The sequence below is a fragment of the Ylistrum balloti genome, unplaced genomic scaffold (assembly GCF_031769215.1).
Source record: "Ylistrum balloti isolate Yb309-2 unplaced genomic scaffold, AGI_CSIRO_Ybal_v1 Utg371080, whole genome shotgun sequence".
Classification (NCBI taxonomy): Eukaryota; Metazoa; Mollusca; class Bivalvia; order Pectinida; family Pectinidae; genus Ylistrum; species Ylistrum balloti.
In genome coordinates, this window is record NW_026782596.1 from 1 (window position 1) to 115,574 (window position 115,574).

The 115,574-nt window shown below is 33.4% G+C and overlaps 6 protein-coding genes across 6 annotated transcripts; 5 read left to right on the plus strand and 1 right to left on the minus strand.

Moving 5' to 3' along the window:
- Window positions 1-119: 119 nt before the first annotated feature.
- LOC132560559 (uncharacterized) lies at window positions 120-2,000 on the plus strand. The gene has a single exon (XM_060225224.1). It carries the CDS (start codon window positions 120-122, stop codon window positions 1,998-2,000), a length of 1,881 nt encoding a protein of 626 aa, XP_060081207.1.
- Window positions 2,001-3,496: 1,496 nt separating this feature from the next.
- On the plus strand, window positions 3,497-11,682 carry LOC132560563 (tyrosyl-DNA phosphodiesterase 1-like). The gene is made up of 15 exons (XM_060225227.1): window positions 3,497-3,547; window positions 3,813-4,623; window positions 4,894-5,100; window positions 5,528-5,571; window positions 5,724-5,779; window positions 6,176-6,272; window positions 6,588-6,622; window positions 6,872-6,964; window positions 7,405-7,572; window positions 8,746-9,007; window positions 9,330-9,445; window positions 9,730-9,837; window positions 10,052-10,154; window positions 10,590-10,689; window positions 10,966-11,682. Exons 1-15 carry the CDS (start codon window positions 3,497-3,499, stop codon window positions 11,043-11,045), a joined length of 2,331 nt encoding a protein of 776 aa, XP_060081210.1. The 3' UTR covers window positions 11,046-11,682.
- LOC132560564 (cilia- and flagella-associated protein 70-like) lies at window positions 11,594-40,495 on the minus strand. Its single transcript, XM_060225228.1, has 29 exons — window positions 40,424-40,495; window positions 40,021-40,207; window positions 39,522-39,620; window positions 39,291-39,373; window positions 38,681-38,857; window positions 38,278-38,405; window positions 37,726-37,875; window positions 37,335-37,419; window positions 36,455-36,466; window positions 34,777-34,812; window positions 32,003-32,072; window positions 31,591-31,652; window positions 31,109-31,246; window positions 23,062-23,225; window positions 22,474-22,534; window positions 22,118-22,179; window positions 21,906-21,971; window positions 20,359-20,497; window positions 19,852-20,037; window positions 19,285-19,534; window positions 18,840-18,995; window positions 17,782-17,952; window positions 16,042-16,074; window positions 14,038-14,228; window positions 13,730-13,882; window positions 13,092-13,253; window positions 12,763-12,852; window positions 12,281-12,430; window positions 11,594-12,116 (listed from the first exon to the last, which is right to left on the minus strand). The coding sequence occupies exons 1-29, from the start codon at window positions 40,493-40,495 to the stop codon at window positions 12,036-12,038; spliced, it is 3,414 nt and encodes a 1,137-aa protein (XP_060081211.1). The 3' UTR covers window positions 11,594-12,035.
- Window positions 40,496-40,945: 450 nt separating this feature from the next.
- Window positions 40,946-47,231, plus strand: LOC132560560 (D-aminoacyl-tRNA deacylase-like). The gene is made up of 6 exons (XM_060225225.1): window positions 40,946-41,049; window positions 41,820-41,910; window positions 42,228-42,330; window positions 43,514-43,646; window positions 43,977-44,062; window positions 45,122-47,231. The coding sequence occupies exons 1-6, from the start codon at window positions 41,004-41,006 to the stop codon at window positions 45,305-45,307; spliced, it is 645 nt and encodes a 214-aa protein (XP_060081208.1). The 5' UTR covers window positions 40,946-41,003; the 3' UTR covers window positions 45,308-47,231.
- Window positions 47,232-54,291: 7,060 nt separating this feature from the next.
- LOC132560562 (uncharacterized) lies at window positions 54,292-63,427 on the plus strand. Its single transcript, XM_060225226.1, has 6 exons — window positions 54,292-54,471; window positions 55,766-55,899; window positions 56,975-57,149; window positions 57,806-57,962; window positions 59,135-59,242; window positions 59,580-63,427. The coding sequence occupies exons 1-6, from the start codon at window positions 54,362-54,364 to the stop codon at window positions 60,291-60,293; spliced, it is 1,398 nt and encodes a 465-aa protein (XP_060081209.1). The 5' UTR covers window positions 54,292-54,361; the 3' UTR covers window positions 60,294-63,427.
- A 5,755-nt stretch (window positions 63,428-69,182) lies between these two features.
- LOC132560565 (TOG array regulator of axonemal microtubules protein 1-like) lies at window positions 69,183-104,817 on the plus strand. The gene is made up of 23 exons (XM_060225230.1): window positions 69,183-71,081; window positions 79,019-79,184; window positions 79,308-79,415; window positions 86,848-86,925; window positions 89,288-89,478; window positions 91,162-91,200; window positions 92,863-93,059; window positions 93,355-93,650; window positions 95,959-96,075; window positions 97,332-97,525; window positions 97,884-98,082; window positions 98,945-99,020; window positions 99,301-99,447; window positions 99,697-99,802; window positions 100,039-100,125; window positions 100,716-100,864; window positions 101,182-101,340; window positions 101,806-101,932; window positions 102,185-102,285; window positions 102,515-102,695; window positions 103,166-103,382; window positions 104,018-104,104; window positions 104,400-104,817. The coding sequence occupies exons 1-23, from the start codon at window positions 69,183-69,185 to the stop codon at window positions 104,654-104,656; spliced, it is 5,178 nt and encodes a 1,725-aa protein (XP_060081213.1). The 3' UTR covers window positions 104,657-104,817.
- The last annotated feature ends 10,757 nt before the right edge of the window (window positions 104,818-115,574 follow it).

The window sequence follows — 115,574 nt, forward strand, 5'->3', positions numbered from 1 at the left end:
TAATCATCGCTGTGGATCACAAGCCCTTAATCAAACTTTTTGGTGACAGATCACTAGAAGATATTCCTAATTCAAGACTTCGTAACCTAAAAGAGAAAACTCTACGTTACAAATTCACAATGTTACACGTGCCCGGCGCCAAACATCGAGCTGCTGATACCGTTTCTCGTCACCCAGTTGGGAAATCTGATAGCATGGTTTTAATCGATGATATTGCTTCTGTTCATATCTGCAACAAGAATGAGGCGCAACATACCATCCAAACACATAATCACAAAATCGCAGATGACACACTGGAAATCCCATTGAAAAGTAGCGAAGCTATCTTCTACTCGACAGCATTGTCATCAGTCACCTCACTTCAGTGTATAACCTGGGATAGAATAAGGACTGCCACAACAAGCGACGAGTACATGTTCCAGCTCGTACAGATGATTGAAAGTGGCATCCCAGAAACACGAAACGATCTTCCAGTTCCCCTGAGAGAATATCATCAGTTCCGTAACAACCTCTCCACTATCGATGGAGTCATCATATATAAGGACAGAATAGTGATACCACCTTCATTGAGAACAGACGTGCTGACAGCGCTACACTCAGCCCACCAAGGCATTTCATCCATGATGTCAAGAGCAGAAACATCTGTGTTTTGGCCCGGCATATGCAACGACATCACCAAGCTTAGAAACTCATGCAACCATTGCAACAGAAATGCCCCATCCCAACCCAGCGCCCCGCCAACTCCATCTGTCTACCCCTTATATCCATTTCAGTGTGTTTGTGCCGACTTTTTCCACTACAAAGGCGGCAATTACCTGGTGATTGTAGACAGATACTCAAATTGGCCAATTGTTGAAAGGGCACAAGATGGCGCATCTGGCCTTGTTGATTGCTTACGCCGCACATTCGTCACATTTGGAATACCAGATGAACTGTCTTCTGATGGCGGCCCGGAATTTACAGCTTCAACAACCAGAGATTTCCTAAAAACATGGGGTGTGCACCACAGGCTTTCTTCTGTAGCCTTTCCTCATAGCAATTGTAGAGCAGAAGTTGGCGTGAAGACTGTGAAGCGCATGATCACAAACAACACTGGTCCAAATGGTGAATTGGACACAGACTCCTTCCAGCGTGCAGTGCTGCAATACCGTAACACTCCAGACAGGGATACGAAATTATCGCCAGCAATGTGTGTTTTTGGGCGGGCCATTCGAGACTTCATCCCAATCTTACCAGGCCGCTATAAGCCACACGAGACATGGAGTGATACGCTTACCCTGAGAGAAGAGGCTTTACGTATCAGACACATGAAGACCGCCGAACGCTTAGCTGAACATACGAAGCGTCTGCTGCCACTAAAAGTTGGAGACCTCGTCAGGATTCAAAACCAAACTGGACCATATCCGAGAAAATGGGATAAAACCGGAACTGTTATAGAGGTTCACCAATATGACCAATACGTCGTACGTATCGACGGGTCGGGCAGAATCACGCTTCGCAATCGAAAGTTTCTACGCAAGTATACACCTGTGTATTCTCCCCCTGAAAAGCAATCCATAGAGCAGGACTTGAAACATTACTTCAAAAGGGACATTCCAAACTTTACACCACCGACGAGCGGAACTCCAGTGGTCCCGGCAAATCCTTTGAAGCCCAGTCTGGACATCAATCCACAAGGGATCAGTAAGCGTGCACCAGCTTCACAAGATCTGAGTAACAGTCCACCTCCTGTGCAGGATAGGACGTCTCATACAGTCCAATCTAAACCGCAAACACCCTTGGCATTGGACGGATCCCCACAAATGGTTAATTCGTCTCCCTCTCCAGCATCGCCCAGGCTACCGCCGTCACCACATCCTCCAACTACCTCACCTGCAACACCAGTCACACCCAGGAGGATCGTGACAAACAGACCAGAGCAACTATCCGTTGACCTTACCCCAAGACGTCCTAATCGACAACGACAAGAGCCAAAATGGCTTAGTGATTATGAGCATTAAATGGGGCAGAATAATCCCCGAACTGGAGGGTAGTCTGCCCAATGACAGTTCTACTTTTCTACTTTTTAATTAATGTACAAATAGTACCTTATCATTTTAATTTCATTTTCTTTGTATGTTACATTTACTGTTAATTGATACATAATTTGATCTCACAATGTAATAACAGTGTTAAGGCATATCACATTTTCAGTGACAATGAACAGTAATAGACTTATTCCATCCATATTTCCCACAAGGACAAAAACATTAAATCAGTCATTTAAAATACTTATAAATGACTCGGGGAGGGATAGAGGATTATGTATTTACTTGTTAGTCTATTACTTATGTCTTACCAACAGATAGTTGATTTTATTTACAATGTTACTTTTTGTATGTTTCAGACCTCCATCATTTTGGATAATAAAGTTATCTGAAAATAGTATCGGCCTACTTATCTATATATGGCCTATGTTATAACACGGTTTCTTCAGCGGCAACTGTTACATCAAGTTTCTATTAGATAAATCACTTTCAGTAAACATCTCTCAGTAAAAATTTGTCTTTTCTGTCATTTACACTTTACAACTCTTTACTTCTTTTGAATAAACAAAGCATAATGAGGATAAGAAACCATCTAAATTTAAGTATAAACTTCAATTTAGTTGTCTAGTCATATTTTGCGTATCATGTTCAGTAATAATACATTAACATATATAACCCATATACCATTTCTGTGTCTAATGTTATATACAGGTGTACGACTCCCGCTGGGAGATTGGTGATATTAGAGGAATATAATCTTACCCATGTGGATACCCCATTTACAGAAAAGGCTATGTTCAGGAAATCCTGTAGCACCTACTATTTGTCCTATGACATGTACTTCTGCCATCTGAAATCAAATCAAGAAACGATGTCTAATGCTCTGATAATTATTTACAGAACACACGTTGTTCAAAAATACAAACTTACTATAGTTTATTAATTAAATTTACTTTAATATGGGGGAAACATTGCAATCCAATCTACCTGTTAATAATGAAAGTAAATCTTCAATTTGTCAATACACAGAAACTATTAAATTTCAAACCTGACCGCCGAAACGGCACATGTCTCAACATGGCTAAGTTCGGCAGTCACCGAGACACATTTTGGTAATGGCTATCTATATATCTAATATTCCTTACAGTTCAGAAATTGGTGTAGTAATTATTTTCTCTTGTACCACCAGCTGCGATCAGTAATGGAAGCTATGCGATTTGTAGGTGAAAATGCATCGAACAAGTTCCTACTGGTAAAGAATGTCTTCCATCTTTGTTGACATTGACATTGACAAGCAGAACTAGCAATGTTTTCGAAATCAGTGAAATTTAGTATCATTAACCATTTGTCTTCGAGGGAAATCCAGGATTTATAACGAGAAAAAAATGATACTCAATAACCATAATGTCCTCCTACCTCGTTTAAATTACATTTTATTACGAAACTAAACCGGAAGCAGTTTTAACAATATGGCGGCAAATTTCAGTGACGAAGATTTTGCAAGACAGCTTCAAGCCCAAGTAAATGAATTTAGATGTCATTGTTTATTATAAAAATTGTTGACGTCTCACTCAAACGCAATCTGTCTCATAAATATACTGAAATTGATAGATATTCGTCGATTCATCGTTAAAGGAAGAAATTAGCTATATGCTGACAAAGCAGGTATACTGGTGTCGAGACCAGTTGTGTTATATACCAGCCATATTATATCTTCTGAAAAGAAGGAAGACACAATCAAATATGTATATATATATATAGTTTTACCATTTGATTTCATTACAGTTTGATGCAGAATCTGCTTTGACTCTACAGAATGATCTTAAGAACACTGCCAACAGGACAACATCTTCAAACTTTGTTTCTGACAGTGATTCTGATGTTACGTTGGACCCAGAACTAGAACAGGAACGTTTGAGCTGTAGCATTGAAGGGAAGAATACCTCAAAAACACCCCATTATGTGTCTAATTCTGATTCGGATGTGACCCTTTCTCCTAACAATGCTGATTGGGAGAGCGTATCTAAAAACATGTCATTTAATAGTAATAATACTTCCAAGAAATCATTAGAACATTCAGCATCATCAAGTGAAAAAATAAAGTACAACAAAAGGCAAAGGGTGGAACTGGAAGTGAAACGACGATGTAGTAAAACTCATGAAATATCTGACTCTGAAGAAGAAACTGAATATTTAAGAAAACCTGAAAAAAAGTCAAAAGACCTCAAGACACCATCTATTAGCTATTCTAAAGACGGTGAAAGTAGTAAAAATTCACATAAAGTATTCATCAGAGAATCTGATACCAACACTCATAAAGAAGATAGTTATCATAGAAACACTGTGAAAACTCAATCTAGTCAGCAACAGTCTTTAGTGCATAATAGTATCCAGCACAAGGACAATTCTTTACAAAAGAGGTCGAACTCAGCAGATGAAAAAAGAGATTCTTCTACACCATCAAGTCTAAAGAGAAAGCATACATTAATTATAGACAAAGAAACATCTACAAACAAAAAGGAAAGCCCTGTTTGTCAGTATGGCTCAAAATGCTATAGAAAAAACCCATCACACAGAGAGGAGTTTCAGCATCCAGGTATCATTATATTTTATAGATTTAGTTTAATGCGACATTTTAATGGTTTTCAGGGAAATAAGATGATATTTAGAGGTATGATTTGGAATCAAATGGCAAGCTATACTGATAGCAAAACTTGAATAATTTACTGAAAACTGCAAGAAAATATGGATATTGAAAGGTGATTGCCAACACAGCTTGAATGCCAAGTGACTATGATGGTGATCTTAGTCGATATGAAAATGAAAAGTCCTAGACTCTTGTGAACGATTGTTTTAAATCTTTCAGTGGATGATAATGATGAGCAGAGACCTTCAACAAGTTCCACTTCACGTCCTCCAGCCAAAAAGATGAAGACTGGAGGATCCCCAGTAGCAAGAGGCCCTATGACACCATCCAGAAATTTTAATGATGGACAACCACTTAGTTTCTTCCTTACAAAAGTTCATGGCATTGATAATAAGTACAACAGGTCTTGCACCATGGATGTGAAAGGTACAAAATGAAACAAAAGGATATGAGATATTCTACATATATTTGTGTATTTTTTGTGCTGTACAATTATGGCATCACTGATGTGAATTATCCAGGAATCATGTATTCTAATTTTCCTTCAGTAATTCAGCAAATGGCAAAAAAATGTAAAAATTTGTTTCAGCACCAGACTTATTATATATATTATCATTGTACAGCAGATTTTCTACATACAATCTTAGAAGACAATGTGAAAAAAAATATATGACCTTTGAGGAAGTAATTTCAGAAAGATTAATTTAACATGGTGCCTGTTAGAAAAGTGCATGCAGACAAATATCTTGCATGTTTATGACATTTGCAGGTTTTCCCCCAAAGTCAACTATTGAAAGCTAATGACCATATGTTCACTGAGTACCAATAAAAGCTCTTGAATATTTTTTCTCAGATATACTGTCTGCAGACATGGGAAATTTGGTAGCGTCATGTCAGGTAATAATGTCTTCTATTAGATATATTCATGTGTTATGGTATAAATTCTCATAAATCATGGTAGATGAAGACAGAGAAATTCCTCGCTTAGGTTTCTTAATGGAGGTTAAAACTAAGCATATATATATTGTGTTTTGTACTTTTGTTTTTAGTTCAACTACATGTTTGAGATTCCTTGGTTGATGAAACAGTATCCAGAACAGTTTAGGTATGTATATATTTGTACACTATAAATCCATTTTCAGAAATAAAGAAAATACAAATGAGGGAGAAATCATATTCTCTGAACAGTATAGCAATTGTATTTCTAAGTGCAATGTAAGTATAGGTGAAATTTGAAAATTAAACTCACCTGTTTAATTTGACATATGTGTATGTTTATAAACACCAAATGTTAAATATATATATAAATATGGGCATGTATACATATCTATAGTTTATGATCACTGAGAAGTCATATACTGGTATTTGAAAATGATTTCAATTTGTATTGAAAATGCATTTAGATAATTTCTGAAAATAAAATGTGTGTATTAATTTCAACATAATATTTACTGCAACTTCTGTCAATTATAATATGTGTAAAATATTGTGTTGTATACAGATCCAAACCTCTCCTGCTGGTCCATGGATTTAAGGGCCCAAACAAGGCCAGTTTAGAGGCTGAGGGATCTGCCTACTCTAATATACGCTTTTGTCAGGTACATCTATATATGTATAAATATACAGTATATATATAAATTATCAAATTGTCCCACAATAAGCAGGGGAAGGAGAGGGGGGGGGGAGGGGGGGGGGCATAATTTTAACTCAAATTTAGGAGTTAAGATTTGATTATTATAATTATTCACAAATTCACAAGTATAAAATTTTACATTTTGTAAAATTAAGAAATATTTTATTCTGGCTTGTTGAATAAAGATGTTGAAATTGTTTTGGATCTGGCAGTTTTAAGAAAAGTATCAATGAATTATTTATTGTCTCAATATTGATGTATATCTTGTTGACTCTTTAAGGCTCGTCTGGATATGCCGTATGGTACACATCACACGTATGTATTGCTCCCCATGCATGTTTAAATTTATGGAGGTTCTGTATAATCTCTATGTTTCTAGCCATTGATTTTGAAACCTTGACTGGTCCAATTCAACTTCAGTGTATAATTTGATATTATAGTACATATGTATAAAGCTTTTGTATTATAAACTCACTAAAAGGTGCAAACCTGTATAATAATTGCTACTAGATATGATACAATGTTTCCATTCAGTGATGGTTTATCTTTATTTTTGCTGTGTAGGAAGATGATGTTCCTGTTGTATGACAATGGAATGCGTGTAGTCATACATACATCCAATATGATAGAGCGAGACTGGTTCCAAAAAACACAGGGGTATGTCTTTCAACATTTTGATGGACAATTCTGTTTGCAAAAGTTATGTAAGGATGGTTAAATATATAGAGCATGTATTTGCATTGGTGTCCATGTATACAGATGTAATATAATCTACACTTTCTGAGGTTTGGATCCACTTGAAAATGTTTTCTTGATACTTAAGTTAAAACTGCAAAATTAAATTCAATGCAGATATTCTCAACTAGTTGGTATCTAGAATTTAAAAAATTATATCATTTATGAAATTCATCTTGATAATATTGTTGTTTTATATTATGTATTATAAAGATTATTTAAATGAATTGAAAGCTGGAGGTGTTACAGAATTTTGAATGAAACATATTTTAATTTTAAGATACAAATAATCACTAGCAAGAAAGAGTTGTACACAATAATGATAGACAATTTAAGGCAGTATATATTTCTACTTTATAAAGGATGTGGATCAGTCCACTGTTTCCCAAGCTCCCTAAACCAAGCAATACACAGGGGGAGTCTCCGACAGGGTTCAAACGAGATTTGCTGGAGTATGTTGGTGCATACCAGGCTTACCAGCTGAAGGACTGGAAGGATCATATCTCCTGTCATGACATGTCATCTGCTAGGTCAGTGTCAGATAACAAAAGAAAACTGAATATAGCTGTTGTGAAATTTCTCTAGTCTTGTTTCACTGACAAATCAATTTGTTTGAACAGACGCCTATTGTGAGACTGCACATATAACTATTGATAAAGATGTTAGCATTGCAATATTCGCTCCATGTGGTCTCTATTCATACCAACGTTGAACATTGTGGATAGCGAGCTGTAAATGACCATTGTAAGCACATGGTAACACCAAAATATTCACTTACATGTCACTTATTTAGCTTTGACTTAGTGTGATTTCTTTCATACCTTGCCATCAATACCATGCTTGTGCCAGCTGGCCCCAACTCTGTATATGCATTACAAGTGAGCGGTATATACTGACCACAGGATGTCGGCATGTGTATTGTCAAAAAGCAACAGTGTTTCACTTCACATCTCGGGCTACATTTAACATGGTTTCTTCGTCGTGATATCCAAGGTGATGTAGAACAAAAGCCATGTAGAACAAAAGACAACCTATACTTTCTTAACATTAAAATAAATTTTCAGTGAAGAAAGTGTTTCAAAAGAGAATTATATAATAATTGGCATATTTTATTTCAGAAAATGACTTTACTGATCGGTAGTTTCCTGCCTTGCTTTTTTTAAGCACATCGTCCTGACTTTAGACATTGTTGACCGATATTTCACAAGCATAATTTTGTTTAATTCAAACAACATCAACAATAGTTATTTTATTTTCTGTGGACTGACCAAAAGTTTACTATAACATGAAGTATTTCCATGGTCCCTTTCAAATTTAACCCAAACATTCTAGCTCACTTAATTCGATCACTCTGATGATTTGAATTTTATCTGGGTCCTGCCCACTTCAAGATAACAAATTTGGACTGTATTCTGCACTAGGTAGTCACTCATAAATTGTCAATGCATTATTTCAATATGGGGGCAATTCATTCTTTGGATAATCTGGTATAATACCTCATTTTGTGATAAATATGATTTACTGGAATCTGTTTTTTTTTTTTTTTTTTTTACTTGCAAGAATATTAATTCATATTGTGTAAAAAGTATGGGTTCAGAATCAGTATATGATTTACTTATGCTTTTTTAATTACCAAAATATGTCTTTATCATGATTTCTGTAATCTATCATTTGAAAATTCCAGAAGATTTTTTACCTTCCAGAGTATTTATTGTTGGTTCGTGTCCAGGCAGACATGCTGGTGACAGAAAGAGTCGCTTTGGTCACATGAGGTTACGCCGTCTGCTCCATGACCATGGTCCCGAGAAGGAGCTGGTGAAGACCTGGCCAGTCATTGGTCAGTACTCCAGTGTTGGGACGTTAGGACCGTCGAAGGAGACATGGCTTAGTACGGAATGGTTCCAATCTCTGGCCACGGTCCGGGGAACCAGTTCAGTACCGTTGATGACCATACCACTACAGCTGGTAAAGTGTTCTTTTGGGATATTTTCTTTAGAGATGTTTTTGCATAGTGTTACTGTACAAAGTTAAAATTTCCAAAGAGTTAGCGGAAAAAAAATATTGGTAAATGGTGGCATATAACATGGTTTATGATTTTAAGGTATTCTTCTGCAAATTTTGTTTGAAAGTTTGGTTTAAGAATAATCTTTTTTTACCCTTCAGCAGTCAAAACTTGAATGCATTCTATTAAAAAACCAACTGATTTTGACAATTTTATTTTCCAGAGACAAAGTTTATCTTTACAGAAACAAATTTTGATGTATGAAAAGTCCTGTTTTAACTTCAGATATTTCCAACCAAAGATAACGTTCGAACCAGTTTGGAGGGATATCCAGCTGGAGGCTCAATTCCCTACAGTATTCATGTGGCTCGCAAACAGCCATATCTTCATACATTCCTAAAGTAAGTTTGCATACTTCAAGGTGCTCCTTAAGGCAATGATTAGGCATCGATATCTAAGACATACATTTGGATTTAATCATAAAATATGTCTTTGCAAGTGCCCACATTCAGACTTGAACAGAAATATCTGTTTGCAGATCAAGTATTTGATGAGAGCCAAAATTTGTTAAGATGAAATATATTGCTATTTTCTTGGAACTTGTTGCATTATTTGAAGGGAACAATGTTGACATCTTAACTAAAATAATTGCTGTATGATTAATTTCTGTCTTTTGTGTACACAGCCGATGGAAGTCTGATGGTCGTGGCAGGAGTAGAGCCATGCCTCACATCAAGACATATGGACGATCATCACCATCGGGGAAGGAGTTGGCATGGTTCCTGGTAACGAGGTGTGTTACAACTATATAGTATTTTTTTAGTAAATAAAGATTACATTGCAGCAATTTTTCTAACCTGTAGCTAGATGTACGTTGCATTGGCCAGAAACTCTTCACGTTTCCTCTGGTAGGGAGTATCCCTTGTGAATTCCTCCTCACCTCTCATTTCATGATCCTGTAGACTAGGAGATGATAAAATTTCAAATATGTGGTTTATGTTACACAGTGCGAACTTGTCCAAGGCAGCTTGGGGAGCAATGGAAAAGAAAGGAAGTCAGCTGATGATACGGTCCTACGAGTTAGGGGTCCTCTTCATACCAAAATTCTTTGTAAGTTGAAGCCCTTCTTACACACCATGTCAGAGAGTGTCTAAAGGTAGTCCGAGATAAAATGTTTAGATTCAGTGTCTTGATGCCTGCAGAGTTGTAATCTATTCTGTGTAAGCTTTATTCATGGCTGTAGTGCCAGTTATTTTGAGTCGGTCAGTTCCCCACCAGAGATAAATGTGTACATTCCGATATCTAGATTTTGTTCTTCTTTAAAGCAGAATAGCTTTAGTTTCACAACATATTGTATAACAACATTTATCTTATACTCTAATAAATTTTTTGCATGAGAATTATTGGAAAATTGTAATTAACAAAAAAATATCAGAATAAGTGCAGCTGATTTACTGAATTAAAAAGCAATAGCAATAGAAAATTTGTTATATGAAAAAATTTTCTTCTAAAATTCATCACCGATCACCATTTTTGTTGCAATAGGAAAAGAAAGGGATATTCAAGACTTCAAGCGATGTTGACAGTATTGATGGAGTATTTCCATTACCTTACGATCTGCCTGTGACACCTTACAGTAAGGCAGGTCAGTAGATTAAATATAATTCACTATGATGGAAAGAAAATTTAGGAGCAAAGATTAAATTACTAAAATGATTTGCTTCTATTAATAAAATCTGTCATGTGATGATGCTGGATATATGGTATACAGAGTCAATAGTAAAAATCATTCTAATCTTTGTCACCTTAAAAGATAATCACTGTCATTTCTATGTCAGGACTTATTAAGATATAATTGATAACATAATTTCTTGAATGTTTTTATCAGTGTTGTTTTAAATTTTTTTTTTCCCCTTATCAGACAAACCATGGATCTGGGATATTGCTTACAAAGAGCTGCCAGATACCAATGGAAACATGTGGTGCCCTCCAGGTTCATGACCATTTAAGCCTCTGACATCCTGAATCAAGGATAAATTGCCTTAACAAATGGTAGTATGTAATGCTGTCCAGGTTAATGGTGGTCCATATCTTTAACATCTTGGATCTGGGATAAATTGTTTATGTCAACAAAAGTATGTCATTCACACCATGTTTAGGATGGTCCACGTCTCCCGACATCTGAAGTCTTAGGAATTAGACAAGAAATAAGCTGATAATCATATGATGTCCCTCCTATATTGATGAAGTTATATGTCTCTGACATTTGGAATCTGGGACACAGTAAGCTGCCTAAGCCAGTGTATTTGAATGATCCCTGTCTGAGTCAGGGTTTTGTGGATTGATTGGGTTTTTTGTGTGTATGTTTTTGTTTTAATGGTTTGTTCGATATTTTTCAAACATTGGAATTCATATAGGTGCTAGATTTAAAACTGCAAAAATAGTATGCATTATGAAATGATTCTAGAGAGTGAAAACTCATAAAATATTTGATAGAAGATTGGTTTTAATACACTAATGCTGTTACAGAATATAACAAAGCATCATCAAATCATTTACAAATTAATGTATGAAATACAAGTGTATACAGTAGCTACATGTTTTAATTTGTCTTCAATAGATGCAAATTTTTCATCAGTTATCCTATTAAATTATTCAATTTATGTCATGTTTGTAATTTGTTTTTGCTGAATTGTTCCATAGCAACATATAAAATTCTCACCCATCAAATGTGTAATTCTGCAAACACCAGGAAAAATATCTTCCCCTTTCCCAATTGTTCTGCATGATATTTGATTTGATATATATATCCTGCTTTGTTTTTTTAATATGATTTAAATCCTTTGATACTCAATAGTATTCCCATCACCTTTTGTAATCCTCTTCAGTTCTTCTTGTGATTTTGACCTTGCTTTTAGGGTAGCACAGTAGTTTAAAAATAGATTATAAAGGATTGTAGTTCATATAAATATTCATAAGAGTCTATTGATTTTAAAATTCTGGATTGCCAAATCCCACTGCTTGTTGTACCTCCTGTATCTCAGTCAGTAGTTCCTGATCTTGCAGATTTACCTGAAAGAAAGCAAAGATAATTACAGACTCTGAAAACTGAACAGGATATAGAAAAGAAGTTGAGTTTAAGAGAGAAAAAAAATAGGCAACTTGAAAAGATTCCAATAAAATCTGTTTGGTGAAAGCAAGGGAGTTGCCCCAATATGATGACAAATATTCCTTACCTTCAGAGCATATTTGTAAGCCTGTTCTGCCTCTAGTTGGCGTCCAGTCTTGAGACAAACCAATGAAAGGTAAGCCCACACCTCTGGGTCAGTGTTGTTTAGGATATTTGCCTCTGACAGAGCATCCTCCGCCTCTGAGAGTTCATCCAGCTGCAAAGACGAATGCCAAAAGATCATATGTAGTATCATCAAAAATAGTCATTGACTGAAGCCAAATACTTTTTTTAAAAAATCAATGAAGGATGTTTGTACTTTAAATAGCTCTAAAAGGGAACCAATATCCTGCCATGGTTCTGGATCGAGCTGTCTCATTTTGGATACAGTTTAACTCAAAATTGAAAAAAAAAATGTATCCAATTTAAGTTAGGACTGAAGATGGAAACAGTTTCTGCATTTTGAGAAAGGCAGGTCGGTAGGAATAAGTGTTTGGTGACAACTAGTCTATGTTACGTAATACTGGTACAAGACTGATGAAAACTTACCCTGTAGCAGGCTATACCGACACCTAACCAGGACACACAGGAAGGAGACCTCTTACATGCCAGCAGGAATGTATTTTTGGCATCTTCAAACTGAAACAGAAATTAATTTGTTCAACTAAAATAAGTAACACAACTGATTCATATATTCCCAATTATGCAGAAAACTGATGGATATTTCAAGACTTCTGCTCTGGTGTACTGAGCATAAGAAGGTTCTGTAGGCAGGGAAACTGACAGTTTTCCAGGAGGAAGTCTTTGAAGAGACAAGCTCCAGCTTCTGTCTGTGAAATATTCTTGCTTATCGTATTGAGAAAACTGAAGATATTTACCTTGCGATCCTGTAAGTATATGGATGCCAGACGTAGGTAGATCGAATGCATTTCTGAAGCATCTGACACAAAGGATATGGTGCGTTCATAACAGTCCCTTGCATTGGTTGTGTCTCCTGTCATATATTTTACATGACCTAACAATGCCCAGGCATCAGGGTTCTGCAATAGAAAAAAATTCAACAGTTAGTTATTCATAAGATAACTACAATTATTTTTGGTATTTTTATTGGTTGTTTTCAATGTAATAATAATATCTATAGAGGAACATCTCTATTTTCCATTTTCCTCTCTCTATTTCATTTTTTTTTTTTTTTTTCTTAACAAAATCTTATCCTAATATGATAATATGTATGTTTATGAACTAGTGTAGGAATAGATTCAGCTGAGCATAAAGATCAAATGCATTTCAGTGTAAGACATTTTATATCCTGCAATATGCCCAGGGAGCTTAACCACGTCTCTAACTCAATGTTGAGGAGTAGTCTACAGGCCAGTGAAATACATAACAGACATAAACATGGGTGGGTTTATCACCGAACATGGGCCTATTGTGAAATGATTTAGGTAAAATCGGAAGATTCCTGAAGTAAGTTCAGTTTTTACAGTATTTAGTTATCCTGATTTCTCCAACATACCTGATGGTCAAACTGAAGTGCTTCAGTGAGGCTCTCCTCTGCATCGCTGAACTCCTTCTTCTGTAGTTTGAGACGAGCATAACAGATATGGTAGCTAGAGGTTGGGCCACCTGTGGGTGTTAACAGCTCATGGGCTAAAGCCCTCTCTGTGAACTGTAAGCAATAAAAATGTATATTAAACAAACATTATTTAGGTATTCTATTTGAAAATCTTAACATTTTGTATCTATTTATCTTCACTTAAATTTTCTATCTGATATTTGTAGCATATTGGCTGATTAAATGTTGAATAATGGCATATGACTTACAGGTACTGCCTTGACCTCAAGCAACCAATCAATGGCCTGCATGTACACACTGGACTTAGGGATGGGAGTGGGCTCCCTTGGGGGTGGTTCCTCTTGGGTGTCATCAGCAGGCTGTGGTGTACCTCTTTGACTACCAAGCTTCAGTTGACTTCCAGGACGTGACATGCTACTGTCACTCTTTAGTTTGCTCCCTAATAAAAAGTAAAATGCACAACATGTTCAGTTAGGCTAGCTTATTTCTTTTTCTTTAATTCATCCATAAATATACTGTGATATGCATGAAAATATCTTTATTTTTTTTTTAGGGTTTCTTGTACTTTTCTCTCATCGAAAAAAAAAGACTCTAACACACTTATCAATTTTAGGGAAAATTTAATATGGGGAAAACGTACAATATATCTTATGTCATCAGCTAAATATCTAGGAAGTCCATATAAAGAAAACCCGCTGAAAATATAGATATTTCCAGAAATTGAAGTTTTAGTGTTCCGTTACCTATTAAGATATAATATGCACTTTGTGTCATTATTTTGAAAATAAATAGAATATATAATGTTATTTTCTATTTATATATTATATACATTGAAATAAAATGTTGTTAAAATTTTAAAAAGATACATACAATTGTATATAGATACATAACTCTTATCTAGTTATACACAGGCACCAAGAATGTACTATATGCCATTTACTTTGATTATCACACTTGTACTAAAAGATTTTGTTTCCAACATAATACTCCTGTATTTCATGGTATTTAAGTCTGAAACACCTTATGTATTCAAAGTGTTATTCTGAAAATGATACGGTTTGAAAAAAGGGAACATTCGCTTTCTTTGTGTTTGGTGAAAAAAGCACAAAATCAATTCCGCATACTCATTAAATTCTAACAATCACCAATTCTGTGTGGACTACTTGAACATGAATAACTTACTCCTACAAAAACACAGTTATTTCAACAACAAAAATCTCCTTCAAACACTTGGGGACTTGGTTAGTTGGAATTTCTCATTCAATTTTTTCTTCTCCTGTTACAAATTGTTTAGTTAAAATTCAACAAATTCACCTGGTGTCAGTAGTTACCAAATCCATAGCAGGTTAATTGAGTGATTATAGAAAGTGTCGATGGCAAAGAGTTTATGCAATGCATATGATAATGAAATGGCAATAACGATTCAATGAATGAAATGGCAATAACAATTCAATGAACAGCAATGTGGAGGTGATGTATGGTAATATATCTTTGAAAACACAGTACATGTAAAATATTAAATTACATTTCTCTACTCTCACAAGAGTTTACCACCTTAGCTAGCAGATTTTATAATTTTAAAGTAGTTTAATGGTATTTGATATCAGATAGATTTAAATCTCTTAAAGACAAGCAGAATAAGATTATGAATTACATGTTATATTTACAGATTTTTCATGCAACTAAAAGTCTTTCTCTAATAACTGTTACTTCAAAGGATAAAAATATATGTATAGCAAACTGTCTAACATGATTTAGATACACATTCAAAGTCCTTACAGAACCTTTATGGATAATATTCTTTATCATGTAAGTAAACTTTACGGCCTCTTGTCATACATATGTAGGTAATAAATTTATGGAATATGAAATAATATTTATTTAATAAGCATGATAATAATAAACATATAGTTTGTTTCATTATTTCAAAAGTTGAATGGATTAATTTTGATATATGACATGGGGTTTAAAAGTAAGATTTGAAATTTCACTGGGAATAGAAAATAGGAGAAAAATAATATATTGGTGGTATTGGAAAATGTAATCAACCAAACACTTATAAATCTGTACATGATACAGGGATATGTAAACAAACAATGCGATCTGGATACATGCAGAATTTGTTGTCCGACGTGTGCGTGATCATAGATAGAAAGATTGGGGATGGGGTATTGTGAGTCTCAGCCTCACACAAAACTCCAAACACTGTAACAGCAGTACATGCAGTTCTACCTCACACGTGTGTACTGTACCTGTGCCGGAATTGTCAGGGTGTAGGTGAGGTTCTACAGATAACATAAGTTAAACATAGTCACACATTTCTGAGCCTTTTCACTAATACCATATCATACACATGAAAACTCTGATTTGTAAACATTTTAAACAAGTATTACATTGCACCATTAATATGCCAAGAGTACATGTCATCAAAATCTGTGCTATACTTCTGTAGTGGAATGGTAACTTTAACTCCCCCTGAAATCAAACCAAAACTACACAGAAAAATGAAAACTCAGAGTTTTGTTTTTGTTGCGATAGCTTTTCTTTTCAGGAAAGTGGGTTTTTTTTTTTTTTTTCCTTATCATAATTTTATCAACAACAGAAAACTTCCAATTTCATGATTAATGCAAACTGTTAATGATGAGGGGAAAAAAAAATCAACATTAATGATATTTTATTATTATTTTCCCCCTATTAACTTATATTTTGTATGCCCTGACTTTACTTTTTCAACAACTATATGAAAATACTTTCATTGTACATATATTATATATATGACATCCCTGAACTTTTGCCAATGAGTCCAAAGACAATTTATGTGTATATATATATTGAAAAGAAGAAAAACTAATTCTTTTTGAATTTCATTTTTAATCAATTCTTTTATGAAGGAGCTCACTGTATAGTCATTTTTTTGTTTTTTTTTAATTCAATGAAACTGTTGTTGTTTCAAAGAACCAGTACTTTTCGTAACACAACTTCCAGTATTAATTAACGAAACACATTTTGTAGTCTAAGGTTGCCTCTTTATAATTATTATTTAGTCCTTCACTAGAGATAACTTCTTCTAAAAACCTGAAGGGTTCATAGCAAACATCAGAAGGGTAAATGAAATACTGCCTGTAAAAAAAATATTCACAAAAAAAGTGCAAAACATATTTTGATACACCTGCAGATTGATGTGCCCATATGAAGCATGCAGTTGACATTCAAAATAAGCAAAAGGTTGTTGTCACCATTCTGTTGTGAAAATGTCGCTTGCCCATAAATAAAAGAGTGCAGCTGGGTCTCTATACTTACTCTTGGGCTTAACTGGGGGTTAACCAAAAAAAGGGTTAAATTTATATATACTGTCTTTTATTGTTTCGCTTGAATTAATTTTAAATGCAATTATTGATTCTTTGATTTATCCAATCCATGGAGCTTTGATGCTCCTGATAATGGGGAAACAATCAAAATTGTGATTTAATTTCTGTCATTTATTCTGATATATAAAAAATAAATCATTATTTCTCTAACCATTCACTAAGAACATTAAAGTGTGATAAAAAATCAGTTAAATATGGATATTTAATTGTTTTCTTTTGTTTATATGTTTCACGGTTTTCAAAATTTAATCATAATCCAAAATAGAAATTCAATGAAATTTCAGCTTTTGTTTTAGATGTTTCCATCATCTAAGTCAGTGATGAGTTACAAATATGGGAACCATTTTAGATAAAACCCTTACACTACATGGAACATAAAAATGATTAACAAGATAATCAACAAGCTGTGTTTTCCTACAGTGTTTTGTCCTTCATTTACAAAATCTGTGAAATATAAAAAAAAAAAAAAAAAAAATCTCTTGTCGAGGTATGCATAGGTAAAACATTGGCTTTCATTTTCCAGCTGTATGAATCAAAAGATCTTAGATTTATCACTAACATTGCAGAGATGTGTGGATCTGAGTAAATAATTATCCAACAGAATCACCAATAACTGAACAGTACCTGATCTTCGTGTGGCAGACTGTCTCCTGTCAGACATCGAACGACCACCTCCAGACCTGGCAGAGGTTGGAGGCTTCTCACTCGAGGGTGGGGATGGCTGTTTGGTGTCTGATGCAACAGCTGTGGGAGGAGCCAGTCCTCCTTGGTCCCCAGGAGGTGGGGCCTCAAGTTCTGAAAAATGGGTCAGCAATGGATGCCAAAGAGTTTCTTCTTTAAAACACTAAATACATAGTAAAACTAATGCAGAGTTTGTCCTTCATAACTCCAAATACATAGTAAAACCGATTAATGCATGTCAAAAATTGGATTGAGAAAAAATTTTCGGGTAAGAAGTCCAGTAATCATGAATAAGCTTCTGCGGGATTACTTGAAGGAAAAACAAAAATTTACCATATTTTGATTGTACACAAAATGATATTAAGTTTTAAATGGGTGTGGATTCGATAATCAAAATAATGCAATAAATAGATGTAACTCAAGTTTAGAAGAATACAGGGTCAGATTATTATTGTTTTTAAACAAATGATTAGTACAGTCAAATGTAATATTTCTCATGGCATTTCTGAAAAAAAGTCAGACTCTAGACTTGCATATAAAAATATTATTTAAAACGTTTCAGTGATGAAATGAAAAAGTAAATGTGATTCACAAAAAAATGCAATTTAAGCCAGTGAATATAAAGTGTATTCAACATTTAACATGCAACTAGGTCTCGGGTGGATTTACAATATATATCTCAGTAAGGTATCACCAGATACTGTGAAACACTCTACCAAATGATTTTGGCCTTTAATCTTTTGAAAATGCCCATATTGCTAATAACCTGACAGACATTGATTTCACATGCATTACATTATAAGCCTGTCTAATATGACACCTTAGGAGACCTAACATATCAGTTAATTTGAACAGATCGTCAGAAACATTGTTTGTATACCATATAATACAAAATAGGGATGTTATAGATCCATGCCAGATAATACAAAACGTCACAATAACCAAGATTCAAACTGGAAAGATGTCTCTATAACATAAACTTAATCTTATATAAGCCATACCTTCCCCAGTAACGTCCATATCCTTCTTTTCTTTAGCCATCTCTTCCTCCCTCTGTTGTCGGACAGAGGACCAGGCAGCCGCCTGATTCAGCTTGTTTGCTTCAATGTATGCCATTTCTGCCCCAATCTCATTGTTCACCGTGTCATAAAACAAACCTTGAAAACAAAATTTTCCAGAATTCATTTTCAAATCAAATTCCTTTGGAAGTATTTTTTTAGAGTTGTCTTTGTAATTTAAGTGACTCAATGATGTTTTTCTTCATTATGTAGTAAGGACATGCAATGCTGAATATCAGTTTGATCGTATCCACAACTGATTTATCAAGATGGAAATAAATGGAGCAAAAAATAATCTGGGAACTTGTATCTTGAATCAGACAGTGAAAAATATCTTGATGAATCTGTAAAAAACTATTAATTCAAGTCTCCCCAAGTAATTCCCTACCTAGCATGGTCCAGGCGAGGATGCTACGAGGATCAACACATGTTGCTGCTTCAAAGAATGTCTCGGCGGCTTCGTGTTTCTCCAACAAAGTACACACAACGCCATACAGCAGCAGTCCCTGCAGGTGTTTCTGGTCAATGGCGATACACTCCTTAAAGCATTCCTCAGCTTTTGTGATGTCGTTGATGTACAGACAGAATGTGCCATACTCAAACCAATTGGTAGGATCATTCTTGTTGCGGGCAATTCTCTGAAGAAATATGGAAATAGTTTGATAGAAAAAATAATAATAATAATAAAACAACTACTGATTCTTGATAAACCAGGTATACTAGTCAAATTATATGCTACAAGATATTAATCTCTGATTCAACATTTTTTTTTTTTTTTTTTTACTTCATTGAGATCTCATTGAGTCACATAGTTATTTTGGATACTAAAATTTTGACATTGTTGCTATGGTTACTAAAATTTTTACCCTGTTGCTATAGACACTGAGTGAAAAATACGAAATCCGGATGTTGATACAAATACAAAAAATCTTAATCTGTTGCTATGATAACTCACTTCTTGGTAGTACTTAGTAGCCAGTTCAAAGTTCTCATTGACCTCTGCCTCACGGGCAAAGTGCTTGAGTTGAGCAGAGTCTGTAAGAGGAGTGGGCACAGGTGGTTGGTCCTCAAGGGCCAAGCTTCTGCCCAAAGCAACATGCATCTGGTCTATCAGGTAGACATACAGCTCGCTCAGGAAGGTCTAAAATAAAGGAACAGCAAAAAAACAGTTAGAAGATTCAACACATACAATGTATCTATCTTTTAATCTGAAATTTTGTTTTTGGATAAAGGTTTTATAATTGAGATTAATTCATATTATGATTATTAATTATTTCAGAATATATCAGAACATACTCAGATGTTTTTGTATTCAATTTATGACCTATAATATATCTGAAGTTGAGGATTTCTATTTTATTTCAAATTTCAGTGTTTCAAGGACTGAAAATAATTTACGCTGTAATTTTACTAAAAAAATTATTCAAAAGTTTGGTACTGAGGTTTCATTCTTGCACTTTACCTGGAGTTCCTGTCTGTTATCGAAGGTGGTGGTCTTTAGATACTTCTCTCTCACAATCTTCACCACAGCATGCTTCAGCTGCTCCTTAAAGGCAAAGTACTTCCCAGACGAGTTCAGCTCATAGATCAGTTTCTGTCTCCTGTTTCGATACAAAATGGTTGCCATGGAAATATGATTTATCATGTAACAAAGCATAACTCCCATTATCGAACATCACATCGAAGCAAAGCAAATGGTAGCTGCATGTGCAACCATAATATAATGGGAGAGTGGTTTGAAGAATTCTTTGGTAAAGGGGACTCAATTTTGTATAAACTGTGGGTCTCAGTCTTCTGGAGTCAGAGGGGGCAGAGCCCAATAAGGGAGATAGAGTAAATTCTTTAAAATCCTACTCCTCCCATAGGGATGATTGGATTTTGGCCAAATTTGGTCTGAAGCATTCTTTGGTGAAGAGGACTCAATTTTGTATAAACTGGGGTCTCTGGTTCCAGGGGTGGGAGAGGCAAGGCCAAAAAGGGGAAATAGAGCCAATTCTTTAAAATCAGACTTCTCCCAAAGGAATGATTGGATTCTGTCCCAATTTGGTATGAAGCATGAATTGTTTGGCTAACTCCCTGACAGAAGGGCAGGGCTTCATGGGGAAATGTAGTGTGTATTGTGTGGTTAGAAATTTAGATTTTTATTTCTTTTAGTTTAGATGAAGCGACTTCAGCCAAATAAAGCTAGGTGAGTGATACACCTATGGGCCTCTTGTTCTTTCAGGCCTGCCATCATGGAGTGTTCACAGGACAATATAAGTTGCAGACTATAGGTTTATACATGTTTTGGGACATTTAGGAACCTGCAGGATTCACTTAAGCTGATGGAAACTGCTGTATGTGAAAGGAAGCTGTTTGCGCAAGTGATTTGAGTTACTGTAGCGATGATGTTCTACAGTGGACTCACAGTATATTTAAGGTTTGTTTTAGGTTTAATATGATATCTACATATGATATCTACATATCTATATGATGTCTGTTACCAGGATCAGTAATTTGTTGGATGACAGTGGATCTCACTATGGAAAATAGGTAAATAAGCTGGTATAATTTCAATTTACCTGTTTATGATCAATTATTAATTGATAGTTGGTTTGTCTATTAAACTGCACTGATTAATGCTCCATGATTGATACTTGGATTACAATGATTAGAAATTCCAGGAATGGTTAATGGAATGCATGTTTTTGACCTGCTAATCAATTACTGATCACATGTCATGTAAGAGGAATGCCAGATACATTGCATCAGGGCGATATCCTCAAAACTGCATTTTTCTTGTAATATATATGACAGTCAGGTTTATCCACAAAATATTGTTTGTTTGTTATTTGATCTTTGATAACGTAAATTTTATTTAAAATTTTTTGACAAGAAACATACCTTGAAAATTGAAATATCTACTGGTTATTCTTAAATCCAGATAACTTTTTATAACAAAAATATGACCATTTGACAATTTGTAATTAGGGAAGATAATTAATGAAGAAAATCTATAGTGGCTCTTACCTGGTCTCCATGCTGTCGTTAGACTCTACAGGTTCATCTAACTTCAGTTCATCACCAAACTGATCCCTGTGTTAAGAAATGTTCAACATTAATATATCATCTTCCCAAGAAATTTAAAACTCATTTTGGAATCATGCAAAGAATCAGGCAAAAAATATGTTTTGTATACTTCCCATTTTAACCCCCAAATTTTTTTTTGTTTTCATTCTTACCTGAATTCATCCAAAATCAGGTTAGCTACACTGGCAACTTGGTTATGGAAGTCTTCCACTGACTGAAATTTCAAGTAGAAAATTTTGATACTTCATAGCCAATCTATTTACCGTAATGTATAAGTTTGAGTTTGTCATGTCCTTGAATACCTAGATACTTGGTATATCATTTCTAGTGGATCATAAACTGATTGGAAATCCTTCATTGTATTAGTGCACTTATTCTTTTGCAATCTTTTAAGAAAAATAAATACAGTTTAAAAGAAAACGAAAAAATGAAGAAAAAAACATCATCAAAACTACAGGAAGAGGACTCTGCTAAATATTATATCAACAAAAAGAATACAAGATCTTACCCTCTGTGCTCCATCAGTGCGCTTGGGAAACAGTGGTCTGGGTGGGATGTATTCTGCCACTCTGTAAGATGAATGTTTAATGTTTAGTTACAGACCCATCTGTATATTGATAAACACCCAGAAGTACAAATCCTTCCGCCTTTTTCTTTGTTTGTATACTTGTTTATTTATTTTTTTCCCTCTATATGTAACAATAAAGAGACATCTGAAGGTTTTTTTAGACATTTAAAAATGATGAATGTGTAGGATTGTTTGGTTTAAGAAATATTTTTTTCAATAAACTTATCAATATCATCATGCAATACCATGTTCGAAATGCAATAAGCCCTTTCCTTGAAACAAGCCCACTCACAAGTATTTTTGTTGCACAGAAATACTAATATAAATATTACTTCATTGTCCTGTAACAAGCCCACCAGTTAAAGAATGTTTTGGCCCTCTTGATTCAATAATGGATGAATGTTCTAGAAATGTCATTTATTTTTATCTTATCTTAGACAAATCAGTTTTTCAATGCTTGACATTAACATTATCAAATACAATATATCTTCTGCTGTTCATAAACAATACACAATATCATATACTGACCGTCTGGCGAGCTCCTCTGGGGGACGTTTCGGGATAAGGGGACTGGTCAGAGAGATTTCCAGTGTGATGTAGGACTTGGAATCTACATACTGCTGACCTTCTACATTGACAGGTGCTTGGCCGTCCACCTCAGATCCAGTGTCTGACTTGATTGTCTGAGAAGCCTAAAACATACAGAGATATTGTATAGCGCCACAAAAGAAACATTGCAACAGAGGTTGGAGATCTCCATGTCAGCTTCAGAAGCTTTACGGAAATTTCCCTGGCCCTATTTTCATATTCTAGTAGTTACAGATGATGCTTTATCACAATCAACAACAAGTTAGATAGATATTAAAAACAAACAAACATCACTGTAAGGAAATTAACAACATTAATACATGCAGTGAAATTGTGTTTCATTCTTGTGCAGAATTTTATTGTGCATCAATGATAAAGTTGATCTTGCTATCACTATATGTAAAGTTTTCATAAATTTTTTCTTTCAACAATGCGATGTTGATTATGTGAAATGTGATCTAAAAACATTGAAGATATTAATATTGTATAGAATTTTTCATCAAAAAATGTTTTGTAGGTGCTGATACATATGAACGTGATAATTTTGTTTACAAATATACATGTATATAAGATAATATGATTATGTTCTCTGGTATACCTGGGTACAGTATAAAGTATGTGATTACATATATTTTGTGATTATAACTCAACGAAAAACATAAATATGATATGTATATGTCAATATTCAAATCATATGGTTATACTGTTCATACCACTAGTGTCAAAAATATAAATAAGTACACATTTTATTATATATATTACACACACAATACTCGTCTAAAAACGATGATTCATTAAATACAAATTATTCCAGGTCTTAGTGTATATGTACCAGTAATGAGAATTTACAATAAATTGTGTTTTTTTTTCTATTTGGAAGAAATCTGTTATAATTTCTGGAAAAAAGAACAATTTTTTGAATGCTTAGGTATTATCTGGTAAATTTTGAGGAACAAACAATTTTGAACACCATGTTTTAAATTATCAGTGCCATTACTGATCATTGTCAGATTTATATTTTTATAAGTTCTTCTAAAATACCAGTATTATTGTGATTTATCAAAAACTTGGATTTAAACAAAGAAGTGGAATGAATTTATTTGAATAAACATCTTATATAGAAATATTTGTACAAAATGAATATTTTACAATTTCAAAATTTGTTATAACTCATAAAAATAGGAATGCTATGATATTTCATTTAAATCTCTTGTAGACAAGATTTCTTGTATTTGGAGTCTAATTATCACACATTTCACAGTCAACAGACCCACTCATCTACCACACCACACAGTCTACCACTCAAGTAGAACATAACATCTACACTGTACATCTGACCATGCAGTTCAGTTGATAACAAAAAATACAAGGCATTACTCTTTTTGGAGAAAAAACACTACTAATCAAATTACACTTTTACATCTTTCAGTTTCTCTTAATTATCACCTTTTTTCAACTTTAGTTATTTCAATCAATTTGTTAAATTATCATTTTTTTGTATCTATTTTTCATACATTCATCACAAATTTATATGTGATGGCATATGTATTAATAAAAAATAGTATTTTCAAATTTTAGTTACTTTGTTTGTAGAGTAAATATTGGAGCAAAATTGTTGTATGGTAATTTTACAAAGTAAAAGTATTATAATTGATCTGTATACTTGTTTGCCTATCATAAAAACCGAATGTAAACTATTTCATTAAAAGGCATTCTCTAGAATTGAATCAAATGTATTAAAAAGCATCTCAAAGCGTGTTACATACCGTAATTTACTCCATTTTAAATTGTTTAAAAATACTAATAAACACCCAATATGTTATGGCAATTATGACAGATCAAATTGAAGAAATCCTACAGAAATCACACAAATAAATATCTACATCATCTACCATTTCTATCACACAGAACACTTAACCAAAATAGAACAGAATTGTTTTCATCATTGCTGTTATCAACATTTGTGTTGTTTTCAAATCGCTTCAATTAATTTGTCAATACACATACAATTTTGTGAAAACATACAACTGAACTTTCATAACGGAATTATTTTTTTAAACCTACAAACAAAAACATCAAAATAGAATTTAATAATCAAGAAGAAGAAAAATCAAGTCAATACATGAGAGTCTGACATTATGAACAACTTTTTAAATTTTTTTTTTTCTAGAAATAGAATCTAATACTGATTTACAGCTATCTCTATATAACAGATATTCTACTACTCTCTTACCTGTATTTTAAGTATCATTAGGTACATCTACGACTATAAAGTGCAAACCTAAAGCGGGTGTTTGGTGCAGCCTGTTATACATCTAAAGTTTTGACATTCTCTATAATGAGTGTAGTCACGGCAGGTCGATCTGGGAACAGACCTCTTAAGCTATGAGAGGTGGCAAACCAACTAAACTTTACAGGAAATCAAACCATTTCACAAACGATTTCTAACTTCAGAAAAATCCTTAACATACGTTTTTCCATTTAAAAGCATTTGTTTGCATTTTAGTGCCGGAAAACTTCTTCAGTAATGAAAATGTTCCTACGTCTTAAAAGTAATTTCCTATGTGAAATCTGAAGCTTTTCTGAAGTTAGGGAATGTTAGTGAAGCATATTGGCCCCACTGGACAGCTATTTACCATATGAGATCCCATCTCTGACTTAGCACCTATACTGTGATCCTGCAGGCAAGATAAACCTGACATATCATTACAGGAAAACTCCCAAAGACTTCCACAAATTAATTTTTGACATATATTTTGTAACGTTAATTATCTGACATACAGTCAAAAAATAAATACTGAAAATGATATTCAAGTCTGATAGATTTAAAATCAGAAGATTTCTAAAATAAAACTTAATTTTTAACTGTAAATGCCAGTAGTACAACGCCATACACTTAATGAAATAAGAACCCCTTGCCCTCACAGATATGATGAATAATGGAGATATTACCCATTTGGTTGGTATATAATTTCCTTCTATTTACATTCAAACAGTATATGACAATCTTTACAGTGAAATTTTTTCTTCACAAATTTGACAAATGAAAAGTAAAAATTTTAAACAGATGAACTGTAGTAAGATACAGTTCTTCATGGAAGATTTGGACTTTACACAGATAGGCAAAGTAGACGCAATTTTTAAAATAAGTTGTTTTTGGGATGGAGAAGTGCTTGTACATAAGATATCTTTAGTATTGTGCAATTTAACAGATCTATAGACATCTAGCAAGGGACAATGAAAAAAAAAAGAGAAAAGGCAATTCTTCTATAATTTTGTGTTGTTTCCGTGCATGACAGACATTTTTTTTAGATAATTTTAGTGTAAAGATGATTGCTATCAATCATGCATCTTAATATATGTATTAGTCACCAGAATACTTCATTTGTACCAAATGTAGAATAATAATTTAGTTTGCTTGATAAAGTATACACTTGAATCTGTCAAATTGGACACCTGAGTATTCTGACATGCTGTCATATCAAATAAACTATAGCTCTGATTTCTATTGAAATCTGCAAAATAAGCCCACTCTATCTTGATATCCTGTCAAAATAGACCAATTTATTTGATTTTTGAAGGCACTTGGTTATACATATTCCATATAATTTTGCAATGATCTGATAAATAGTTTTAATCTGCTTTATGACTTGACAAAATGTTGATCTGTTTCAACTACTCAATTGTCCTTTTCCTAGAGCCTATTGAGAGATACACAAATATTCTGGTGACCTTACTCTGGTTGTCAGACCTAAACTGTTACTATAATACTCGGTTTACCTTCGGCGCTGGAGCCGTGAAATTGTGTGGGGAATCCTGTTGGAAAATGGTCACAATATACTTGTAAATCTAGATAATTTGATTATATATATAATTTTTCATAAACCATGCTCAATTACGTTTAATAATTCTATGATATCTGACCCCTCTACATCTCCCCATCCCTCAAAAATGAAGTTTTATACAAATTTTTCATCAAAATTAATCATGATTCCTTTTGATTTATTGACAAATAACACAAATTAATTTAACAATTCATGCTAATCAAAGATTTACTATAAAAAGTTGGGGAAAAAAGCATTTTAATAATTATACAACAGCAACTAAAATTTATGATGATTGAATTAACACTTTATGAAAACCTTTAGACTGAATTAATCTTCATAATGATATTTTCACCATAATCCAACTACATATAACTTAATAAAAAAAACTAGTAACATGCAATTATAGTTTTATAAAAAAAGTAAAATTTTGATTAAATATTATACTTCTACAGCAAACAGAGATTTCTATGCTTCATTTGGATAGCAAAACTTAAATAGACATAATCCGCCATGCATCTGTCACCATTTCTGATCTATTCCAGGCATGCTCCTGTCAATTTATGGCTTCAAAAATCCCATCACCATAATAATGTATTACACACCAATTTGAAATGAAAATTTGTTTTGTAGGACATATTTTGAGAGGTAACAAAAGCTGCTCACTGTCATATGGCCATAATGTGCCAATATTATCAACATAATGGTACTTTTCTTTTGACTTCATTGAATTTTAAAGTTTTCCAGAAGTAACAATCAACTCAGTTAACAATCCATCCAACACCAACGGTCTGTCAGTCTTCACAATGAAAGGATGACATTTTTCATTTTAAAAATTTGATTTTTATGATATTGATGAATTCAAACCAATTTTTTTCATTTTTTTTTTCCCCCCATTAAGATTGTACTTTCGGAGTTTATAAATATTTGAATTTTTTTTAAAAAAGCATCTTTTCACTGTGATATGTCTACATTTTCTTGCAAAATGTTAATTTTTGCTCTTCAAACATTTAACTGCCCTGGACAATGTTGCTAATAGCAAATAAAATACCTGGTAATTGTGATTAATAATTTTCAAACAAAACTAAAAGTGATACTATTACACCCTTTGTGCACCAACACCAAAATATATTTCAGATATCATATAAATATGTATATTTGAGAGCAAAGTAATGAGATCTCAATGCATGTTTTGTGAAAAAAGTGAATTATTTATGATATTGAAATGTGAAATGGAAAACTCATGAGTGAACAGCTCAAATACATGAAAAATTATCATCTTAATTCCTTTTGTATTTTTTTTTTTTTTTTTCGTTTTTGTTTTTTTTTTGTTGTTTTGTCTGACACTTTGCATATTAGTCTAAATAAACAAGTTACTGTAGTTAAGTAACTTTTTGTGAGCAATTTCTACCTTGGATAATTCAGGAAACAACATTAAAAATTTCCGAAAAAGATTTTTTTTTTCAAAACTGGGAATTATTCTTCATTTACATTTTTCACAGAGTAAAAAAGTAAAACCAAATCATATGAAAAGAAAAAAAACAATGGAAAAACAAAAGACATATTTGTCAATTTTCATTCTATATTTCTAAAATATATTCAATTCATCTGTACATTAAAATCTGCTCACAAAATTCAAAACTTTCTACAGTATGTCTAAGTTAACTTTATATATACATTTCAAAGCAGAGTAAAACAAAGCTTATGCCTGTAGGTATAAAGATATCGGTTGTATATATGTCCACTCCAATGAATCACTCAAATGCCTTACACCGTTAACAAAGCAGTCTATTGATAAGAAAAGTGAGCACCCTGTCAAACTAGTGTGGAGTTATAGGTTATAGACAGACCTCTGGGGGATTGAGTGTATGACCTCCGTGATGCTGTGATGCAATACTCATGGAGCGCTGGAAAACGATACATACCATCTAGTGCCAAAGTTATTATTTTGATTTGCATTAGTGGATCCAGTGCATGATCAATTTGAATGAGGATTTGAAGAAATTTTACTTAAGGTTGTATGCTGCCTAGCTTACAAAATTTCTTTTCTGAAAGAATTTCACTAGTTGAAACATGTAAAACAGCTTGAATGAATGAATGAATTAAGTGATAAAACTGCATGTTGCTCAAGGATGTTTGCACTTGTTTAGAAATTATTTTGATGATGCTAGTCCAATTATTTAAATATTTTCTCTGATGCAAAGCATATGATTCATATGAATGGCAGCATACATCCTCTATGACAATATTTTCAATGAAAGGGTCCAATTGATGTAAATGATGAATTATTTAAAATGCTGACTTTCTTTTAAATGTTCAAAACAATTAATTTATATTTATTTTTTTAAGATATGTGAACATTACTACAAATAAAAAAAACAAGAATTTAGGATTGTTAGTCGGAACATTCTTGAATCCTCTGAAAATCTTCCTGAATCTTTCAGTGCATTGTGAAAAGTTTCAATTTCAACACTGAAAAATCAATCAATCCCCTTAGACATGGGTTCAACAATAATGACCCTGACATAATGCCTTAATACCACACTTTTTCTGATAACTATCGGCAACATCTTAAAACAAATAAACCTGTTTTTTTCACATTGAGGGTAATATGTCCTCTGAGAAACGAGAAAGGTTTGCAAAAACACAAAACAAAAACCAAACAAAAAAAAGAAATGATCAATTTAACTTCAATTTCATTTCATTGATAATTTACCAATACTGATAATAAACTATCAATAAAAGAATTTTAAAAGATTTGCAAATAGAAATCACAATGCCATATTTTCAAAAAAAATGATGGGTCATTTCTATCCAATGTAAAAAATCTATCTCTGGTAAAAAAACATCTTCACATTTCACTGGACATGCATGCAAATTTAAGAAATTAAGACCAAACTGAAATCAACACGACACCAAAAACAATATCTACCAAAATCAAGTTTTTTAAACACAAAATAAGAAATAGTTATGGATGTCTAGGGCAGGATATTATCACTAAACAAAAAGAAACAAATTAGAACTGAGGACAAAAACCAAAGATCAAAGAAGTCAAAAAGTGAAACTGTATTGGCAAAGAAACCTGCCTAAATGCAGCTGATACACATAATGTACAAGATAGTATGATAGGAAATTTCATATTCAAAATCTGTTAACAGCAAAACAAAATAAACAGAGAACTAGAAAAAGAAATAGAAATTAGAATAAAAAAATATTGATGAAACCTAAATCACATAAAGGCTTGAAAATGTCCAATCCTGTTGCTTTTATAGATTGTCTATCATGCCATTCATTGAACACATGGAAACTCTCCATAGACTAACACTACTATTGTCACACGGGTGTCACATGACAGTCACATGACTGTCACATGGTCATCACGCCTAAATCACGCCTACCAGTACCAACCTCATGATGGGCTACACTACTGGAACGCTGAAATACCATGCACATAGTTCCGTCATATTTGTCACAAGAAATTATCAAAAAACAAGAAAGTCAGTTCTAGAATTATCAGCTTCACATCTTTGGTTTCAATGATTATTAAAAAAATCACCTTGCTATTAAGTTACTTTATTTGTACCGAAAAAAATATAGGAGAGGGTGGGCATTAGAAAAAGGTGAGACTACATATAGTTCATACAATATTTTATTTACTGTATAACATTTATTGTTCCTCGGGTTTTTTTCTAACAAGCTCTTAATGTTGCACTGAATAGCTTCATACTTGCTATGTACACTAACTCCATCAAGCAGCAGTGAAGTTCCTGTGCAGAGGATGTGTAGCAATAATTATCCTAAATGTAATTAAGGGAGAAAGCGTGCATTGGATAGCTCGAGCTATTGAACATTTCCAATTCTTTTGACAATAAAAATACAAATCATTGATATTCTTCCTAATTCAGAAAAATGAATAAATGAATAAATAATTGATATTTCAAAATTTAGATCTTGTCGAAAATCAATAAAAAACAGTTAAACCAAATAATGAAAAAACAATCAAATCTGAAAATTCCTTGGCATTTAATTTTTTGAAAATTATTGAAAAATGAAATACACAGAGAAGACCACATAACCACCTGTTAAAAGATAAATGAACTTGATTAGAATATGAAAATTATATTTAAACAAATTTATTCACAAGTAAAATCACAGGTACATACCCCCTTCTTAACTTCTTTTTCCTTTTTCTCATCCTTTTCTTTCCCTGTTTTCTTTGGGAAAGGCGAAGCACTGTTACGATTGAGGATGTTAAATGCTATCCTTCCAGCCTCTTCACCATAACCATTCTTTCTCTTGGTCTGAACATTTTAAGGTTTCAAAAAGATATTTTATTTATTTTTTTTTTAAATTTTAATATCTTAAATATGACTTTCACTTCAAATATTTCGAATGTTGGAAGAGAATTTATTTAATAATAATCTACACATTTTCTTGACTTCATCTACTTCTAAAGTTATGTTTTCAAAATAATAATCTTTTATCTAGATATATAATTCTGAATCATTAATCAATATACATGTATATATTATCTGAAAATGAAAAACCGGATATTTTTTGAGACTAAGAAACTCTAAATGGGATGATCAAGAAAAACTATTATTTAGTGTTAAACTTATAAAATTCTGATTGACCAATCATTTACCTTCTCATGTAAAGCATGGTCAGTATAGGCATGCACCCTATAAGCACCTCGAATTCTCTTCACTGCAATATTAAATAAATGAGTTTTTAAAGCAAGACTTATTGTACCATAACAATATTTTACAATGACTTGGAAAACATCTTCAAGAAAGTACATGTATGGTCAATAAGGCAATTCTAAAAAAAAGTGAAAAATAGTTAGAATTATCAAAGTGTGTTTTCAGTATTGAAAATGTTGGTCATTTACTGCCATCAGCTGATATTTGTGTACTCTGATCAAATTAATGACCCAAAGTCTGAAATGTGTTTTTGCATATAAATAAAGTAACATGAGGTTGACTTTGAATCAGAGATGATGTTTGACTCCTGGGCTTATTGTGAAGTAAATAGGATAGGGATTTCATGATACTTACCTCCAGGATACAGCAGAGGGGCTAGGTTGATGTAAGCCACACCATGGTAACTGATAGAACCTTCCTCTTCCTGTTTTTAAATAAGCAGATTTAATATGAGTTTGAAAATGATAGGACAATATCAATTACCAGTTAAGTTGAAATTTGATGAAATTTGATATCTAGTAGGTCTGAAGATACTCCAGTGTTTTATTCAAATTAGAGCTCTTTCTCTGCTATATGCCATCCAAATATTCACTGTACAGGTCTAAGGAGAATCCCTTCAATTTTAGTCTATATAATCAAATTGTAACTCAAAACTGATACCTGAAGTTATCGAAGTTTTGGTCATTGCTATTTAGTTACGAACTGATAAAAATCAATTCATGTTTCACAATCATGATAGGTACAATAGACTTATACATCCACAGTGCAAGCTCTTATTTGAATCAAACTGCTCAGATTTCCAGGAAATACAATGATCATATAAAATAATAATGAAAACTTTATAACAAAACAGGGTACACTGGATTTATAAGGGAGATACAGAAACATTTTACAAGAAGTTTTGGTTGGGAATAACATGTTATAGACAATGAGGATAGTACAAATGAAATTGATTTTTATGAATTAAGAGTATACTTAACTAAACTGAGAGCTTCAAAATATGAAACACTTTCATATATAAGAATATATATATATAGAAACAAGTGATCCCAGAGGAATCTTGGTGCCAGCCATTGTTTTATTAAATTGTTCTTTAAAAATTGGACCTTTTCATTTTTTTCTGTATTCTATTTTGCTCTCAATGATACAAAGTTTAAACAGTCCTTTACAGAAGTAGCAATAATAATTGTCAAATTCAAGATGGTCACCTCTCAGCCATTTTGTATTTCCTCATCAGTCCCAAAATCAAATGGGCACAACTAGGAACAAAGAACCTACATATTAAATTTGATAGAGATTCATTCAAGTACTTCTCATGAAATAGAGATATTAAAAGTTGTTTACAGGTGGACGATGGATGGACGATGTACGAACCACAGACAAAGAATAATTTGAATAGCCCATCATCTGATGATTATGGATTCAAATGAAATTCCACACTTTCAAGACAAGAATTGAAAAAAGTGATCAAATATTCAAAATCAAAACACAGACTAAAATAAACACAAATGAAAGAAAGAACTTCAAAACATCACTCTTCTCTTCATAATGTGCTACATTTCTGAATCTTGTGATCTAAAGCATACATGCTATAGTAAATTTGTTGAAAACAAAAAACCTATGGGTGAAAAGTAAAACACATCTAATAAATAAGGAGAGATCCCAGAGGGATCTTGGCGCCCACCATCGTTTGATCTTTATATGCTCTTTAATGTTGGATCTTTTCCATTTTTTTTCTTCTTTTCTCTGTTTTTGCTCTTAATGATAAGAAATTTGAATATTCCTTTGTAGAATTAGCAATGATAATCTTTACCTGCCAAATCCAAGATGGTCAACTGAAAGCCATTTGGTCTTTTCTGGTCAGTCCCAAAATCAAACTGGCACAAGTAGAGACCAAAGGGAACATACAAAGAAATTTGGGAGAGATCCTATTTTCTGATCAGTCCCAAATTCAAACAGGCACAACTAGGGACAATGAGTAACCTGTACATGAAATCTGATAAATATCCTTGCAGCATTTCTCGAGAAGCATTGATAACAAACTTTCAAAATCAAATGCTAAGATGGCTACCTGTTGGCTATTTCCTTTTTTAGATCAGTACCAAAATCAATCACACAACTAGGGATCAAGGGAAACATACACGTGAATTTGAGAAAAATCTATGCTGTAGTCTCAATACATAGCGACTATAAACTTTCTAGGTCAAAATCAAAGATAGCCATCTGTCGACGATTTTGCTTTGGATCATACCCAAAATCTGATGGGCAAAACTAGGGACAAAGGAGAACCTACATAGGAAATTTAAGAGAGATCCATCTAAGATTTCTCATGAAATAGCAATAACAAACTTCATTGAAAAAATTCAAGATGACATTATGAAATATTAGAAAGATCCAAAAAAGTACTTCTCACAGACAGACAAATGACAGATGATGGATGGATAGACGGAATGACAGACCACAGACATAGGGCGATTTGAACAGCCCACCATCTGATGATGGGGGCTAAAAATTAAGCATAAAAAATAAACAACATAAATAAAAAAAAAATAGAACAACAACATAACAATTAAAATCATGCCCATATTTAGCCAAAGTAATTCTGTAGATTGCCCTCACATTTGGGTCAAAACAATGAAAACCATTTCTAGTTTGAACCCTATTAATGTATTTATAAAAATTTGAATTATGATGAAATTTAAGAAAGTGAATGTTAAGATATCCCTAAGGACAATTCTATATCACTGCAAATAATAGCTTTTGAAAAGGTTCTAGATCTATTAGTCTTACTTTATTTCGTATCTGTTGTAAGTTGATACTTTTAGGATGTTAAAAAGATATTGATATAGAATTGATACTAATTTGTAAACATGAAATAACACATTGATAAGAATAAAACTATAACTGCATTAAACGAAACTAAACAGAGATTATTTCCTACATCAATGAAATTTCTTCCCCATATTCAATGCTTGTAATGTCTCTACTTTACCCATAAGTCCAAGAACCTTCCAAAATGAGGTACAATGAATTACATCATCACATTTCTGACACACGTATAGCACATCTATCTAGTGTGCACACCAGCTACATCTGTACTCAAGCCGTGTTTGAGATTGCCTACCAACCTTTGACTTCCCTGTAGCACCAGGATTTCCCTGGCGCTGTTGTGCAGCCAGTAAACGAAATAAAGGACACACAAGTACAAATCATGATCACATTAAAGGGGAAATATAAGAATGGAACATAACACTGTGATATCTAATATATCAGTGGAATCTCGTTCACCTTGACTTAGACAATCCGAAACAGTGGTTGTATAAATCAGTATTACAAAAAGGTACATTTTCAAAACACAAATCATTTAAAAAAGCGGTGAATATGTTTTCTCCTGAGAAACTAACTAGATTCCAATGAAGATTTAAAAAAGACAATAATCAGATACAATTTTGATTTAAATAATATTTTCCAATAATGTTCATAAACAAATAAATTTACTCTAATTGTTTGGTATGTTTACTTGTTTCTGATGCTTAGATTATTTACAAGCACATTAAACTAAACATGTTTCTACATGAATATCAAAATAATGATATATATATATCATATATGATTTAATATATACAAGCTTTATTGTCATGCATGCTCACTGATTAGTTTCTATTGTAAATGTATATTATGAACTATTTAACATATTGCTTTAATTTCTCAGGAAAGCTAAAGAGTAAAATGTGTAAAACAAAACAAAAAATATGTCAAATAAGATATCAAGTGATTTTTCATGCAGTTCATTATAGTAAAGCTTTTTCTTACTGATACATAAAATTAACAGGAAATCTTGTCTAATCAATGCATCACTGTTATCAAGATCAAGCAAACCTCAGATCCGCAATTGGTTTACATGACAACCTTGAATATTCTGTCTCATTATAATCGATTAATTTTCCTCAACACATAAGTGGCCTTCCTCACAAGTATGTCAGAGACATGTCCTATTTTACTGGCTGTTATGAAGCCGCTATGATCAAGTTTTTATTATTGTTACTGGATTTTCTCACTGTAAGACACTTGTATAATTAGTACAAGTACATTCAGATGTAAATTTCTTGTCATTGTTTTAAGTAGCACAGTGTTCTCTGTCTAAATCGACCATCATGGTAGCCACATTAGTAGCATCATCATTTTATAGAGTGTTCCATTATGTAAACAGTCAAACCTTAAGATTGTTCAAAATAAATTCATGCGTTTGTACAGGCAAAAATCTGGACTAGGCAATGATTTAGACTAGTAGACAGGGTCTAGTTTAGGTAGAATGCAATGTACTAAATTTCATTAGATAGTATAAATCCGACATTACTTTTATTTTATTAGGATGTGCATTCAAAATCTCTACATAAGTGATGAAAATATTTTGAAAAATCAGAAATTGTTTTCTATTTTCTGGTCTAATGTGATGATTGTTTTAAACATTTAATCACATTTTTAAAATGAGTTGTGCAGAGATTTTATCTAGTAAGTGATTTCATGAGTTAAAACTTATTAAGTTTGTTGTCATTTATACATTTCTTTAAGAATCAACAATCCTAGATTTACACTATATTCATCTTTTCATCAGCAAAGCTAATATGAGGCAGTGCAGTCAGGAATATCTACAGTGCAACAATGGGTAGAACATTCACAGTCAATGGGTTTTAAATTCTGCATTACACTTTAGTGCGCGATTAATATACTGATCTTGGTTAGGGTATGGAGGCAGGACCAGATCTAACAAAGTCAATCCTGCATCTACAGTCTATATATACTTACACTAGCTGCATGCTGTGAAATTGATGTAGAACTTAAAATCTGTATGACATTATTTTTTTCACAAAGCTTTACATTGAAATGAGAATCACATTTATGTTGATGACTTCCCCAAAAATCAGACAATGATTGTTTCTCTGCTTGTTTTTTCCTATAATAATTAAACTTTAAAAGAAAATGTTTAATCTTTTAAAATAGGGAATCTAACAAAAAAAAAACTATTGTGTTAAAAAGAACATTGAAGAAAGAAAAAAAGGGAAAAAAAATGGTGTGCTTGATACAGTATGGTCCTTCATTCAGAAAACAATTTACAACATCTAATTGTACTAATTATCAAATAGTATATATATACAAGACTGTAATTTGCAGACTCTTGTGAATTAACAACTTTCAAACTTACATGCAGAATAGTTGTATGTTAATTAGTAATGCTCTCAGAGGTATCCCATACATTAGAAGCATTAATTCTGACAGAAATTAGAGTTACAAGTCCAGGTTTTTTAGAGGACTTTTGGGGAATGCTAGTGGGTTCTGTTCTTAACTGAAACTATTCTAAATTTCTAAAATTTACACCAACAACGTTACTTCCCAAATCATTAATTTTTCCCCTCCTGAGACAGAAAGGCCCCATCCAAAACAAGTGAAGAAATGCCCTACATGTTTGTCGAATAATTGTGTGGGAAGCCTAATTCTGCTCTGTAAGTTTAACATCTAACAAACTAATTTTAATCAGAGGGTGAACTTGTATCTGAAATGGAATTTGTGGCATGAATGTTTGAAATCACTCTTTGTAAGCAAATCATTAACAAAGAACAGTTTGTTCAAAAGCATGAAAATTCCAAAAACCCTGATTTTTCTCACATAATTGTCTTTGCATGCCTACCTTCTTGCCCTTGTTTGCAGCTGGAGGTGGTAGTCTCATTATCTCAACAGGCCAATAGCGACATTTGGCAATCTTGTCTTGGAAACTGTAAGAGACAATAAGATTATAATTCAGGGCCCAACATGTAGTGTAGACCTGGAGCCCCAGATCCATCAAATAGAATAATGAATATTTAATATTGCTGAATGCCATATCTGATTTCATCATTATAATATCTCAGAATCAAAAAAAAAAATTCTTTGCATGTTACTGTCATTTTTATGAAATTATCTCCCTTTAATTCAAATACACAACAAACTGTCATTTTTATGAAATTATCTCCCTTTAATTCAAATACACAACAAAAACATAGATAAGAAATTCTAATAACCATTCAGTAATTGTATCCTACCTTCTTACAGCTGAATTTTCCATGTAGCATCTCCTTTCTGTATTCCATGGAACTCGAAGTTTCTCAGACTCGGAAATCATCCTGTGATCTCTGTCCTCTTTGGCACGAAGTTCTCCATCCTCATCTTCTATACTGTCATTGGAGATATAGCTGTAACAAACAAACAAGTAGAGAAAATAATATGAAATTGATACTAATTTAAAAACAAAAAAAACAAATAATTAGAAAAAAAATAATAAGACAGTTTTAAAAAATCACACAAAAGTAAGATTAAGGCTACCATAAATTATGTTTTGCTTAAAAAGTGTTGATACTTTGTACCATGATATGAATCAGGAAAATAGAATGAAAGTAAATAATGTGGCATATCAACTATAGACATTTAAATGTAACATCTACTGATCACTGTATACCTGTTTCATTGTTATTCACAACTATTACAGGTAGCTTGATGTATTTTTTGAAGACCTGTCAAATTGTATATCTGAGTTCCCAAATATGAGTAAAATGAAAGACTTATACTTCTTAGGTACTTCATTAAGCTCTGCTTACCAGTCAGGAATATAAACAGCATTGCCTGTGGCAGATCCTGGCATGGCCCACTTCTTCTGTTTGTTTGGAACTTCCTTGTCAGCACCTGGCTTCAGTGCTCCACCAGCAAAAATAATTGGTGCCTCTTTCTACAGAAAAAAAATTGTGATGTCATGTTTTGAATCAGCAATATCATATTCTAAATTGGTTATAGATAAATACCACCAAACGACAAAATCTTTCAATGAAGATTTTTCAAAAGTAAGTTATAAATGGTTTTAAAACAAGATGTAGAAGATCTCACGATAGTTGTCACACCATAAATAATTTATTAAACAAGTCCAATGGTTAGTCTATTGGACAAAATTTTAGATGTGGTCAGTGACAATAATTTTGTAAAGATATATATTTCTCGCCAACTGACCTCAGCAGTGACTGGGATGGGCAGTGCAGCAGCATAGCAGTACTGGGAACCAGCTAATGTCCAGGACTCTGGAGGGGACAGCAGTGATTCCATAGTAATTGTCATCAAGTTTCCTGCACTGGCCTGGGGTGAGTCCATCAGTGGCTCATTGACGGAAACCACAACATCCAGCTCGGGCTGAAATATAAAAACAGTTTTAAACATATTGCATATATATATATATATATAAAATATTTGACTACAAACGATACAGTTTACTTCCTGTAATATTACACAACAACTATGAACAAAATATCTGTACAATTAATCTAGCTCATGTATTCATGATTATCAAACCAATAGTAGATTGCCTGAAATCTTGTGTAGAAAATGTGAAAATCCAACACAAATCAACAAATCCCTACCCACTGTACTTCTATTCTAAACAAATTGTGTTTTACTTGACATGGTGGTAGTCAGTCACTCTTCGACATTGACACTTGAGGTGGGTGGATATCATGAGATTCAAAATCTATGATGGAGATTGATATATTTCTTTAGGAATTACTGTTTTAATTTGATTTGACTATCCAAGATATAGTTCTAAATAAAGTATTTGTACAACACTGACCTTGGCATGCTCAGGTGGGATTCCTTCCAGAGGTGAACCAGGCAAGGGGTTGACCACTAATGTATACTTGTGTTTTGTCTCACCTTTTTAAAACAAGTTATAATAAATCATGAAATAAGGTAAGTTTTTCAAGCATTGAAATATATATTTCCAATGATTTTTCAAAATAAGTTAAATAAAAAAGTATCTCAAAATGATCATTTTATCCTCTTTTCTTTCCCCCTCACGAACCTTTGACAAGTGGAAGTAAGTCAACAGTGCATTGTCCCAACAATGCTGTCTTTTCTTCCTTCTGTTTCTTCTCTTTAGGCAAACCTTCAATGACTGTCACTGTAATAAACACAATGTTATTCTAGTTTAAATTCTTAGTGTAGAATTGTGAAATATCCTTTTTAAAACTTAACACCAATGTCTTCTGAAAAGGTTCCGATTAGATCTTATCTTCTTGTAGATAATACACTGATTAATTGTGTAACTGTCATATTCTGATATTATATTTCAATGAAAATATTTTTATACATATCAAGTTTTGGGTTTTTTTTTTTTTTTTTAATCTAACAGCAAACATCTGTTAATTGATGGACAGATCCTCTTTTAGATACAAACATATTTGACAGTAAATATACTTTCTTCTATAAACATTGTCCATCTTGGATTTATTATCATAGGACAGATATTTTAAAAATGAATTTCACTTTTTTATGTAAAGTTATTTTTCTTGAAAACCTACAGACAACTGGTTTGTGAGCTATTTCATCCAAGGCCAAAGGGTCATCATAGGTACAATTGATGGTGGTGCTGAAGTTGAGTTCAGCTGGTGCTTCAGGAGAACACTCCACTTTTGGAGAATCTCCAAGGGTTTTCTCTCCAAATTCCACCTTTACCATCACTTGGACACTGTCAGCCTTTGTCCCTTTCTGTAAATAAAATATCTCATGACCTTCATTGTTTATAAGAATTGAAACCATGTGAGAGATTTATTGGAAGAGCTGATGCTCAATGGACGAGACATGCAGATTTCAAAAGAATTGATAGATATCATTGTCAAACATTAATCGTCACATGTTCATCTGATAAAAAGTGAAATGTTTACTAAATAAAGTTACGCAATAAACTGAAAATGTTCTACTCACCAAGTTCCTTGCCCTCAGGACTGTGATAGTAATTGGCTCTGGAGGCCTGGTTTGTATACTGTCTTGGTCCATTTTGTTAGTTTTTCACTCTTCTAATAGGAAAACCCTGTAAGGAATGCAAGGATTTTTTTCATTAGTGACACATGTTATGTGTAACATATCAATCACTTTTCATTGCCATAAGCATGGAATCATCACTCTATTAAATGACAGCAAAGTAAAATTGAAAGGACGTTCACATTTGGGAATCAGCTATTTTTTCCAATGCGTTTGTTAGCAAATACAACATATGTTACAAACTCACAATAAACACATGTAGTCAGCAAGATATACCGATGCAGTACCTTTCTTAAATACGCGAATTTTCAGACCAATTGTTGAATAACTAACGGAAGCATTCATGAAAATATCACTATTTGCAGTAGATAGACAGTACCTGTGCTTCCCGCTGTTCCCTTGGTGACAGTAACGACTAGCGAGACTTCCGTTTCCGGTATATGGCGTTACACGCGAGTACCGACACACATGTATTGCATTAGCTTTCACCTATAATTCGATTAAGTATTTGTTTTGCTCTCCAATGATGAAAGTACTAATTCAAAGAGTTACTCAAGCCAAAGTTGCTGGTATGGTATTCTTTATGCCTCGTATACATCATCACCATAACACAGATGTGGAATTTGACAGCTGTCATCACTCTACTTTCACTTCATCTGTTTAGATATTAATCCTCGTCTGTCAATACTCATTAAATAACGGGCATCCATTAACTTATAGTTGAATTGTAGATCTTTGTTCCTTAAATAATTATTTACTGAATCTTCTCATATTAATATGAAAGTGTTCGTTTGATCCGCAAATCTCCAGAAATTATATTGCCCCCGTGGAATTCAAGACATGATATATTTATTAATTCCTTTTACCTGTACATTGACCTTCACACAATTTGGTGTCATATTTGTCATACTAACAGAAAGTGCTGTATATCAAATTTAGGGCCTGCAACCCCTTGATTACAGAATTATGGTCCTTTGTTGAAATATGTGTCCAGTGAAATCGTTTTCGGGGAGCATCCATCAGTTTCACTGATACTCTTGTTATAGGAATGATGGAAAGTGTGATTATTGAAGACTCATCCATTATTCCTTTCATGTGATGTTATCCATAAATCAAATTTAATTTTAGCATGATATAAGAGTGGCTTCTGTAAACATTCATTATGTATATATTACTTTTAAAGTAGACTAGCAAAATTTGCACTCTTGATATTAGGAGTCAAACCCACAAATACCAGTACTTTGCCTATGGAATGCTGGCATTTACCTTATTGTTGACTTGGGAACAACCGGGTAGTATTGATTTTTTACCTTCACATATAAACATATTCTAATTTCAGTTGAGGGAGAAACTGTAAGTTCTATTGGAAAGGGACTATGTGTGCTGGTTGGAATTACCCAAAAAGATACACCAAAACAGATGGAATACATGTAACTATTACAATGTGAATTACTAAAACAAAAATAAAAGATAACTACCAGGTACATGTAATTGAAGAAAACTAGTAATTTTATGATCGATCTGAAAAAATGTTTTTTATATTGTTTTTTCTGTTGTTTGGTAAGTGTGCCTTTAGCTATTTTGTTTTTTGTATTTTGATAAGTAATTTACAGGAGTTTCTTGGAAAAATATTTAGTAAAGTGCACATAATCACTTTGTTTGAAGCATGAAACACATTTGTATAAAATCTATCCTGTTGAAAGTGAAAAAAAAAATCAGGATATGAACAACAATTTTCATTTTATAGGGTACGGAAAATTCTCAACCTGAGGTTATTTGACGATGATCAAGGGAAGAGATGGTCAAAAAATGTTATGGAGAAAAACTATGAAGTTTTGTGTGTGAGTCAGGTAGGTATAGTAGTTTTTTATTTGATATTGTAATTGATTTTCCAATATCTACATACTTCAGGGATAGAGGCCAATATATTAACGCCCTGATGGAGCCTCGGCCAAGAGATATCCTACTTACTGATGATGCTTGGTGTGTGTTCTAATTGAAACTTGCTCAGATGGTGGGCTATACAAATCGTCCTACATCCATGATCCTTCGCCTGTCCATCCGTAAACAATTTTTGTTATATCTATTTCTTGAGAAGTATTGGATGGATCTTTCTCAAATTTCATGTGTAGATTTTCCCTTGGTATCTAGTTGTACCCATTTAATTTTGGGATTGATCTGAAAATCAAAATGGCTGAGAGTCATCTTGGATTTTTATCAAGGAAGTTTGTTATTGCTATTTCTTGAGAAGTAAAAGATGGAACTTTCCTTGGACCTTCGTTGTGCTGGTTTTATTTTGGGTCTGATCAGAGAAACAGGCGGCCATTTTACACTTTTCCTATTAAAGTTTATTATCGCTATTAATTCATTCTTGAGAAGTGTTCAATGGATCTCTCTCAAATTTCATATGTAGGTTCCCCTCGGTCCAAAGTTATGCCAGTTAAATTTAAGGTCTGACAAAAAAAGGAAATGGCAAACAGGCTGCCATCTTGAATTTTGCCTAGTAAAGTTGTTATTTATTTTTATTGAGAAGCATCCTATGAATTTCTCTCAAATTTCCATTATGGGTTACCCTTTGACCTTGTTGTGCCGCTTTGATTTTTGGACTGATTAGAAAATCAAAATGGCGGGCAGGCAGCCATCTTGGATTTTTACTTTAAAAGTTTGTTATTGCTATTTCTTGATAACTACTGCATGAATGTTTCTCACATTTCATTTGTAGATTCCTCCTGGTCCTTAGTTGTACCCATTTGGTTTTAGGACTATTAAGAAAAAAACAAAATGGTGACCATCTTGGATTGGCAGTTAAAGATTATTATTGCTATTTCTGCAAAGGATATCTTATTTCTTATTATTAATAGCAAAAACAGAAAAGAGAAAGGATAAGATCCAACTTATAAAGAACAAATAAAGATCAAACAATAATGGGTGCCAAGATCCCTCTGGGACCTCTTGTTTGTTAAATTATTCAATGTAGTACCATATAATTTACGGAATGTGAGAATATATTTTGTTTTTTGTGTTTTGTTGCAGTTCACGCTTTGTATGGTTTTGAAGGGTAACAAGCCAGACTTCCATGCTGCTATGCCACCTGAAAAATCGCAAGAGTTCTACGCAGAATTTATCAGACAGATGGGAGAAGCATATGATCCATCAAAAATCAAAGGTTGATGTCATTTGGGTATAAAAAGTTTGAGCAAAAAAGCAGAAAAGAGTGAAATGATTTCCTCACAATTGTAAAATCATATGATTTGAGAGAACAGGTTAATTATCAAATTAACTTTGGCTGTTAACTCCCCTTCATTTCACTACAATCAGTAAGCTTGACTGCCAAGAAGGTAGGGGAGAAGATGCTGATGGAATAGGTGGATGGAAATTTTCCTTTAGATTGCTAGTTCAAATCCGATCATTTGTAGGACATTTTCTTGGGTCAAAAGAAATAGATTTTTGCTCTCTTTGATAATCATGTTTTCCTGATAACATTGTTTTGTTGTAGATGGAGTATTTGGAGCTTACATGCAAGTTCATATACAGAATGATGGACCAGTAACGATACCTCTAGAAACACCTGAATCTCTCCAGGTAAACCTTGGAGTAAACTAAACTTAGTTATCTCACTTCATACAGGTATATAAATAGAATGATTGACCTGTAGCTATAAAAAAACATCCTTAGAAAGCTGAAACTTCCAACCTCCTCCACGTAAACAAAGGAATGCCAGTTATACCGATCTCACTTTGTCAAAGTTTAAATACAAAATGGTAGACTGGTAACGATATCTTAGAAACTCTCAACTCCCTCAATAGGTAGTGATGGGAGTTGGTTCCAGTATCATAATCAATGCTTTAAAGGAATTTTACTGATGTGTGACTTTTATATAGGGTACATGCAATGTAACACTTGTTTTGACAATATATCACAAAAATCAATATTGCAAACATCATGAAAACTTTATTTTTCATCATTATATGAGACAAATATTTCCTAGCTAAATATACAGTGTACCACTTTCTCACCATGCATTCATGAAGGGATATTTGTTAAACAACTGTGTTCCATACCAAATCAATGACTGTGACTTTGAATTCTGCTTGACATGGTAATAAAATACAATGATATACTCACATTCAGAAGAAAGCATTCTATTAACATCTGCAAATATGGCAGCAGGCATGGAAAGTGTGCAATTTTCAAAAGTCATGTAAAACTCTCTGATGTGGGAGTCCACACTGTTCAGTTATACACTAGCACCTTGTTCAAGTGGTAATTGTTTGTTGTATACAGTAATGGAGTCACCATCACTACAATTCTTAATCACATACACTGAACTACATTTTCTTTACTATAGCTATCCAAATCAGTCATGTTTCTCTGTAAAATTTTCTATAGTTCATGTGTTGGCAAAATTTCATCTAAATTTGAGATATCAGAAATACATGATTGTAAATCAGAAATATTGTATTGATTCCTTGGGCTTATTGCAGTTTAAAGACAGTTGTAAATACATGTACATAGTTTTGTTTTTATACCATGCTATTTTAATTTTGTTACAACTGGGGGCATAGTGTTTCATAAACACATCTTGTTTCCTTATATTTCAAATCCTGGAAATACAAGTCGGTCATATTTTTCTCTGAACAGGAGGATGGAAAGAAGCAGAAAAAGTGGAGTAATCCCAAAAACCCAGCATCCAATGCTGCGAAAACCCCCAAACAGTCTGAACAGGATTCTGGTGGCCCACCTGAGCCAGAGGTTCTGTGTGAAGGAGCTGGTGCCATGTCTAGTGAATCTCAGGGTGGAACAGGATTGTCACAAGACCAGAGTTGACCATAGGAAAAATATGGAATATCCTCAGTGGAGCCTTGTTGGTTTGAATAATACATGTACCTTTTGGTGGTAGATTGCTACTATATAGCATGCCAATAAATGTATGGAGTGAAAAAGTCTCCAATTATTACCCAGGATGTTTTTGTGTTGACAGAGGTATGTTTTTTCACTATTGTATCTGTCAGCAATTCTGTGAGAATTTTGTGTCTGAAAATAACAGGACTTCGACAATTTTACCCTGTTTGAATGTTGATGAAGAAATGTCATAACCATGCAAACTTATAAGGTTCTCCATGCACATGTACATTTTTAATTTTATTTTTCAGTCACTCTTAAGGACCAAAGGTCTTGTTGAGTGATTCATAGTAAAGCCATTATTTACAAACAAAAATCATTTGTTTTGGGTGTTCTGTCTTGTAATAGAGGGCAGATGATTTAATGTGAAATCTTTATGGCTTCAGAATTCTCTTTATCTGGATCTTCCATTCTGATTCTAAAGACTTTGACAAAACAAGGTTTATCTGGGATGTTCTCTCACAAAAGTAACCTCAAACAGTTGAAGAGTTGATATATATATACTTCGGTTTTGTCAAAAATCTTTCTTTACTATTACCATTTATATGAAACCAGAGATATTTTATGATATTTAAAAATATTACATTTGGAAAAAATTGACAATGATGTTGCTGATAATAAACTTATCAACTGGTCTATTCTTCTTTTATGTACTTCATATTTCAGAAATCACTCAAATTACATTATAATTTATTATCTTACATTGAGGTCATGTCGTCCTTCCATGTATCTGTCAAGGTTTTTGATCTTTAAGGTTTGCCACTCTTGTTTGTAATTACATTTACATTTATAAACCTCACAAAAGTAATTTTGACATCAAAATCAGGACACAAGCAGTAGCAAAGCTCAAACATTCAAAATGGGATCAAAACAATAGAATCTTATATGCTTCAACATTATAGGGTTGTGTAATTTTCTAGATTCCTTTCTAAAGCTTTAATCTGGTAAAGTCTAGTTATAGGTCAAGGTCACAGCTGTAGAACCTTAACATGATAAGTTTTAGGAATGTTTGGTTTTGTTTAAAGATTCCTGCATGAGGAAAATTAAACAAATATTTTGTGAATTTCTAATGCAAGCAGACCAGTTGAGGTAAAACAATTCCAATTGAAGTTCCAGCTGAAGAAAATTGACTTGATGATGAGAAAATAGACTTGTTCAAACACTTTCAAAGAAGTTTTTTATCCATATTACATAATACTCAAACCAAAACTTCAACAATACACCTGTATTGTTTCTTTTGTACAAGCACCAGAGTATTTTCACATCATTTTTTTTTCTTCCTGAAATTTTTGTTATTGTACAAAAATCATCAAAATATATTACCTTTAATTAAGACATTTTTTTCAAATCACCTGTTCTTGTTATTGCTAATTCTGGAGAAAACAATGGATCATTCTCAAATTTTATATACTGTATAGGTTTTCGCAGGTAGGTTCTCCATAGATGTGCCCTTTGATTTTAGGACCAACCACCAAAAAAAAAAGTAGCCAAAAGACAGTCATGATTAATTTTAACAATGCTATTTGTTGAGAATGGCTGAGAAGTGGCTATCTTGGAAAAAAGTTTTATGGCAAATTTTCCAGAAATTCTGGATGAGGCTATCGCAGATTTCACATGCATGTCCCCATTAGTCTCCTGTTGTGTACTCTTGATTTTAACTGCATATGATCATAAAAACAAATTATGGACAGACAAACATCTTTTGATTGTTAATTGCTATTAAGTTTTCAAACTGGTATAATTTAAGCAAATAAGGGAGTGTTGCTTTCATATATGGTGATAAAGCTACTGTCTTATTAAAATATCAACTGAAACTTTCATTGGATGATTAATAAATAATACTAAAACCTTCATGTGTTCACACTAAATTTGTATATTTCATTCTATCTTCGCATTGTTAATACATGTATACATGTTCATGTCACAAATACATCAATGTTTTATAAAGACATGTACCTATCACAACAACATTTTATAATCAGACAACATAAAATTGTCATCACATCTGAACTTCTTTCAAAGTTTTCAAATTTAGAATGTCTAAGCTAAGTCAACAGTGAATGATGTTCTGATTCAGTGATATTTCTAGGATGCTGATGCTATTTTGACCAGATATGGTAAATGAGACTTTTTTACAGGTAGATAAAAAATAAACAATCAATACACAGAATACATATCTTGGTGGGAGGTGGGCATTTCACATACAAATACATAACATCTCCTACAAAATAAAAGCATTAAAACCATAATGCAAAACAGATGAAATCAATTGATAATGTACAATTGATAAAATAAATAGTTCATGATGTCTATGTCAATATATGAATACGTTTGAAACGAAGGGATTCCAAATGATGACAGCAAGATATCAACAATACATTAACAGCCACTGGTATACATGGTGCTGTTTTATCATTTTTTCATTATTTTCAGACATCAGATAATAATTCTTGAAACCAAAAATGATTATTTGAGATCAGAAAAAAGGAATTCTTTAGAGAGAGAGCGAAAGAGACAGAGAGAATAGGAGAGAGAGAGAGAAAGAGACAGAGAGAAAGGGAGAGAGAGAGAGAGAGAGAGAGAGAGAGAGAGAGAGAGAGAGAGATTTCAATCAGAAAATAGATAAGCAAGCTTTTATCACTAAATGAGTTCTCCTTTGGAATAGTTTCAGAGTGAATATTTTTCACATGTTGTCAGATTAAAAATGGCAACCAAACTAATTGATGATAAAAAATAAATGTACTCAATCAGATCCTGCAGAAAATGAGTTTTTGATATCAGTTTTGTTTTTCTGATATAAAAACTCATTTCTTTTACATCAGAAAGTGAATCGATCTTGTTATATCGAAAAATTATTTTTCTTGTTGTCAAGAATTTGATTTTTAATATAAAATATATAAAGATAATTGAATTATATGTGTTATTGTAGATGTCTACATTGTTAATAAATTGGGTCCCAAATACAACTTACATATACATATAACTAGTATGTAGTAGGCAAATAGTTTCAACAGGAAAGTAATTACACCTGATGATGGCCTCATGTTTCTTGAGGGGCTCTGATTTTCTCTATTTTCAAGGACAAAATAAAATTAATAAATATCAGAACCATCAAAAAACCAGACTTTTAAAAGTACATTCTTTCTTTGAAGAAATTGCAAGATGGGTAGTTTTAATTATGTTAAAACAAAATAGATTTCTAACTTTGATTTGGTTTTCTTTCCATGAAAAAAAAAATTGCTACTGCAGTTAAATAGTTTGGTAATGATATCCGGATGACAAGAGATGGTCCACAGGTACCAGCCTTGTCTGGCAATACTCATAAATTATTACTACAGTAGTATTACTGTATTGACAGATGAGGCTGGTACCTGTAGTTGGTCTACATTAACTAAATGAAAATCTCCTGGTGTAAATTTTCAACCATAGTACCATTTACATTGAACAATTTACATGCGTTCCATGCTTAAGAAATTTTTGTGATTTATTATGTCAAAACTAATACAAATATTGAAATGATAATATTGTGTCAAAATATATTTTGATGATAGAAGGTTTTAGAGAGAAGGGTTGTGCCAAATCTCTAGACATTAAAATCCTGGAAAAAAGGAAACATGTCTTCGAAATAGTGATGAATCAAACTGCTGTTCATGAAATCATGAAAATAAAACAGTGATTAATAGTTTTGATTCCATGCCTACAATTTTCAAAATGGGTTAGAAAAGTAACAAAGGAATATAACTCTTCTACACAAGAGTATCAGTGAAACTGATGAATGTTCCCCTGCTTAATTGGACACAACATTTTAACAAAGAGCAGTAATGGCTAAAACATACACCAAGTTTCATTATGCTGACTTAAAGGCGAGCCAAGTTATGCTCTGGACAAGATATGTTTAAGAATTGGCATTAACACTCTTATCATGGGCCCTGAATTTCATTACAGCACATTGTTAAAGTATGATCAAGATATAAAGTGAATATCATGTTCCTTGCTTTACTATGGTGAAAAGTATGCTCTGAACAAGAATTTTTTAACAAAGGGCAATAACTCTGTAATTTGATACACTGCACATTGCCTTAGTATTGTCCAAATATCCCTCAAGTTTCATTCTCCTGATACAAATGAAAGCAATTTAAAATTATGCTCTAGTTAAAACTAACTTTGTAATTAATTGGTTGCAAGCCCTTAATTTTGTACATGGTGCATCGTCTTAGTATGATGAATGTATACACAACGTTTCATTATCCTAGCTTAAATGCATAAAAAGTTTTGTTCCAAACACAAAATTTCAATGAGGGGCAGCAACTCGGAAATTGAGGTGTCGAAGGCCCTGTATTTGATACACAGCAAATCCCAATAGTATGATCATTGAATACATCAAATTTCATGATCCTTGTTTCACTGTAGGCAAAGTGATGATCTCGACATGGATGGATGGATGGACAGAAAGACATTGCAAAGACTATATGCTCTCCCTGATCATTTTCGGGAAGCATAAACATGATGGACACAGCTGCATGTAATGATTACAAAACCCACCAAGTTTTTATTTAGGAAAACACAACTTCATACATTGTTAATAAAGTTTGAAAGAAATCACATGTAAACTAATAGAGCAGATTAACATTATGAAAATATCAAGGGGAAGTAACTCTTCTAAATACAGTTGAATCCAACTGCTAGTCAGGAAATCACAACTTCATAGTCAAAGTGATAAATATAAGCCTACCAAGTAAAAATAAATCTGCTGAAATGTTCTGCAGATAAAATTAACATCATGAAAATAACCAGGGGAAGTAACTCTTCTAATACAGTTGAATCCAACTGCTAGTCAGGAAATCACAAATTTATAGTCAAAGTGATAAATATAAGCCTACCAAGTTAAAAGAAATCTGCTGAAATGATCTGCAGACAAAATTAACATTATGAAAATAAAAAGAGGAAGTCAAAATCTTCTACAGACAGCCAATCAAACTATTGTTTGAAAAAAAATCACAACCTCATGTCATGATGGATTTGCCTACAAAACTAGGAAAGAGAGAGGTAAAAATCTGGGAGAAGATCTGTGGACAAATAACAGACAGATAGACAGATAATGCAATACCACAACAAGTACTGTCCTGGCATATGATAATGAATGCTTATTAATTAATCTATATTTGTCCTAAATGAAACCTTTACTAAAAAAAGCAATAGGTTGGAAGAAGTTTGTTTTAAGAAGAGGTCTGCCAAAATATCATTTCCAAATCTCAAATAAATTTTCTGTACAAGTTAAATAAATGTTATAAATAGCCATTTTGCTTTAAAAACCTGCTGTATTCATTAAAGTAAAAAGAAATATTAGTTTAGAACAAACATACAACACAAAAACCATCCTCAATACTTAAGGGGTTACAATCACTTTCTCAAACCCTGGAACATGGCAAAATTGAAGCTTCCATGTGTGACACCTTGAGAACAAGATGAAATGACTATAGTTTGTTGCTTTGATGAACGTCAAATGAATCTCAAGGTTAATAATGGTATATTGTAATGGCTTTGAAGTTGAGGGTTACTCCTCTGTAATCTTTGAAAGGCATAGATCAGCCTGTGATTGGTCAGTTTTCTTCTCCTGAAACCAAATTACTTTGCTTGCGCCTTCAATTGTGCCACGACATGTTCCAAGGGTGCAAAAGAGACCACAACCACTGGAGTAGTGAGGATGCACAATAACGCATGGGATTACATTGTTATTTTTTCAAAATGCAAAGCTAGAGCTCTATAAATCCTACATCCTTTTACTACAACAATTTGTCAGCAAAGAGTCCAATTAATGTTTTTTCCCTTATCTTTTAAGCAAATTTACATTTTATGAAATCAGTTTGGCAATAATTTCAATGCTTTTGGTGCAATTGGTCGGAACTTGGAAAGTAGATCACTATCTAAATGTTCACTGGAACATTTTGGTAATTCAGATTTCCTTTTGGATTTCATTCTTTTCTTTGTTTTGACATAATTAGATATTGATTCTTCTGATATCAAATTCCTTGAATGATTTTTAGGAGGACGACCCCTTCTTCTGACAGGTAAGGATAGTTGTGTGGAATCAGTTTTAGCTATTGCATCATTATTCGGAGACTGTAAAGCTGCATTCTTTAGTATACCAGGAACCTGTCTCATTCTTATATTTCTGACAGTATTCTTTGCAATGGGAATTTCAAGCGGATTTATGTCATCATCAGCATCCTCACAACCTAGATCAATTACATAGGGCTTTTCATCGTCTGTTGTATTAGCTATCAAATTGGCAGATTCTTGCTGGTTGCCAGTTGAATCATTTCTAGCAATGTCTGTAGAATCTTGACACCAAGAAACTGATGATGATTCTAGCATATCTAGTGTTTTTTTAACAGAAGCAGACATGTCTTCAATGCACGAACCAGTATCCAATGATTTTCCTTCACAATCTGTGATCTTGGGAAAGGTTGATGAAGAAGGCTCATCACATTTCTGGTTTGTGGTGCCAGTCAGTTTTGTAGACATTTTTGTCTCTCCTTTTGGTTGAATGAGTTTTACTTGGATACCACTAGAGTTTGACTGAGAAGGAACAATAACATTTTTCAAACAGCTGAATCTGGTGGGTGCTGATGTAGTTGCAAATGGTAAGGAATTCTGCAAAGTATTTGCAGAGGATACTGATCCAGCTAGAGGTGGTCCAACAAAACGGAATTCTGGAATCATTTGCTGATTACCAGGACTATTGGAATTCACTAAAACAAAATGTCCTAATTGCTTATTAAAAATATTGATTCCACTGACATTGTTCTGTAAAGCCACATTGTTTTTTGAAGTAGAACTGGTTACTCCAACTGAGATAGTCTGCGACAATGAGGTTGTAGTAGAGTTTGGTAAAACCTTGCTTCCAAAGTTACCTATGATTGGCCCTGTTGTCAAGGTGTTAGAAACTGGAACTTGCCCAATTACTGGGGGTCCAAGCACTATTGGCTTTGCAAGAGCTGATCCAGCAGTTCCAATTACACTTGAAGATGGATTTGCTCCAAGAGTTTGCAAATTAGGAAAAGGCCCAAGAGGCAGAGTATTTGAATTGTATGAACTGTGAGCTACCTCCAAGTTCTTAGTAACAGTATTTTTACCTAGGTCCATAGATGTTACTGCAGCAGGTGCTCTAACTGAATAACACACAGATGTTGTTTTTGGTGTCATTGTTGTAACAACATTGGATGATCCTGATGGAAAATACAAAGATGGAACACTTTTGATATTTAATGTATTTGTTGCATTGGGATTTCCAGCTATGTTCACAGTAGCTCCGCGTAATTGTAAGGAATTTAAGTTAGAATTATTCACAAATAGTTTGACAGGCTCTGGACCAAGAGGATGTCTTATTGCACTTTTCAATGGGGTTGATGTAGTAAATCCAGCTGTGCCATAAGGATGATCCTTGACAGAACCAATTGGATCAAAAGGTTCATTCCCTGCTTCTGAGGTGTCACTAGATGACATGTTGTATACTGTTGGAGAAGCTGATGGTTTCTTATATGGCATGTTTTGTGTTTGTTTGGGAAGCAAGATTTGCAGTCTCCGTGGGGAAGATGTTGGTTTTTTAGTCTTTTTCGAATATCTTCTCCCTTTCAAACTTTTACATGGGTTGTCAGCCAGACTTAGCACATTCAAAACCACAGGACCTACATGAGCTGTTTCAGAATTTACTTCAGAAAGTTTTTCAGAACCATTCTCACTTGTCGCTTCAAACAGTGATGCGGTATGCAGAATTTGGTTTGCAGGTTGCGGGACATCATCTGAGGGCTCCACCTTTGAAACTCCTGTACTGTCAATTCCAATTTGATCTGAATCAACAACAGATGAAGTAGACATTCCACCGGTGAAGCTGAATGATTCAGATGAACATTGTGAAGCACCAGGGGAAATTGGTTCACTTTTTACTCTGCTGATATCAAAATCCTTGTTTTCACATTCTGAAAATCTTTGTTCTGGTTCATCAATTGTACTTAACTTTTCCATTTTGTCTTTTTGATATTGTATGTTGTAATTACTTTCCATATCATTGTAATCACTTTCAACCTTAAGCGTAAACGATTCTGATGTTGATGCAAAACTTCTATTGAAATTTAAATGTTCTGTAAGGTTTTTGTTGTTTGTTTCATCATTATCTTTCCCATGAAAGTTTTTCTTTAATTCCCCGTGACATTTTTCAGCAGGTAGGTATTTTAACCAATTCTTCATTCCAATTTTTCCAAGAGCTCTTTTCAGTTCATCACTAGGTTCCACGTGAATTCCATATATGAAGTCTACAACAGTTGCCAGCACACTTCCACTAATTCCATAGATATCCAATTGTTTTGATGATAACGTGTACTTCTTCCCCATTTCTCTCAGACAGGAAGGATCTTCAAATGCTGCGACCCACACGGCACTGTGCACTAACACACACGTCCCATCTTCAGCCACAAGTTCCAGATCACACATAACTCTATTTACTCGCATTTCATTAAGTTTCTGGACGATATATGAATCAATATTGTGAGACATTTTCTGATTTAGAACTGGTCACCATGATATTTACCTCTATCCTTTGTTATTCGGTACATAACACGCTAACTTTAATAAGTGACCAATGAGAATTGGCGTGATTATATATTCAACCAATCAAAAAATACAATACGTACTACCATAGGTAAAAGGTCAATATTATCGACCAATCACTTAAAGGCTTTATAAATTTCTGAGCAATGACGGAATTCTGTTGAAATATGTACTTTAAGTACTTTAATCTTTGACGATTAACATCCGAAAATACGTTTGGTGTCGAAAGGTTTTTAACTCATATAGATACATCCATAGACTCATTATTATTTGCGTTACTTGGGCGTTTGAATCGGCCAATAAAAGGCATCATTTACACGCGATTTTCATAATGGAACTCTTCATCGGAAGGAGGCTAAGAATAATACCAACATGGCAGACGACTTGTCGATGATGCTCTTCTGGTTTGCAGATTATTCAAGTTTCTACTCAGTTCTAACAGTAATCGTGTGTTTTATTGTTATGGTTGTGTTCATTTTAAGGTAAGGTCAGTGAGAGGTAGTGGATTTTTTTCTGTTTTTGGGGGCATTTTTTTTTAAAGACCAACACGTCTGGATTTTGCTTGGTGTAAACTTTGACATCTCGTGACATCACTACAGTTTTTAAGAAAAAATATTTAAGACTTTTTGCGATTTTACTGTTTATATGAAGACCGCACTGGCAATATAAACCGTCTAGGGATATCATGATACGAAGGGATGAGCAGGGTCGTTTCAACTGTTAAAAATGAGAGTTTGAACGTTTGATATGTCCATAATCGGACTTTTACCAAGAGTCAAGACCCTTGAGGTTTGATTATTCAATAAACATGAAAATGATTACGGTAGATTTAGATCTCGAAACCCCCTAGCACACTGTTCCACCTGCAGCCAACTACCCCTCATCCCTTTCCCCATCTCTCCCCCTCTTTGACTTAACCCCTTCCCCCTTGAAAGCGTGTTCTACGACATCATATATGATATATGGGATTTATCTACTGGTACAAAAATTGAAATGTTAAATCGATCTGATAAGACAGGTCTAATGTGCAACTAGAAAAAAGACTGTTCAGGCCACAACCTGGATGAGTTAAATTTATATACCTGATAGTTGCTCATAACTCAGGCTCATGTGTCACCAATTTGTCAAATTCTATACAGTCTAATCAACTTAAATCTTCGATGAATTTCAAAACATGAATGCCTGATCATTTGTCTACATGTTCTTGAATTGGTAAAAAAAAAAAATCATTGGTTTGGGTTCAGAAATACTCACTACTAGGTTCATGAGAGGAAATTACAAGTAGTTTGATTTTTCTCCTTGAAATTGATAGTACACTTTACTGTACATGTCAACAGAATAAAAGTTCTTATAACACAACCAGTAGAAGATTTGAATGTGTCGTTTCAAAGACTTCACAGTTACCTCCATCCGACAAAACACCATTTTGAAGAGATGAGGTGTGCCAGAGACTCTCTCACATCAATGATTAAGTGTTAAACAAAGCCTAGCATTCCATCTTGCACACCTTTTATTTTTCTATAATCTGTTTACTATCACCTCAAACTATTTTCAACCTTAGCGTACATGTTATAAATTCAACTGAAAATTAATTCCTTACCATCTCTTACACAACCTACATCAGTGCTAGTATGCTTCACACTGGTTATTTGTCTGATGTAGGTGACATGTATTTATCAAAACATCACACTCAAATCTTCTAATGGTCATGTTATAAAAGATTTTATTCTATCATATATATTATAAAATTTCATTTTTTTTTTTTTTTTTTTTCAGATTGAACAATGAAAATATATTTATGAATCTCAATTCAACATCTGTGCAACAAGTCAATCTTGCTGTTGAAAGATGTGTTACAGACATGGTCAACCCATTCTCTGTGAAAATGACGCCAAGTAGTAGTCTCAAAGGTGAGATTTGCTGAAGCTGGAGAGGATTTTTACAAACATCAAATACTAAAGTTTGAGTTTTTAAATTAATTTTAGTTAGCAAGTATTTTTTATATAACGTATCATGTTAAAGTGTTAAGAATTTTCATCTCAGAACGCTATAAGTGGTTGGACAAGTTTTTAACCCTTTTGGCGCCGTAGGCGACTAAAATCGACATGCAGACAGGCCGCCATAGGCAACTTTAGTCGACAGTTTTTGCCTTTGTTTTCGGAAAATATTTGGCGCTGAGCTGTACATTGTGAGAAATATTTGGTGCTGAGCTATACATTGTGAGAAATATTTGGCGCCGAAAGAGTTAAAGGATGTCCTTATGTATGAAGTATATTTTGTTAACTGATAATCATTTGATTATGCATACTCATGACAACATGTTATGCAAGGATGATTTTTTGCCTGGAAAAAATAAGTTTAACTTTGAGAGCTGCTTTGAGTAGGGGTGAAGGGGGGGGGGTTGGGAGATGAAATTCTAAGATCTGTGTAACAGTGTTGTTACAGTAATTGTTTTTGCCATAGTGTGTTTTTCGTATATGAAACAGTAAAGTTTCAAATGTATATGAATTGATGAAAAGTTAAAAGCCCCAATATATGCAACTTTCTTAAAAAAATCAAAGAGAAAATATAATAATCTATTTATATTGATCCAGTTAAAATTAACTTATAAATGCTCAAGACAATATCATGTGTTGGTATTGATATTAAAATGTTGATATTCACTTTCTGTAAACATGCCTTCTTTGCCAAACCAAAGTTGGTAAATCTTTTGAACATTTCCATGAGAGGTCAGTATTTACTATAAAATCACATATACACCCTTTTCAGACTTCACAGTGAGCCCTGGAATGACTATACATCTGCCTTTTACCCGTGATATTATGTCACAAAAGTGTTGTTTTAAATGTTACATGTGCATAATTACTGAGTGGAAGTTTTCTCAGATGATGCATATATTGGTGTTTAAACTTTCAGTAGGATGTTATTGACATCATATGACCTGTATTGATCAAGTTTACTTTTTTTTCGACTCTATGTGACCAGATGGACTTCACATACAGCTTTCGCTACTGAAGAAATGTATTTTACAAGTGTATTGGGGGATAGATCTAGTGGAGTTCCATAAGGCCATGCAGGCACCATGGCAAAACATCTTACAACGTCTACATGGCAAGTCCTGGCTGGAAGGCTATACTTTGTTCCGTAATGAAAACAAAGAGTAAGGCATTTTCCTTCATAACCCTGCTTGGATTGTTTGATCAAATACATATGTACCTGTCCCACTATATGTTTCTATTTTCCTCCATGTAATTCAAGATGTCAACCAATTGTCAAAAATCTGCTCATTTTTTCTTTCTCAATTCTAAAATGTTATGCATATGTTGAAGAACAGCTGTTAAAGAATTATTGCATTGTAAGGGTACATATTCCAGTAATGATCTTACTTTAATATCTATGTTGCAAATTTTGTGCTGACTTTCAGTAGCTAAGTCGGTAGATTAATAACGTCAGACAAGATCTGAGGTGTGTGGTTTGATGATTTCACCTGGGTTCAGTTTGTGCTGAGAGAAATGACCATCATGTACTATTATGGTTTGGACAATTGAACATGCCGTGGGACTTCCAGTATCAGCCCTCAGTTATTTAGTGAGATGGTCATTAATAGAGTGTCATACCTCATAATGACACAGGCTGTTCGTAGGGTGATAAACTAAGTATGCAAACCAATATGACATTATTGGGCTTTGTCATTGTATTGGTTATCAACATAGATACTAGCTTGCCCTCTGTCAGAACACTGCAATAACAATTTATTTCAAAATGTAGAAAACCATGAAATTGATACATTGGTTTCTGGTATGTCCTGTATTTCAGATTGAATCCCTGTGACTTGCGACACGAACACATTAAATGCCCTGGGGAGATGACAGCTGCTGAACTAGGGGAATCTCCAAGAAAAAAATACCCAGTCGTAGTGATCACCTACCTACCAGAATCTACAGAGGAGGAAAATGCTACAAATCCCAAAATTGTAAGTGAAAGCATAAAGAAACTTTTAATAGTTTTCCCTGAACAAGTTTCTTTTAGCTCACCTGGTCAAACAAACAGGTGAAATAGAGCCTTTTTTTTCTTTTTTTAAATCCTTCTTCTACAGAAATACTGGAATGTCCACCCAATTTGGCCTGAGCTTGGGTCTCTGTACCTTAGGGTGGGAAGGACAGGACCCTAATTGATGGAAATAAAGGAGTTTTTTCTTCTGAAGAAGAAATAGCAGAATTCTGTCCTAATTTGGTCTGAATCATACTTGGGTGAAGGGGAATCAATTTTGTTTAAATGGGTTCTCAGCCTTCTGGGGCAGGAGGAGCAGGGCCGAATAGTGAAGAGTAAAGTCTCTAAAATCTTTCTTTTGTGGGAATGCCTTGATTCTGTCTTGATTTGGCTTGAAGCAAACTTAGTTGATTTGAATATAATTTTGTATTAATCAACCAGGAGTCTGACATCAGAGATGTAGGGCCCAAAAGCAGAAATTAAGTTCTTAAAATCCTTCTCCAGTATAAGGATATTGTATGAGTTTGGTTTGAAGCAATTTTTTGAATGGTGAATCTGACTTCTGTTTGACCACATAGCCAAGACAGAATAGGGAAATTATTTCAGAAATAATTGTCATATATGAAATTCTTTGTTAAATGACTGAATAGCTGAATTACCCAGGTGAGCAATGCAGGCCCCTTAGGTTTTTTTTTCCTTCACTTTTGTGACATATTTCAATTGATCAAAATTCATCTTTGGAAGTTAATAAATGTGAGCACTACAAGACTTAATTTCAAGAAACAGGACTTGCAGGGTAAAATGTGACAGTCCCATACATTGTGCATACATGTATAGGTAGTTCAAGATTTTCTGTGATATCCAGTGTAAAAAGCAGCAAATGTAACTGACTGTATTAATGGTTGCAGGAATCAACATAAGTCATGATGGAGTCCTAGAAAATATTTATAATCAGCACACAATATTTTATTTATCAGATTTGAAAAGGAACATCTTTTCTTTGCATTCATTCTGTAAAGCAATATTGTGAAAACATAATTTATATGTAAAAAAGAACTAATTTCTCAGTTCGTTGATTCAGTCTGCTATTTTGAGATGTCAGGTTAACAGTATTGCTATACATATCAGCTGTTTCACATTTTTGTGTTTTGTCAGGTTGCTGTATTCAGTGTAATTCATTTAAAGGATAACATTTGCAAGCAGGATTCACACATCCTGAACCAATATCTAAAAACTTCTAATCAGGGAGTCTTTACATTACAGGTAAAACATTTGCCTTTGTAACCTTGCTTTATATACAGACAATTTTGATGCATATTCAGAATATTTTTAATTATATATTCCCTTCTTATATTGTGTTCTAGTTTCCCAAATAATCTGATATAAAATGTGACAGACATATTGTTGAACTTATAGAAATTATTGTGGTTTTGATGATAAGAGATTTTGTTGCCTCTTGGATCAATGTTGCAGTACTACATATATGAATTTGAAAGTCCAATTCAATGAGGTAGAGTTTTTATGTTATAAGAAAAATTTAATTTGTTGGTAGACATTTGTATTATGGTAAATCTTCAGAACAAAACTTTTGGTTTTGTAGCCACTGTTTATATCCACCTCACCTGACTCGGGGACCAATCACACAGCATCCCAACCTGTCAGTCAAACCAATGTCACATCAGAAACATCGACATCAGAAGATCTACATTGTTCTGCACATCCAGGTGAAACACAAGATACAGAGTCTGTTCAGGAAAGTGAAGGTTCACCTAGTTTTTCTGAAGCTTTTGTTCATTTTGATGGTGCTTCCAGGGGTGAAAATGTTCTAGACTCAGGTTCATGTTCCAAGTGCGGAAAGTTAAGAAACATTTATAAAGATTTGTGTATAGAATGTTACAGAGAGGCTAGTAATAGCACAGAATATGGAAATGATTTGCACCAAAGACACAATACCCATGGAGAAACAGGGAGATCAATGTGCCAAGACATACTGTTGTCAAAAGAAAGTAATCCAGGGCAACAACTAAGTGGTGATCAGGTTGAAGAATGTATTGTGTGTCAGGCGGACCTTGTAGCCTTTGCATTGCTGCCATGTCGTCATACTTGTGTATGTCAGTCATGTTTTACTCAAATAGATCGATGCCCAATGTGTAGAGGCTACATTGAGTCATATTTCCGTATTCGACATGACACTTGTGTTGAAGATATTGTATCAGAGGAGGACACCACTACTGATTCCGAGGTGTCTACTGCCCATGAAAATATGTGGGAAAGACTTAACAGAGGACTCAACACATTCCTTGGGTTCTCATGATCTTTGTTCAAAAATCGTAATTTGTTTCTTCAGTATCAAGAAATATCAAGTTGAAAGGTCAGTGATTTTTTTAGCCGCATTGAGTCATTCCAGCTTTATTAATATTTGTCTAGTCATATGTAAAGGTCAGTTTGTATTTTCTTCCTTTTTAAAAACTTATTTTCCATCATGAAACTTGTTATGGTAGGTAGTCAAAAACCTGTCAGAAACTGGATCAAAAACCAGTTATAACCTGTTACAACCATTTCTTTACTTCTGTAGATAATGTATAATATTTTATGTGATACCTTATAATGTTCCTACAATCAATAGGCATACACTCCTTTTATTTATTTAGATATATTCATCATAACATGAAATTCCAATTCAAGCAAAATCTACTGAATAAGACCTGAACATTCTTGCACTATGTTTATCTAGCCAGTATATTTGGTTCCATTGGATGGAAAAACACAAGTTTCATGGAAAGTTGCTGTAGGTATTGTATTAAGCAATTTGTTACCAACTTGAAGTAAATCCTAAAGAGTTTGTTCGCTGGGTTTGTGACCCCATGAACATTCACTCATTTTGAAGCAACTCTCCTTGTAGTGGCCGAACAAAAACATTCAGAAGGCTGGCCCCAAGCCATCCAGAGCTATTACGGTAAAATGTCCAAGGGTACATTTAACCACCACAGCATAGATTGGCCTGTTTTACTGGTACCTTATAAACAACCTTGGCATGCGAAGAAAGGCTTTGAAATGTCAAATTCAATTCAGTTTATTTCCATAAGTTATACAACTCATTGTATAAATAACATTTCAAAAGGACAAAGACACTCACACTCTCACCATCATGCACACTATGCCATCATTCATTATGTTTAATTGTGACAATAAATCTTTCCTACGTTTATTTGCTGATGTTAGATACTTTCCTAAATTATTAAGTTCTTGTATATTTTCGACTTTGGGTAGCTGAACACTAACATACTTTGCTTATTGAAATAATGTGGCTTAATAAATTTGGTATGAATATCTGCATAACACTTACATTCAATAATAAAACGATATTTTCTTCTATATCATTCTCATTACATAAAATACACTTTGTTCTCCCCTTGTACATCTCTGTATCACCCACGTTCAATTGCTAAATCATGTACAGATAAGCAGATCCTAGAAATAAGTTTCTAAAAATCAACATTAACTGGCTTATGTAGGTATGACTGGAGTTGAATGCCTTCAACCAGATGTTGGTATAAAGATCCTTTAGATGAAGGATTAGCTTTCATAAGACATTCTTGTTGAAAATTTTCAAATAAATGTCGTTTATAAACAATACAATGAAAGCAGAACTATTATTGGTATCTTAAATTATGTATCCAAGGCCGACATTTAAAAGGTTTTATATTAAGGATCCAAGGGTCATTGTTTTCTTCCATATCATCATAACACCATTTGAGTACATAATTATTTGAAAATATTTCCTTTAATCAATATTCGACAATTCTAACTTTTCTGAGAATTTCTAAAGGAAATCTTCCTAAATCAATGTATGAAAAAGCAGTATTTGTTGATTTTCTTAGTCCTAGTTAAGTAGTAATGACTTAAGAAATGTGATATAGAGTTTTTCAATATCTGGAGCTTTATGATAACCCCAGAATACGTACACAGCTGTATAACAAATAATGTAGTGGCATATGTGTAACATTCAGGAACATAAAAGATAGCGTGGTATATTGAATGCAATTTTAATTTTGTGTTGTATTGTCATTATTAAGAGTTGGTGATAATGTTAGGAAAATATACATGCACAGTGTGTACAGATCACATAAACTGCTAAAAAAGAGGACCATAAATAACATAGTATCTGTGATCAGATGAGACACCATATAAAAACCACGGTCAATATATCAAGATTTTATTGTATGCCATACACAGGCCTTGTAAGAACGTTCTAATTTTAAACCATTTATAACATGATAACATAGTCATATAAAAGATCACAGCATTTAAGTTTACATTTATGTCATCATCCTGTTGGAAATGTTTAGTGATCAAAGTTCAAACACGATCATGAAACTTGATACTCAGTATATCTATTAATATATGGACCCATCATCATGCCGCTGTTTTAGAAGAGGCGAAATTTCATAAGAACATACAGATAAAGATATTCCTATAGAATAAGAAATGAAGACCTTCAATAATGCTTTCTTGTTACATTGTGATAACTTCAGTAATGCTTACCTTCATAATTTGTAGAATTGTATTTTGTTATTATGAACTGTATTCATTATTTCCTGTGAGACATGCTTTCCTATGCTATAGGTTGTATCTTAAAGTTATTAGTACCGGGTATATGTATGAAAGTGTGGCAAGATGTTTACTGCCTGATTATCTTAACAATTTTACAAGAAAATTTTCCTCCTTTTTTGAGTTTTATAGAATATTTATAAACAGCCAATGTCTACAGAGTAAGAACCTCGTCCAACAAACTTGTACTTTCTTCATGAAGTATTTTTGATGATGTGTCACTTCTCTTATATGAGTCTTTTTTTTTTTTTTTTTTTAATTTTCAAACTAATGGACCCAATAAGAAGATGTATTCAAGTGACTTTTTAATCATGGATTCAAAGTCATTTTAAAGACTTGGCCCTATACATGTTATGGAAGATTAGAACAAAATTATTGTATATTTTATCTTGTTGCTGCCTTGTTTTTTAATTTATTTGATTTAAACTTCCTGTGATAATACTAGTACAAAAAGTACATATGGTTATGTTTTAATGATATTGTTTGTTAGGTGCTTAAGTCATTGAGTTAAATGTATGTGAATTTATTAATGAATTTGAAGTGGATGAAATGGATCATATACTAGGTAATGAAATATGTATGGAAAAATCAAAATAGTTTTCATTGTATTTATCTACTCAAGTTAACACGTCATTTGTGCAAGAAGAATTGAGATTCAATATTGTATAAAGTTTTAGGTACTTCAGTTTTAACAAAATTTCAGAAATAGATTTCAGCAGTATTTTGTTTTTACTTATTTTTTCATGACAGTTACAGGTACATTGTACAACAGAATTAATATATGTTGTTAAAAATATCATTGGTTTTTTTTTATTTCAGATATAGGTGGGGGGAAAACATTCAGAACTAAATATATTTATTTTTAGAGAAGATTGGATTTTAATCTAAATATGATTTAAAAGTCTCTTTTTAGTCATTGTTGTGAATTGATAAATTTGATGTTATCCTGTACATGCAAACTTAATCCAAATAAAATATATCTAAAACACTTCATCATTGTTCTTATCTTCAGCATGCAGCTTATAATTACATGGCTGCTCCAGAATGGAAAACAAAGAGTTCTTAGCCTCAGGACAGTCAACCTCAAACTTTTGAGAGTGGTTCATTTGGTTCATTTCATTTTATTTGTCACCCAGCCACATTTCAATTGATAACGTGGTATATAATAGCACATTTTAAACACATGACAAGATGGACAGATAAACTAGTCAATATCAAGTTATTTTATGGACGGTAAATGCATCATTATAAGAATTTAATGGAAATCAGATAACTATGATATTGTAGTACTAATACAATTATATATCTATAGCAAATACATCAATTTTCTAAGAAACAGCATACATTCTTAAATAGTTTCACTTGTATATACATACAAGTCCACTTTATTTTTTAAGAATTGGGATTATTGCAGTAATACAGTGGAATAGATTTTGCACACATATTTTTAATTTCATTAAGTTTGCATATGAATAAATAGTGACACTTTCCAAGATATTATTGTTGCACATATGACATATTATTTTGTTTTTTAGCAATACAGCCACATTTTCATGTTTCAATTGGAATTTGCAGATTTGTGGTACAGAATCGAGTGAGACATACTCTATTCATTGCACGGAAGTTTACAAATGTATGAAGTAATCTTCAAAAGTTATTTTTTTTATAAATATATTAAATAGGTTTGTCCTTAATAAGATCTCAATGTCTGAAAGTCATTTCTGTATAAACTGGTCTTGAATACAATGCTTTATCATGAATAAAAATAATTGCTTAACCAGATTCATCAAAAATATGTTTCACAAAAGTTATCCATCCAAGCCTGTGAACTCCTTCCAAGTGTAAATTTAAGATTAGTTTGTATGATATACTTCATAACTTGTTTTCATTTTGAATAAGTCCAAAAGGACAGTGTTCTCAACATAATTTTAATTTCTAGAGACACAAAAAAAAAACTGTTAACCACTAATGCACTTAGTGTTAACTTACAAAAGTGACATAGGTATGTTGTGCTCAAATGATTTGAAACAACTGAGAGAATTATTTTATTTGTTAATGTTTTTAATTTATTTCGTTTAGATTTGGATTAATCTGCCTGATTACTCGGTAAGATTCCAATATTTTGGTATGAATAATGTTACCTTCACAACAGAGTAATTACAAACTGGTTTATCTCATAACTTTCCATTACATAAGTGTCATAGGATCTAAGTTGAGTTTTTATTTCATGTGAGGTTTTATAAACAAAAACTATCAAAACTTACCCCAACCTTCTGCAAAATCCTCTATAAAGCTGTCAGGAGACCACTCTGACTCCTCCAAATACAAAACAATGCAAAAGTCAGTTCAGTTGGTGAAAGTGACCTAATGCCACAATAATCATCAGATATCTATAGTCGTGGTAATTATTTATATACTACAAACCTCAAGACTGAAACTGGTTATAAAACACTGATAAAACATAAACAAGCGGGGAAAATCTCCATGTCATCTGAATGATCTTTGATTTGAAAACAATTCAAAATACATGTATCAGTATTGTGAAAGTTCTTGAGAACTTTAAGCAAATAGAATGCATGCTTTACTGATAATACAGTTTAAAGAAGATCATAATAATCCAAATTTCTCACTAAAGAAAAACTTCCTCATTTTTTCAGAGAATTCATGAATATTTCCTCTTCAAAACCATGGACAGAATTGATATGACACAATCTACTTCAGTTACACCATGCCTTTGGAAATTAATTTCATTCAGAAACACAATAAAGTTCAATTCAGGCCAGTTATGTGTTCAAATTGACTTGCAATCAAAGTGTAGCCCATATGCTTAGCCCGCCCATAAAACAAGCATGTGCTGATGAAATAAAATGGGCATGTATATAATTCTGTGCTCACTTTTTGCAAACCAGCCGTCTGCGATGAACACATCATTGGTTATTTCAACTTTACAAGCTTTAGGAATCTGAAACTTAAACATCAGTAGAAGAAACTGCAAGTTAGTTTGAGATGGTTTAATAAGGAAAAAAATGGTCAACAGGCAGCCATCTTGGATTTCGCCTAGTTACGCTTTTATCTCTATTTCTTAAGAAGTACAGAATGGATCTCTCCCAAGTTTCATTTTGTTTCCCTTGGTCTGTTGTTTTTGATTTTGGGACTGATCAGAAAATCAAAATGGCTTCCAGGTAATGTCTTGGATTTTGGCAGTAAAAACATACTATCGCTATTTCTCCAAAGGAATGTTCATCTTTCTTATCATTAAGAGCAAAAACAGAGACGATAAGAGAAAAGAAGGGAAAATATCAAACTTTCAAAGAACAAATAAAGATCAAACGATGTTGGGCGCCAAGATTTCTCTCGGATCTCTTGTTTACTGCAAGTTTTCATGTAGAAATTGCCAGCAATGATGCGTCCAGCCTGAATCAGTTCTTTAAGTTGTTTATTCCCGTGATATTAACTGCTTTGTCTTGACTTCAGATTGTGTCCAGCTGTTGTCGAAATTGGTGCTTTGTTTCAACAGTCTGGCTTCCAAGATTTCGCGCTATGTAAACCCGTTACCGAGTGTTCAAATGGCTCCTGTTACGTGTACATATCTAAAAGAAGTCAGAACATGCATGCAAAGTATAGGAAACATCTATAACTATTATCCTGTACTGCCTCGTAATAAACAGAGCAGACGCTCTCAGTTGACATAGATCGAAAGTGGTCGTTTATCTCAATTTCAGCTTCATCGAAATGAACACTGGTCAGTACTGGTCATTGACCTATGTTCTCGCCAATGCCTTGGGAAATGTTTGTTAAGTTACACATAATTTGTCGTTTTTTACAGAAATTTTCGAAACGACGAAGTATTTCCTCAGTTGAAAATACAGACGAAACAAATACGTCCAACGACTACATACATGTATTTGAACTGTGCTTATATTTTATTATCAACAATATGTTAATTGCCAATCACCGTCGAAAAACTTATCAATATGGTATATGTGTCATAAATGCACTATTATTTACTCGAGAAAAAAATTGATGTAGTCATTTGAATATTGGTGAAAACCGCAGTTACTTTCATCGATAGCGCAACAATTTTATTTGTTAGAGGGTAAATGTTTCTGTCTTAAAAACAGCAGCTAAAACGGCCTCCTAATTTCGATTACACGACGTTTCCAACAAATTATTTTCTGACACGTTTCAATGATATACGTATTATATTTCTTGTTTTGTTGTGTGGTCATAATATCCATTTAAAATGCTGCTCCAACAAAATTTTATCAAAATATTAAAATATTCTCATCAGTATTATCACAAAAACTACAGATATAGTTATAAAGAGGAGAATCAAATTTCTTTCCCTGCTATCGTAAGGTATTTTGTAAAAGGTGAAAATATCTACAAAAATGTTTAGGAAAAGGTGTAAATTAAAAACATTTATTGCTTCAATGAATGAGAAATCGCTACTACTTGCTTTGATTAGAGACTGCTAGAACTGTAACTGGTATTCCAAAGAATATATTCCGAAACAGGGTGCGGATCGACATAACAACTGACAAAGAAACCCGATCAGATTACAGGACGTATCATTGAAAGAATCTAAATAGTTATTACGCATATGATATTGTGATATATTCATTAAACATTTAAAACTCTTCCTTAGTGTTAATTATGTTTTTTCAATTGTTTGCTAGTTATTTTTAACCTAATGATCTCAAACTTTTTCGATTTTTGGATAATTTCATGAAATGTTAATAAAGATATTTCAAGCAATACAATATAGGCTATGGTGTGTGGTGTTTAGATGTTAGATTACCAAAATTAATCAATTGTATAAGTAAGTGATCTGATATTGACCGATACCTCTCTGATTAGCATACAGAATCAGTAAATGTATACTTCACGGGATACACGCGTGCTGTCGACGTAATTAACTGACCAGTGGCCGGATTATTACACCCAGTTACATAACCCATTGAAAGTTCACCGATGAGTGCCATACACCATATCAATAAAGTACATGGAGAAAAAGTCTCAGTACGCTGTGTAATACATGCAGCGACATGAAAACTTACTCAATTTTACGCACATACCTCGAAACCTTTAGCAAGTCTCGTTATGTTGTTAAGTACGAGTAAAATGTCTTTAAATGGTTGTTAAGTCTTGTATTTAACTTTGACACGAGACACGAGAAAAAAAAGAGATATTGGTATTTTCGGAGACATGACTACTGTTCTAGATCCAGGGATGCGTATCTATATTTACTTGTGGTGATATAATTATCAATCACTATAATTCTTAAATAAGGAATCCAGCTACTAACAAAAAGCTTTTATTTCTTATTTTACTTAAATTGGGAATATCTAAAAATAAAGCTAGACATGGGATGAATAACGATTTATAGTCGGTCCACGTATGATACAAAACAGAAAATAAGTAAATGTAAATAAATAGGAGTGTCAAAAATATTGCAGTATGTATAGAGCTACAAAGCATTGAAATGTTGAACATACTGGCTTCATTAAAGACAAAACCGTTGAAAAATAACCGATTAATATCAATATAAAAGCTTAGAAGAATTGCATAGAGATATGACATCTGCCTTTAACTGCCTTCGTGGAATGAAATTTGAACGTTCACCTGATGGGTTGATTTGAAGTTGTTTCTAAAATCGCAATGAATAATTTACGAAATAATTTAAGAAATTCGCATTGAAATAACGTGAAAGGAACTAATTATGCCCTTTGAACCGTTTAATTTCCGTATCTCCAAAGCAGAAATATCATTTTGGTTCAGATATCTGAAAATGTTGAAAGAAGTCAGGTTGATTTATTACCACTTTGTGTAAATTTGGCCAAACTTCTGAAGTAGTTAAGTTCATACATTTCTTCACGTCAGAAGTGGATGTATATCATTGATATTTTATCAGGTTTCTAAATAATTTAGCATGCACTGTCACAATAAGATGGTTCTTGTGATTTATGGTGTATAATTTTAGAAGAATGTCTCACTGTTTTAGCCAACATATAACTTCTTTATTTTGCAATGAAATCGTAACATATATAAAAAGATAGTATACGCGCATTAGGAACGATAACTATTAGTAATGGTATATTTCCAGTTGTGTTTTGTACAGATGGTTGCGTTTCGTTTTATTCATAGCTGTTAATTATCGAAGTTCTTATTTCAGCAAACAGTACGCCCCTTAATGTGAGCAAAGACTGAATGCGTATCCTTATTTGACAATAAACGAGAGATGGAATACATTTTATGTGACAAATATGCACCTGTGAGTAACAATAATCAGATTAATTGAGTTCGTTCCATATTGAATAAAGTTACGGATCCTTATTCGACATACGGGTTTCTCAATGAGTGGTCATGTGACCACCATAGTTTGTGTTGTTGTGGAGAAGTTCGCCATCTTTGACAGCTCTACAATGGCCGAACAGTAACGTGATATTTGTGGATGCATGTGAGCCTTAAGTCATGCTGTGGACGATGAAATGTATGCCATGCAGACGGAGGATTACACCAACTTGAGGTTTGACTTGGGAAAGATCCGGGTCACATTTTTTATTCGATTTTATTCCTGTCCTTAGGTTAGATGGCTGGTAAAGTAGCCAAGGTTCATGTAGCCAAGTTTCCAGTCCATGAATTTAATGCATCGTACCTAGATACAAATACGCCGGGGCTGTGGAATATGGAACAAAATGAGGTTCTCGATCAGCTAAGTGATGAGAGCTTCAATAGACGTGTTGAGATTTTGGAACAATTATTAATTACCGTCAGGAGAAATGGAGGACGTTTACCATACACAGATCCTCTTGCCATATTCAATGGTCTTTCCTTGGCCCTCGCGGACTCAAATTGGGACGTTAGGCTCAAGTGTATACAACTTATTAATGAAGTCATTCCCCAATTCGGAGATGACTTGGACATTTGCATGTCACGCATTTTGGGAAAACTCATACCGAACATTGGGGAGAGTAAGATAACTGTCAGACGAGCTGTGATTCAAACCCTGCATGTGTACATGAAACATACCAACAAAGTACAAGGCCTTTTACGAGCAATTGTTCAACATGGGTTAGAAAACACAGACCCAAGGGTAATTAAAGAGACGGTGGTGGCATTACCTATGCTATTTACACCAGATTTCAAACGTGAAAACTTCTATGAGATAACCCAATCTCTGGCAAAAAAGTTGCTTGATAATTCATCTGTTGGAGATAACCTCAGGGATTGTGCATTAATGACCATGGACAAGATCAAGAATCTAGTTGGGGAGAAAGAGTTTGCGATTTACATCCAAAAATTGTCAACACCTTTGAAACGATACTATTGCCAGTTAACAGGAATGGATCTTGAATCTGATCCAATTCTGTCCCAAGCCCCTACCCCTAGAAATTCTAAACAACATGCGTTTTCAAAACCTTCAAAACCAGACAATGGAAATCATCTTAATACAGGGCGACAACAAATTGTTGAAACTTATGAATTTGGCATTATTCCTAGTCATGTTATGAAATTGATCAATGACCAAGAGAATTTCAAGCTAAGAGCACAAGGTGTTGAAGAACTGAAGTCTATAGTGAGAGAATTGCAAAGTAGTGATGTTACTGGAAATCTTCATCCACACATGATGCCTTTTATTAGCTTTTTAAACAATCTCATGGATGATTCAAATTTTAAGATAACAACTGTCACATTAGAAATACTGAATTCTTTGGTGGAAAAATTAGGGACAAACGTTAAACAGTTTCTGCGACCCCTTTCAAACATCCTGGCAAAACGTATGGGTGATAATAAGATAGTTGTACGTCAAGCTGTGATGAGGGTTGCAACCAAGATGATGCAAAGTTATCAAGCAAAACCTGTACTGGCAGTGCTATGTGAAAACTTGCAACACAGGAACTCAAGAATTCGTCAAGAAACATTAAATATCGTCATAGCAGCACTTTTAACTTTTCCTAGTTATGATTTTGACTTGCCCAAAATTTGTCAAGTTGTGGCCCCTGTTCTAACAGATAGTAAGCGACAAGTTCGTCAAGCTGCACTTGAATGTTTAGCTGTGATTGCACAAGCCATGGGACTAGGGAAACTACAACCTCTTGTGCATGCTGTAGATGGTGTGGAACTAAGTTCTGAGGGGGAGGGGGTTATGACTGCTGTTCAGGCAAGACTTGCAAGGCGTCAGCTTCCTAAATTGAATTCTGATGGCCTTGTTGAGTATGCTACTCCTATTCCTTCCTCTGCCTCCTCTCGAACACCTGTTCAATCTCTTGGTGCTGATCTTGACTGGATAATGGCAGTCGGTAGTACTGGTTCTGCTCGCCAAATATCAAGATCCGATACAATGGAGGTGGAATCTGTGACATCTTCATCTGCACGTTCAACTCCAGCAGTCATAGAAGCAGCAACACCAGCAACCAGTCGGCGATTCATGAGTGCTGGCAGAGGAAGAAATAAATTGCCATGGGAAGAAGATGAAGGACATCGACAGGTAATATAAAAGTTCAATGTTAAATTCTGAGTCTACTGTATTTTCCAGGTTAGAAGTTGAACCAGTATATGGGTTGCAGAGCCAGATTTTATTGATTATTTTCGATTTGATCCACATAGAAGCTGCACCAAGAAATCAGCCGCACCTTTTCTTATGATATGGTAACCATTATGTTGACGAAAATTTGTTGATATAATGGACAATGGAAGGCAATTTCTCAAGATCATCAGTGAAACATTTAATGATGTTTGCATATGAATTATTGGCAAATAATTCTTTATTTTGTTGATATATTTAAAAAAATTATTCTTGTTTTTGAAAATATGTGAAATAGCAAATACGCAAAGATGAAGAGTCTGACATCATATATGGTTTACTATTGAAGTAATCTTTACAGCAATTTTCAAATTATCCTGTATACCATTATAAGTGACAGTCCTACACAATCTATTTCAGTCACAATCATTGTTAGCAGGTACTCATAAAAAATGCAATATCATCTTGTACTGGTATATTACAATTTTTGTTCATTCTGCTGGGTTTTTTTTTTTTTGTTTTTTTTTGTTTTGTTCACATATAAGTTGCCTAGTTGTACATCAGACCTACAAAAAATGTTACATTCTATTATCTGGAAAATACAATAGTCACAAAACGATTCAGGTATAAAAAAAAAGGTAGCTGCTTGCAACACAAGCAATGAAATTAAGTATATTGGTCAAAATAAGACTGCAGACCCATGGATGGGTCAAAGGCACATCTTTCAAGGCACATAGGAATTGTTGAAATCCTGATTGCCTGGAAATGGGTTGTCATGATCAGCACTTCCGAATAAAAAATTCAATGTACATAGCAATAAAACCACAAAATGTCGGATATATTTCAATCTGAACTTATAAAACTAGCCCGATGGTCCTGTTAACTGTAAACCTAACTGAATCAAAGCAAATTAAGTCAGCTGGCCTGGGCCAACAGGCCAGCAACTTAATCTGCCCCTGATATAAACTTTCATTGATAGGTTTCAACTTTATTGTTGAGCCAAAAATAAAACAGTTAAGTATAGTTAAAACATATATGCCATATATTTGCCTACAGGGACTGGCATTTCATATGTATTTTCTCACTGAGGCAAGAGTGATCATTCAAGAACAATATGTTATATTGAAACCAATATATATGTAAGCTGAATATATTGAGAATTTAATTGCAGTCATTAAGATTAAACTTGGATTCGTCTGAACATATCTTCAAAAAGTGATGCCACAATTTGAAAAGCAAGTAAACACTGAATAATGATTGAATGACTTTGTCATTACATACTATTGCTATAAAAAAACATTGCACACATATATTTGGCAGTTATAAAACTTTTGATGGTTGTATGAAATTATTTCTAATAATTTAACCAAAGTTGAAATTGTTGGATTTCAAAAACCAATTGAAAAGAAAATGTTTCATGCATGAAGCACACACTGCATGCAAGAATCAGGGCAGTTGGTGCACTACATATTGAAATAATAACTTTTATGGTATTATTGGTAGTGTATTGTCTTTCTTTGTTGTGGAAGAATATTTTCAAAAAAAGGAGGAAAGAAAAGACTAAAAGAGGAATTTATCTGTTTTTTAGGGCAGATTCCATATCATCTAACTGGATTGATTTCATAATGTGGCTTAATTTCAAAACAGATAGTTTACTCCATAAATTTCCTTTCTAACTGATTTTTTCAAAGTGGATGTTTGATTTGAGAAGACTTTAAATCTGGTTCTGGTATTAGGCTTCAACCTATAGTTTGCACTTTAATGTTGTGCATATACAGCAGTTTTCCAGATTATTCTGAGATAGTTATTTCAACATTGGTTTGTGTCTTCAGCTCAACAGAGTTATAGATGTAGTTTAAATAAAAAAAAAAAACATCAAAATTTTATGTAGTTGGACCCTTTGTACTTCTTTTAGATTTAGAGAAGTGAATTTATACCAATCAAATTTGAATCCCTCTCTTATTTCCAAGTTTATCTCAGATTTTCTTTCCTGTCTCACAATATGCAGTAAAAATGTAGTGGATTTTGGGACTCCGATGTTTAAGTTTCGGCATAGACTACTGATTGCTTCTTGTGGGACTCGCCCAAATTTTGAGAATGCATTATATCTCTTAGTAATGGAACTCCTCAAAATTTTGGAAATAGGGTTCTGGATGTGCATGGGAAAAAAATATACAAAAATTGCTGAAATAAGAATACTTGTTGAACTTAAGGTTTGATAGAGATGAAGATCTCATTCTGCCGTCATTACTAGCCTAAGCTTGTTATTTATGTCTGTTTAAAGTCCTTTTTATCCCTCCTGTGGTACATGTCAATACAGGTGGGGGACATTCATGTTGTACTGACATTTTTGTTTTCTTTAGTGTTTCACTTCTATTTCTTTTTTGTGTGCCCCCTTCTCTGAAAGCTGATACATACACACAAAAAGGTAAAACAATGAAAAGACATCTACGTTTTGTATGGTTTTGTATATTGAATATATAGTGTATTGCAGCCCACTGCAACATTGAAAAATGTTCACTTACAGTTGTAGCTGAAATTTTGGCCCATGTAAGCAGATGTTACATACTGTTTCATGAAAAATGAAAATTTTACTTGATGTCATCTTGTCCACAACATTAAAACTTGAATTAGAACATTTATAGCCCCATAGAACTTTAAGGAACACACCCGACTGTCACTTAGGGAACAAATCCAAGGAGGACACCGACATCACTTATACATGCCAAATAAACATCCTCCCCTCTTGTTACCAACACATCCAAGTTCAAGGATACTGCTTGCCATATACTAGTACATAATGTACATATGTATTTTGTCTTAGAATTGGAAAACACATACTGTTTATTGATTGTGGTAAATTGGATGACTCGAGTAAACTTCAAGCCAAAACTTTTATGTGTAGATATTGAATATCATTTCTGATGGGAAAAGATCGTATTTCTCTTATTATTTGTTTTGTTAGATTATTATTTAAATGAGACTGCAGAGAGAGGAAATGCACTCAATAGTTGAGAATTCTCCAACCTCTTAAGTAAAATTAAAAAATTTAACAAGAACGGTGATGGACTCTTAAATCTACAATATCCATTATCATTAATAATGTTATTCTCTCTAAATCTGTTCACAATAATATCTTTAAAACCAATATTTTTGAAAATATTTTGAGGTTTACTATTACAAATGGGATATAGATATATGAATTATATGTAAAGTCTATGAATTGTTACTGTGGATATCAGACTGATTTGAAAAAAAAGTTTTATGAAATTAATTATTTTTAGCTGGCAAAGTGACTTGTGTCTTAAAACTTTTAAATAGATGAAAACTAATTTTTATGGTAAACTTTCTATTTGTACACAAGCGTTTTTGTAGATTTACCCCATTTCATATAAGTGTTTGTTTATGAACGTTCTTGAGGCAATCATGACCATTTAATATGACATGCATTATTACATGCTAGATGTTTGAAATTTATAGTCAGCTTAGATGACAAAACTTTATAGACCAACATCACATAACTTACACCAGTGCTCTTTCACATATTCATTTTGATTATTTGATTTGATTTGTTTTAATGTGATAGGTTGAATAATAATGATTTGATAAGTTGTTGTTTGTCCAAAATCAGAGAGTGAGTACGTGTAATATTGTATGGTGAAGGAATGGTAGCTATGTAAATGTCATAAATTCACTGACATAAAATACTTGTGTACACCTATCACAACACATTGTAGATATACATGTAAGCATTACATAGTCCTCATCAAAGGCGTTTATATGACAGTTGACTTGCAAATAAGGTGACAGATTTTGTGACGCAGTGTTGGCAATTGTCTGAATTACGTCCAGTTGAATAACATTGTGCCTTGGTAATAACTAATAAGTATTACCTGTTGGTTTGTATGTTTGAAATGGGTATGGTAGTTCTGAATTACCCTGTGGAACGGGGTCAGAGCTTTTCAATGTTTTAAATCTGTCAATTATATGAAATAACTGGCCCTAGACTGGCTCTATAGCCCAGTAGAGTTGTGGGCTTTAATGAATATATATATAAATAAAATGTGTACTTTTGTTTTAGTCTCCTCAAGTTAAACAATACACTGCACTGCTCGCCACAATGTGTCTAAGCAGACAAGTTAACATCTTGATAGAAAAGGCATTGTATGGTTGACCTTCTATCTCACGCTAGTTGTAACTATATGTGGTATTTATACATTTTCTCTACCTACATGGCACAACAGCTGTGATAGATTAACGGATGCGGCTTACTGATAAAGACACCTGATTTCCAGTCTAGATCATGATCACAATTATGTGTTAACAAAGTACGAAAGTCTCAATTTTTTAAATTGTTATCACAACAAATGCCAATGCTTTCTAACTTCAAAGTTTGCTTGATAGGGCAACTATCTTTATGAGATCATTCAATAACTATTTGATTATAATACACAGTGTTATAATTAGTTGTGAAATGATGTTAATTGCCAGACATACATCGTATCATGAACATTTTACATATTTATTGGGAAAGAGATCACAAGGCAGAACAATGTAGAAGTGTTATGAAAATTCCCAATTACCTGGGTGTATAGTGCCTCTTTGATAGTGTATGGATAAGGATAACTATAGAGGCCAGTCTCTTATATGTAGGAAGAAATCCAAATATTTATCCAACCTTTAGCTGTTCATTTTGTCTTAAGAAGGATTAACAAGCATATGACAATGGCTTGATCAACATAAACTCAGGTGAGGTTATGTACATGTATGATATAAAAATGAAATGTATGCAATGTTGTCCTCGCACTTAAATCTATTTGGGTTAGTGGAAGTCACTTTGAATATGGCCCAAATGGTTCATAAATAAATTATTTACACTCCTCTAGTGAGAACTTGGCCTGGTTTCTATGGTGTAATTTATTTATCTGTTTACATTTTAATATCTACTGGGAAATATTCACATATAATTATGTACGGATATGATTTTTAGAACTTGGTAGGGAAGCCTGCTGGGAAATGTGCATACAGTGATACCTTGAGATACATGTATGCGCAGGTTGTGTTTACTCTCAATAAATAGACCTCAATCATGCTAAGGCTTTCATGGTAGGTCTCCTACATTATATGCATCTAAAAGGTGACAGGGATTTGAGAAGCTTAGTAGGAAAATCAAATATGGTTGAATAAACTGTTCATACAGAATTTGCTATAGAGAGTTATGTTGGCTTTCTCTGTGTTATACACCATTCTATTCAACTGCGAAATGCGATAGGGTGTGTGTCTCGATCTTTTTGAATCAGAGACGGCTGACGTATATATGTATTCATTAAGATTTGATGAGGGGTCTGTCAGTGTGTACATACAGAAAGAAAACTCGCGGAGCATGACAGTTGTAGACAACTAGCAAAGGAGAAAGGACTTTTGAGATAGACTAGCAAAATATAGGCAATATTGGATTCGGACTGAAGTTTCAAGTAATAGTGTGATCAAGATGACTGTATACATTTGATTTAAATGTAATAGCAGTGCAGACATTTGTTTACACACAAACGGGATAACAAACATGGGCTTCCTCGACACCTGGTCCTCGCTAGGTGTGGAGACTTTGTCTGTTGTCATCACAGTTCGCCCTGTAAGTACCAAAATATTTGTGTGCTCATCTAAATACTCAAAGGCCTGACGTCAGCCAGCATTTTTAGGCTTTCAGTGTATTGGCAATATCAAGTACTGATATGCTCTTTGTGTTTTATTGAGATGCACTGTATTAAATTGATATTCTGAATGTTCAAGAGTCAAACACACAAAACATGATTTCAATTGTTCGTAGAATTGTTCATAACCAGGTTGACACTCAGGCAGAATATTGACAAACAAATTGAAATTTTATTCATATGTACTTTAAAAAGCCACAGATAGGTACAACTTTTTTTTATGTTTGTTTTATCTTTCTAGAATTATTGATGTTATACAAATTTTCACCGGTGTCATGTATTGTAACAATGTTCAATTGAGTATTTCTAAAGCGTACAAAAATTGTTTTTAGATTAGATTGTCTAGTGATTTCGACCAAAGTTTGTATCATATGCATATCAGAACTTATTTTCTGACTTTATGTTACAAATATGATAGAGACAAACTAATTCTTACTTCATTCTTATCTCCTAATAGTGAATAAAGATTACTTTTGGTCATGATTCATTCATAATCATAATTGCCCCCAAGAAATGTTGAATTTCAACCCAATTCACATGCAAAATGGGCTTAGTTCAGTGAGTATGACCAGTGTGGGTTTTTATATGTAATAATTTTGAATTCTTAATTTTAATCACTTTTGATATATTAATTGCCTTAAAAAGAAGTGATGTCATTTCCAGAAAAGTTCATATCCAAATACTTAATTGGAAATTTGGCATATGTTAATACATATTGATTTATGCATAAACTGGTATATGGAAAGTCTAGCTGTGATAGCTAGTTATTTATAGGTATTCATTATAGTGTAAGGATCATAAGGATCATATGTTAGTTACCAAGTTCAATAATGAGGACTTGCTTTAATGATCAATCACAACAGTCTGACATGATGACTTAACAACGAAAGGTCACAACCCAGTATTTGGATGACCACAGTAACACTGGGTTTTAATTTTTCAAAAGTAGTCCAAAGTTTGTACTGAATAATGAAGTTCAGATGTGAAAATCCTTTTGACAGATGTTTGCCCAATTATAGAACCCACAGTCTACCTATGATATATGCCTGAGTCCTTAAAAGGGTTTCTTGTATGAGTGGAAGGGATATTTTGGTATACATGTATGAAGCATAAAAGGTTGCCAGCTTTGAATATGGGATACTAAATATTGACTTAACAGATTAGAGATGAGACAACCCAATTGTAATGTGGACTAGAACAATTTAATCCATTCATTGTCCGTGTCTACTGCTTTCAGGAACAAAGTATATGAGAAAGCACCTTTAAAGTAAAACACTTGTAGTACAAATGTTAAAGGAGGTGGATATTTAATCACATCAAGTATGTTGAGTATATGGTCATTGTAAGTTATAGAATATGATGATCATTCAAACAAAAAATGATATATTTTCTAATAGTTTTGGTTGCTTGAGTAAAAGAAGCAAAACAAAAGAAAAACCTTGTATTTAGGACCTAGACAATCACAGCCTCCTGCAGGTAAAAGATGATTAAATGGATCTAGCAAACAAAGGGAGACTATTCATTCTGATATTCAGGTTGAGAGAATGTAAAGAATTGAATATCACATCAATTATTAAGCTTGATCTAATTGCCCTATACTATAAATTCAATGGTTTTTGGTTTTGATTTTTAAACATTATTTTCAAGGGGTTCTTCATTTACATTACATTTTCTAGAACTGAATGATATTGCAGAACATTTTACATTAGTCAGTGATGATCAAATCTTTACTTACGAGACCAAAAGATTTATGATTTCTTAAAAAAAAAAAGAAGCAAAATGGGAAAAAAAATCCTCCATTTCGCTCCAAGCATTTAGCAGAACCTGAAACTTGGAGCCACTGAAAAATGAGATCTTTTCAAAGTAGTTTTCAAGCCTCTAGCTTGTATGTATAGGATGGCCTTCTTGTTTACCTATGTTTTGTCCTTGACTTCCACGCAAATTTAAAAATTAACCATTTACTACCATTGTAAGTGCTTCACTTGTGGTTTTCCTCCTCATTACATTATATCAATGTATTGCAATAACATTTAAGATAAAAAAAAAAAATAGAAATGGTTTATGAAAAAATTTATGGGAGTGTTGGATATCAATAGTACTAATTCCTGACACACTGTACTTTTACTATGGAGTGGCTGTTCTGTATTAACCAGTATACACTATCACATTCAATGTTTTTCTTTATTTCAGAATGATGGTCCACCCAAACCACGAAACACATCTTGGTCTGTGGACGATACTGGAGTTGATGGCAATGATAACCATGGTAATGTACCAACACCAAAACGAGTACCAAAACGACGAATTACAGTGGTGGGGCTCAATACAGCAGATGAGACAGCCCAACAGGAATCTAGTAAGCATGAATATGATTTTCAGTGATTAAGCAGTATTCTGCAACATCAGTGTAATGAAATGGACTAGAATTAGAATTTGTATGACTTTATCTGTTTAATTGAGTGCTTGTTTTTGCTTACAGATTCCTATGCTCAGATGCACTTGAACAAACTGAAGAAGAACCAAGGAAATCAGGGCAAATTTAATGCCAGTCCAAATACAGCATTTGACCAATCAGATTTTGAGAGAGGTTAGTATTACATACATCCATTGATAATCATTAGTAATGACCATCCCTTAATAAGATATATGTATACGACACAAATTACCCTGTTCATTGGTTGCTGTTTATTATGCCTCTAGGTAAAATTTACGGCGGTTGTTAAGACTGGCTTGTTATTGTGATTCTATCTCCTGGTAATGACCGAGCTGATACCCTGGTTCCATCCAAACCTACACTAATTAATTATGCATCACATCTACCAACAACAGTAAAGGTGTTTACATACAGGTATATTATGTAGATGCACTGGTCTGTACCTTTTCTTGTTATAGTTGGTGATTGTAGCATGGAAAGCTACAGGCACTGTATCAAAAATAGACTGATGTTAGTCCTCTGAAATTCTATATGTGATGATTAGCAAGGTTTCTTGTATCTGTGGATATGCAATGACAGATCCTATATTGATGTCAGAGAGATGATTTACTTTTCATTCCTAACATAACAATAAGTAGATCAATAGGTATCTTTGTTCACCTGAAAAACAGATTTGGTACTAATCGATGAGCTTCCCATACAGGTATTTCTGGGGTCATGGTTCATTTTATATATCTTGGTTTATACACCTGTGCAAGGTGCTTTTCAATCTGGAATCCGTTTAAAGATCACAGTTCATATATATGCACCTGCACAGGTATTTCTGTCTAGGTTTGTTTTTGAAACAATTTTTGTTTCATGTTGCTGTGTATAGATAGTTTAGCTATAAAAGACCTAATATATTTTTTTTTAAATACAAAAACAAATTTTGATATTTCTCTTCCTCTTTTTTTGATCAAAGATGGATATTGATTAAAAAAATGCATGTGCCATATTTCAATAGATAAATTCAAAATCAATAAAGTCAGTACCAAAACATCTGTGTCTGAAAAGAGTTTTTATGGCTGAGGAGTTGATGTTTATGTTATTGTTCATGTATCATTCTCATCAATGTTAATCTGTTGGTAGAGATGCTATGTAAACATGTATCAGCTCTATATAGTGAAAGTGAACACAGGAGATACTGTTGATCTATATACATTAATGATAAGTCATCACTCACACGGCTTGCTAGATATTATCTTTATTAGATGGTGTCTTTTGTCATGAACTACTGGGAATATATTTTGTGATGGGAATATGGTTATGTTAACAACAACAGGTGTGTGGGCTGTAGCAATTAATGACATTGTGTGTAGCCTGATAAACCTTTCATTTCAGATGCTGACTTTTATACCATTCCACTATTGCTTATGAATTCTAGAGATAATTAATATATTCAACAGATTACTGCTGATGATTGATTTATATAAACACAAACTTAGAATCAACAGAACATTTAGGAAAATATTTTGTTCACTTCTAAGATTTGACCATGTTACAAATATCACAATTATGAATTTTAGAAGAGCTATGTTAGAAAACATTCTTTTGCTTCTATTTAATCAAGCATTAGGCTTGATGGTTTTAGCCATGTTAGGATGAATTGATGAAGTAGATGATTGTACATTGATTATCATTTTGATGGTAAACATGTGTCTGACTAGGTAGTTTTTGAGTTTCATATCTAACACCACCAAGAAACTTTTTTCATCTATGAAAAAGCCTGTAGATTACAGGGCATATTTGAGGGCTTTTAGGGACAGGTATGCAAAATCCAAAAATTTGCAATTGACACCTGAAGATTTCTTCTCCAATTTACCAAAGTGAGACAAAAAAGGTCAAGGTTAAAATAGGATCAACACTACTGTTTAATTGATGAGGTATTTCCCAATATCAGTTAAATCTGATGGGAGGGCTGATCTGAGGTGGTCTTTAATTTGGCAGTTCCAATTATTCAAAATGGAAATTCTGAATACACATTTTGAAAACAGGTTTATCTTATATGAAAATAGGTTATTTGTTCATGTGTGATTTATCCAAGTGTTCATAAATCATTGTCTTCAGTTTCATGGTAAGGTTGTTCCCACATTAGAAAATGCATTACATAATGTGTTTGAAATGATCAGATATCAAAGATAAGTTTGATATGGTAATACACTGTATTTAAGTAAGTACTATGCAGCATCTCAACAACAATAAATAGGAAATTGTGATAATTCATTCGCAAAATTAATGACATTGTGTTTGTATTTTCTGTTTAAACCTCTGTTCAACTATAATCAGCCTCCTATGATTTTTTTTTAGTTTGATCATTTAGTTGGTCAATTTATTTTTGACAATATTCAACTGATAGAAAAATTAGCATAAATTTTGTATTTTATAAAGCAATTTTCATTTTGATTGTGCTAGATCTGCATAAAGCTCTCTTAAACCCTGTTATCACTGTATACGATTTGTGTATAATAGGCACAGTGCTAACGATAAGTCCCTTATACTAAACCCAGAATATATATACATCAGGATTGGAATTAATTTGGATTAGAGATATAACACATGAGATAATAACTGTGAATGCATGGTTTTAAAGTTGTAAGATCTGCTTGGTGAGGCCTGTAAAATGTCTGGTTATTTAGAGCTAAGTCGACAACAATAGATCCGCATTGGGTTATTGGATAAGTGCCTAACATTGAGTACGTAGTAAGACCTGTAGGGTGGTATAGGGTCATTCTAAGCGAACAAAATTCTATTATTGGAATGGAAAAGATCTACTGATCAATGTAATTCATGGTCTTATTTCCAGTTTCAAATGTTAAATGTTTTTGTGGATTATAATTTAATTTGACATAGCATATTAGATTCATGTTGATCATTGATTGGATTTTTGTGACATGGCTATATATTAGTATAATATCTTAATATGTTTTGGTGATTTCTACATAGCAGCATTATGTATGTCAACAACAAAGTGATGGCATTGATCTAGAATGAAAATGGTCATGGAATTATATTTTTCATATGTTTGAAATTTCCGATAAGTTGGTGAGAAATGTATCCTAATTGACACTACTATCTTATGAATAGAAACTGTGTTGACCTGCCTTACATCTGGAAGCACCATTGATTTCATAAGTCACTGATGACTGATCATACTGTAATGGAAGTACATGGTTGTAGAATTCATTAGTGCCAGTAGGTCGATGATGCATAGCAATGAAAGTTATTGATAAACAAAGGCAACAGTTCAACCTTCTTTTGTAGCTATGATCCTCATATAGACATGCAAGTTGTATTGAGTTAGCATACCAACAAATAGCTAATTCGGAAGTGGGAGAGGGGGCAATGAAAATCTAGTAAAACGATTCATTTATTATAAGGGTCTTGAATTCTTTTTAAAGAATTATAGAAACATTTCACTAATATTGTTAACAATACATTTGATGATTTGCACATAATATTTATGTGATTTTTAGCAGGAAAATTTCAATTGAATGTTGATCCAATGCCTGAATCTTATCATCCAGAAAGGTTGTTTCTATAATATATAACCAGGAACTATGAGATAGTTAGAACCATAAATTACCAACCATTTCATCCTGAGATAAGATATCATTATTTTGCTGAAGATTCTCTCCCATGGTAGAGGATGATTTACATAGAGAAGGAAGTGTAATTATTACCTTGGATAAGATATCGTTGTAGTTGCTCTTGCTGAAGATTTTCTCCCATGGTATAGGTTGATGTATAGAGAAGGAAGTGTAATTATTACCTTGGATAAGATATCGTTGTAGTTGCTCTTGCTGGAGATTCTCTCCCATGGTATAGGTTGATGTATAGAGCAGGAAGTGTATAATTATTACCAGGTATACACATGTACAAGGATACAGTTTAGTAGGTAATATTCTAATTGATATTGAGCTTCAAGAAAACTTGCTTGGTTGAAAATGTAATTTTGTCTGAAATATTAAAGAAACTGTTAATTGTGGGAATTTTTGAGTAACTGCATTAAGTGATTAAATCAATTACAATGTATTTTGGAGGAAAGTTTTGTTCTTGTATTCAGGAAAACTTCAAAGCTTATCAAATGCTGAAGTGAGAAATTTGTCATGTAATAACTTGTCGGGTCAGAAAGACTTTTTCCTTTCATTTGTGTTCTTTTGATAGATTTGATATCAAATGTAAGTTTATGGTACGATATATATGCTAGAGTGTTTCGAGTATTGTTGGTTCTTGAAAGAAAAATTAATTTCAATGTGCAAAGAAGTCCAACATCTTTGGTGTAGTTTGTAATACCTTTACTAATGGCTTCAGCTCTTGTGTCGGATATAGATTGAAAAGGTGCTTTATACATAATATGCATGAAGCTGGTTGAGATTTTGTCATCTATTCAAAAGTAGATGTGTAAAATTTGAAAATTGATTGATGTGTGAAGCCAAACATCATGCATTTGGAAAAAGTGATATAACAAGATCTTCAGCGATGTCCAAGCAATTCATTTATGGTCATAACATTTTATTATCTTTTAAAATTCAATTAAAGAAAGAAAAAATCTTCACAAATACAAGGTGTATGTGTAACATGCTGTAAAGGTAAGATTACATTTTATTGGTATATAAAAATTTGTGTTGACAGGTACTTCAATACACTTAGTTCAGTGTAGAAAGGGCAGATTGTTTATGGTTACAACCTTTAGGTGTAATAATAAAGGAGCACATCATTACAGGAGACTTAGCTGTAATTATTATTTGGTTCCTATATTATAGAGGCTTGGAGTAGATTGTCCTTTCTAGATGATTTGTGATTATATGACATCAAGCAAGCTGTTGAATCGGACTTTGCAAACATTTTAAGTGTGTTTTTAAATGTAAAGTGGACTTGACTAAAAGAATTTTAAATTGTTAAATATGTCTAGCATTGTGTAATGAGGCCTTGGTTTAAAATGTGACAATGTAAAAGAAAAGTTGGAAATTTAACACCATTTTATTGTGTATCCACATCACTTAATGGATAAAGTCTTATATATATAAATGACATGGCTATTAACATGTACCCACTATATTTTACCTGGTTGTATTTTACAAGTTTATGTTACCTCATTACCTCCTTATATTAGACACGCATTTATTAACGACCTCTCTCTGTTACTATGTGTGGATTATATTTTACTGGGAGTTAAATGAAGTGAGATGTATATGAAGCTTAGGAATAGCAGTATGACTAGATATGTTGGTTCTTTCCATTATGACTCTGGTAACACAGGGTTTGTGTATTTATCATGATGAATTTGAAGTGTTGATAAGGCTGAGTGTATAAACAGGTTACAAACAATGCGACAACATACAGATGACTGTGACAACAACACGCTTAAAGTCTACCACACAGCTATTTCCTTTTATTGAATCTGACATGTTCAGGTTCAAGATTTGTCTCAAATTTGACACATGCTGGTGTTGGAGAGTAAACTTGACCCTGTTTGATATTCACTGTGGGAGGGTAATGGAAATGTCAGCCAACACCTTGATCCCATTGATCTGTTAATAACATAAAATGGAATAGGGGGTTCACCAATAAATAAAACACTTGACGCTTTCCTACCACTGATTTACCTGGAATTTTATCTAATGTGTTAAAAGTAAATTTTAAATCTTTCAAAATAATAAAAAGTAAGTGAATTTATCATTTAAATGTTGGAATCAGTAAAGAGGCTTTCATCTAATAAAAAAATTTATAATGTATAGCCAGTTTCTCTTCTATTACCACAGCAGTAAATCACATTCTTCTAAGTTATAATTAATGCACGGCATGCATGGCGGAACACAGGTAGATCACTACAATATATCTCCATAACAAGATTGGATGTAGTCATGTGACCTCGAAAGGGATCCCAAGGGAAGCATCAGATCAATGCTGGGTTACAGAGAGGTCACATGTTCAGCAGCACCTGTTAAGTACTGGTCATTAGTTTGGATGTAAATAGGAGATGTGGCTGCTGTTTGAGTATATAATAGGTTAATCCTACAGTGTACCTGAGTGTTGCTGTGTGGTTCACCGCATTAAATCATCATTGTGTCATTAGATTTTAAACAACAGAAAGTTACTATCATTTGGTGTTTGTGTCAACACATGATGATTATTATGAGGTGGAGTATGTGTGACAGGATTTTGTCTGATCATCTGACTGTAAGATGACTGTTATAGCGGTAACAGTTATGGGACTGACTTGTTCTGTAACTTCCAACACCACAGGTACAGTCTGTTATGCTGGAATTATGTATTTTTCAGAAATTGTCTTAATGTTTATGAGACTGATATATGATTTAGTAGGTGAAGTTTAAAATTGTTTTCATCTCTGATAACATAAATGTATGTTCATTATAAGTCAGCTATGTTTATTTTGGTTAATTTGCTACTATATCATAAAAGAAACATAATGAACTATCACTTCTGTTGCAGGTAGTAAAGAAAATTTTAATGTTTTGTTTTTTCTTTTTGAAAAAAAATACTACTGTGGTATAATGCTATTGAAGTAGAAGTGACATATTTCCTTTTCGTTATATATCTCATTGCCGAAGGGAACAGATGGAGATAACCATACATTCAATAGAAATCATTACTGATACAACTGTATCTTGTTTTTATGATTAATTGCCTCAGCATCTGTATATCAGATGACAGTTGATATTATTTGGATTTAGGTAATGGATTACCGAACTGGCCATTAAGATGATATGGGAACAAAATTTCTAATAGTGTATTCAGTTACAATATGGTTGTCCTAAATGTTCCTCAGAGTAAAGACCTGTATCTATATTTATCTATTATTAAAGTGTTTCTGCAAGGGATCATCTCAAGGGATGACCTGACCAGAAGGATTAGTTGTGTACTGTCATGCATAGTTAATGAGATTTACTTCTGACCATTGGTCAGCTTATTCAACATAATATGGTCCTTGGATGATGGGATAAGTGGTCATTTGTCTCCTGATTTGTAATTTATGACTTATCCCATTCATTGTCAGGTTTCATGCATACAGGTCCAGGGCTCTCACACTCCATGTTGGGACTGGTGCACAGGGCCCTTAGAATTGGGGAAAATAGCGGCGCCGCGTTTTCCTTAGAATTGGGAAAACTTGGGGTCTAAATTGTGAAAAAAAGATACTATTTTGCTCTGGGAATGGAGCCGAAATCTTGCAGATCGAGAGCCCTGAGGTCTGTTATTCTTATACAACCAAATTTTTTGTCATCTGAAACTAGACCAAGTCACAAATTTTGAATAGATATTATTCTACAGATTGCTTTTAAAAATCCTAGGAACTTTCTGATTGATAACAGACACTTTGAAATGTATTGGATTTTAAGTTACTTGTACTGGTTATAAATCTGTGATTTAATTGTATCTAGATAATTTGTGGATTGAAGCAGCTGTTGTGTGAGAAAGCACTTTGGGGATGTAGGGAACATTTTAAACCTTAGGAGTGTTCGATGTTTTACTTTATCATGTAATTTGTAGTTCTTGAGTACACTTGTACTTAAATTACACTTTCCAGAACAACCACCACCAGTACCTGAGAAAGTCAAAACTAGTACCGTAAAGAGAGCTCCCAGCCCAAGTATCCCCAAAACTTGTAAGTGGGGAGTGTCGATAGGCTTAAGCTGCCTTTTGGCTGCTGCTGCTATTAAAAACTGTAATACTTTAATTAGAAAATTTTGTTTTCATTAACAAGTGCTGTGATGACACAATTTAATCCTAACCAATAAAACGCTCTCAATAGACTTAAGCTTTTCAAGTAATATTATTTATCTAAATTGATTGTTTTCCATCAATGTCAAAAGCTGTTATAGGTTATAAGTTAATTTCGGTCAAATGGCTAAGCAATTTTTTTTTCAACAAAGAGCCTTTAGGTCATGTCACTGTAGCTGTGGATAGAATTTTAGAAAGCATTGACTCTATTTTCTGATATAGAAAAAATATTGATTGTTATCTTAATACTTACCTTTTCAGAAGGTATAGACCAGCTAAGAGGAATTGATCATATTAATGGGTAGTAGAGATAAATCACTTTCCTTCAGTTGTCATAATATAATGGTTTGTAAAGGGAATGGGGTCTATGACATTAGAAAAGCTTTTGTTAACTCTTTATTCGTGAATACATTGGTTCATTGGGGTAGAGTTGCACAAACTTCTGTTCATTAGTTCTGTTGAAAAAGAATTTTTGAGAACTGACATATTGTCTGAAGTGAAAAGTTGGTCTAGGACAATCTATGAATTAGAAAACCAAAGGTAATTTATTCCTCACTACAGCTTAGTATAATAGATAATATTGACTTTGTTATAGCTTTTTTAGAAGTTGCATTGTGATGATGCATCAAGAGGGTCTTGTCTTTGAAATTGAGTGTATACAGTTATAGCATCAAATTATTTTTACACTTCCACAGGTGTTCTTTATCAAAAGTTTAATGTTCATTTATACATTTTCAAAGTTGTAATTACAGCTTCTTAATAAAATTAATGTCCCTCCATATAAAATGTTCCTTTAGTTATTAATTTTCAAAAGTAAACGTACAACTTGAATACTTTTGCTGCAATTACACAAATTTCATTCACTTTTTTTCATAGTTAGTATTTAAGATGAGTAAATATCTCTAGGGACTACGGGAAAGTTTTTGTTCTCTACACTTAAAGTGAGCTTTGCTCAGCTTATATTAAATCCTGTTTTTCCACCAGACGTAGCTGCTTCACCCTTCTGCCCCATTGAAGTCGACTACTGGAGAGGTAGTAAAAAAAACACCTTATGTTGTATTTTATAAAACTTGATTACTGTTCTTTCCATTTTAGCAATGTTGGATGTTCTAGACATTTCTCTAAGAAAATGTTATGCTGCATGCAGTTCAGATATTGCTGGAATTTTCAGCAAGGCAATTTATTTATGTTTGCTTTTGCAATTTTTCAATTTCTCCAATTGTCTGTGTGTGCTTGGTATTCTGTAAAGATGTCAATTCTATGTTTATTTGTTACTAGTGCTCCAAACTTACCTTTTGATGGCTTTGTGTCCTTGGGAGTGGAGGGGCAAGGCAGTGAGAGAAATCAGTGCTATAAATGATATGAAGAAGTGTAGTTAATTTATTTTTCCTTTTATTTTGTTTGTTTTGAAGGAGGGTTTGGTGCACGAGTAGCAAATAATTTCACATCATGTGTATCAGCTGATAGTACAATTCCTCGTCTGTATACCAGGTCTACAATTATCTGTTGTTTCCTGGGCTAGATATAGAGAAACATATTTGAAATATTAGTACTCACTACATACAATATCAAGTGTAATTACCAATTTTTTGTCCTTTTTATGTTGTAATGTTGCATGTAACATTTAGCAATGAATTTTCATGATAATCTGAAAGTCATAGCATTGTTTGGTCTTGCCATCTTAATCTTTGTTGTATATAGTCTTGATACTAATAGGCATCTGCATGTTTTTCAACTTGACTTTAAGATCACATCCTTGGGCTCTGTACAACTTAGACTTGGATGCCATTCAGATTTAGTTTCTTGAGAGGTTTTGATTTATATTTTTATAATGTTAGATTACAGAATATATTTATCATGACCTGTTTAACTTGACAGATGGAAGTTTTAAGATTTTGTGCCATTTCTTAAGGTTCTCTACCTAGTGTTGATAATACAGGGATACCAAGGAACACTTCAGAATGGGAAGCTCTTCTTTAAGTACGAGATAATGATCTTTGATTTTGAGAGAATTTTTTAATCACAGTGTTTACATAATGTCTTGGATTGATGGATATGATGATTTTTGTGAGTTTTTAGTTCACAGAGAAATAAAGATTTAGTAAACTAAACTGATTTCAGTTTATTAGCCAGTGTCCTTGCCAGTGTCATTATGCTGGGGCAGAGAAATGAGAAGTAAGAAGTTTTAAGATGTAAATTTCTGTCAGTATCATCTGTTTCAATGTGCTAATTTTTCTCTTTTCCAGCGAATGATGAATCTCCCATCCCTCTCAAACCAACTTTGGCCCGTTCTGCCACCAAGCGCAGTACAAAAAAGGTGCCGCCAATTTCCACTGCTCAGTCGGACAAGTTTTCTTCCATGCCGAAGGAAGATGATAGTGATAGTGCATATGCAGCTTCCTTGGAGAGTAATATGGAAAAAGAATCGCACCAAGAGGTGAGCAGCTTTTCATTATTATAAGGTCAGAGGTCAACGCACTCGTTTTTATGGTCAGTTGTTTGGTGATAGTCTACTTAGATGTACAAATGTAGTGGCATGAATGTATTACTGTTCACTTTCTGTACATCACATGTTATTTAATATTGTCCAGGCATTGTGCATAGCATTGAGCACAACTGAACACATAACATTAAAAAAAATATCATTAGTTTAAGCTAATGAAAATTTGTCATTCTTTAAAAAATAAACTGTTCAAAAGGCACACACATGAATAGCACCTTTCAACACAATTCATTTTATCCAAATATGGAATCACATTTTCTGCTTCAAATATTCATCTTATATAATAATCAGTAGTTGGTATATATGCACCGTAGTTTGTAGGACTTTAATTTTTGATAAGTGGCCATTAGGTAATTACTAGTTGGCTTGATCAAACTATTTTGGTTAGTGTATTAAATTATTTTGATTAGTTCATGGTGTTGTTTGGCCATCATTGGGTGTGTACTCTCTTTATCATGATTATAGATGATATACTAAAATCCTAAAGCTATGAGTAGTGTAATAGGTATATTGTTCACCTAATTATCATGTGTTTGTATATAGTAGTGAAAGACTGCTACATAAGTGGTAATATCCATCAGAAAAAATTTACATACTCTCTGTTTGAAAAAAATTTAAAAGGATTCATTTTAAGTGTACTGTTTGAAAATGGGTCCCATGACTGTAAAATAGAAAGCCGTAATATCAATATGTCCTTTTTGACATTGATATATCATTTTCGAATCAATTAGGCTAGGGTACATTTTGGTAATGAATGTGTTCTTCCTTCTATGAAATGGTGGGGGCTTGTGTCTGGTGATGTTCTCTGTTGAGAATACAGAAGTATATGTAACTCATTTGCCTAATTGAGGCATAAGATTACAGGTGTGTTGTGTAAAAAAAGCTGGTCATGTCTGGACACATGCTTTGCCTTAACGTGCAGCTAACTGTCTTGCGTCTATATCTTCCATTACTGAAAAGCTAGCCTTTTGAAAACTAAGAAAATACAGCCCTTTAATTTTAACCATTGTGTAAGCAAGGCTGTTGTTGAAGATCATTTATTGAGTGCCAGTTTGTGAATTCAACAGTCTGAGTTGTTCTTGGGATTCATTCATAGTATTGGATATCTTCATTCATTAATTACAATGACAGGAAAATTAAAATGAATATTCTTTACAACATCATTGCCCCCAAAGATTTGAGAAAGTATTCAGAAAGCAATTATCAAACTAGCCCATGGAAATGTTTATCATCCATTACAATCTTTTCATCGTCAGGGAAGTGTTTTCGTTATTCTTTGGTATTCCTACTCGTATATTTTATCAAAATATCTTTCTCAATCTTTTCATGAACAGATTTTGACATTGAAATGATTTGGATGGGGTAAAATTAATGAGGGGTATAAAAACATGATGATGACATGCAATGGTGTATCATATTTTATGGAAAGGATCTCGGCATTAACGGGGAAAGCACTAAAAAATCTGAGATGCCTATCCCTTTCAGACTTGATTCCTTTGTAGGAATAAGTCTGTCGGGAGTTATTACCTTTTTAGAAATATAACTGTGAAACTATACTTTTCTTTCCTTTTGGGAAATCTTTGACTCAGTAGTGAGCCCATGCCTTTTTGTTGACAGATGATGAAGTACCTCAACAGTATCCGCAATGGTTCCAAGGTTTGTGGGATTGCACTCACGCATGTTATTCAGTTTTCATTTTTTGGGTTTATTTTTCACCTCCAGAAATATCCTGTGTTTATATTCTAATTCATATTAACAAACTTTCATTAACAGTACCTTGTGCAATCTGTTGATCAGCTCTCAATGAAAAAAATATATCAAATATTTAATTTGTAAGTCAATCGCATCGTTGTGATCTGAAAACATTAACTCTATGTGAAATTCAGTATTTACAAATTTTGTGATAATACTAATTTGTTTAATGTTTCGTGCTCAGTGCCCTTAGTATGAAATAAAATTTGTTAAGTATTATATGACTCCGTATTTAAAAAATACTTGTGTGTTAATGAAGAAGTATCAGAACCGGTACTATAAAATGCTCTGATATTTTAACAGAATTTTCCCTAAAAAGATGATGATCCCCAAAACACCAAGTGCTTGATATCCTTCCCACTTACTACGGAAGTGATCATTTAAGCAATTATCGAAGTATAATTATATATTGGCAATAAGATTGAGTGAGGAGTTCATGTCAGAATCTTTTACATAGGAATATTCACAATCTTTTGTCAGATCCATCAAAAATGTTGGAAGAGTTTCATTGTAAAGCCAATTTAAAAATAGGGAATTTAGTTCTTGTGCTGCATAATTGTAATTAAATGTTTACAATGATATATTATCTCTATGTTGATAGGAAGCACTTTGGTAGCCGCAGTGACTTTCTTCTAAAAATATTTTGTTGCAAATTCTCATGTATGTTGCTTCTCAGAGTGTTTTCAATTTATAAACCGTAGTCTGAATCCTCTTGGTGTTTTGTATATAGTGTGAAGGCATTGAAATGTTCTGATGAAGCTTTTTCAATACTTTAAGTGTTCATTTTTCATCTACTCTAAAAATTCCACTAATTACTACCCATGAGTGAAACTGGAATACATAATTTGATGATTTTTCTAACATTGCTTTTTATTTTTTATTTTTTTTTTTTTTCTTAAATTTTATTTGATTTTGAACTGTTTCTTCAATTAGTTAAATGTACCAATGATTTTTTTTTTTTTGGCATTTGATAAAATTGATTACTTTCTCACTGTATACACTTAAAGCAGAGCCAGTATTTGAAATTTATTGGTCTCAAAATGGTTTACAACATTTTTTCTTTCCTTTACCTGGCTTCCTCCTGAGAATGAATTGTGAATAAACATAAACTTTCCTGTGTTTCTTGCATGTGTGATCAATAAATAATGCAATTCAGCCAGATTAAGAGATTTGTTTGAGTAAGAAATGTGCATGATGGAGTGATCACGAGGATAGACACTGAATATGTATTATCTATTATGTGCATGAAGGATAGAAACCCATACATAAACATAGCATGTTTCCATATGCAGTGAACTTATTATTCCAATGTTTTGAAGATGTTCATGAATTTCAAAAAAGTTACAAAAATCCTTTGATGGTATCTTCATCAATGTTACTTTTGGCCATGCAGGCAGTATTGATGCAAAATATTTTCATCTTTTTTCAGGAGTAGTTTTCACATTAAAAAAAAAATATCACAGGTGCCAGCAATGCAGAGCTCTGTTTGGAGACTGTCGCACATGAGGGACTTTACACAACGTATATGTTTATATAACCTTTCAAGATGATGGTATGTTTTTACAGATGATGAAGTCATTACAAGGAATTCGGAGCAGTGCCCACAAGAAGAAGGAAAAGGTTGTGCTAGAGAAAAACACAAGTCAGCAGAGCTTGACTTCAAGATCTCCTTCACCAGACTTCCATGAGAGTGGAATATGGAGCACATCGTCACGAGATAATGACTCTGATGCTAGCTCTCTTTCAAACCGTAGCAGGAAGAGGTATACATTAATCACTGTCAGGCTTTTTAATTTGAGATGTCAAGGAACATCGGAAATTTATCATGAAATGATCTTCTTTCATGGATAATGATTGATTGTGAAATAAGTGTCCATATTGATTTTATAAATATTTCTTAAAATTTTCAGATAAATCTTAGTTAATCTGAGAATCTTAAACTCTTGTATTACCTAAAAATTAGAATGTGTTTTGTTTAAAGCCATGAACTCAAACACTTCACAAACGTTTCTGATATGGAAAAGAAAAAAACTTGATTTGCGATTTCTCATCTTTCAGTAAAAAGGTAGAATCTCCATTTGAGTCAAGGCCAAAGTTAGCAAGGTCAGAGGTTGACCTAAGGAAGACTAGCAGTAATCGTGAGGATTACGGATCGGATATGACAGACTCGAGTAGTAGTAGCAGTACTCTACACATAGACTACAACCCTGTCAGTGGGGTTACCTTCAGGGAAAATCGTAATTCAGATGTCCAAGTGGTTGGACGTGGTTACAATGATGATGCCATCCCAACAGCAGAGGCAAAGGCCAATGCTGCGGCAGCTGCCAATAAGACTCGGCGACGTACTCAAAAAGGTAACAGACCTCTTGGTAGAGAGAGGCTGGGGTTATCTGATGGCAACTTGTACTCCACTTAGGCTGTCTTTACTCTAATAACTTTCAAACCTCTTCACTTTGTTTTGAATCCTGTTACAAAAAGAGTGTTCTTGATAAAGTAAAGCACAGGGAGGCCAAAAGAATGTGTTATTTTAGATATGAAGAACTGGTAAGATCATAGTGAGTTTTCTTTACAAGAAAATTGACTCCTTTCTGTTAACTTGAAAGATCCTAAGTTTTGATCGTTTCAATATAAGGTCTTAGTTAATGTTTTGATCATTAAATCCCAAGAAGACAGTCATTTTTAAAACGAAGAAAACTTCAATTTGATAATGAAGGTTTTTGAGTGCTTTCCTGAAGTTTTGTACTCTTAACAAACAATCCTATGCATCACTGTAACAGACTTCTTGTCAGACAACTTCTACCATCTGCATGCATGTTTCTAACTTTACAGGCTATTGGAATAGGATGTTCTGTAAACCAAACTAAGTTCACAACACATTTTCCTCCATCCTTTGTTGACATGTCAGAGTGACACATGTGATTGTGGATATGGAGTGATATTTCACTGCATGGGCTCCTTTGTATTCTACTTGCATGTATATAATTCATGTATTAAACATTAATTTTGCCTTGGAGGGAAGTCATTCCATTGGTGTATCGTAAAAACCCATGTAATGTGTGCTTTTTTTTTTTTTTTTAAGTAAATGTTCGATGTTGAGGGTGCGCAAATTACGTAACTGTAGGATTTTCAAGGTTTTTTTTTTATGGAAAAATCAAAGATTTTGTAGGGCTGCCACCTTTGTTTGTCGGGATTATCTGGTACTTAAAACTGACACAAAAAGGATTTTACTTCTTTATGAACAAAAAAAAAAGATAATTACTGTATATATTAATGCAAACTATTCGAGTGAGTATCATGCAAAGTGTTTGACAACGTGACAGTAACTAGACAGACAGAAAACTAACAATTTGGGACAATGAAAATATGTCAATTATAATTTGATCATCTTTTAAAACACTTACATGTTCGACTGTTAAGGTTTCATTTGATTTTCCTTTTTATCGGATGAGCACATGTCTGTTTTCATTTGTGTTAGCGGAAGTTAGTGTTGACATATTAGTATACGGAGTGTAGATTGAGGCTTATCATGGGACTATGGATTGAATTCATTATTTATTGATATTTATCTTATTGATGCTTATGAAACATATATCGTCAAATGATAAAAAAGAGGGAATAGTCCTTGTGCCATTATCTTACGAAAATGTGTAATGAAACACTGTTCTTCTTTAGATATACACATTCCCTGTGAAGCCATTCTGTGATCCATATACAGATTGCTTACATATACAGAGTTGGGGGCCTCAATTTATGTCAGCTGGCTCGCAGAGATCCTATGTATCCGTTTTTGTCATGAGTAGGTAGATAATGACTTGTACCTGTGATTTCAATACTTAACGCTGTTGATTAGGACTAACGTGATGACAAGTGTGTACTTAGATAAATAAGGGATAATTGGATAGGTTAGTGAATGGCAGCATGATGCGTCTGGTGTCAAAGAAACAAACAAGATGCAAAAATATTAGGCTGTAATTAAACAGAAGGTTGTTAAAAGTCAGTAAATGAGATGAAAACAAATTTTGAAGAGAATATATTTTATATCGTTGGTCTGATGTGTAAGCAGAACATTCTGAGATCGATTTCCTGGCTCTGGGAGATCAATTTTGACAGAATTTTGGGGTGTGCACATCATTCAAGTAGAAGCTTTGTTTACCATTTTCAGCCCCAAAAAGTACTTGCGCACATTATGTAGGGGCGCACATTTTGCTGGTTTTTACGATATGTAAACATTTTTATGGGAAGTGCCAGACTTTAATCCAGAATTTGATTAAATCAGAGGCTGTTTTAATTGTAGGCAGTCATAATGTACTTATTTGATTTTTTTGTTCTCTGGTTGAAATTTTTCAACATTTAGCTAGAAAAGCTTGAACCAAAAATGAGCTTTATCCTGAAATTTAGTGTTCTCTACTGAAAAATAGCAAGAGATAGAACCACTTGGGAATAACAACCTTCATGGTGTACATAATCCTCAAAGATAGAAAGATCAGCTTTAATGATTAACAAGGTAACTGTTACCCACATATTATGTCTCCCAGATATCTTTGAGGTTTCATATCTGGTATCAAAATCAAATGGAATGAATTCCTGATAAGGTTGGTCAATATCACATGTCACTGACCTTCACATCACATATCCCAGCATTCCATGATATCTTTTTTTCAGGACCGTTATTGTCTCCTCTAGGCGTGGCTTCGTCCAGCAGTCTCGGCTCAGTGGAGCTGGATGATGACCAAGCCCCTGCCAAGGACGGAAACATTGGTGTCCGAGTGGTGGGCAGGGGTATGTGTCAATAGCATTTACAGTGCTAGGGTAGGGAAGGATATGTGTCTGAAATTGTTTAAAATGCTAGATTAGAGGAAGCTGTCCTTAATATTTACAATGCTAAAGGTGGGGAGGGTTTGCATCTATAGCATATACAATATTAGAAAAGAAAAGAATGTTTAAAAAGTGTACAATGCTAGATAGTGGAGGGTACATATTTATTGTGTTTGTGTTACGGTGAAATGTTTTAAAGTTGAAAACATGCAGTAAGCCTTAGTGTTTTAGAACTTAGGGAGATGAGATGAGGTCCCCTATCTCACTCCAAAGAGTGGCATTATTTTTCAATGATTTTAGCAGGGTAGGATAGGGGCATATTTATACTGCTGGTGTAGAAATTTGGCATGGGAGAGGGTACAAATCTGTCAAAAAAGGGCCTATGAATTTGAGGAAAGTTATTAGAATAATCTATTAGTTTCTAGAAGAGATCCTTACATAAGGTGGAGACATTGTCATAATTTACAGGATATGTAAAGCTTTGGAAGCCAGGTATCTTAACCTACTAGTTAAAGTTCAGACACACCATTAAAATAGTCTATAACCAGTCTTGGTGTAATGTATGAAACAAAACACCAGGCAATTTTTAGTGATATACACCAAGGATATAGGAAGGATTGAGGGCAGGAAAAGTTCAGGAGTCATTCCTGCATTCTCTGTGTCGGCTGTTGTAGTGAACTTGCATTTCAAGTTTTCCTTTTTTGCAGCATATATACAGATACTCTATATAGGCAAAGGATTCTCTTGTGTAACTTCTTAACCTCATTCTTATCTTCTGTCATTACTTTGATGTTTTAACAAAGCTCTCATTTCTGCATTAACTCCCACAATACCTTTCATTGTCATAACTTTGTTAATATTGTCCCAGTAACTTGAGGAAACATCCTGGAGCAGTATCCCTCCATTCTTGAGCCTAAATGAAAGGATTTCATTTCTGTGTAAAAACTTGATAAATATGCAATGGTGAAACAAAACTACGACATGATGTGTTGGTGTTGCCACAGAATCCTCACAATAACTGAGTCATATGATTCACTGGTCACTGATCATGCTTATAATGTTGGCATGTTTACACAGTTTAGTAGATAGATTATCACAAAAAATTGAAATTTCACAGTTTCAGAATATTTACCTATAATTGTTTGAAGTGTTGCAAGTTTGAGTATTTGAAATCATTAGACTTTAAGAATTTGTTTCAAGGTAAATTTTTGTATATACAGGAATGTTCGACTCCAGTAATGGGACTGACCATGCAGTGACAGTTGGTAACTCTCAGTCCCAGGACCGGTATGACAAAAAATCCGTGAAGTCTGACCGCCGCGACATGCCCAATGCTGTTGTTGGTGTCAGCATGAACAGACAGGGATCTAGCGATGACCCTTATCTGGATGACCCCAATGACCTTATTGCTGAGGTCAGCAATATTTTCAATTACTTTCTTAATTCAAATAGCGGTTAACTGAGTGATTTATTAGTATGCAATTTTGTTTTAAATAGTATTGTTTAATCTCTATAGATTTTCATAGTTAAAGTTGTTGATATATGACTACACATTAAAACAATGAATACAATTCATTTGCACAACTGTTGTATGGATATCCTTAATGCCACATAGCTGGACATGCTCAAGATCTTGTAACATGATATCTAATTAATTCATCTGTAATTTATCAATATCCTATGCTTAGCTTTTTCGAAAATTGATTTAAAATTTCAATTATACACAATTGTATAATGTTCCTTAATATACTGGAACTTCATTGTCTTTTCAGGATCCCAACAAATCCATGAGTAAAGCTATGAGAGACAGAATAATGCAAGCTCAAAGACAGAAGGAGGAAGAACTAGAGAGGGAACGAAGAGACAGAGAAAAGAAGAAACAAGAGCATGAAGAGAAGATGAGGAAAGAGAGAGAGAGACAACAAGAAAAACTTCGGCGTTTGAATACCAGTGAAAGTTTAGGTATAGAATGTAAGTGTTTTAACATACACTGAGCAGCACACAGCCTTTCTCCTTCACAGTTGTTGTCCACCATCTAACTGTAACCAAGCAAATGATGAGCTTCCTTATCCACAGTGTAATTACTACGTGTCTGTTCACAAAGATGGTCTTCATTCTAAACTGCCTCCTAGTTTGATATTCCTTGTGAAAGGAGATAGGACAGAAGGTCATAATGCTGGTCATAGTGGATTGTTTTATCATCCTTGTAACTGACCTTTCTATGATACAAGCTCATAAATTAGACAAGAGATTAAGCAAACCATTTTAAAATATTTATCGTGATTAGAGATTTGAATAGCACAGTTCAGATTTGTTCCTTATAATAAGGTAGCTCTTAAAGCCATGAAAAGGGTAATGGTAGCTCATTTCGTAGTAATAATGTGATTTTTAGTTTGCCTAGAAAAGTCCTGAAATGTTTGTTGAGTAACTGTTTTAGCCTCATGATATTTTGATGTGTTGGTCTCCATGCAACAAAAAATGTGTTGTTGATATTTTTCACTATGAATATAATTGCTATGTAACCCAAATACCAAAAACGTGCCACATTTTAAGAAATAACAGAACCATCATGATGTGATGACTGATATTTTCATTTTAATGTGAAATTGACTGCTTTATTGTCTCATTTTCAAAATATTTTAACAGTGGTGAATAAAATATTGTGAGTTTATTTTGACTGAATAGCCATTATGATTTAGTACATCAGCAGGAAACAGTTGAAATCAAACTTCATTCTTATAATCTGAAATACTATATTTTGATCTCTTTCACTTTCTTCCTTATTATCTCTCGAAACTTGGTCATTATGTATTATCCTATGTCTCTGTTTCAGCATTATCAATATCTGGTTCCAATACGCCAAAAACGAAAACATCGCCCGCTTTCTCACCACGAAAAAGAACAAAACCGTAAGAATTTTACCCATGCACAGTATCATTTCTTATTTGTACTCCAATGATGACTGGTCTTCATGTAATGAATTCTTATTAATGATAGTATTTTGAAAAAATTCTGAGTTTTATGTATTTGCAAGCAAGATTATATGTTACATATGGATATAATATAAAAAGAAATTCAGAATTACTCAAAAAAGTTAAAATACAGAACATTTTGAGTTTCGAATGATTTTAATTTCAGTATAATGTGACATTTGTCTCATGTATTATGAATTAGTTGATATTTTTCCAGTCAAGTCAATGGAACATCTAGTCATCCTGTATCAGCATCATCGTCCCGTTCTCCTTTGGAGTCGGACAATCCTGATGACTGGAAACCCTACAGAGATCCTGATCAGGCAATGAGGGATGCCAACAAGAACCTTGCTCAAGAGGACTGGTTGGTTCCATAGCATTCTGTTTTGATTTTACTTGAATAGTTGGATGCAGTCAGTTTCAAATGATTGAAAAAAAATGTTGTAAAGTGTCAAATTTTCATTTTAAAAGCACCCTGAAACTGGGTAATTCAAAAGCGATTTTGACACTTGGTAAAGTTTATTAATTGATGGAAGGGAGACAACTACAATGAAAAATCAAACCACTACTACTGCCTGTGATGTTATTTTAGTCTTGATATTTTGGTTTACAGGGAAATAAAGTGTAGTGGTATCAACATGGTACGGAGACTGGCAAAGTATCACCCTGAAGTCCTCAGTTCGCAACTACACAGTGTCGTCATTGCCATGTTAAATGAAGTGAGTGGCGTTATTAATGTTGATCAATTTCATTTTTTCCAAAGCAAAAGCAAGCATCATGAAAAAAATTAACTGGTTGAAGTCTTTTCTGGTTGTCAACATTAGGAAGGGAAATTACAACGGTCAAAATTCATAATTTCTTTTAAGAATTTTCTCGAAATGGTAAAGAACTTTTATTATCACATGTTGAAAGTAATAGAAATAGATCACTAATGTACATGTTTTGTCAATTTTAGGTGAAAAACTTGCGGTCACAAGTATCACGATGTGCCATTGTATGTATAGGGGACTTGTATGCAAATCTTCGGAAAAATATGGATTCAGTAAGTACCTTTCCTCAATTTTCATGCAGAAGAGTTGTGAAGTCTTCAGAAAATGCAATTAGATTTAAGCCTGTTTACTTAAGTAGAGATTAAATTATTTAGGGAATAAGAAATTTCCTTTATATTCAACATGGAATGTGTACTGACAAAGAAAATGTTATTTGCCTATGTTCTTTTAAAATACCTGTTCATATATGACAACAAAACCAAGAGACTGTGATAGATGTGTAGGTAGAGCATTGGCCTGCACAGATCAGGGGATAATCTGAGATGTGTTGTTTGATGCATGATGCCAGTGGCTGTCTGCTTTCTCTGGAAGCTGAGCATGGGACCTTTCTCTGGTGTTGCTGGGGATGACATGCAACAGGCCTCCTGTATGTTGGAGACCCACCTAAGAATGACCCTGACTGTTCATGTGTTGATTTACAAACAAGCAAACAGATAAAACATTTGATCTCTTCTTACCTGTGTTATGACTCCAGTATATATCATGAAAACCATTGTACTAATTGTTATGTTAAAGTTAAAAAATGCAGAAATTGTTTTTTCTTAAACAGTTGAGTTAGAAATCATGTGTTTCTCTTATACAGGAAGTTGATATTACTGCCAAAGTTCTTCTCGCCAAAAATGGAGAGAGCAATGGATTCATTCGAGAAGATGTGGAGAAATCATTAGCCCTTATGATAGATTCTATTACACCTCAGCGGTCACTTTTGGCTCTGATAGCAGGAGGTGCCACGTAAGTTTTTTTGTTATGTGAAAGAAGTAATTTGTGGATAGGAAATTTGAAGTTTTGACTTGTAAAGCCGATTTTGTTATTGAAACGTTTACTCTCTTTCTCCGAAGTCTAAAGTGTTGCATACATGCATCAATATTCATTTTAAGAAGAGAGATTTCAAAGGGCTTTGTAATATTTAGAAAGTATCCCTTTAAACTGCGGGTTTCAAGTGGAATGAATATTTCCCTAGTTTGAGATTATTTACTTAGCTGACTTTATAAACAGTGTAAAGATTTGAAGTGTTCTGTTATATACATGTGTATTGATATTTTCAACAGACATAAAAACCCTCAAGTTCGAAAAACAACCTCATACTTTGTCGTGGATCTTGTGGACAAAATGGGTCCTGGACGTGTTCTGAGTGGAGTGAAAGATATCACGGACAGAGTACTACCCACTGCAGCTAGTTTCTGTTTGGATGGATCCCAAGAGACACGGTATGCTTAGCAACCTTCCATGTACTTTCCTCATCTAAGAAAAAAAAAGAAAAGAAATTTAAAATTTGAGGAAAAGTCTATAGAGAGCATAATTTTTAGATCATTGATTTTGGATGGTTGGGTGGTTCACTAGTAGAACAGTTGCATTTTACCCAGACATAATTCCCTGAATGAACATGAAAAGGGGTCATCTGCACGACTGCATTCGTTTTTCAAGGGTAGTCTGTTTTCCCACAAAAAGACCTCTGGTGTGCTTCATTCTGACACAAGAGTGATTAATATAAGTTTGAAGATTGTTATACAATAGTTGTAAAGTTAATAAAGTTAATTTTTAATGATGTGAAATTGTCACATTTAGTGAGAGAAAACTTTGATTACTGCAAGTGATTTTGTCTATGTTTATACTAAAATAATGTGGTTTATATTCTTTGTGTCATTGAAGATTTTGTCCTGATCTCTTTACAGATATAATGGCAGGAAAATTTTTTCTATTCTTATGGTGCACCAAGACTTTGACAAAATGCTTTCTAAGCATTTACCTCCTCAGACTCTGCGCAATGTAATTGAAATCGTGGACACTTTGAGAACAAAGGTAGCATATTTTTTGGTGCTGTATTTAAGCATTTAACACCATTTACTTCCCCAAAGAAAACTTTTTTGGTTTCAAAAGTATATTTGTGACAATTAATGAATACAACATTGCAACATTGAAAACATGTACAAATGCATACATTGACTAGTTCATTTGGAAAAAGTTGAGGGAATTGTTGAGACATCTTCTGAAGCACAGAAAAGTTTTATTTTTGCTATAGAGTTCAATCATATTGCTATTTAATGTTTCTAGGGCTTAGGAGACCTTCCTGGTGAGTCATCATCTGCTCGAGGGGGAAGGTCACATGCAAGTAGTCGCAACAGTTCCATGATCCGTGGAGGATCTGCCAACAGGTAAAGTCTGTCAGTAGATAGAATGCAATTCGTTTGATATGTTAAGTAAACATTAATGGTTATCTTTGACATTCGATAATGGATACCTTTTGCTGAAAAATCATTGCAATGAAAGTCAGTGTGATGGATGTTAAGCAATTGCTAATGATTTCTAAATAAGTATTGCAATATAATGCCTTTCCCAAAAATTTGTTGTCTCACAGATTTAAACATTTTCTCTTGGTTATAGTGAAAATCAGCATGCTTCCCCTAAAAAATGGGTGAGAACGGATGAAGCTACCCAAGAGGAGGTGAAGCAGATGACCTCCCTTATATTTGCTAATGACTGGCGTGATCGTTACAAGGGTATCACACGCCTCCTTGAGATGTGTGAAACGCATGCTGAAGTTGTGTCGGCCAACATGGTAAAGGTGAGCTACAGAAGATTCTTGTCTTTAAATTCTTTCAGAAGAAAAGCATAAGGGAAATTCTGTAGAATGCTAAATATTCTGTTTTTTTTTGTTTTTTGTTTTGTTTTTTTTTTTCAAAATGTTGTTCAGGCATGTATAAATTGGTTCCCTTACTTAAAGATGATTTATTCTGCAGAAATATTATCTTTTTAAATATTTAACAAGTTATTCTATTCATTTTTTAATTTAGTATTTAAGGTAAATGCTTGTCATTTTGTCAGTCAGAATTCATCATGTTTGCACTTTGCATCAGTTTTCATGCAGGGTAATTAACCCTGCCAATCAGGTCAACAGAAAACAGAAAAGATTTGAGTCAGAAACAATTTTAATGATTAAAGCATCAAACTACCCATTACTTAACTGACATTAACCGTATGACCTGAAGACATTATTGATATTTTAAATTGAATAGTTTATTACTTCTTTTTCAGATCTTTGACAAATTTTTGCCTCGTCTTCAAGATCCCAACAGCAAAGTGAACCTATATGCTCTCCAAGTATTTCTTCAGATCATCCCAGTTTTATCAGACTCTTTAGCAGTGGTGTTGAACATTGCTGTGGGCAATGTGGCACCAAATCTCTCTTCTCGCAACAAGGAAATATATGGAACAGCAATGGATGTTATAGATGCTCTTGTGGATAATATAGGTAATTATCTACTGATGTTTCAAAATGCCTTTTCTTTTAAGGATTGATGAATGATTTCCTACAATAAAACAAATTTGTATCTGTGGAAAATAGGAAGCTTCTGAGGCAAATTTCTTTGCTGTCAGATGTGACTACTAATGAAAGAAATGAAAATTGTGTGATGTCTTTTATTTAACATACGGCTAAAACATAGAAAATAATAGGGTATACTCAATTATAAACGGCATTGACTTATTTATATTTGAGTTATATAAACTTGTTTAAATATTACTTATATTGGCTCAATTTACAAATTTTCTAATTTCCTAATAATAATTCTTTCCTGAAGGATAATTAACAAATTTTTGTGAGATGATGATATTTCAAATTTATATTAAATACATTTAAATTCTATTTACTGTGAAGTTGTTACCTTTTCAAAAGGTTTCATGTCTCATTTATTCGTGATTTAAAAATGTCATATCATTTATTCTCTTAAACAAAGAATTGATAGCAAAATCAATCATCTCTTACATTACAATGAAAAGCACATCCATTTTGCTTTAAGCTTTTGGTGAAACTTCAAATTTTGACCATCATATAGTATGTAGTAATATTAGCATTATGCACTCATCACTGAGACTTTTTCTTTGTAGATGGTGGACTTCTGATTCAACCGCTTGCCAATCAAGCACAATCTGCCAGTGCCAGAAGCAAACCAGACTTGGTGGAAAAGGTGGCTGGTAAGTGGTGGTGAAAGAATGTACCAGTTTCAGGCTTCAGAATGGTGTAACTAATTCTTCAAGGCTTATATCCAATGACCTTGGTAGATATAGAAAAGGACTCTGTATTCTTAATAGCTAGTTGCTGTCCAGATTTCAATTTAGGGTAGATAGGTGGATTTGTGTAAATGATTATAAAACACACATCTTCCATTACATATTTTTGCATCAGAAATTTGTACTTTTTTATTACAACTTTTTGCAGTGGAAACATTTAATGTAAATATTTAAGGATGACTGTTCTTGTCTTTTCCAGAACTTGTGACCAAAGTTTATCAACGCAAACACAAGCAGGTCATACTGCATGTGCTTCCACTGGTGTGGCACTTACTAGGTGCTACACACAGTAGTGGAGCCATTCAGGGAGGAAGTTCAAGTATCAGGTCTGCAACTGGTTCCCTGGTCAATGCTCTGTACTCACACATGGGCAACAGTCTTCTAGAAAAGGCCACCTCTGATCCCAATGTCACCCCTCGTCATCTTCAGCTCCTTCAGGACCTGATAGATAGATGATTCAACTTAAAAACTGTCCCAAAGACTACTCGAAATTGACGAAAGACTTCAAATGTTATTGGTTATCATATTTCTCACTCTTGACAGACAATATGTTGTGATGGATGTGATCAGAAGAAAATTTTCATTCTTCCCAGACAATTTTATTTGCCTGGTATGTCAACATGACAAGTAAAGTGTTGTTAGATTGGTTAAGAACAATTTTTAACTAATCATTAGACTCGATAATTGAGTCTGTATTAAATACTTTGGTTACATCAAAACCATCCTGTTTTGTTTATTCTCGGATATCTGTGATAAAATGTGATATGATATATATTCTTCAATTTTCATTTTATTTTAATTTTGTTTTAATTCATTATGAAGATATAAAATAGTCATTTTGTGTGATTTATCATGAAGAATGAATGGTTTGCTGCCTGTTCAGTGTGTTTATAAATATATCAATAGTATAGGTTAGAAGTGTATGAAATGCCTTGACATAAGTGTTTAATATGTAGCTTTTTAGGCGTAATCTAAATTTATTTTGAATAACACCCATGGGATATACAAACTTTACATTTATGGAATAAGTAAGAGAAATCATTTATCATGATCGATCATTTTTAAAATCAGATATAAAGACTAAACACTGTTTTGTGAATATTTCATAGGAATAAAACAAAAATATATCTTTATGTTTGTATTTATGGCACTCACTCTCAGTTCACTAATGATTTGTCAACTAAAATCCCATACTGGTAAATTTGTAGCTGATTTTCTCAGAGAAGATTGAATAAGAGAGCAGGTGTTTTCTAAGATAAAATCAGTAGTTTGAATTGCTATTTGCATTTTAGGGATAAATGGTTATTTTACAAGTCATTAAGTGCTAATTAGAACAAATGTGATAGAATAAATGAGACATTTATTGCAAGGACTCAATGTGTACTTTATTTCATGAGATATTGCTGATGTAGAATTTCTTTAATGATGAAAATCATTATTTACTGATACATTGCATGACTAAATTGTCTACGTAGCCTATGCTCTGCAGTAGAATGTTGGTCTTTTTTTCAGTGAAGAAAATTTTTGGGATTTCTTAGATGTCCTTTGAAATAAAATTTTCCAAAATTTTAACATTCCAGACCAACACGGTTCTGCTGTATTAAAAGGCAATTAGCTCTGCTTAATAACATTCCTTTTCAAATACATGTTATGTTTAAAATTAAATAGTGTTATATAGAATGATGTCTATTTTAGATAGCTGTCGCGGATGTGTAAAATTGTGGAAAACATAGATGTATAAATATTCAATGTGATTCATCAAAGATTAATGTGTGTAAAGGTATGGGGAGATAGTGCTATAACTCAACTGCGTTCATAGCTGACACGAGGACATTATTAAAAACATTCAAGTAGCTAGATGAGATCTGCTTTATAACTTTTTTTCATGGTCATGTGAAACTCTTCATTTGACTTTCATATTTCAGATTGAATTTTTATAGCCATTTCAGGAAAGACAGATTTTGTGGATATATTGTTATGATGTACGGAAAGAAATTGTATGTTATGCTCATTAATATTGTGTGCAATGTATTGGCATTGTCAAATTCAGAATACATCTGGCTTTGTACCGTTAAACTCCTGTTATGGTACAGTAATGTATTATTAACATATAAAATTGATCAACATTTTCTAAATCATGAAGCACATAGAAGGAATCTGTTTTGAGCTCTAAACAATGAATCCACAACATCATTGAATGTACTAAATTGCAAATTGGCTGATGTTTTTCATTCTGAGGTTCATCTGTATATACCATTAACCTTTCAAGCTCTATAAGCTGTTATTATTTGTGTTGATGTACAGAAAATATAAACACTTCCCATAGCATTTGATTTAAACCATGTTAATTTAACATTCATTAGATTATAGAATTGCATTTGTTGCAACAATTTCCTTTCTGTTTTGAAAATGCCAGTGTATGTTCCTTCATTATAAGATCCATTATATAAAGCGCATGGAATACGAAAGTGCATAATTTTATGGAGCATTTGAGCTGTTTCCCTCTAGGAACATTAAACTAATGGACATTTGTGCCACACTCAGTTTTTATTATTCAGTACCATTGTACATGTTTCACATTTGTGAGAGCAGTTAGAATGGTTTTATAGTTATTCTTGTAGCTTGCCTTTATAGTTGGAGGTAAAATAATTTATTATTATATTGCGCCATTGTAATCCTCCATTTCAATCCGTCCATTGTTAAAGAGGTGATCTTTGTTGTTTACTATTATAGTTATGTACAGGTTTTTGATAAATAAATCTACAGTAAATAGTCATTTGGTATGTACATACAGAATATATGTGGTGTAGATGTTGTATATAGTTGGTATTTATAAAAGGACATTGTCCACACAACCCCCCAGTATTACACTGCAGACCTCTGGTAGTTCTACAGTCTTATCTCCCCTGCTTCATATCTATTGTCTTTTTGTGATGAGTATCGGTATTTCAATGGTGATTTGGAGAACCTTGCTACTATGGAATATTTGTAAACTTCTTAAATTCTGTGATTAAATTACATTTCTGTCATGATCATTTCAGCAGATTCTGACTTAGAGTTTCTGACTGTGATTTAGAAATAGTCCAGCAGTATTTAGGAATCCAACACCTTGTTACAGGTCTTTTTTTTTCATATCGATGAAAACTTATAAGTAGCATCAAGTTTTAGTTTAGCTGTATTATAACTATTAAGTTAAATATTAATATTATATTCAGGTAGCAGGTTCCCCAACATTATTTTCCCAACCAACAGCAGTATTATAATTCCCAATAATCCAATGTCCTACTTGTCATGGAAGTCAGTATTTTTGAATCCTAGAAAAACAATACAACAGCATTTTGAAAATTAAGGAAATCATTTTCCATTGCATCTTAAAACGTTTTGGTGAAAATTCTTGTGCCTGATTTTAGATTTAGATGTGGGCTATATGATATACAACTAGGTGCAAAGTTTAAAATTTTCATTTTTGATCCATTTCGCTTGGCAAATGGAGGAAGTCGATACTTTCATGATACAAACCTTTACATGATATTCATGAAGAAATTGTTTACATCTGGTTCTTAATGAATAGTCCATATTTATCACAAAATATAAATCTTGAGAATGCTAGTCACACAATGTCTCATTTTTTAAAAAAAAAAATTTTGAAAACAAGGGGAGCAATTTTGTAAAGTGATAATAATGTAATATTTGTAATACAAGCATGGTGTGTAGACCAAAGTTTTTCATAGATAACTAACGACTATAGCAGTGTTAATCAGATGGAAAGCATTGTAGCTATCATTATTTTTACAAGTAAGAATTTAGGTATTTTTGTGATCATTTAATTTTCCACACTGAATAATGCACTATCAAGATTGTATTTTCCTTTCCTGACCATTAGGTAGATACCAGATCGAGCCAGTCTATCCCATGAAACAGCATTTCATTAATACATAAATATTTAGCCCATTCATCTGTGCACATATTGACATCAGAAGGGTTCTTGTGTATAATTTTACCCAACTGCATATTCATCTTCATTAATTTGAAAAAATAAATTTATTAAAGACTGCATAGGTTTCACAAACGAAATGATTCTGTACAGTATACAACAGTATATAACAAATTGTTTGTTACTAGATGTTATTATGAGACTGTGATAAATTAAACCACTGTACAATATGAAGTATATGATGGAGTAATTATATATTATGAAAAATGTGTCTGAATATTATCAAAATCTTGATCATCAATATTGGTAGCCTCTTATATGGAGGCTGCTTCCTTTTCTGTATCAAGGACTTTGTTATCAAATGGAATTGAGCTATGTACAGTGACATTGGAGTTTTTGGGTGAAGCTGCCTTTGTTCTTTGCCTTTAGCACAGTTTAGATTTGTTCCATAATCAAAAATGTGAAAAAAGAATTGATTTAGGTGGAAAAAAAAGTGACATTATAGGATAACATATAACAGGAGAAATAGTTACATCGAAATGTTAAGGTATTCTCTCTAAACTAAATTATCACTGGCTGTGTTGATAAAGTTTTTTTGTTAAAGGTCACGAGACCTTATGACTTCTTCAATAACACAGGTAATAAAATATACAAATTTTTATAGGCAGAATTTGGATTCAACATGTTCGGAAATATTTTCTCGCTACAAATTTCTAAGAAAAAAATACTTTGCTTGTGTACTTGTGTGGAATGCTGTAGGTTGTTGAACTAAGGTATTTATTGCAAGATGCACAAAAAATAAGAACATCCATCTGATATTCAATGAATTTTTTAGTGAAAAAAGTATAACAACATGTATATATTATACAAGATAACTGTTGTAAAATTTCCTTAATGGAAACAATATTTATTCTTACAGGACAGTGAATCACTTTGAAAAAGTGATTATGAACACAAAATGAAAGGAAAAAGTGTTTAACTATTGCTGAAATAAAGATAAAATATGTGATTTGTTGGAATCAATGTTACTAGATTGATCTGTGATATCTACAAGACACTGGTGTAACTCAATGTAATACTAGTATGTAATCAGTTTCACAGCTGATGTCATGATGTAGTTTATAGCCTTGTAAGAGAGTATTAAGGGCCTGTAACCTCCTGTATTGGCATGCTGTACATTGGAGCTTTAGGTCGTAGCTATGTGCTAAAATTTGATGAAGCCACTGTAATCAGTCACAGAAACACATGTAAAGATCCAGAGAATTTGGTTATTGCACTATCAATTTGAAGTTACTTTTTGGGTCCATTGACAAGTTAGTTTCAGAGTTATATTTATAGGGTGCTTAAAGTACCTTGTTCATCTGTCAATGTACCATAACATTTTAAGGATATGTGTTTCATTTTATTTAAGAATTACATCTATTTTGGTTGCATTATCGATTACAAATTATTCATAATTTACACATCATAGACTTGACTGTTAAAAATGCTGTTAATGAAAAAAATAACAAAATAATTATTTTGATATTATGATTCAAAGGCTGTTGTCAAGTAGGTAATATTTTTCCATTACAGAAAGAAATTTGTGTATTTGGGGATTTACCTGCGGTAGGAGATAAAATGCAGGTTTCTAGTTAACAGTTTTCAACACCATAGCTAGTATCTGTGACAAGTCTTGGTAGTGTATAGTACATGTGCTTGCTCAAACTGGTATATTTCCTCCAATTGTCACTGAGCTGTATTGGCTATGAAAGAGAATAAAATGATGTCATGAATACTACTTTGCTTTCTTTTTTATCACCACAGAAGAGGTTTCAAAGTTAAGAGTATATCTTAACTAAATAAGTTTTCCTCTGTGATCAAAGGGTCATGTATCTGCACCCTCTCCTCATGAATGAAACTGACACAAGTGTATTGTATATATAGGAATGTTCTGTTTTCCCCAGTTAATATTAGTTCAGTTTATAAACATTTTTATTAATTTTCAGTTGCATATAATTTGAAACCTTTATATCTGTCTTGATTGCTCCTTTGATTTATATATCTATGTTGTACATGTAGTTATGTCATAAATCTTGTGGCATCCTGCTACATGCACTCGTACACTCGTGCGCCCATCTTGTTGAATTTACACAATACAGTCATTTGTGATTGCTATTTCATGCTAATCTTTCTTACGTTTCACTCGTATACAAATTACCTTCTTTGTACGTGTACGAAGTTCTGTTACATTTTAAAAGGCTCTTTATTTATTCATGTTTTGCTTTCCCAAAAACGCGCTTTCTTTTGTGGGCGTGCCTGTTTACGTTTGAATGGCCAATGAAATGTTAGCAAGTTTAAATTTGCATTGCACGTAAACAAGTTTGAACTGCTCCGTATTCCATTGTCGCTCACGGTTATGTATGTGTACCCATTCACTCACTGGGCTACTCCATGTCACCGAGTGTGTAGGTACAAGAAGTTGCGCAATTCTTAGACTAACTTATTACGGAAGAAATCTTCGAAGGTCAGTTCAGTATCCATATCATAAGCCCCTTATTTTAGACTCGGCTTCCAATATTATAATTGTCTGAAAGTTGTGTTTTAGTAAGGTATCATCTGCCCGATACCTATCCATCGATAATTCCAGATGGAATAGTCCGTGTTGTTGGTTGGGTCAGTCAGGTGAGGTGTTTTTATAAGATCAGCCGACTCTTGGCTTCTCTAAAACAACACACATAGCTTGTTAGCTATACATACTACGTAAAGCAGTACAGATTTGGCCAGTGCTTAGTTGGTTGATTTTGAAAATTTTAATGATCGAACGTAACGTTTTGGTAATTGTTTCTTTTGCTATTTTTTTTTTTTACATTAAACCGACCTATTACCTGTATTTACCTGAATAGTTCTATAAATCGGTTGTCAGGTTCTATCGGTCATTAGCCAATGTCCACGAAAAATTTGCATATGTAAACACTGCCTGATAGCTCTTGGTACATGGGTGCGCGTACACATGCACATCCGTTGGTCGATGTCATATCTTTATTCGCGCGTATATTGGTATCACTACACGTGCATCATAATTGATATTACTTTTGAATTGATATCCATATATCTCTTTGGTGAACTTAATTATTTTCCTGTATTTTTTTTTTCATTTCATTGGTAATTGATTTATGGTATGATGCCACTTGCCTGACACCATAGCTATCACTATATACAGATGGAATAATCTGTGTTATTGGCTGAGTCTGTCAGATAAGATGTTTTTATACGATCAGCTAATTCTTGGCTAGATAAACAAGTCGTGTTGTTCTCCAGCACATTTGTACTGTAGCTCGCCAACACCCAATAGAGCTCATAGATGTCCAGTTGCTCGATGGCTTGATTACCCTTATTCCAGCTATTTTCGCTTATGAAATTATCAGAATAAGTTAAAATGTGCCGCTTCCTAAACTAAACTTTTTGATATGGAGTCCGTTAATCTTGTCTATCTCCATTAAGTTCGACTCAAAATCCTATTAGAAGAATATTTTTACAATGAACTACCATCATCTATTCGCTTCGTCTGTCGGTAACCAATAATCGGTGGCCGCGAGTAATTTGCATATTATGTAAATACTATTACTATTTTGGGTATTTACATATTCAGTACGCATGCATGACGAGTCCATATCATTGGGTATACTGGAACTACATTTGTTCATGTTACATTGTAATTATTTACTTTTGTATATATAAATACTTTGAAAATCGTCCTGAACCTTCGTACTGATAATTGTATATAAAACATTTATTTAGACTTATCTATTAATAATTATGCATGCATTGGAAAAGCTGACTATTTTTGGTATGATAACATCTGTCTAACACCCTATCTCTACCTCCGGATGGATTAGTCTGTGCTAGTGGTTGGGTCGGCCAGACACGGTGTTTTACAAAATTAGCTTACTTCTGGTGTAAAGAACGTGTATCGTATACATATATACCTTGTTTTAAATATTTAGTTTTAGTGCATAACTGAATTACTCGGTATTTGATTGAACGCTTATTAAACACAATTATAACGAGTCATTTTCGAAGTCGCATTCAAATATTATATCTATAAAGAAGATATTATCATCTCTTATCATATAAAGAGTTGCCCGTCCGATCTGCTTACGCTGGTAGCATGTGAAGTAATAAGCTTGATCAATCAAATACAATTTATATATATATATATATATAAGTGTTTCAAATGATGTAATTTAACTTAAAATATTATTCTGCTGACCTCTGTCATCACCTCTTGATTTAAACTCTATATGAACAGCTATCCTTTCTCCTATCCTTTCTCCTCAGCTATCCTATGTGTCTGTTCTTTTATCTTTGTCTCTAATTCTTCAATGATTTTTCCATCAAACCTGTTCTGTATTATGATAAGGAAATCTAAACGTCATTTAGTGGTAAACTATGTATTTGTATGTCCTATCCGAGCACGTAAACAAGTCCAGCACCAACCGATAGGTGTGACATAAATGCCTGATTGTCTTGGTCTCTACCGTGCTCGGATTGGTCTATTTTACCATTCTCTCACATCCTGTGCCAAAGGGTATCTCAACTTAAATGATTCACTTGCTCTAGACATATTATTCTTAACTACATTTGTTACAATTTATGTTAATGCCCACGAAATATATAATCGTTTTATGTTGGTAAAAAGTCGCGTCCCAATCGAACTGCAGAGTGTTGGTATTTTCTCTCTGGTGATGTTATGTATCTTAGTCTTTACTGAATTATCTTTACTACTTTCTGGTGACATTGAAACTAATCCAGGACCTGGGTCTTATCCCGACTTGTCTTCTGAATCGTCGTGTACATATGAAAGTAGTAATGAACTCGATCATAAGAAGTTTTCTTTTGTTCATCTTAACGTCCAAAGTTTAAAACACAAGGTCGATATCCTTTTTAGTGAATTATACAATAACGACATCATATCGTTTACCGAAACTTGGCTGAGCCCAAGTGACGATATGAACAAACTTGGCTTTCCTGGTTTCTCTGAGCCTTTTTCCTACTTTAGGCCTGGGCGATTAGGTGGCGGCGTTTCAGTCTACGTGAATGACAATATTTTAACTTCTCGTCGAGCTGACCTGGAAGTTCGCGCAGTCGAATGCGTTTGGCTACAAGTTGTTGTTGGTAATTGAAAAATCCTTTATGGTACATTTTATAGGCCCCCGAACTCCCCGGTATCTACATGGGATCATATATGCCATTCTATCGATCTAGCATTTAATACTGATATAAATGATATTATAATCACTGGTGATTTTAACGCTAATTTACTCGTTCAGAGCCATACTAATGTACTTTTACGGACATTACTCACAAATTTTAACTTATCCCAGCTAGTAAATGAACCAACTTTTTAAACTGAAACAACGTCGTCCCTAATAGATATAGTCTGCACGAGCAACTCGTCATTGACTGGAAATTGTTACGTTGGTGAAAGCTTTCTTGACCAGCCGTTAAGGTATCATTGTCCAGTTTATGCGTCATTTAATCTTGAGAAACCAAAAACGGTAAGCTTTAAAAGGAGTATTTGGTTGTTTGACTTAGGGAACTACATTTCTTATAGACAAAAACTCGACAATATTAACTGGGACGACATTATCGATATTAACGATTTCAATAAATGTGTAGAAAACTTTAACAATGTTGTTATTAACGCCGCTTAACAGTGTATTCCCAGTAAAATGATAACCGTTAGATCTAAAAACCCTCTGTGGATGTCTAATGAAATTCGGAAGCTGATTCGTAAACGTAAAAAGTCGCACCGTATAGCTAATCGTACAGCGCTTGACACGGATTGGTCAAACTTTAAACGAATTCGAAATAAATGTGTAAATGCAGTAAGATGGGCAAAAATCTATTATTTCGAGAAACTTTGCAAAAATCTTGATAGTAAAAAAAATCTTAGTTCTAAACAGTGGTGGAAAATAGTAAACAGCTTCATGTCAAACTCTGACAAAAATGTTTTATTCCTCCTATATCGGAAAATAACATAGTTCTGTCTGATGATGCTGATAAGGCTAGTGCTTTTAATGGTTTTTTTAATTCCCATTCAATAGTAGATGACTCAAATGCAGTTCTACCCCCAATTATGAAGAATCACAATTTTGAAATTTCTAATATTATTATTTCTTTGCAGGATATTATAGATGTTATATCAGTCCTTGATTCTTCTAAAGCTATTGGTCCTGACCTAATTAATCCACGTTTACTTAAAGAGGCAGTTAGAATCATCAGTGTTCCTCTTGAAAAAATCTTTAATCTTTCTATTTCTCTTGGTCATTCCCACAGTTATGGAAACAGGCAAACGTTACGCCTGTCCATAAAAAAGGAGACCGCTCGCAACTTAGTAACTATCGTCCTATTTCACTTTTATCCATCGTTGGAAAGGTAATGGAAAGATGTGTTTTTAAATATATTTACAATTTCTTTGTTGATCATTCTCTGTTATATATCTCTGGCATATATGAACAAAAAAGAAAGACTTAAAGGATAGTTGTCCGTCTGTTTTTTACTTCAAAAGTTTATCACTATTTCTTGAGAACTACTTCAAATTTAATGTATAGATTCCTTAAGGTCCCTAGTTTGATTTTGGGCCTGATAAAATAAACAAAATGGCTGACAGACAGCCTTCTTGGATTTTTGCAATGAAGATTGTTATCGCTATTTTTTGAAAAGGCAGAGATGGATCTCTCTCAAATTTCATATGTAAGTTCCTTTTGGTACCTAGTTATACCCATGTAATTTTGCGACTGATCAGATAAAAAAAAATATCTGACAGGCGGCCATCTTGGATTTTGACTTTTGAAAGATTGTTATTGCTATTCCTTGAGAAGAACTTGATGGATCTTTCTGCACTTTCAAAAGTAGGTTCCCTTTGTCACTAGTTAGGCCAGTTTGATTTAGGGTCTGATCCAAAATACAAAATGGCCGATAGGCAGCCATCTTGATATTTTTCAATAAAGTTTATTATCGCTATTTATTGAAAAGGAAGAAATGGATCTCTCTCAAATTTTATATGTAGGTTCCTTCTTACTTGTGCCCATATAATTTTGGGACTGATCAGAAAAACAAAATGGCGGGAAAGGCAGCCATTTAGGATTTTGACATTGAAAGTTTGTTATTGCTCTTTCTTAAATTTCATTTTCAGGTTCTCCTTGGTCCCTATTTGATTTTAGGTCTGATCATCAAAACGAAATGGCCGACGGGCAGCCATCTTGGATTTTTTCAATGAAGTTTGTTATCACTATTTCTTGAAAAGAAAGAGATGGATATCTCTCAGATTTCATAGATATATTCCTTTTGGTCCCTAGTTGTGCCCATGTAATTTTGGGACTGATCAGATAAACAGACTGGCCGAAAGACGGCCATCTTGTTTTTAACTTTGAAAGTTTGTTTTCACTATTTCTT

Bases quoted from the DNA above. Each gene is read 5' to 3' on its own strand.
- LOC132560559 (XM_060225224.1), top strand. From the start codon at position 120: ATGTTACACGTGCCCGGCGCCAAACATCGAGCTGCTGATACCGTTTCT.
- LOC132560563 (XM_060225227.1), top strand. From the start codon at position 3,497: ATGGCGGCAAATTTCAGTGACGAAGATTTTGCAAGACAGCTTCAAGCC. The intron at 7,573-8,745 runs GTCAGTGTCAGA...TTTACCTTCCAG, and splicing joins CATGACATGTCATCTGCTAG to AGTATTTATTGTTGGTTCGT. The intron at 10,690-10,965 runs GTCAGTAGATTA...TCCCCTTATCAG, and splicing joins GACACCTTACAGTAAGGCAG to ACAAACCATGGATCTGGGAT.
- LOC132560564 (XM_060225228.1), bottom strand. From the start codon at position 40,495: ATGGACCAAGACAGTATACAAACCAGGCCTCCAGAGCCAATTACTATC. The intron at 31,247-31,590 runs GTAAATGATTGG...TAAAATGTTCAG, and splicing joins ACCATGCTTTACATGAGAAG to ACCAAGAGAAAGAATGGTTA. The intron at 12,117-12,280 runs GTAAGGAATATT...GCTTTCTTTCAG, and splicing joins CTTACAAATATGCTCTGAAG to GTAAATCTGCAAGATCAGGA.
- LOC132560560 (XM_060225225.1), top strand. From the start codon at position 41,004: ATGATGAAAGTACTAATTCAAAGAGTTACTCAAGCCAAAGTTGCTG. The intron at 41,050-41,819 runs GTATGGTATTCT...TTCTAATTTCAG, and splicing joins TACTCAAGCCAAAGTTGCTG to TTGAGGGAGAAACTGTAAGT. The intron at 44,063-45,121 runs GTAAACCTTGGA...TTCTCTGAACAG, and splicing joins AAACACCTGAATCTCTCCAG to GAGGATGGAAAGAAGCAGAA.
- LOC132560562 (XM_060225226.1), top strand. From the start codon at position 54,362: ATGGCAGACGACTTGTCGATGATGCTCTTCTGGTTTGCAGATTATTCA. The intron at 54,472-55,765 runs GTAAGGTCAGTG...TTTTTTTTTCAG, and splicing joins ATGGTTGTGTTCATTTTAAG to ATTGAACAATGAAAATATAT. The intron at 55,900-56,974 runs GTGAGATTTGCT...CTATGTGACCAG, and splicing joins GCCAAGTAGTAGTCTCAAAG to ATGGACTTCACATACAGCTT.
- LOC132560565 (XM_060225230.1), top strand. From the start codon at position 69,183: ATGGCTGGTAAAGTAGCCAAGGTTCATGTAGCCAAGTTTCCAGTCCAT. The intron at 89,479-91,161 runs GTGAGCAGCTTT...TTTTGTTGACAG, and splicing joins AAAAAGAATCGCACCAAGAG to ATGATGAAGTACCTCAACAG. The intron at 101,341-101,805 runs GTATGCTTAGCA...ATCTCTTTACAG, and splicing joins GATGGATCCCAAGAGACACG to ATATAATGGCAGGAAAATTT.